The 114,067-nt window shown below is 36.3% G+C and overlaps 16 protein-coding genes, 2 long non-coding RNA genes and 1 pseudogene across 24 annotated transcripts in view; 9 read left to right on the top strand and 10 right to left on the bottom strand.

Annotated features, from left to right (window-relative positions):
- Window positions 1–4,180: 4,180 nt before the first annotated feature.
- On the bottom strand, window positions 4,181–10,620 carry LOC125477849 (phosphatidylinositol 3-kinase, root isoform-like). The gene is made up of 18 exons (XM_048585356.1): window positions 10,305–10,620; window positions 10,090–10,192; window positions 9,908–10,004; window positions 9,627–9,785; window positions 9,304–9,513; window positions 8,841–9,019; window positions 8,341–8,488; window positions 7,727–7,822; window positions 7,103–7,238; window positions 6,802–6,923; window positions 6,384–6,578; window positions 6,102–6,272; window positions 5,879–6,016; window positions 5,591–5,745; window positions 5,354–5,497; window positions 5,048–5,195; window positions 4,775–4,957; window positions 4,181–4,447 (listed from the first exon to the last, which is right to left on the bottom strand). Exons 1-17 carry the CDS (start codon window positions 10,414–10,416, stop codon window positions 4,820–4,822), a joined length of 2,451 nt encoding a protein of 816 aa, XP_048441313.1. The 5' UTR covers window positions 10,417–10,620; the 3' UTR covers window positions 4,181–4,447; window positions 4,775–4,819.
- Window positions 10,621–11,137: 517 nt separating this feature from the next.
- Window positions 11,138–13,686, bottom strand: LOC125477851 (1,4-dihydroxy-2-naphthoyl-CoA synthase, peroxisomal-like). The gene is made up of 9 exons (XM_048585358.1): window positions 13,277–13,686; window positions 13,054–13,176; window positions 12,694–12,795; window positions 12,548–12,586; window positions 12,298–12,396; window positions 12,081–12,128; window positions 11,880–11,975; window positions 11,597–11,719; window positions 11,138–11,505 (listed from the first exon to the last, which is right to left on the bottom strand). The coding sequence occupies exons 1-9, from the start codon at window positions 13,535–13,537 to the stop codon at window positions 11,389–11,391; spliced, it is 1,008 nt and encodes a 335-aa protein (XP_048441315.1). The 5' UTR covers window positions 13,538–13,686; the 3' UTR covers window positions 11,138–11,388.
- An 809-nt stretch (window positions 13,687–14,495) lies between these two features.
- Window positions 14,496–18,872, bottom strand: LOC125477850 (polygalacturonase At1g48100). The gene is made up of 7 exons (XM_048585357.1): window positions 18,364–18,872; window positions 17,019–17,150; window positions 16,591–16,818; window positions 16,449–16,493; window positions 16,140–16,347; window positions 15,321–15,511; window positions 14,496–15,084 (listed from the first exon to the last, which is right to left on the bottom strand). Exons 1-7 carry the CDS (start codon window positions 18,730–18,732, stop codon window positions 14,692–14,694), a joined length of 1,566 nt encoding a protein of 521 aa, XP_048441314.1. The 5' UTR covers window positions 18,733–18,872; the 3' UTR covers window positions 14,496–14,691.
- Window positions 18,873–27,366: 8,494 nt separating this feature from the next.
- Window positions 27,367–30,698, bottom strand: LOC125477745 (probable polygalacturonase At1g80170). Of its 2 annotated transcripts, XM_048585161.1 has the most exons (10): window positions 30,560–30,698; window positions 30,242–30,420; window positions 29,817–29,945; window positions 29,497–29,667; window positions 29,356–29,376; window positions 29,055–29,262; window positions 28,771–28,852; window positions 28,527–28,635; window positions 28,315–28,431; window positions 27,367–28,149 (listed from the first exon to the last, which is right to left on the bottom strand). In XM_048585161.1, exons 2-10 carry the CDS (start codon window positions 30,413–30,415, stop codon window positions 27,835–27,837), a joined length of 1,326 nt encoding a protein of 441 aa, XP_048441118.1. In that variant the 5' UTR covers window positions 30,416–30,420; window positions 30,560–30,698; the 3' UTR covers window positions 27,367–27,834. The 2 variants fall into 2 exon arrangements, with proteins under 2 accessions (XP_048441118.1, XP_048441117.1); XM_048585160.1 differs by lacking the exon at window positions 30,560–30,698 and having other exon boundaries at window positions 30,242–30,531.
- A 277-nt stretch (window positions 30,699–30,975) lies between these two features.
- LOC125477744 (pentatricopeptide repeat-containing protein At3g03580-like) lies at window positions 30,976–33,768 on the bottom strand. The gene is made up of 2 exons (XM_048585159.1): window positions 31,273–33,768; window positions 30,976–31,091 (listed from the first exon to the last, which is right to left on the bottom strand). The coding sequence occupies exons 1-2, from the start codon at window positions 33,289–33,291 to the stop codon at window positions 31,080–31,082; spliced, it is 2,031 nt and encodes a 676-aa protein (XP_048441116.1). The 5' UTR covers window positions 33,292–33,768; the 3' UTR covers window positions 30,976–31,079.
- Window positions 33,769–33,895: 127 nt separating this feature from the next.
- LOC125477746 (pyrrolidone-carboxylate peptidase-like) lies at window positions 33,896–36,687 on the bottom strand. Of its 2 annotated transcripts, none has more exons than XM_048585163.1 (5): window positions 36,368–36,687; window positions 35,739–36,014; window positions 35,158–35,262; window positions 35,001–35,048; window positions 33,896–34,445 (listed from the first exon to the last, which is right to left on the bottom strand). In XM_048585163.1, the coding sequence occupies exons 2-5, from the start codon at window positions 35,997–35,999 to the stop codon at window positions 34,206–34,208; spliced, it is 654 nt and encodes a 217-aa protein (XP_048441120.1). In that variant the 5' UTR covers window positions 36,000–36,014; window positions 36,368–36,687; the 3' UTR covers window positions 33,896–34,205. The 2 variants fall into 2 exon arrangements, with proteins under 2 accessions (XP_048441120.1, XP_048441119.1); XM_048585162.1 differs by having other exon boundaries at window positions 35,739–36,047; window positions 36,368–36,669.
- A 1,072-nt stretch (window positions 36,688–37,759) lies between these two features.
- On the top strand, window positions 37,760–38,508 carry LOC125477883 (cytochrome b-c1 complex subunit 8-like). The gene is made up of 2 exons (XM_048585399.1): window positions 37,760–37,976; window positions 38,212–38,508. The coding sequence occupies exons 1-2, from the start codon at window positions 37,807–37,809 to the stop codon at window positions 38,258–38,260; spliced, it is 219 nt and encodes a 72-aa protein (XP_048441356.1). The 5' UTR covers window positions 37,760–37,806; the 3' UTR covers window positions 38,261–38,508.
- Window positions 38,509–38,821: 313 nt separating this feature from the next.
- LOC125477882 lies at window positions 38,822–41,451 on the bottom strand. 2 transcript variants are annotated; one of them, XM_048585397.1, is made up of 9 exons: window positions 41,293–41,451; window positions 40,556–40,910; window positions 40,391–40,424; window positions 40,004–40,204; window positions 39,803–39,877; window positions 39,607–39,672; window positions 39,424–39,515; window positions 39,299–39,346; window positions 38,822–39,175 (listed from the first exon to the last, which is right to left on the bottom strand). In XM_048585397.1, the coding sequence occupies exons 2-9, from the start codon at window positions 40,879–40,881 to the stop codon at window positions 39,058–39,060; spliced, it is 960 nt and encodes a 319-aa protein (XP_048441354.1). In that variant the 5' UTR covers window positions 40,882–40,910; window positions 41,293–41,451; the 3' UTR covers window positions 38,822–39,057. The 2 variants fall into 2 exon arrangements, with proteins under 2 accessions (XP_048441354.1, XP_048441355.1); XM_048585398.1 differs by having other exon boundaries at window positions 40,556–41,074; window positions 41,293–41,445.
- Window positions 41,452–43,237: 1,786 nt separating this feature from the next.
- On the top strand, window positions 43,238–43,878 carry LOC125477879 (annotated as a pseudogene).
- A 5,611-nt stretch (window positions 43,879–49,489) lies between these two features.
- LOC125477705 (axial regulator YABBY 4-like) lies at window positions 49,490–50,575 on the top strand. The gene is made up of 5 exons (XM_048585118.1): window positions 49,490–49,556; window positions 49,639–49,687; window positions 49,764–49,839; window positions 49,927–50,031; window positions 50,495–50,575. Exons 1-5 carry the CDS (start codon window positions 49,490–49,492, stop codon window positions 50,573–50,575), a joined length of 378 nt encoding a protein of 125 aa, XP_048441075.1.
- Window positions 50,350–52,644, bottom strand: LOC125477843. Its single transcript, XM_048585344.1, has 4 exons — window positions 52,374–52,644; window positions 51,994–52,099; window positions 51,107–51,184; window positions 50,350–50,851 (listed from the first exon to the last, which is right to left on the bottom strand). The coding sequence occupies exons 1-4, from the start codon at window positions 52,434–52,436 to the stop codon at window positions 50,796–50,798; spliced, it is 303 nt and encodes a 100-aa protein (XP_048441301.1). The 5' UTR covers window positions 52,437–52,644; the 3' UTR covers window positions 50,350–50,795.
- A 6,496-nt stretch (window positions 52,645–59,140) lies between these two features.
- LOC125477802 (probable BOI-related E3 ubiquitin-protein ligase 3) lies at window positions 59,141–63,241 on the top strand. Its single transcript, XM_048585273.1, has 5 exons — window positions 59,141–59,478; window positions 59,596–59,661; window positions 61,465–61,643; window positions 61,844–62,205; window positions 62,621–63,241. The coding sequence occupies exons 3-5, from the start codon at window positions 61,538–61,540 to the stop codon at window positions 63,176–63,178; spliced, it is 1,026 nt and encodes a 341-aa protein (XP_048441230.1). The 5' UTR covers window positions 59,141–59,478; window positions 59,596–59,661; window positions 61,465–61,537; the 3' UTR covers window positions 63,179–63,241.
- A 3,376-nt stretch (window positions 63,242–66,617) lies between these two features.
- Window positions 66,618–70,460, top strand: LOC125477861 (ATP-citrate synthase alpha chain protein 1). Of its 2 annotated transcripts, none has more exons than XM_048585368.1 (13): window positions 66,618–66,774; window positions 66,890–66,996; window positions 67,384–67,560; window positions 67,685–67,846; window positions 68,004–68,084; window positions 68,262–68,313; window positions 68,399–68,513; window positions 68,633–68,714; window positions 69,198–69,293; window positions 69,403–69,504; window positions 69,686–69,802; window positions 69,913–70,029; window positions 70,143–70,460. In XM_048585368.1, the coding sequence occupies exons 2-13, from the start codon at window positions 66,898–66,900 to the stop codon at window positions 70,212–70,214; spliced, it is 1,272 nt and encodes a 423-aa protein (XP_048441325.1). In that variant the 5' UTR covers window positions 66,618–66,774; window positions 66,890–66,897; the 3' UTR covers window positions 70,215–70,460. The 2 variants fall into 2 exon arrangements, with proteins under 2 accessions (XP_048441325.1, XP_048441326.1); XM_048585369.1 differs by having other exon boundaries at window positions 66,622–66,774; window positions 66,886–66,996.
- A 3,840-nt stretch (window positions 70,461–74,300) lies between these two features.
- LOC125477827 lies at window positions 74,301–76,098 on the bottom strand. The gene is made up of 2 exons (XR_007258727.1): window positions 75,573–76,098; window positions 74,301–74,539 (listed from the first exon to the last, which is right to left on the bottom strand). It is a non-coding gene; the product is annotated as an uncharacterized LOC125477827 (long non-coding RNA).
- Window positions 76,099–82,230: 6,132 nt separating this feature from the next.
- LOC125477754 (F-box/kelch-repeat protein At1g23390-like) lies at window positions 82,231–83,515 on the top strand. Its single transcript, XM_048585178.1, has one exon. The coding sequence runs from the start codon at window positions 82,300–82,302 to the stop codon at window positions 83,443–83,445; it is 1,146 nt and encodes a 381-aa protein (XP_048441135.1). The 5' UTR covers window positions 82,231–82,299; the 3' UTR covers window positions 83,446–83,515.
- A 5,371-nt stretch (window positions 83,516–88,886) lies between these two features.
- LOC125477510 (F-box/kelch-repeat protein At1g23390-like) lies at window positions 88,887–90,207 on the top strand. The gene has a single exon (XM_048584658.1). It carries the CDS (start codon window positions 88,887–88,889, stop codon window positions 90,036–90,038), a length of 1,152 nt encoding a protein of 383 aa, XP_048440615.1. The 3' UTR covers window positions 90,039–90,207.
- A 1,730-nt stretch (window positions 90,208–91,937) lies between these two features.
- LOC125477518 lies at window positions 91,938–92,584 on the bottom strand. The gene is made up of 2 exons (XR_007258568.1): window positions 92,371–92,584; window positions 91,938–92,228 (listed from the first exon to the last, which is right to left on the bottom strand). It is a non-coding gene; the product is annotated as an uncharacterized LOC125477518 (long non-coding RNA).
- Window positions 92,585–105,492: 12,908 nt separating this feature from the next.
- On the top strand, window positions 105,493–111,082 carry LOC125477703 (protein NSP-INTERACTING KINASE 3-like). Of its 3 annotated transcripts, none has more exons than XM_048585115.1 (11): window positions 105,493–106,708; window positions 107,109–107,241; window positions 107,350–107,421; window positions 107,542–107,685; window positions 107,794–107,862; window positions 107,973–108,032; window positions 108,123–108,217; window positions 108,314–108,451; window positions 109,090–109,434; window positions 109,779–110,170; window positions 110,534–111,082. In XM_048585115.1, the coding sequence occupies exons 1-11, from the start codon at window positions 106,585–106,587 to the stop codon at window positions 110,849–110,851; spliced, it is 1,890 nt and encodes a 629-aa protein (XP_048441072.1). In that variant the 5' UTR covers window positions 105,493–106,584; the 3' UTR covers window positions 110,852–111,082. The 3 variants fall into 3 exon arrangements, with proteins under 3 accessions (XP_048441072.1, XP_048441071.1, XP_048441070.1); XM_048585114.1 differs by having other exon boundaries at window positions 105,495–106,708; window positions 108,308–108,451; window positions 109,093–109,434; XM_048585113.1 differs by having other exon boundaries at window positions 105,608–106,708; window positions 108,308–108,451.
- Window positions 111,083–112,077: 995 nt separating this feature from the next.
- The window catches only part of LOC125477828 (protein trichome birefringence-like 2), a 2,655-nt gene continuing 665 nt past the window's right edge, over window positions 112,078–114,067 (top strand). Inside the window, exons 1-4 of the mRNA XM_048585311.1 lie at window positions 112,078–113,177; window positions 113,293–113,485; window positions 113,578–113,771; window positions 113,926–114,067. The exon at window positions 113,926–114,067 is cut by the window's right edge and continues 17 nt beyond it. Of these exons, the coding sequence (XP_048441268.1) occupies window positions 112,291–113,177; window positions 113,293–113,485; window positions 113,578–113,771; window positions 113,926–114,067 (1,416 nt within the window). The 5' untranslated portion in view covers window positions 112,078–112,290. The remainder of the gene's footprint in view (window positions 113,178–113,292; window positions 113,486–113,577; window positions 113,772–113,925) is intronic.

Below are 114,067 nucleotides of genomic sequence, written 5' to 3'. Positions count from 1 at the left end.
GGATAACCGAGAAATGTGGAGTAAAATTACAAAAGAGTTTCAGGTCTTCAAGGTCGTTGGAAAAAACTCAACGCATCATTTACTTGTTGGAAAAACACCATCTCTCATGCTTCCGGTAATCTGCGTAGTGGGACAAGTTTAGTGGATCAAGTGACAATATTTTTATTTATTTATATGCATTCCACCCACATCAATATTTTAATTTATTTATGTGTGTTACACCCGCATTTTTTAATACTATCTTATCCCACATATGTAGACACTACAAGCACAAGCATTCTACAATGCAAAGAACCATAACAAATCATTCAACAAATGGGAATGTTGGCAAATTGTCAAAGATTGCCCCATATACAAAATTGTGGCAACTGGTCTAGAAGTTGTCATGCACGGTATGGGTCTACATAGTTCACCAGAAGCAGACACGACTGAATAAAAAATCAACACATTTTGCGAGACGGAAGGGATGCCTAAAGAAGTGCCAGATACCCAACCAACTCGTCAGTCCCTCATGCCTCAAGGTAAAAAGGCATCAAAGAAAAAAGGTAATTCTTCCAAAACTGACTACACTAAATATATGGAGGAACTTGCTCGCCAAGGTGAACTGAGGATGGCACAGGAAAAGGCAAGAGATGAGGAAAAAGCTACTGCTATGGCAACAATATTAGCAGCTACTGAGAGACGTGATGCAACGGCTAAGAGACAAAGAGAAAAAGTTAATCGAGAGAACGAAATGATTAGAGAAACAGTTAATCGAGAAAATGAGATGCTTAGAGAAGAAATGATGGCTCAAGCTAATCGTGACACTATGAACAAGCCTCTAGTAGGACTATCTCCAAATTCAAAATATTTTTGGACATCGGAAAAAAAAAAAGAGGTCGTGCGAAGAAGGCTTGCAAGAGATGCGGAAACAAGTCGAGGGGGTTCTAGCTACATAAATCCTTCCTACAACGAAGATCCTAGCACCACATACCTAGCTCCGGAGATTTTGTATAATTTCGTATTTATTTGTAGTACTTTATTTAATTTCTTCTGTAATTTCATCTTTATTTTTAGTACTTTATTTTTATTAATAGATGTAATTTCTTATTTATTATTAGTACTTTATGTAATTTCGTCTTTATTTTTAGAACTTTATGCAATTTCAAATTTATTTTTTGTACTTTATTTAAACACATCAAATAAGATTACATAAACTCACCAAATAAGATTACATAAACTGATCAAATAAGATTACATAAACTCACCAAATAAACTCACCAAAAAATACATTAAATAAGATTACATAAACTCACAAAATAAACTTAAAAATAAAAAAACACCAATTAAATTTACATAACCTCACCAAATAAACTTAAAAAAAAAACACACTAAATAAAATTACATAAACTTAAAATAGTACGTTCGCATAATGACACGTAACGTGACAAGATTGGTTAAAAATCTTATTCGAAATTAAAACAATTTTATTTATTTATTATTTTATAAAAAAATTAATAATATTTTTAAATGGGCTGGGTGCTAGCACATTTTGTAGGGGTGGAGATCGTTTGTGCCATCACATTTTTAGACTAGGTGCAAGCATATTAGTTTAGGGGTGGAGATGCTTTGGTCTATTACTGTTCATTGAAGTATATTACTGTTCACTGAAGTGAATAAATGGGCTGGGTGCTGGCACAAAGTCCTTAAGGGTGGAACTGCTCTTATACTTTAAGTCAAGTTTGGCATGTGTGTTTGTAAATAAACAAAGTACTATAACAATTAATTATCAGACGTCATATGATTGATTGTATAGAGAAGAATATGAATTTATAATTTTGATATGCAAGTTCCTAACAAATTATCTGCTTTTATATGCCATGGGCATAGAAGTGATGTAAATTTAAGTAGGATTATTCAATTACACTTGTAACTTTATATACACTAGCCTTCATGCAAGCGCTCACACTTGTGCAGAAGACATTTTTTGAATCACGACGTGCTACGCGTGACTTACATGTTTTAAATGTATTCATATGCGTAAATTGACAAAAAGGAAAGTCAAATATTTGAAGTAAATGAATCATTTTAGATCATGCTAGAAGTAACCTCCCATAAACCTTTTTAAAGCTGCTAAATTCATATAATAAAAGCAGTCTCTATAAAATTTACATTAAGAATAGATAAAATAATATTTAATAAACAATTGATTGAATCACATTATTGCTAGTCATTGTGAGGCCAATCTCATCTCCTCCCCTTTTGTCACATCCCCGCCCAGACCCCCACCATATCCTGGGCTCGACTCAACTGTAGCACAATATTATCCGCTTTGAGCCTCAACCATGCCCTCACGGTTTTATTTATGGGAACTCACACGAGAACTTTCCAGTGGGTCACCCATCCTGGAATTGCTCTTGTGCGAACTCGCTTAACTTCGAAATTCCTACTGAACCCGAAGCCAGTGAACCCCCAAAAGGCCTCATGCTAGGTAGAGATGAGAATATACATATAAGGCTTACATGATCCACTCCCCTGGACGATGTGAGATGTTACAATCCACCCCCTTAGGGGTCCGACGTCCTCGTCGGCACACTTCCGCTCAGGGATTGGCTTTGATACCAAACTGTCATATCCCTACCCGGGCCCACACCACATCCCGGGCTCAACTCCACTGTAGCACAATATTGTCCGCTTTGGGCCCCGACCATGCCCTCAATGTTTTGTTTCTGGAAACTCACACGAGAACTTCCCAGTAGGTCACCCATCTTGGGATTGCTCTCGTGCGAACTCGCTTGACTTCGAAATTCCTACGAAACTCGAAGCCAATGAGCTCCCAAAAAGCCTCGTGCTAGGTAGAGATGAGAATATACATATAAGGCTTACATGATCCACTCCCCTGGGCGATGTGGGATGTTACATCTTTAGTGTAGATAATATCGTTTATTTAAAAAAAAAAAAAACAATCATTTGACAATTAATTTAATTACATTATTATTCTCGTGCGAAAGACCTTTTTTATAACCAACATTACATGCTTCTTAGGATGTTTTGAACGTGTTTAAAAATAGAGAAAATAATATTTAATAAACAACTGATTGAATCATATTATTGCTAACCCATTGTGAGGTTAAGCCTACCCCCTCCCCTTAGTGTAGATAATATCGTTTGTTACCCAAAAAAAAAAAAAAAAAATCAATCATTTGACAACTTATCTAGTCACATTATTATCTACGTGTGAAAGACTTTTTTTATAATCGGCATTACACACCTCTTAAGATGTTTTGGACATATTTAAAAATAGAGAAATTGAATCACATTATTGCTAGTCTATTGTAAGGTACTAATTATAAAAATAAAATTAAAAAAAAAAACAGCACCAAAAAATTAATTATTGAAAAAATACTGTTAAAATAACGAAAATGCCTTTGCCTTATTTGATGCATTATTTTGGGATGCCTTTGAATTTTTGTCTTGGGGACATTTTTGTCCAATTATTTTTGTTGAAGCTTGGTGGCACCAACGTGACTTACACGTATTAAATGTAAGAAGTAATATCTTATAAACTAATTAAAGCAGCTGAATTCACATAATAAAATCGGTCTCTATAGAATTTACATTAAGAATAGAGAAAATAATATTTCATAAACAATTGATTGAATCATATTATTGCTAGCCATTGTGAGGCTAAGCTCACCCTCTCCCCCTTAGTGTAGATAATATCGTTTGTTAAAAAAAAAATCATTTGACAATTAATTTAATCACATTATTATTTGCGTGTGAAGGATCTTTTTTATAACCAACATTATATGTTTCTTATAATGTTTTGCACGTGTTTAAAAATAGAGAAAATAATATTTAATAAACTGATCGAATCACATTATTGCTAGCCCATTGTAAGGCTAAGTCCACCCCCTCCCCTTAGTAAAGATAATATAGTTTGTTACATAAAAAAACAATCATTTGACAATTTATTTAATCACATTATTATCCACGTGTGAAAGACCATTTTTATATTATGTGGGTACCATCAACTTTGTCATTTGTTTATTATTTTCTCTCTTCCCTTCATTTTTTTATTCTTTACACATTAGACAAAAATTTTGGTGTCGCCCACTTTGTCAAAATAATTGGACCAAAATACCCCTCAGCCAAAAAAATTCAAAACCTACCCACAATCATATTTCAAATTATGCAAGGGTAAATCGGTAATTTGGCTTTAAAAAAAAATTATATGCTGCATTGTTCATCACACCTCCGGCTTTATATATAATAGATAAATCTATGCACAATAAGATAACTTTCATCCCATGCTCCCTGGACCAATCTACTGTTTCTTCAAACATATCATGCATATGCCCCTTTCATATCATTTAGCTCAGATTTGATAACGGCCTTATCTCATTGAGTGGATTTGGCTGTATGAATCCTAGAATGTCATTGCGCTCCATTTTGCTTAGATCTAAACCTGAAAAAATTGAATTGCAATAATTCAAGATCTGAATACAAATTCTATATGTATGTTATCCAATGAAAACTTAAAAAGTCTCAAATTTTCAAATTAATACTCTCTTTTACTTGTAATAAAGTTTTTTATTTTTTCACCAAACAAAAAGAAATAACAGACGTATACACGAAAAAGGGGTGCCATAAAGAGAGTAAAATCAACCGAAAACATGAACCAACTCCAGCATCGTTACAGAATTTTTCTGTACATAGTAAAGGTTTAGATAAGCTGAACTTTTATGCAGAAAATGCAAAGACTGCAAACAAAACGGACGGAAATAGAAATTACCTGTATCTTTCAAAGATGTAGATGACACCCAACCTGTTTCAGAGATCAGCGCCAGTATTGAGCCCACCGATGAATGGTCTCGACCATTTGAGGAAACAATGCGCTGACACTCTCATTGATTAAATCCTGGAAGAAATGTATGCAGGCTTCATCGTCCAAGTCCAACCGGAACTTCTCCTGGAGCTATACATGTCAAAAGACGTGCCGTCAAACAAAAAGACCAAATCGTTTTAGACGGAACAAACATTAGATTACAATCACAAAAGAAGTCACCTTGAGGATGCCTTTTTCAGGATCTGAAGCTATGTCAGGAATGTTGGAACCCGCCATTAGGTGAAACAGGTTCAAGATTAGGTTACTGGATTTCCTAATAATGTTGTATGCTTCGCAACAGTAGGATTTGAACCTTGTATAGTACTGGCTGCAGAAGGAATATAATTAATCAAACCCCGTGCATTCCTGTATGCTAACCTTGCACCCAGCATGATATGGATATCATGCCATAAGTCTAATGCAACCCTATCTAGCAAATGTGGCGAAATTAGAAGCATCACAGAGACAAAACTAATCATTAAGAACCTTTCAGCTCCACCCATAGCCTCAACCATTTCTTTGCAAAGCTTCATTGGAGGCGGAAATGGTTTTGGATCACGACCCAGAATGAAGCCAAAATCAACATGAAAAAGACGTCCATCGTCCACAAGGAGAAGGTTGTCAAGATGTCTACAGAGGACAAATTAATGCTTTAAAATTATGCATTTCAATACCGCATAAGCAGAACAGCAGTTGTGCAGATATATGCATCTTAATTGTCACCTGTCTCCTATGCCCAGTATATATGTGATAACAGAGTAGCCAGCACAGCTCTTTATAAATGTTTCCAGACAGGTAGCAGTAATACCAAATGGTCCATGCTCATCTGGATGAAATTTCTGCAGGTAGCTTGTAATGCTTCTGTGCTCTGAGAGAATCTGGAAAAGAGAACATTTTACCAATTGTACAAAACTTAACAGTTTCAAATCAAGGCAAAATGCTTCATAATTTTCACACAGCTTACAATCATTAGTAATCAAGATACAACAAAATAAGGTCATCAATTAATACCTGTGCTAATGAGCGGGATGGTATGAATTTTAGCATTCCTTCATCTTGCCCGGTCGCAAGAACTCGATAAGGAGTTAAATGCAGATCAAGATTTTCCAATTTCAGCAATCGATCCATGAGATATACCATTTGAACAACCTACAGGAAGCATAGATCCACTTAATCAGAGTTCTCATGTCTGTGCATGCGAACAGCCACAAGGGTGGTTGCATGAAATACTTACTAATTGGTCTTGGCGAAGATCATCCCCCTTCTTAAAGATAACTTTGCAACTTCCCCCACTTGCTGTTCGGAAAGTCAAACGCAAAGGATGCAGTGCACTTTTGAATATTGATGACTCAGATGGCACAATCCCAGTGATGAGGACTCCTGGGGCCAGTGGTGATCTTATTGGCTAGAGACGTCACAGAACAACCATGAAAGATACAATTGGTAAGGCTATAAGCAATTCATATTTTAATAGATAATAAGATCCGTAGACAAGGAACTTCAACCAAAGTATTACCTCTTCAAAATATGTAAGTTCACTAAGGAGACCAGAAAACAGTTGTCTAAGCTTTTCAATCTTCTTCTGGGTATTGCCACGTACATTTCTTACATCTCTCGTTATTGAACACAACTGTGCAGTTAATTCTGTCTGGCGCACCAAAGTTTGCCACAGTTTAAGTCCATCTTCATCTCCTTGCACACCAGCTGGCAACTATATAAAAACTTGGATACAGTTTATTTCCATTCTGGCTTCAGCCAATGAGAAACTAAGAAAGGCATTATCATATTAACCAAATAGATGGGTAATCCCAAAAGCTACATTTCATGGTTGGAGAATCTACATAAATGTTTATGCTGTTCTGGGGATCCAGATTCATACCCAAGCAAAACACACAAAACAAACGACCCCATAACGTTAGTTGATAAACTCTCACCTTCATCATATTCTCTTCCAGGATTTCGTAGGTACAGTAAAACCGTTTGGCATATGCTGGATCATGGAGTTCTACAGCAACATACCAGCGTAGAAAGCTAGCCAACTCAATGTTTCTTAACGCTGTCAGATCAAAAGTATAATCAGGATGCCATAAAAACCTATACTTCTGATACTGTGAAGAACTGAAGTGTAGCCTTGCACATCCATGCACACATCCCAAAGAAAAACATTAGACATAGCATGAGGGTAAGTGCATGTGCATGACAGCATACATACATGAAGAGTATCTGATCACATACCACGTTGCACAAGGAAATGAGAAAGACGAGATTTATCAGAACGCTCAAATCGAAGAGCCTGAACCAGTTGAAGTAAGTAACACTGGAGCTCTTCATCATCAGCTCTTTCAAGAACACTGACAGCATATGCACGAACCTGGCAGGAGGTATTAAAGTTGGGCATTGGTCAGTTTCAAATTAAATGTGTAGAAGACTGAAGATACTAAATAAATCAATGATGGAGAGCAATATGTATCACTGCATAACACACTTTTCATCTCCCAGATCAACAGAGTTATTCTATTTAAGACATCGTATCCCATTGGACATTGCTCAGGATGACAAAGAAAGCATGGACTTTTTAGGTTGTACTTATACTGCACATGCAAGGTGCAATTCCCTCTTTTCTTCATGATCCTATATTCAGCCTAATCAGTCATCAGCTACCATGGGCTTGGAAGGAGCACAACGGCAGAAACAATTGATATGGTTAACTTCAAGTCATGCTGATTAGGATATGAAACTTGATTTTAACAGGAGTACGAGGTAAAAAAAATAAAAAATAAAAAATAAATCCTCCAGGTAACAGTTATAAGACGATAAAGAACAGGTGCTAGCAGCTCAAAATGTTACAGACATGCCCACCTCTTCACTTTCAAAAACAGGAGATAGCAGCTCTAATGCGTCGCAGACATCAATCATGTCCCATTTGGCCATCAGTTCTAATGCTTGTTTTGCTTCCTGCAACAAAATGAATATGGAATTCTTGAAAATCAAATCTATTTTTTATTCCTTAGTGATAAAGACAACATAAACGAGAAAGAGCAAGCCAAGTACATGAATGAGAGATAGCATTCCAATACAAAATATGTTACTTTACTTGTCAACTATTGATCTCAGCAACAGATCTGCATAAAAGTAATTTCTCATGTAAAAAAGAAATAAACGATTGATATTTTGGTACAACACTATGCATATTGTCAAAAGTGCAATAATCCTAATTGGGACATGGATAGTCACATATGAAGGTAATAGCTGGCCTGCAGCTTACTAGTGATGAATCGGAGTTGGACCGAAGTCCTAAGATCAGCTACACAAGCTACCTTTATATATAAGAAATAGAATAAGCTGGAAATAAGAAGTATTAAAAACAATTTTATTACAGGAGTTAAATAAAACTGCAGAGCGGTAGTAATATGGCACATGAACTAATGGCTAAAGGGGAAAATGATGAGAAGGAAGAAGAAAGAAATGCAGACCTGAATATCACTCCATTCAACACATCTGAGGAACTTTGTGAGGGCCCTCTTTTCTGACATCAATGAGAAACGAAATTTCCAGAGGAGCTGCCTTTCATCGCCAGTCAAAGTCCTCGTTGGTGGGTATTTCAGAATCCTGTGTATTGACCTACAGGAAAAGGCAAACAATTATACATCTCCAGCTTACTTAACAAAAAAAATCAATCAAAAGAATATATAGCAGTGATGTTGAAACTAAAGAATATGGCAAAATGAGAAGACTGGTCCATCTATAATACGACACTAACAAAATCCAATGATAATTAATTCAACCATTACACAACAACTGATCCCAAGTGAGAACCATCTGCATATATATAATTGGTACCATTAAAGTAGAACACAGTTCCTGCCAATTAATCAGCAATACATGAGTTTGTATGAACGTAATTGTGACAATTAAAATTTATGAAAACACTGTTAACCAACATATGAACCTTTAGAGTAAATTTTGAACTTACTTTCTTTCATTGGAGCTTGGTCTGAGATCCCTGTCAATGATACCACGGGTTAAACTCCTTGCGAGTTTTAGTTGCTTGTGCTCTGATGGATTCATCTTTCCCACTTCTGGGTCCCAGACCGTGACAATTTCATTTGTTGAAGCTATTGGGGACGGTAACAAGAAATTTGCCCCCGATTCCTAGATTCCAATAAATAAAGGTTAGTGCTAGGGAAACTCATCATCCACGGCAAATAACAACTAAAAGCTAGTTACTTATTTCAAGACGTGATAACAATAAGTATTGAGTTCCAGAGTAAACGAAGAGTTTAAATAGCAACATAAGCTAACATTCCATATAAGCATGCATTTGTCTATAGAAAAATAGCACCAACTAAATTTCAAAATCTAACCAAATAGTTATAGTTAAATATCAGCCAATAGGTAACTTTGATAACTTCAGATTAGTTGCAGACTGGGGTTACCTGGAAAGCAACACGATGTTCGAAACTACAGAAATCGACAACCAGGTATAAATGCAAACTTCCATTTTTAGAGCTTTCCCGTTCCTTTATTCTCTCCATAGCTTTAAAAGCCAGGCGGTCCAGCCAATCAACACATTGGATCTGCCCCCTCTCATACCTATTCACAAGCTTCTCCAAGCGTTCCAACTCCCCGCGCTCATGCCTGGGGACCTATAAAAAAATTAAATGAGGGATACATAAACAAAGCTAAACCGATTAAGAAAAATCAAGGAACAACGCTAAGGCCCATATCTGTAACTGCTTAAAAAGAAACAATCAGAAACCTTTCCAGGAGTAGAAGTAGGAAACGACCCGTCTGCTACTTTTCCCTTCCAAAGCCTCAGCTTTTGCTTCCCTGTTTTGAGTTGCTTTTTGCTATTAAAAAGAAGAATTGTAGCACCACCAACCAACCCTTCATCCTTCCCACACGAAACATCCCAAACCTATATTTCCAACGAGTAAAAAGATTATGGATACCATCGTGAACTACTAGTTAATAGCTTAATATACAAGGGATTACAGAAAACCGAATTGTTTAAGATGTGAAGTGAAACAGCAAACATACTGTTAGAGCAAGTTGTGAGTGACCGGTTAAGTCTCGGTATTTGGTACTCAGAGTAACGAGTTCGTTCCAACAATATAATGGTCCTGAAGATTCCAACCTAGCAGAAGATACAAAATTTCAAAACCTATAATAACAGGATTGATGCAATTGAAGTCGGAAAAAACCAGCGAAGGGGAAAAAACCTTGTCCTGGTGGGAAGCCCAAACGGAGCACCATCAATGTACAATGCACACTCCACATACAGCTCTGAATTTCTCTCTTCTGTTGCGAAAGCGGGATCAACATCTGCAGTGCATAAAAAAAAAAAAAAAAAAAAAGAAAAACTGAATTGAAGAACGTTGACTGAGTAAAAATATTTTATCGGGAACCAAACAGAAAATTGAGTGAGAAAATGTACCGGAGCTAGGGGACTTGGAGGGAGGCAAGGCTCCTTCTAGCAGTTCGATCCGGAAGGTTACTGGGAGGTTGATGTCGCAGGACAAGAAGAAGCGGAACTCGTTCCCGCTCATGGCTTCTACAGTTTTAGGAGCTGTGTTTTCTCATAATTTAGGGTTTTCTGGTAGCGAATTGGGGGGTGGGGAAGTCGAATTGGAGTTCGGTCGAGGACGTGATTCCGAAGCAGAGTTTTCTGAATCGAGGTGGAGTGGGAGCAATGCGAACTCGGGGGAGTTTGCTTGAGCAGGCGGAGGAAGGTTGCCACGTCAGCTTGAAGCGGGAGGAGTTTTGGGTCGTTACTTTACTGGGCTTTCTTGAAGCTATAAACCCAGTAAGATTCACTCCGAAGTTCATTTTTTTTCTTTTTCCTTCTTATTTTGCGAGAACAAAGTTTTTTTTTGTTTATTATTATTTGTATTTATTTGATAAGGTTCATTATTTTCATCTAAGAATATACAAGGGAAAATAATAAAATAGTGAAAAATAAAAAAGGCTTTTGAGTGGGAAAAGTGTTGTACAATGCTTCTAAAAAAGATATCATATACACTTCTCGATATGCATTTTGTCACTTTGTGTCTTTGAAAGTTTGATTTATGTTCTCCATTTCTCCTCCTTTATTTTCATTTTCGTCAATAACCACACATTAGAAATTAGAAAGTTAAAAATTTCCTTTCAACCAAAATATAGTAGTTAAATGTTTACGTGGGTTAGGCTAGCTAACACTCGAATTTGAATTACCCAAAAATGCAACTAGAAGAGTAGTTTAAACTACCGCTAGAAAATGCACAACCGAACTTCCAAAGATGCAATTGGAAGAGTAGAAATCTCACTATGAGCAAGAGTTTTGAACAAATTACTTTTCTGGAGTCTGAAAAAACCAGTCAAACTATTAACTCAAAACAATGGCAGCAGGGCATTATTTGAACTCCTCTCCACCAACGTCGGAGCTTCAAAACCAAAGCATTTATCCGAAAAGGGGGGAAAGGGAGGAAAAGCAAACGAACAAGTGGCCAAGGGGTCCAAGTCTGCTGGGAAACTGCTCAGCATTAAGGTCTCCTGGGAAACTTTGAGAAATCCGGACGCCTGTGTTGCATATAAGCCGTCTTCCCTTCATTCCCTTCCTCAGTGCCATAGAATAAGAGTGTGGCATCTCCAGCAAGTTGCTGCATTGGAAACATTGGCAAGGTAGTTAGCACACGGATATATGAATAAGAGTGCGGAATCTCTAGAAATACACATGATAACTGAAAGTACCTGTAGTCCAGCATGACCGTCGTCAACCGCATTAAGAGCAGATTTCAGCACCCGAAGTGCAGTTGGGCTGTTTCTTAGCATTTCTCGACACCATTTAACCGTTTCTTGCTCTAAACTCTCCAGCTGGATAACAGTATAAAACAGTGAAGATGCTATCTTCTGCAAACTTTGAGTGCAATAAGGCTCATTTTTGAGGAAAAAGTCATTTGTACTCAATTTATACTACATAAGATAGGACATACACCATACGATGAGATCTGTGTCGCATTGGGAGTAAACTTACTGGTACAACATTGTTAACAAGTCCCATTTTCTCAGCTTCAGCAGCTGTGTAAAACCTTGCCATAAACCACATTTCTCGTGCTTTTTTAGGCCCGACCTGATTAACCAAAGCCATTCATTAAAGGTAGTCCGCCACATACCAAGTGAGAGTAATTTGAAACAAGTATTTGCATAACATAAATCAACTTGAATCGATTCTTACCAAACGGGACATGATTGAACTCCCATAACCAGCATCAAAGCTTCCAACCTGTCAAATTTACAAGTTGTGAGGTTTCTGTATGTTAGCATGCTGCTCTCACCCATTCTTTAGATTGAAGATGAAACGAAAAGCAAGTTTGTAAGTTTCATTAGTTTAGCATCCCAACCAAAATTAAAACTTTGTGACTAACCAGAATAAAGGTATATGATACGAGTACCTTAGGACCAGTCTGACCAAAAATAGCATTGTCTGCTGCAATGGTTAGATCACAGACCATGTGTAATACATGTCCACCCCCAACTGCATAACCAGCCACCTGATAAACCATTTAACATTGACAACAGATCATGCATTCACTAATTTGGGGTGGAGGCAAAGTTTTCGAGAACCAGCGAAGTCTAAGTTTCACTGCTTTCCAACTGTCCAACAACAAAGGCCTAATGCAAAATAGGTTAACAAGAGCATACCATGGCTATTACTGGCTTTGGAAGACGTCGAATCTGGACCTGAATTATATAACAGCAAGAACAATTATTCATTCACTGCCCAGTATTAACATATAAAATGTTACAGAATCATACAAAAATAAAAATAAAAATATTAATATATATACCTGCAAATCCAAAACATTAAGACGACCAAAATCTTCATAATCAGAATATCCATCTTTGCCTCTCAAAGCCTGATCACCACCACTGCAGAATGCCTTGGTTCCCTGAAAACATCAAATTGCCAATAAAACAGAGTAAAGCTGACATCTTTGCACCATATTACTAGCTAGTTGTCTTGTTCCCGGGGGGAGGGAAATCGTTGGGATCAAACAGCATCAGGATGCATAGGCATGATTGCTTTCCACCATTGCAGCCGGTAGAAAGCCTTTAAATTTGCTGCAGATTAGTAAATTTCATTTCCTGTCTTTCTCAGAACTCAATTAGAAGTCAGAGAACTAAAAGAGGGTAAGTTAAGGAGGTACCTTCCCGGTAAGAATGACGACGCCTACGGAGCCGTCGTCCCTGGCATCGTTAAACGCGCGAATGAGCTCCTTAACAGTCTGCGGCCGAAACGCGTTTCTTCTCTCCGGCCTATTAATCGTAATCTACAGAAAGCGCGAGATTTAGACACATCAAATCTCATTATCTCCAAATTGGACTCAGTAATTAGGACTCATTAATCAAAACCAACCTGAGGAGCCTGACCTTTGCAATGGCTTCGCCGGCTGATTTCTCGTAAATGATGTCGGTGAATTCTTCGCCAGACTCGTCGCGAGCATTTTTCCAAACAACTTGGTGAGTCGAGACCTCGCCGTGGGTGCGGTGGTAGCTGTCGTTCATGGAGGCGTTGGATAGAGAAACTGCGGGGGAGATGGGAGATAGATGGGCCGGACTGAGGTGGTTGGCGATGGAGACCACCCTCCTACTCGCGGTGGTCATGAGGTCCTTCTCTGAGCTCTCTGCCATTGAAGGAAAACCGGAAAAATGGCCAAAGCTTTGGAATTTGGATTTGGGAGGTTAAGGATGAGATATTTGGATGGGATAAGATAAGGCGCGAACAGCGAGACGGTGCGTTTCGTCAAAGTTCCTCCTGCGGCGTCGTTTTTGGCGCCAAGCCCTAGAGGTAAAACTGCCATTGCAATTCGCAAGCATGGTGCGCGCATCCAGAATTTCAGATTACAGAAATGAAATCAGAATCCAGGGAAAGGACGAAAACGGTGCGGTTTCAAACTTCTTGTGATAAATTTCTTTGTATTTCATATGATTTATGAAATTGTAAGTATGCACGGATGGGATTTCATGCTTTAATCTGCTGTTATAAATGGTAATTAATTTTCTTATTTTGCACTAATTAATCTACTTATTGTGCCATCTGTAGTATGTATCTTAAAGACTGATCTGGATTTCAATTTTAATCCCTAATCTGTTTGAAATTCAATTGCTAGAATTAATCTCCTTCTGTTGTTTTCTGTTGAATGGTATATGTGTGTTACTCTGTTATTTGGGGGAAATTCTGATGTGTCAGCGTCACCGCGGTATCTCCTTGTGTCTACATCACTGTTACACGGACTGAGAGACACTAGTGATAGAGTTGTAGACAAGGGGATGCATCTCGATCCCGAAGAACTTACACGAAACATGTACATTGTTCCTTTGGCGTCCCAAACCTACGTTGTCATGTGGAAAAGTTAAACCACCTTGCAACATGTGATAGGATTAGGATCACAAACTGGCGGTGCACCTGTTTCATGTAAGTTTCTCTCATAGGTTGTAGGGCAGACTCTCTTGGTTGTACTTTTTCCATACATAATGTTAAATCTGCTTGCTTTTTAAGCTGTAGAGTCACCAGAGTGTAGACAATTAATGGAAGTTCTGTAATTTATGTTTTTTTGGATGAAAATACAATGATGATACCTTGTAAAACTTCAGGATATAAATGTAAGCCTTTAATAACGATGATGAAGAATTCCTGTAAAACTAGGACTGCCAAATTATACACACACTATACCAATTACCAAGCAAGCTGATGGTGCGAAAGGGGTCAGGAAATCATGCCGACCACACAAAGTGAATACACCATCGTCATCAGATATACATATGTATACTTGGTACTAAAAATTTCAACATACATCGTGATCTGAGTTAACTTTGTTGCTCGATGGCTTGCCAAGCTGTAAACAACCAATGGGTGGGACTGTCGGGGTTCTCAACTCCCCGAACGTCTGCCAGCAGAAGGGGTCGTACATGTGATAATTTTCTTGCAATGGCTTCAGGTCTATGCCATTCAATGTTACGTCTACGCAAGGTAGGCTGTCACTGCAGGCGAAGTGTACTGGTTTTACGGTGTATGTTCCTCTTATTCTCTCGTAGGTGATCCCCGACAGAGCCACAGCTGATGTTTGGTTTTTGCATGTGCTTTTGTCACAGTAGAATTGGTCAATCACAATAGGGAGTTGAACTTCAGAAACTTGAATGTTTGAGAACAGCACTCCCTGAACAGAGCCTGATCCACCCTGCACATTTAGGATTCAGTTATATGAGTAAGAGAAAAGGGTAAGTTGTCAAGCATTAGAAACTAATTCGACGTGGCGTTAGATCCCATGAAGAAGACAATTCGTAATACTCATTTCTAGCGTCACTGAGATTGTTTTGCAGTCGACATTTGATTATTTGATGCAGAAGAGAGTTGTATGTTAAAGTCTAACAATCAGTAGGAATGATGTGTTAAAACTTTTAGGTGAATTCATACCTGCCATGTTTTGACTCTGACACCATTCATGGTATTGTGCATAATGATGTCTCGAACGGTAATGTTTGAAACACATGCTCTCGTGTTGTCCCTTCCTAAACTTCCAATGCTGATTCCATGCCCTGGTCCACAGTTCACGTTGTGTACGTATACATCTGTGCATCCAGTTTGTATGGAAATGCAGTCATCTCCTGCACAAATCATTAGAATTGAAACAATTTAGTTTAATATTAATCCATGACAGTTATACTAATCGACTTGGTTTTAAGTCTGTGCCCATTTCATGCCTTGTCTGTTGGTTTGCAATTTTCTGCTTAAATTTGTCTTTAGTTAGTTCTTAGGACACATTGTGATGTGAACTGACATGCTTGATATTTTTTCCTTCTTATCTGTTGTTTGTTGTATGTGGGCTGTTTTTAAGTTGAACTGGAGAGAATGGCAAGGGAATTCAGCAGTGGTTCTGGCATCCGATGATGACAAAATATCGATTGAGGGTTGCGAATACTACAAACCAAGAGTTGTCAGTGGGGGTTGAGACCTAATCCTAAATTGGATAGACCAATGATGATATTGGGTGTGCAATGCATCACATGGGAGGTTGCTATGATTCTTGGAATGTAGCAGATTGCCTGTTGTTGTGTGTCAAACTTTTAGTGGTCGAGGATTGCCGATGGAAGATGCCAATACACAAGGCTGCAGGCAGGATAAGATTGCTCATGGAATTCCCCAAAGAGAGATAATAACCAAGTGCGGAATCTTTGAGTCAAACACAGTGCGCCATGCTAAGAGTAGATATTGGAGGGTAAGACGTATAGTTACCGCAAGCAAGAGTAGTGGTGTGGATGAGCACTCTTTGGGAGTTTTGGAGGTGAATTCCATCTGTGTTGGGACTGTCCCCAGGGGACGAGACGCTCATATCATGGACCAGAACTCCCTGGCAGTTGTCGAACTTGAGATGGCATTGGGGGCTATTCTGAATCGTTATGCCTGTGACCGTCACATTAAAACTCCCATAAAATCGCAATGCCTGTACAATCAACAAAAGTACAAAAATCATGTTACTGAAACTGCAGGTCAAGACTCAAGATCACATAAGCTTCAAGATTTTGGCACACAAGTGGTCCTTACGGTCGGTTTGATGCTTGGCATTTTCCCGCTCAGCTCGCTTCTTATCTGCCACAGATTTCATTCACGGGATGATGATTAGTTTAATTAAGCTCGACGATCGTGAAATTTCATGTTCAAATACAATGCAGTTTAGCTTAATTACCGGCATTGGCGGGCGTTGTTGGACTGAGCTGTTTAGTGGCACAATGAGTTTGAAATCATCATCTATAGGGTCTCCATAAGGAGTGTCTTGCCACCAAGATGAGCCTCTTCCATCAATCACTCCCTTTCCCTGTACTGTGATTCCATTTAGCTTTGTAAATTCAAGCCATTGGAACAGACCTTTGCTCCATGATTCCGAGTCCGTCGGCGCTACAATCGTACCATCCAGCTGAGAAATTCATAATTCACCTCGTCATTAGTACATTAGACAAAAGACGGAAATCATAATTAAGTGAATGCTAAGAACAGTCGTCCACACAATTCGAGTAATTCCCATTAACCTTTGGATTGAGATCACTTCCCCACACTTTGCTTTCTTCTTATTTTGTTACTTTTTACCTCTGTTACTGTGTGTATATGTATTTTTACCTGGAAAAGGATGTTTTTCTGGCAGTAAGGGCCGGAGAATGAGATGGGACCCACGAGGAACTGGTAACCGGCTGGAACAATGATATTTGATGCCTCAACTTTACAAGCAGCGGCCCATGCAGCTTGGAATGCCTGCGTCACACCGTATCAAAATCCCTCTGTCAGAAACTATAATAATTACAGTTGGTAATCTTTAACAGTAGAAAATGGATTTCAATCCTCTCCTAAGCTTGGAGAGGATTCTCCTGACCCATCATTATGGGCCGTTGAATTTTTATCCAACGGCTACAATCATTATAATTTTAAAAGGATATCTTGTTTATAGCCGTTGGATAAAGATCTAACGGTCCACGATGATTAGTCATGAAGATCCTCTGCATTAGCTCGGGAGAGGATCCAAATCCGTAGAAAATGGCGTTAGTTTGTTGTGCAGAACCGTATACAATTATTGTTGGAACCGTAACAACCCAACTGCCGTAACGAGAATAAAATTTGTTCAGTGGGCCGATTGGGCCCCACCAGTTTGGTTTGTTCTGTTGTCCTAGTGAGAAAGGATCTCGGGAATCTTTCAATCACATATGTTCATCGTATATCGTATTGTCAGTTTTTGTTAGGTACTGTTTATATTCAATTTTAAATAAAAAAATTTACAATGGTTTTTAACCGCATGATATACGATGAACGTATGTAATTGGAGGATCTTCAGGATTCTCACAAAGAGGATCCGACGAGGATCCTCTCCTAGTGAGTTTAATCATTGTATTAAATTGTAATTATAAAGAGGTAGAACTTACAAAAAGTATACTTAATGGAAAAATTAAATTAATAAAACTGACCACAATGCTTCTTCATAATTTGGATAAAATTACCATCTAACCCAAAGCATGTCACGTAAAGTTATTAACCCTAAAGAGTCACGTGCAAATGATTCAAAAAGGCAAAACGTTTGCCAAAATAACTATTTTGTTTCTCTCAATGATTAATTGGCTACCTGTCATCTACGTTACGGCTAGAAGCATGTTGGAATTCCTTGTCATTTTCATATATCATGAGCTACATTCGTAAATGCAGCGGAAAATATTAGACTCCTTACATGTATTTTCTCGTTCCTCACTGTTTTGTTAATAGTCACTTCAGTATATGTATCAATTTATGATTTGCAGTTAGCGAAAATTGACTCCATAACGGTAAGGAGCTATGTAGTGTACAAACCTAGCAACATTTCTAATCAAAGCTCAAATGTTTTTTTTCTATGAAGATATTTTAATTAACCCTTGATCATGATTGATTAGTCCTTAATTGGCTAACAGAGTAAAACCATGATGAGCTTAAAGGAACTACGAACCTTGGTATCGTCGGTACCGCCGTCACCCTTAGCACCAAAATCTAGCACATTAAAAGTGGATGAACCTTTCTGTGGAGAACTTGGTGGAGTGTCGTCTATTGGCTTGGGAACTTGAGGTGGCACTGGTGCCTTGTTTTGAGGTGGAGATGGTGCCCTTTTAGGTTTTGATCCACTAACACTGTGGTGGTGGCTGCCCCCGCCTCCGCCATGGCTACTTTTTCCTTTTTTCTTTGAAAGAGAAGCAGAGGATGCTCTGTTCTGCCTCCAATGTCGCCCTCTTCTCCCCATGCAAGCGTCGAAATTTGACGACCAAACCAGAAATGCAAGTACAAGCATGAATGCGATGCTTCTGAAACTGAACTCACTCATTTTTGCACAATGTGGGATTGTGGATGAGAGAGAGAGAGAGAGAGAGAGAGAAAGAGAGAGAGAGAGGAGGGAGGAGAGAGAAAGGAAGAGCTAAGAAACAGAGAGTGTGTTGTGTGAGAGGACTGCTTTAGTTTAGATAGAAAAAAATATGTGGTGGCTGTGTTTATATATACAGAGACACATACATAAGCTCTTAGGAATTTATAAATTAATAAATTTATGAATATAATTCTCATTTTTATTTCCTTTTTCTCTTATATTAATTATCATGTTTTCTTTTTTGTGAATTATGGTTGGTATAAAATTATAGTTGTAATTTGTTTTGGCTCACATGCCAAATATTGCAGCTGTTTGTTGCAACTCATTCAATTTCTTAATGCTTATGTGAACAAATTGTCCATTTAAATAATCCTTGTTCAAATCTTAATTAATTAGTCATAATGACGAAACCATGACAAGCTAAGAATACCAACCACACTTTATTTGGACGTTAATATGGTTCATTTTGGCAAGTGATGGGTTAACCTCAATGTCATGTAGTGTTACAAATTCACTCAAGTTATAGCACGCGTATTCAATGGTGGATTCAAGATTTGAACTTTGGGGAGTCCTATTATTAAAGGTCCAACGTAGCGCAAAGCGTGCAAACAAATTTCAGTTTATTCATTGAGGCATTGCATCAAATACTTGGTTGGCCTACTTTCATCAATTGACCCATGTTGTGCACATGTTAATGAATATCGACATTTGTCGAAGCAATCTAATGAGTGTTATTGAGAGTATTTGTCAAGTGTTATCGACACAACTTGCTGAGTGTTGCTAATAAATGCCTAGCAAGCATGCATCAAACACTCGGTGAGTACTAAAATGATATGTACCAAACATGCGGAATGTCCACGAATGACCTTCATATACTTGTTTCCCAACCTCCGAGTGGTATTGGGACAACCTTAATCTCAATGTACATCTGTGAATCCATTTATTATACGTGACATATCAACCGTGTCCATTTTACGATTATCGGTTTTTTCTTTTGATGACGTTGTTTTAAGGGCTCTAAACTATGTTGGTCTGTATAATGCTCTTTTGTAGCTATACCACTTTTTCTTTTCTTTACAAGATAATATTCTATTCTAAACCATTTAACTTGCCCCGTAAAGATTTGAACTCGATTATAAAGTGATAGATTTACTGATTTAACCAACTGCCTTATCTGGATAACATGTAGCCCTATAGAGTTAAGGGTTAGTAAAATATTTAACCTAGCAGAGTGAGTGGGGGATGTAAAGGCCAAGGACACACGTGAGTGGGACTAGGTGTCAATTCCCCGGCACTGACCATAACAGCACTTTATGATCACATGCAACCTTCACGGGCTACTCTTTTTTAGACATGGATTCTCTCCGGATTTATGCATCTTAATTATAGGAATTCATCAATCCGGATCATTGAAATTTGATTCAACGGTTACAAACAGAGATCTATTTTAAAAGTTATAATAACTTTAACCGTTGGATCAAATTTCAATAACCCGAATTGATGAATCTTTAGAATTACGATGCATGGATCCGGAGAGGATCCATGTCCCTCTTTTTTCTCTGCCTTGTCCTCTTAACTTGCATCTATGGCTACCAATCAACGGATTTGCTGCTACAAATTTCTCTTAAATTCTTTTTTTATTTATGAAATTTAATTTAGTGTACACTTCTATATATATTGCTTGTTTGACATGACTTAAGTTTAAAAAGTGTTGGATTGGGATTGGGTGCTTGCTTGCACCTAAATATTTTTTTCTCATATTTTTATATAATTAAGTTTATCTAATAGGAGAAAGTTTTAATTTAAATCACTACGCTTTCATAGTCTTCTAAAAATTGATAATATTAATTTACTTCGAGAATCAAACAATATGAATACTGGTCGCTTACTGTGTTGTAACAATTAATAGAAATAACAGTCGAGTTCATAGATTTTTTTTAACAATGCTTTGCGTATTAATTAGAAATAAAATTTCGAGAGACTTATTTGTGAGAGAATCCTTAATTTTATGAAGTAATGTAAAACCGACGACGCCCATAGTTTTGCCTATTCGGTTTATACGGAATTCTGAAGGAAGAACAGAAGAGTACCAAGCCTGCAGTTTGTACTACCATTATTTTGTAATGATTTGTCAACAGAACAGTGGGAAACAAAATGGTTTCTTTCAAGTCACATGCATGTTCAATACTTGCGATGTGATGGCAATGACTTTGAGAGACGATAATTAAGAACTAATTGGGGTTTAGTCTGTTTTTAGTGGTGCGGTATAACAGTGCAGATACTGCATATCAGTTTCGATAATTGATCAGATTATTGTCTGCTGAAAATCTCTTGAACATATTTACTGTTTAAACTTAGTTGTACAAGAGAATCTCTCGCTAAACCTTCTCTTTTCTCTTCTTCGATATGTTGGATTTGATTTTTAATTTTGAACTTTTTTTTGTGTAATTATTAAATTTAATTCATGGGTTGGTATGTTTTGTTGGACATGTTACGTTATTTTCCTTACCATGTTCGTGTTTGTTCTTTCTGTTTTATTCCTACCATAGTTCATGTATATATAGTGAAATGTTTTTTCTTGTATTCAAGTGATATTCAAATTAATTTATATAACTTTCGAAGAGAAAAATTCAAACTTAAATAAATAAATAAAGCATTTTATTTTAGCTAACTTAATTATGCTAAAGTCTTGCTAGCATTACAACTTACATCGTTGTGAACTATTTCATGGCTCTCATATAATTAATTCCTAGAAAACAATGGGAATGCAGTTGGAATATTTTATGGGAACAAAACACTATGATGATATATACTACAGATATATTTATATATATATATATATATATTTCTGTTTTTGTTACTTTCGGTTGAATTATTTAGGTGTATGTGTCTCAAACTTTTTATCAGATAGAGCTACCTATAGCAATTGAGGAAAAACATGAGGCCATGAACGTCCCCATCCTTTATTACTCATTTCTGTGGCTGATGAATTGACAGAAATGCCAGGGCCGAGAAGCTATTAGCAATAACATGCACACCTCGATCAATTCCATCACCCACAACTCCTCGACCTATTCTTCCTTGCCCGTCCCTTTCCCCTTTAAGATTTCCATCCAAAATTGGTCTCTTCCTCTCTCATGCATCATGCTTGCTTGCTAGGATTTATTGGTACCCAAAACAATAAAAAAAAGAATAAGAAGAAATTAGGTTCATATCCTTCTTTTTACTACTCCGTTAATTAAAATTTTTTTTTTAATTTTAAATCTAGGTCCTTAATTAATAAACATCATTAATTATTTTAATAATAAAATATTTTTATTTTTAAATATATTCATTTAGTGTTAGCAATGTTACATTTGGTATATTTATATTTATGGCTAAATTTTTTATGTCACATCCTGGCCCAGGCCCCCACCACATCTCGAACTCAACTCCGCCGTAGCACGATATTGTTCGATTTGGGCCCCAACCACGCCCTCACGGTTTTGTTTCTAGGAACTCACACGAGAACTTCTCAGTGGGTCACCCATCATGGGAGTGCTCTTGTGCACCACCCGCTTAACTTCGGAGTTCCGATGGAACCCAAAGCCAATGAGCTCTCAAAAAGCCTCGTGCTAGGTAGGGATAGGAATATACATATAAGGCTTACAAGATCCACTCCCCTGGACGATGTGGGATGTTACAATCCACCCCCTTAGTGGCTTGACGTCCTCGTCGGCACACATCCGGCTAGGGATTGGCTCTAATACCAAATTGTCACATCCCGGTGTGAACACGAAAAGAAATTTCGATGTCTACACCCGGCCCAGGCCCCCACCACATCCCCAGCTCAACTCCTCCGTAGCACGATATTATCCACTTTGGGCCCTGCCCACGCCCTCACAGTTTTGTTTCTAGGAACTCTTCCCAGTGGGTCACCCATCATGGGAGTGCTCTCGCACACTACTTACTTAACTTCGGAGTTCCGATGGAACCCGAAGCCAATAAGCTCCCAAAAGGCCTCGTGCTAGGTAGGGATGGGAATATACATATAAGGCTTACATGATCCACTCCCTTAGGCGATGTGGGATGTTACATTTTATCATATATTTTTATTTTTATTTTGTACCGATTTTTAATTTGCAACCCTTTTTTAATTTGTACAAATTTTCTTTTCACTTTTAATTTGTACCCATATATTAATTTCTTTTTGTGCCCATATTTTTAAGTTTTATTTGTATTTGTACCCATTTTTAATTTTACTAAATGTACCCATGCAAATTATATGTATTTATTTTATGTTTTAAAATATATTTTTAAAGTATGTTAATAATTATGTGGGTACATTATTTTCTTTGCTATAATTTTGTGAAGAACAATATTATTCTAATATTTATTTTAAAGTATTTATTATATTTTAAAAATATTATTTGAATTTGTTTAAATTTCATAATTTGTGGGACATTAAATGCATGAGTTAAATCACTTAAATAATGTTAAGGACCTCGATCAAAATATTTAAACAAATAAGGTTTCAGTCTAATAATTAAGTTGATTAGAGAACGGAACCAAAATGACCCAAAGAATAATGATAAGATAATAAGAATACGGATGATGAATTATGTGATTTGTTCACTTTCGTACTTTAGTATTTTATACAAGCGATGTTGCGGGGGAAGAAATGTGAATTCAAAATTATGGAAACAATAATTTATGATCATCTTGTAGCATTATTTGCACAGAAAACCGTTAAAATTTTGGTGCTGTCATGCATAGTTAATAGTTTTCCTTTTGTTCTCGACAAATATCAATTGATTCTCGCACACAAAACTATATTGCTCTTAATTTGTTGGCTACAGTGCAGGTGCAGGTCTATGCATATCAGTCCATATCATATATATATATATATATATATATATATATATATATGATATGTATAAATAATGCAAATATATGCAACGAATTGTAACTTTTTAATCGCAATTTTTGGCTCGTTTTGCATGCATGGCAATATATATATTTTTTTCTTTTGTAATTTCTGTGACAACTATGAGTGAATAAGATATAGACACTTGGAAGTACGACCTCGAAGACCTTCTTGATTAGCCGTCCTTTTGTGCTTACATTAAATTTCATGTTCTCGTGAACTTTGAGTCCTCCCGTGATCTCCATCTCCATGCGCAGCCAGATATTGATTAGGGTTTCATTTCTTTCTTTTCGATTAATTATTAATTTTGAGAAAATGTTTAGATCATTCACCAACGCATCAAAAATTTCATGCATAACGCCACATGAAAGTTTTCATGCAACACCTAATTTTATTATATTATATTACTTTCATTAAAGATTAATTTTCACCATTGTGGCTTGAAGACAAAAAGTTAATGTTAGGAAGATTAAATTTTTAATTAAATTTTGTAAATTAAATGACATGGGAGTTAATGATTGGATTATTACTTAAGTGTTAATTAACATATTTATTTCTTATTAGCGATACATTATTTTGTTTGCAAGTTTAGTTTACCTAATATTACCTAAGACAAATAATATGAGATGATCAAAAAGCACTTTTTCGCATCACATAAATTATGTTTTGCTGCCCGTTTGAACTCGGAAGCTTCATGGTTGATTTTATATTTTGGAGCTGGTGGGTTTCGGAGGCCAATAGTACTGATGTACAATTTACAAGCATTAATCAGCAACACACAGTTAATTATGATCATGATATAAAAATATAGATAAATATGACCGTTAAAAAAGGGGCAAAATGTGTCTCTGTACAAACTTCAACATCAGTAACATCACCATCGAAATTACATGCTAGTTGCATAATGTGCAACAGTAATCAATAGGTCCTACAAATAGCAATCACCAGATTGAATTTAACTTGTAAGCAAAGGGTCACGGATCTTTCTAAGATTTGGAGCTGGCTAGCTAGCTCTACCTGTATATATATCATATGAATTACGATAATGATTAATGAAATAATTACAAAAACTTTCCCCATCGGGGTTTTCTCTTTGTTGTTGCTGCTACCACTTGGCCGGTAGGCCCTGCTGAATGCTTATGATGTTATAGGTATGGATGGTGGGCATTGTTAAGCATGTGAATATATATACACACACACATATATTTCCAGTTTGGATTATGTCCATGATCTCAATAAATTCTTAAAATATTTACCGAAGACAAAAGTGCCTTCGTCCCGACGTACCTCTTTGTTTGTATGCCTTTGAAACCCTTGGTTTATTATGGCCTACAAGAAGAAAAAAAAACCCTTATTGTAGCCACAATCACGGATCGATTTTGACAGCCGCTGATGAAGTTCCCCCCATACCGCCATTGTTTCTTTGGGGACAAGATCCCAGAGACTTTTCTCTGTTGCTTCTTCTCCCACTCTGACTTAGCATCTAATGCATGCATGCCAAGCCACAAGAGTCCAAGACCCTTAATCAAAGGCACGTATATATTGTACTCAAGTAATCGTATATACATAATGTGTGTGTATATATATATATATATATATATATATATATGTTTCCGTGGATATTTAAACCACGTAAACATTTCATTTAGAATTAATAATATATTGTAAGGAAATGATTTTCACATATTCTTTTTTCTTATTATTCACATCTTTATTTATTTGTGTTCACTGAATTCTCCTTATGATTGATGTAATTCGAAATTCATAAATAAACATGGATGCCGCAATAGGAGAAATTAAAAATGGGTGTTGGAAATTCACTTCTGTGTTTGCAAATAGGATTATGATATTGATAGTGAACAATGGACAAGACTACTGTGTTTGCACATGTGCATTCCTGTTGTGTAATCTGGAAATGCATCAGAATTCAGGCATGTTGTAAGTACCATCAGTACGACCGATCTAAGAATGTTCATGGCTGTTAAAATATGAAAGCTGCAATAAAGCCGATCAGTGTTAAAGCAAAAAAGAAAACTAAACGATAATTAAAAAAAAAAAAAAAACTTTAACGAAAAGCTCAATGTACTGTGTACTTTAACGAAAAATCACATTTTTACATTAAAAAGTCAATCATGATACTATTCACTTTACCCTTTATTTTATCCTTATCGTTAAAACTCAAAATTTTAAGTCATTTTCATTAATTTTTCTTAAAAAAAAAACCGAATGGTAAAAACTAAACAATAAATATAGTTTATTCCTTAAAATTAAGTTAAAACCAAGTTTCTCGACTCTTCTGTGCGGTCAATGAGCATGCATGGTATAGTTTTGCAGCTTTCAAAAATTCCAGTATCTCATTACTTCATTAATAAATGGCAACAATGCGACTAGAAATTATAAAAACATAACAAAAAATCGTGCGTCTGTTGTTTCTTGATCCATCTTGCGAATTCCAGTGATGTATGCACATCTGTGTGTATGAAAATTGTGAATCTAATAAATAAATACACATCCGTATTTGTTGTTTTGTACTAGGTGGCCATTTCTTGTGACTACTTAAATTGCAGAGAGTTGTCTATGTGTTCAATCTAATATTATATTTTTTAAAACCCTAACCCTAATCGATACATACGGCCTATACATCCTTATAAGTTTTGTTGCAACCCTAGCTGTGCTCTGCTTGCTGCCTAGCATTATTAGAATGGACCCAACCATCCGAAGTGAGGAGGACCAACCAAACGAATATACATATATATATGACACGACTCAACCACTGGCTAGTGGTAGTTGATATTACAAATTAGTCATATTCTCGGTGGCCCCTTTTCATCCACATTTGGAATTTCGGGCGTTTTGTTTTCCAATCATCATACAATAGGTCCAACCTCATCCAACCTCAAGATGCAAAATCTTCCATGGGCCATTGCCTCTTCTTTAGTACTAATAACTACTAATAACTAGTCTTCTAACTCGCGCTTTGTTAACGTTTGCGTGATTAGATTTTTTTTTACAATGTGTAGATCATTTATATTGAATAAATTCAACTTAACAGCTCATACATATTGTTATATGAGAGTATGAGACGTGAATACAAATGAAATAAGTGTAGATTACAATAAATAAATAGAGGACAAAAAAAAAACACAGTTTAGAATTGCTTGCTTTTCTTCAATCAATCACCATATAACACCTAGTAATTGTATAAAATTTCATCAAATATGTCGGCAGAAGGATCCCAATACTTTCATCAACCAGTCGGTGATTGTTTATTGCACACAGCTTCTACTTTTCATGTCGTTTCATTGCTGCAGAATAAGCTTTTGGTTCTAGTTGTTGGGTTCTGAATGTCATCTTGCCAATTAACAAATCAGAACTTCTGTTGGACCGGATTCGAATATCGGAGTGGTCCTCAATCGTCCTTGTCTGCAAATTAACTTTCTAATTGTCCCTATTCCAAAAACGAAACACATTTCATAGTTCATACCATTTCTGAATATAGTGATAATAATGGGCAAGGCTGAGGAACGGGGATTTGATTATCCCTGAAATTTGGTATAGGCCCAGGGGCAAGGTGCAAATTTGAACTTCTTTAGTTTCTAGTCTCGGATTGGTTAATCCTTAATCGCTTAGATTTAGGTATTGAGAGTCAAACTTTGGACAAAGTCTACTCTAAAGTACAATTATACACCTCAAATGATCAATCATGTCAATAAATGAAATCAAAGTCGAAAAATAAAGAGTGGAAGTGCGGTTTTTTCAATGCGTCAGTATCCTTAACAAAAGAGTGATCAATTTCATAACTATAATTCTATATAATAATATTCTGCGCAACTGCCCCTTAAACCTCCCTCCAATGGAAAGGGATCCTCCGGATCCTTTCCTCCTAATCCACCAAGTTCGGGGATCCGGACCATTGAAATTTAATCCAATGGCTAAAGTTATTGTAACTTTTAAAGTATGCCCTTGTTTACAGCCGTTTGATCAAATTTCAATGGTCCGGATCCCCGGACTTGGTGGATTAGGAGGAAGGGATCCGGAGAGGATCCCCTTCCCCCTCCAATAATCCTTTACATTACTAGAGAGCACTCTACAGGCTCATTACCCTGTTCAGTATACTATCAAACAGTTATTTAGTTATGTGCATATAGGGAACCAAATCATAGCTCAGTGTGCACAATATCCGCTGTAGTCAGATCTGCAAGCTCAGATTCAGATGTCTGACCGTTGATCGTGGAGTCTTTGTCATGGGAATTCAGACATTCTGCAGAAGGATGCACAATGCCATACCCGAAGCCTTGCGCAGAGTTGCAGTATGTTTCCACTTGGCCATCCTCCTTCTCTAAGTTGACGTCAGTCAGAACTATGTTCCTGCATGGAACTGTGTCACTGCAGGCAAATTTCATGGCCTTCGCACTCTTTGTGGTTCCATAAATGTTCTTGTACATGACTTGGGTTATTTGCACCGCTGATGTCTGGAATGTCATGACAAAGAAAAGCAATACATTCACAATTAACAGAAATTTGACAGAGTTCTGGTTATGATTGATTTAAGCTAAGCGTTGGGGAGTTTAAACTACAATCAGAGTCAAATGGATGAGAAATCAGTGGTGAAGGAAAGAAGAGATTTGGAGCATTACCAGATTTTGACAAGTTTTGGGGGAATCACAGTAAAACTGATCTATGATTATCGGGTTTGATACATTTTCCATCTTCACATTCTGGAAACGGACTCCACGAACATAACCAGAACCGCCCTATATGCAAATGCAAACAGTGAATGTTAACATAGGGGAAATCCATCTGCAACCCGAAAAATAAAACAAAGAAATCCAATTAATAGATTAAAAACCTGCCAAGTCTTAATCCTGAGGCCATTGGTCGTCTCCCTGAGGTATGCCGTATCCAAGACCACTTTTGTGACCATGGCAGTGGAGTTATCCTTCCCAAGACTTCCGATGCTAATTTTCAGAATTTCATGCCAACAAAGATAATGAGAACAACAATTTAAGTAGCCTGCTACGTATCTCTTTTGGGAGACATGACTACATGAGATACAAACTATAGGATTAGTCTACAACAAAAGTAGATGATACCTGATTCCATGTCCTGGTCCGCAAAAGATTCTTTTCATCTTAATTCCAGAGGTACCATTGACAATTGAGACGCAATCATCACCTGAATCAACAGGAAACACAATGTGTCATGTGATTGTGCGCCTTTCAAGAGTACTCAATTGTTTCCTTCGTATCCAATCAAAGGTTGGTTAATTTATGATATTCTTTGTTCATATAACCAATTTAGTCTTGTTTCATCCCAGTTCCTTCCTTTGGATTATGAAAAGTGATATGAGACATGATATTGAAGAGAGTTTGAGAACCTGTTCCAATTTTGCAGTCTTGGAGAATCACATTAGTAGACGCTGTGATATGGATTCCATCAGTGTTGGGACTGTCTCCTGGAGCCGAGACTTGTACTGCATTAACTCGCACCGCGTCACACTGAGAGATGACAAAATTCATCTGTTGGGCGTTCTTGATGGTGATGCCTTTTACCTTTATAGCTGAGCTTTTATCAATAGTAAATGCCTGCAATAAAAACTCAACTCAAATTCTATCCAGTGATCCTGGTACATATCATTTGAATAAATTCATTTTTGGATCAGAGGGAAAGGTACGTACAGTTGGTGCCCCTCTGCAAGGCTGTAGAAAAAGAAAGAGACAGAGAGGTAAATCAATATTCAGGTAAATCAATATCCAATACCAAATGGCCTAAATTTAAGTATTTGGATACAGTAGAAATGATAAAACGCTAAGATTTACATTTGTCTTGTTCGTTTTGCAGGATGCGGCCCACCATTTACTGCCTGAGCCATCAATAACGCCATGCCCTTGGAAAAGGACTCCATTCAGTTTAGTGAAATCAAGCCATGTTCGTGGAAAATTCGGATCCCAGTTACTAGGCTCATCTGGTGCTACTATAGTTCCTTCAATCTGTGCATTAGTCGTACCATTTACAAACAAGAACATTTCATAACATTGTAGAGCTATAGAGAGACGGAATATAAAGAGTTATCTTTGATGGTTAGAATGGAGATGGATTATAAAGAGCTATCTTTCAAAAAAATCAAGAAAGGTTTTACCTGGATGATCAAGTTATCCGTGCATGGCCCTTGAAATTTTGTAGCATTCACTAGATAATGGCGTCCTTGGGGTACCAAGAAAACTGCATTTGTTGTATTGCAAGCAATACCCCAGGCTTTCTGGAAAGCCTAAGAATAATGGTATTGTAAAAGAATTAAATGTCAACAAAAATGGTAAATAGTTTGGGTAAACGAATTTTTTTTCGTGGTTAAAATTGGCAAAGTTCAGACGTGCTAGAGCTGTGAATCCTCGTGTCTTTTTTGCAATAAATTAACTGCTGATCACAGTATGTTGTATAATTAATAATCTTTCAGTTTATTGGTATCAAAAGTTGAGTCTCAATATTTTGGCAAAATCTAGTCTTTAAAAGTGAGTTTAATTGTTCAACAAATGAAGTGCATTTGAATGAAAAAAAAAGAGTCACCTGAGTATCATCAGAAACTCCATCTCCAGCTGCGCCGAAGCTATCCACGTTAACAAGAGTCTTGCTACCACGTTCACTTTTCCATGTCGGGATGTCGAAAACATTCAGCTCATTGTCTTCCTCTATGTTAAAGCTTTCAAGCTCATGAAGCATGCTCATATTGTCACACACCATGTTTCCTGCAACTCCAAAAACCGCTATCAGCATACCAAAAACAAAAACCGCAAAGAGATTATCCATGCTTGTCTTTTCTGTTGTTTTGCAAGGTTAGTCGATTCGTATAATTTCAACGAACAATGGGTTACCATTTATACGTACAGATTAGTTTAAGAAATCCAAAGGGCTCTCAGGTTTAACATGGCTTGGCTTGAAAGTAGATGAAGATGTTACATTTTCTACAAGCCCACACTTAAAGCAAGGGAAAATCTTTGTTGTTTGCTTTACTCTTAAATCAGTGAACAAAATGAACCAGAAATAGTGTTTCACTCTGGCATTTGTTTCAGGATAAAAGGAAAGTAAAGGTAAATCAGCAAAGTGCAATACTTTCTGGATAAATCGAACTAATTTTTAAGGACAATTTGAATTTTCAAGGGTTGAAATAAAATGATTGGATGTACAGCTGCAGTCTGCCGTACAACAAAATCTAAAATGTTTTTTGTAAGAAAAGCAAAAGAAAAGGTCAACGAGTTAGTTAGACCAAACATAGAAGCATATTTTTATTGAGAAGATGTAAACCTCATGAGCAGGGGCCGGCCAGGTGAAAATTTAGCTGAAAGCATCATGCAGTGGAGACTGGAGAGAATTCCCGTAAGACTACTTGATTAGGACAACTCTCACACTATGTGGGATCCTGTTGAGTCAAGTGGAGTTGAGTGGGATTAAAATACAAGGGATCTCGTGTTTTCGTGAGAGGCGGTCTATGGAACCCCTGGCCAAGATTTTCTCCATACGGACCCACAGTGGGGTCAATGAAGAATCCGATCAGGTGGTTTCATCATTTGAAGATGCTAGTGGTGATGGTGACTGTTTACCTCGATCAAACTGTGACCCATCTCCCATTTCACTTTCCTTGCTATTGCAATTTCCCTGATTTGTATTGCAGTGTCAAACTCTCCAATTTCAGAATAAAAGTTTGAAGTTTGCAACCAAATGTCAGGATCTTCGACATCAAGCTCCAACAACAAAGTTTTTACCGTTCGTCTTCCGACTGTTTCGTTTTTGTGTACCCTACAACTGCGCAACAACGAGCTCCACATCACACAGTCCCCATTAACTGGTGCCTGCCGCAGCAAGTCTTCAGCTTCCTCTAGCATACCCGCCCGGCCTAAGAGATCAACCATGCACGAAAAATGCTTTCTGTCCGGAGAAATATCATATAGTTTTTTCATTGAATCAAACACAAATCTTGCTTCTTTGACCAGTCCTGAATGGTTGCACCCACTTAACACACCCAAGATTGTCACTTTATCAGGTTTCAGACCCTTTAAGATCATTTCTTGAAGCAAATCAAGACCTTCACTTCCCATTCCATTTCGTGCATATCCATGGATTATCGACGTAAAACAAATGACATTCAGTGAAGGTAATTGTTCGAAAACTTGTCGAGAAAGCTTGACATGGCCACACCTTGCATAGGCATCGATTAGTGAACACGAAACCGCAATATCAGATTCAAAACCTGATTTTATTGCACAACAGTGTACCAATTTGCAGCTGCCCAAACTTGCTAAAGCAGATATCGATAAGGCTTTCAGGGTCGTGGATAGAGTAACTTCATCAATACCAATTCCCTCATCAACCATCAAACCAAACATTTCCACCACATCCTCAATAAAACCGCAATGCAACAAAGAGGTCATCAAAGAATTACAAGACACCAACGTTTTCTCACCAACACTTTCATAAATGGACACAGAACTTTCGATGTCAACGCATTTCCCGTACATATCTATTAGAGCAGATTGAACATGAACACTCCCACCGTGACCAAAACCCGACTTCAAAACATAAGAGTGCATCTGCTTTCCAAGTTCAATATTCTCAGTCCTACTCGCTAAATTCAAAAACCCTACAAACGAACGAATCGATGGCCTCTTCTCCCAAAACTGCATCTCAACAAATAACTTAAGAGCATCAAGCAGCAAACCATTTTCTGCGCAGACCCAGATAATTGAATTCCATGAAATCACATCCTCCATTTGAATAGCTTCAAATGCTTCTTTTGCATCAATCAAGCTCCCACAAGCAGAGTACAAATCCACCAGAGCATTCGCAACAAATACATTCGATTCCACCCATCTGTCCTTAACAATGCGGCAATGTAGCTGCTTTCCTTCATCCAAGAGCCTCCCATTACTACATCCGCGGATCAAATAACAGTAAGTAAGCCCATTTGGATCCACACCATCCAATTCCATCTTGGAAAACACACCAAATAGCTCATCCAACAGACCAAGTTCACAAAACCCACGTAACAACAAATTCCAAACAGCTAAGTTTCGGTCCGGCAATTCATCAAACAGCTTCAAAGCTACATTATCCAGTCCCGTATGCAAATAAAGATCCACAAGGGAGCTCCCCACATACAAATTCAAGCCGAACCCAAGTGAGACAACCCTGCAATGAACTTGCATTCCTTCTCTACAAAACCCTGCGTCGTTACAAACACCCAAAACCGACGAAAAAGTCGACGCACTTTCTCTAATTCCTTGTGAAACCATTTCAGCGTAAAAGTGAAAAGCCTGTTCCGGAAATCCATGTCGGCCGTGCCCAGAAATCAGCATGTTATATGTAACAACATCGTATACAGGCATTTCATCGAACAGTTTGAGGGCAGTGTTCAAGTCCCCGGCTTTAATCAAACCATCGATTTTTAGGTTGTTGGAGTATACAAGGTCACGAGCACTGGTTTCAAAGTACGAGTTCAAACGCAGAGATGACGAGGTTGATGAAGCTGTGGCTACCTTAAAGTTTGTACTGAAACGTACGGAAGACAGTAACCTAGTAATCCGCATTGGCCATGCGCCTCTCCAAAGTGAAACTGACAACATTTGATATATCCAATATTCTCGGGTTCGTATTAATCATTGACCAAATTCATTACCCTCTCCGTCGTTCTGTCGTATTTTCTGCCATGTTTTAAACGACTGCTAAGAGTGAAATTGACGATATTCTAAACCATCAATATTGCAAACTATTATATCAAAAAGAGAAATTGACGTCGTTTTGGACCAAGTCTTTTAAAATTTTTTTTTTTTTTTCTTCGCGGTTGTCTTCTTCTCGAAGACTCCACCACTGCAACAGAAAAAAAAAACCCAGAGGGAAGAGCCTCAGAGGCCCAACCTTTGACTTCCAGAGGTCCGTAGAAAATTTTAAGTAAGGATTTCAGATGTCTAGGCACGCCTCAACCACGTCTAGGCGAGTTTTCACCTAGTCTCATTGAATAGAGACGTTTTCACCCCTGCCCCATCTCAAAAGCCGCCTAGGCGCGGCTCGGGCTATGTTTTTTATAATATTGGTTTGCATACAGACATTCTCTGACCTAAAAACTTGTAATGAAGCCCAAACAACACATTTTTAATACTTTGCTTTGCTTGCAAATTGCACTTTATTAATTTGATTCCTACAAGACACATTTCTTCCAGCCACAACCACTTGAAAAGTTGAAATTAATATTTCTCATTTCAATCCAACTTGAAATATGCAAATGAACACCCATGAAATATTTGGAGAAAGGAAGAAGTAGAAAAAAACTGCGAGCAAATCTTCGAACCATCACAAGACAGAGATGAACATTCTTACACATTGACGACGCCGCCTCCCGGATAATAGGAGAGCCATTTTCCTCACCAAAAACAAAACAGCAAACAAGCCCATACAAACTGTTCTACAATTATAATGATCTTGACACCATTGATTTACATTTAGCAGCAAATGGCAAAAAACACAAGCAGCTTTCACATCACTAACATGTAGCTGCAATGGCCTCCAAGAGGGAGGCCACAAAGCGCATCTGAGTTTCTTCATCGATTCTGGAAAAGAGAGGGACGTGGACAAATAAAGATTTGTGACCCTTTTCTTCTGCAAAACGGAGGGAATGATAGTAGACATAATTGCACACGAAACGTCCAGCATCATCTGATATTGCCACATCATATCCTCGATTCTTCAAGATCTTAAGGATTGCCTCGATCGAGCAACATGTCTTCAAGAACCAAATGGCGGAAAAGTCAGACACGCGAGAGAGAAGTGGAAAGAGAGGACTACATGAGCATGATAAATAGTTTCTTGGATGACGACACATTATGCCAAGTCCAGTATAAGTGATTCAATCAAAACTTAAAAGAAGACGGACCATTAATTTGTTTATATGCAACAAAACATCCTAAGCAGCAGTTCCCCTTTCAGTTTCAATTAGAATTAATAGGAATCGATCACGAGACTTTGTCCACAACTCATCTAACAATTTATTGATTGGGAAACTAAGCACACCAATATGTGACATTATCATTGCATTCCACGTAAACCAATGCCAAACCCTGCAACATTGAAGGCTTGAAGCCTTTCCCTCGGTTGCTTATATAAGAAAACGCAGCAATTCTGCAAAATGTTAACTCAGCACAAAGTGAAAACTATACATTGAACTCCGACCCTAAGTATTTGGTACCCGACACTGACAGCATATCATAGTTCTATAAAAACGATAAATTGTGTTTTACGAATATATAAATACAGTATTGCAAATAGATTATACAAATACCTCTCTTGCTCGTGTAATTCCTCCATCCTCAGGGACTATTAGTCGTTGCTGGAAGAAGAGCAATAAAAGAAAACTAAGTTCAACAACTTCAAGATAATAGGAACCCTGGTAAAGTAAAATAAAGAAACAGCACTAAAATAGGAAGAATCAGACTCACCTGAGGTTGCCATCCTAACTCATCTGGACAGCGGAAAGTGGCTTCATTTACTGCTTGCCGCTCAACAGAAAATCTTACAGCCCCACTATTCACCCCCAGGTGAAGCTGAAGAAGTAATGAAAGTAAAACTATTATAACAACATACAGAAGACTGCCGATAACTTATGTTTCTGCATAAAAATGTCTATTGGAATCTGTTCACACAAATTCATGAAAACGTTTGTCTGCAAAGCAACAAAACCTGACAAGAAGCCTCTAGTGAGACACAAAAAGTTTATGGCAAGTTAGGAACCAAGATAGTGCGTTGTGTGTTTCGCAAGATCAACTAAGCAATCAGTGATCAAAATGTCTTGTCAGTCCTCACAGTAGTAATCAAGGGTAACATGATGAACTATGAAGCAAAAGGGGACCTTCTAAGTCAATAGATGCATGAAATTATAGTGCAAGTTAGAACAATAACTTTTTTCAAATTTAGAACAACACTATTTACTAACCAAAAGAATGCGGATGCTTCTTTCATTTCTAGCAATTAAAACCCTGAAAACAAAACAAAATTTTGCAACTCTAAAGGAGACACTCACCCATACAACTTGTTCATTGCCGTTAGAACCGGTTGCTGAAATCCCCGATTCCATGGCCTTGTAAAGAGCGGGGCGCGCGCCGTCTCCCGCTGTTTCAAGAACATCACAGTTGCCAAGTTTAAGACCAGCAGACAACCCTCTCTTCTCAACAAACCCCACCAGATTGCTAACTATAATCTCTGTGGGATTCTCAGCAACCCCCAGGAACTTCTTGAACCCACTCACATGAACCACCACTCTCTTTGGTCCTTCTGATCCCATTTCCTCACTCTGCACCTGAATACAATTCCCAATCCTCGATAAACTCCGCTGTCAAAACACCAAATTCAAATTTTTCAAAAACCCAACTTTTCTTTTCGAATAAAGTTGCAGTCTTTTTGGTCAAAGAAGAGAACCCAGCAAAGATTCTGAGATAATCAAGCTAGTTTACTGGTGATTTAAGCATCAAACACCACATTTTCACTTGAATATAACGAAAAATGCATGCTTTTACAGCCAAAAATGGGAATTAAGCCTTGGAACTCTCAGTTGACCGATTAAAATTTTATTACAAAAACACACAAGAATTCACAATTTAAAAGCTAAACGGATTAAAGAAATACATTTGCAGAGTTGGGTTGAAAGCAGACCTTAGAAATTCAGGACGGAACTCTCCAGTCCGTGGAGAATTTGAAGAAGGAAAAATGCCGCTCTCAAGCTGAAGAAAGCAGCTGGTTTTGGTCTCTTATTCTTTCTTCGGCCTTTTGCTTTGCTTGCTGGTGCCGGAGGCTAATTATATAACCATTTGGCCGTTAGTCTTTTACGAAAATGCCATGAAAGTCTGCCTCATCCCCTCTATCAGGCGGTCGAATGCGTCATATCCTTTCATTTTACATCAAGCCGTCCTTGGTCCATTTATGTGTTCAGTCATGTCAATTGTCAACGGAATATTCAACTCTGCATGCCCAAAGCATCGCAAGAAGTCGACTGAGCAATCCTCACGCAATTAAGGCACTCATGTCGCCGAGCGATAACGTAGAGAAGGCAGTGCCGGTCAATTTATGCGTGCTCGCTGACCCACTTGATGCCAGCACTCAAATAAACTCCTCCAAATATGTCACGTGGCGAACATATAATAATGTATCTTTTAAATACTTGACGATTGTGACGTCAGTAAATTTTTTTTAACAATAATATTTCTCTTACCAACTAACGTTTTAAGTACTTACCAACAATATTTCGTAAAAGTCGGCATCAGAGAGTACTTGATCAACTGTCGTTGTCATAACATTTGCTTTCTTTTGCACGCACTTAAACCCTTTGACAACCTCAAAGGGAAAAGGATAATACAAGAGCCAAGGTATTTCTTTCGGTGGTATTTAGAAACAAGATATGATGTGTTGTTTCATTACTGATCCAAGCCATTGAGTAAGAATATAGGTTTGTCACCAATGAAGACACAAATTCTTCGGTTTGTTGATTTTCATGTATTGTTTGGTTTTAGAATTGACTTGGATTGGATGGCTCATTGAAATGTTTGAAACGCAATAAGAAACATATAAGCAAACTAATTAACCAATTAATAAAACAAAAATCAATCAAATTTGGATGTGGTACGTTATTTACTGGATAACTGATACAAGGCGCCACGTTGTTTACGATTAATCTTTTTTTTCTTTTTTGAACAAGCGATATTATTTACTAAAATAGAAAGGTAAACTTAACCTCATAATGGACTAAAATAGAGAGGTAGACTTAGCATTTGACGAGAATCAAATATAAAACCTCTCATTTATAAGTGAAGAAGAACACCATGAAATTGTAGCATTAAGTGAAGATTAATTTTTAAGTATGAGGGTGCTTCATCTAACAGGTATACTCTTTCTTACTATCTGGTAACGTGGCATCCTTTGAGTTGAGTTGAGCTGGGTAAATGAATGTCTACCAGATCCGACCCGTCTGATGGCAAGACACGGAAACAAAACGACGTTGAGCACTTCGTCGTTTGATTTCGGTAGACTTTTAAAATGTAGAAGCTCAGAGCAAACAGACGACAAGTCATTGAGGTGAAGCGATTGAGAAGAAGAAAATGGGGAAGATTCCGGTAAAGATGAGAGCAGTGGTGTACGCGCTGTCGCCGTTTCAGCAGAAGGTGATGCCCGGCCTCTGGAAGGACTTCACCGGAAAGATCCACCACAAGGTCTCCGAGAACTGGCTCAGCGCCACCCTCCTCCTCACTCCTCTGGTCGCCACCTACTCGTAAGTCTTCGATCTAAAAATTAGGGTTAGGGTTTTTCGATTATGTTCCTAAATTAGTAATTGATGGTATTGGAGTTCAATTGTTACTGGATTTTGAAGTGGGTCGTGCGTATTTGTGGTGAATTGTTGAAATTTATGGTCAAGATGTTGGATTTAGGGCTGATTGGATTTGGGGGTTGTGAACATTTTGGTGGATTAGTCGATGATTTGCGTTTTGATTTGGTGGGATTTGCAGGTATGTGCAGTATTACCAGGAGCAGGAGAAGTTGGAACACAGGTACTGAAGATTTGGGCTTTGATTTGAGCTGAAAAGATTGGGAATTTTTCTTGTTAGCTGCAATGATAGACTGTACTCTGATTGCAATTACACTAGTTGAAATTTGAATGTTTTGTGTTGAAATTAAATGACGGTGACCCTGAAATGAAGAAGGGTTTGAGTTTTATTGTTCTGGAAACAAGTTTGTAATTTGTTAATCAGATGGTTGAAGTTGATATACAAATTCAATCTGCGTAATAAATTGAGATTGCAGTATCTGTTTCATTTATTACCGAAGCAAAATCCTCGCATCATTCGATATAGGTGCAGGATTGATGCTGGTGCTTGGTCCTCTGCTAGTAGATTTTAACCTCTTGATAAGGAGCACTTATATGGAACAGGTTCAACGCTACCGTGACACCTTGGTCCAATAATATCATGCCATATGTAATTAGTGGACTGGAATGCCACGTGGTGGTGAACTCGTTTCATACAAGTTGCTTTCCTTGATGCAAGTTTTGAGGCCATTAAACTACATTATCTGCTGCATTATGATTTGCAGGTGAATTTGTTTGATGAAACATGTATGTAAGGACATTGAAAAATCAATCGTATCATTGTTATGTGCAAGTCTAAATGCCATAGCTGCTTGAGAAGAACAATCACCTAGTGCAGCTTATTACAATTCGAAGCCTGTACCACCGGAGTTTCTCCTCTATCCAGGCCAAAAGTCATTAATCTGCCATATGAAAATGGTTTTGCAATGTGGTGCCGTGGTCGCACTGCGTAGCTTCCAATTAACGACTGCGGTCCTCATCCGCTTCCTCATCTCTCGCTCCGATAAGACTCCGGAAACGCGCTTGACAACAGCAAGTTCTTCATCCTAACTATGAAAGCAAAGACGCTGTAGCATGGGAGATGCATCAATCCAACTCCAATATACCTGCAAGGTTGGCGACAATGATAAAGTGAGTTGTGATAGAGCTGGATCCGTTTCAAACGAGTGGCAATATACATGCAGTCCAGTTTCTGCAATATTCGTTCGTCGAGGTCAAAAAAAACATACCACAAGGGAGCGTACGAGGATGACAGGTCGAGAAATGAATAAGGCCACCTGCAACGAAGTTATCATGTGAGCAATAGTTAAACTTCTTCAATCTCAAACGAAAGTAATTCGAAATGCAGTTTTACCGCATGGATATGAAAGCATGGAATATCCACTGGAAAATCACGAACACGTTCGTCCAAAGCACAAAATATGCAAATCGAAACAATGGAAACCGCTGAAAGGAGGAAAAAGAGAGAAGATTTTAAGCTTTAATCATGAAAACAAACTAGCAGATGCCGTTGAAATGGACAAGGAACCGAACATACCATGTTATTCAAAACTGCGTCGCCAAGGAGGAAAACGGCATTGACTGAGTGCATACTGACCAGCATCTGCAGTTGAACGAAGAGCAGACGCGTCAAATAAAAGCCGTTCAGCACTGGAAATTAGAACAGCAACTCAAATCTAGTCACAATGTATAGAAGAAACCTTATTCAATGAAAATAGCAACCTCGTACTTACAAAATCCAGTGTGTTAGATTTGGACAGAATGAGCCAAAATACGCAATCAGTGAGAACCGCAGCACCTCCACACATCTATACACATGAACAAAGAGAAGGAAATAACCAGGTTGAGATAACAGAAACTCAGACATTACCTAACTTTAAGAATCCAAGTCCTGATTTAACCAGATCTGCAGCTGCTAATTGGAGAAAACCTACCTGATAAATAATTTGAAAGATGTATTCGCATGCACCTGCACCTTTGCGCCCGGGATATTTTTCATGCGTAAGACTTTTAGATCCGCTGGACGTATTGCCACTCTCCCCTAGTGTTGGAGCAACATAAGCGCCTCGCTCTTCATCCTCACCAATCCTATTGCGATGCTTATAAATTCCGCAAAGCGAGACAGAAGATCCAAACTATAAAATGTGTTCAGAACATATGAAAACCAAGGACAACGTGATTCAAGGAAACCAAAGCGTAATGGCTCTCATTGTTCATCAATCACAATGAGCATCTTCGAGTAGGAAGATTGAACCGAGCGGTTGAAGGTACAAAAACGAACTACATTTTATATTTACAGTATACTACAACGTAAAACATACCCCGAAATAGAATGTGACCAAGGCAAACGTCCACCTGTTAAGCACAATAGGGCAACAGAGTACATCAGCATATAGAGCGTTGCACATATACAATTAACACAATAAGATTCAAATTTGTGCGCATCCGCTCGAAGATGAAAAATGCAAACAGATAAGAGAGCTTACTGAGTGTAATAGTAAAAGATGCCGCCCCCGTCAAGAGCAACATTGGCAACTATCAACCCCAACATCACGAAGAAAGCGATTATTCTATAAGCAAGTAGCCACGCGGGATGAATTCCCTTAAGGCACGTCTTCCAGACTTCACCCTCGTACAAACTCCCTACCGTTTCTCGCTGATCTTCTGTCCTCCTGCCCTTCCTTGATTTTTTGAAACCTTCGTATTTCCATATAAGAATTGAGGCTACAACCATAGTAGATAAGATCCATATTGCACAAATGAGAAACCTCCAATTCAACCAATAACTCGGATCGGTCGTATCCGCAGTCATGACGGGTTGCCTAGTACGGTTCGATGAACCTGTGAAGAAACTCGTAGCTTGTGAGTTTCACTCGCACTTGCCTCGCTAATTATGTTATCTAATTTGTATTCAAATTTGTCGCAGAAATTGGAATAACATAATTGCTCAAATCAGAGAGCATGGAAGAAACCATAACAACCCTGCAAATTCTTGTGACAAAAACCTAGTAACAGTTTACATGTCGAACGTTAACAAACAAACAAACAAAAAACATCGTACAAATCAGATAACGATTGGACAGAAGTTTGAACTACAAATGAAGGAACACAAAAAACTGCAGTACGAAAGGAGCATAATTTAGAAGCTGAAGAATTAATCCAAGTACAAATGCAGGAGAAAACAAAGTAATGAGCAGAGCATTTTCATGGTTGAATTCCTTACTTTCTGGAGGACTGGATTGGATTGGATTGGAATCGGAAGATCGAAAAGAAGACGGAACTTTTCCTCTTCGGGTCTGAAGACTCAGAACACGAAAGATCGAAAAGAAGACGGAACTTTTCCTCTTCGGGTCTGAATACTCAGAACACAAAGTCAACGGGCTCGGCTACTGTTTTTTAGTTATATTCAAATTCGTGTGGGATTAGGTGGTGCTACGTTCCAATTTTCCTCAACAACTGCACCACTCAAAATAATCCACGTGGTTCTCGTGCCAAATCAGAATGCTAAATTGGTGTATTATAATATATTATAAGAAAAATACTATAGTACATATGGTATTGTTTATGGTAAAGGAGGGACTACGTATGTTGTAAATTTAAAATTATAATTTGAATAGATTGATAAAATTACGTGGTAGAACAACTTTTTTTTACGATTTCTTGTTGATTTTAGCTAATATTTGACTATGAAGAGAATATTTTATAATGGCAAATTAATGTGGAACGAGGTTGATTAGTAAGACCAAATACACGTAAATTATATATTTTTATGAAAAGTGTCTTCTCAGATAACGTGATTACTTATGAAATAAAAAAAGATCAATTCAATCAAGCAAATGATATTTGGTAAATAAGCTAAATAAAATTTATATAGCCAACGGCCAATGTATGAATATTAATGATACAAAGCTTTTCCATACGCTTGTCAGTCGTTGTCAAACAAATCTTAGTAGACAGTTGTGAGGATTTGGACAACTAAAACAAATTTTATTAGATAGTTGCAGAATGTGAGTAGCCGGTAGACTAGATACTAAAAGGGACTAAATACTAACAATGTGGAAACCATAAATCACAGGTAATGACCCAAGGGGATTGAATCACTCTCATAAAATTCATCATCCTTACTCTCATTATCGTAATCATTGTCACCATAGTCGTCATATTCGCTATAAGGATCCAGTTGTGGATCTTCTTCATACATTTTGACTGAGCTGCTGCAACCGTCTTCGCTGGATACGATTAGCGCCGGATCGGAGTGCTCTGTCGCCTGCAAAACACTGTCGAATTCCTTGACCTTCTTCAAGAGAGCATCAGGATCAAGGATAAGTTAATCCAGCAGCAGTGCTTTGTTGGAGTCGACCGAGCGTTTCGAGAGAGACATCATTTTGGAGCTTGATGATAGAATATCAAAACCATCTGGTTCCGAAGGCGACGGTGCTGATTGGTACATTGATATCCCATATGAACCCCTCCTCATTGATATCCGTTCGTCATCAAAAGAAAGCAGCACGCAAGGAACCAATTCCTGTAAACAAAGTGGAGATTGAAAAGGTTAGGAAATTGCAGAATGTAAGTGGTACCCGGCACTTATACAATGCAATTCATCTTGCCGTGCGAGAGGAAAGCTCACGTCAGGCGTTCTTGAGGTCTTTGGTTCAATTCAAGCAAAGAAAGGACACACTAGACTGTTCCATCGTGCTTCTCTCTCTAGGGGTGAAAGCCTTCTTAACCGAAGTTTACTCTACTTCTTTTGGCGAGTTACTTGTATTAAAAAAATAAGCAAGCCTAATTCCCCCTTAGGCAACAAAATATTAACTTAAGGAGAAAAATATTTACTTGTTATATTATTGGTAATTACCTGAACCTTAATCTCAAGACGTTCTCCGAATCTATCATAGATTTTATCAAGATAGGTAAATGGTAAAAAAAACATTATGATACTTTGAGCGGGGAATTCCCATTCCGAACGACACCTCTTTTGGCGCCGTATCTTTATATGAGACCACATGAACTGTAATGCTCCTGCACCGCAGCAAATAATTAGCACAGGCGTTGCCCCAAAAACCCTAGCCTCCGGATACTATATAAGCTAAGCCCCTCCATTTTTTACTTCCCAGACCCCTTTTCACTCTGCACCCTTGCGCCTCCCCGCTCCTCCCCTGCGATCCTGAGCCCCCCCAACCATGCAGATCTTCGTGAAAACCCTAACGGGTAAGACCATCACCCTAGAGGTCGAGTCCTCCGACACCATCGACAATGTCAAGGCCAAGATCCAAGACAAGGAAGGCATTCCGCCGGACCAGCAGCGCCTCATCTTCGCCGGCAAGCAGCTCGAGGACGCCGTACCCTCGCCGACTACAACATCCAGAAGGAGTCCACCCTCCACCTGGTGCTCCGCCTCCGCGGTGGCGCAAAGAAGAGGAAGAAGAAGACCTACACCAAGCCCAAGAAGATCAAGCACAAACACAAGAAGGTGAAGCTCGCCGTGCTCCAGTTCTACAAGGTGGATGATTCCGGCAAGGTCCAGAGGCTGAGGAAGGAGTGCCCCAATGCTGAGTGCGGCGCCGGGACTTTCATGGCGAACCACTTCGACAGGCACTACTGCGGCAAGTGCGGATTGACCTATGTTTACCAGAAGGCTGGCGGTGATTAGAGTAATTTAGAATTTAATATTTTGAATTATATCGTTATTGATTTAAATTTTGATGCTTTATGATCGTTTTGGATTTCAATTTCCGTGCTTGAAGAACCTATGGGCTTTAGTTCTTATCGTTGTTTCAATTGCATATGCCAGATCGAATTATCCTAATTTTGTTGTTTTCGGCTGATGATTTGATGTTGGTTTTTGTTTTGGGAAGTTTGGTGAGATACATTTTCACACCGTAGGAGTAGAAAGTTAGGTTAATTTAAACTATGAGCTTCATTTGCTTAACATGGTTATTAAGACGGTTAATTTGGTTTTGATTAGCTTTGTTCGATTGATTTGGTTATCAAGCTGGATATTTGGTTTTGGGTGACTCATTTGATTATATTGGCGATCAAGCTGATCAAATGGGTTTAACAAATAGTTTTGGTTTATGTTCGTTGATTACCAACTAGCTTTAGGGCCTAGTGGTTTGAGTTGGTTGACGCACGCACACGATTTGATATTTGTGTTCGTTATCTAGTTATTGTTGGCTCATTGCGAAGCTTAGCCCGAATTTTCTCTGAAGTAGAATATTGTTGTATTAAAAAATGTTTGTCATCAGTGTGTCATGCATGATTAGTATCGTAGTATTAGCCGTTGTTTTTGTTTTTGTGAAATTGCTGCTGGTCGTCTATGATAAGATTGGTGTTTTCACATTGATGCTAGCATGGTTGTGCCCCAAGAGGTTCCTCATGGGATACTAAGCATTATATACTAGGTATTTGTGCATGATTAGTATCGTAGCATTAGCCATTATTTTTGTTCTTGTGAAATTGCTGCTGATCGTCTTATGATAAGATTGGCGTGTTTGCATTGATGTTAATATGGTTGTGCCCCAAGAGGTTCCTCATGGGACACCAAGCATTGTATACTAGGTATTTGTGTGCATCATCAGTGCTGCATTTCGACTTTCTATGTCAGCAATGAACCAAATTTGTACAAGCTATTTCAGTGTGCAATGCTGCTGCATTTCATCTTTCTATATCGGCATTGAACCAAATTTATGGCGTTGACATGTGGTGTAGTCTTGTAGAGTAAGGTGTAGTTTCACATCTGTTACATTGCGACACCATGTTTTATAAGATTGCGTATCTAAATTCCTGTCATGTTGAACTAGAATGGTATGGGCTTCCTTTAAGATGCTGAGTTGGTGTAGTCTAGAGTTTTCTTAAATGAATGTTATGTTGAGTCTTGCGTTTGAACTTAATTCGCTGACGGTGGCCCATTTTTTCACCTTCTGCACATCATTTGGGATATTCTGGTCCTTCAAACATTGCATTTGGGGGCTTATCCTCCATGAGTGCAAGATTTATATGGTTTGGTTTGAGTTGTTGATCAAACTAGGAAGTGTAGTTTTACAGTGCGACAAACCACGCTCTAAGGTTAAGTCGTGACATGATACAGCGTATTGGAAGGAGTTTAAATTTTGGTTCAATATTTTTGGCTTTTAAAATGTCAAGAATACCCATTCAAGAAGGGTTGTGTACAATAATGCACATGCAATTTTTTTGATGAAATCCAAAAAACAATTACTATCCACACTTTTTTTTTTTTTTACTTCACTCTATTAATTTATATCTTTGGATCTTTTTTAATACATTCAATTCGACTGTTGAAATTGAGAGGAGTGTGTGAGAAGTAAAAAGAGGTGTGAACAGCATTACCGAAAAACTATGTGTAGGGGTAGGTGTCACTATGTGTAGGGGTAGGTGTGGTACAGCTCGGTGCGGTTTCAAGTGAAATCGAAACCGAAACTTTTGGCGGTGTGGTTCGGTGCTCTTTCAAACGGATTCAGTTCGGTTTTTGAGAAAAAAATGTATAATTTAAAATAGGAAGAGGATTCTCTCCTCCTATTCTCTTTTCTCTTCCTTCTCTTCCTATTTGAACGGTCACGGTTAAGTTACTGTTAACATTTTATAGTAATTTTATTTATAGAAATAATAAGACAAAAAGCAATGTGTGAGACGAGGGGAGTGAAGGGAATGGAAATAGGAGAGGAGATCATCTTACTTCTTTAAAATATACATTTATTTACGCATAAGACGGTCTTATTTTCCTCATATATTAATTAATGAACCTGCAGCAACAATAATGCAGCAAAAAATAGTGGCAAAACTGCAAAAAAAAATGCAGCAAAACAACAAAAAAAGCATTAAAATGCAGCAAAACTACGGAAAAACAGCAACAAAAAAAATTGCAGCAAAGCAACAGAAAAACAGCAGCAAAAAACAGCAACAAACCTGTACCAAAACTACAGCAAATGACAACTACTAAAATTGAGACAACATCCAATGCATCAATGGGTTTAAATTCTTACGCATCACATCTACTAAAATTCAACTTGATCACCAATCACAATATTTTACTACAACCCAATTGAAAAGTTAAGTTTGCCACAATACAACTAAAGTTCAAACTTCAAGGTTTCAAACAAAGTTCAATGTCAAAATGCCTTATGGCATTAGTACAACCAAAAAATATAAATGGTTCATGAAATTCAACAAAGTCTTGGTTTTTAACTTGCTTTGCATCGTTCAAATTTCAAACCTTTGCCTTTCTTTTTCCTTTTGAACACTTATTCTTCAAAGATTTGTCTAACCATATGCAACAGCAGCACCAATCTACAACACACAGGCATTAAAGAAAGTTTATATGTATACATGTTTCATAATGCACAATTTGTTTAAGTTATATATCAAGATAAGCATTGTTAAGCTCCTAACACATCTATTTCCATAAATTATTGACGAGTCATGCACTCATACAGATTCTATCATGTGTTTTAGAATACTTGCAGGTTTTAGTATACTAAATTTTAATTACGATACTTGGTAAACTCCAAACAAGACAATTTTGAACCAAATCAAGGCAATATAGTAAAATACAAACTGGTACGAGGATGTGAGTACATAAAGAAAACAAAATCCAAAGAGAAGCAGGTGAAAACAGTGGATGGTGATTCCTAAAGAAATTAATAATTTTAGAACTTAAATTGATACTTGGGTGGTTCCTAATCTAGTTCCCTTTTTGATTCACAAACTCTATCCCTAAAATTAATTATAAACCCTAACCCAGTTGCCCTTTTGAATCTTTGATTCAAACGACCCCTAACTCTAAAATTAATTTAATTACAAATTATTAACTAAACTAACTAATACAAGTTCTAAGTTCTTACCATATTAGCTGGAACGAAGAGCAGGTGAATGATTTGCCAAGTCTGTTTTGCAAAGCTTTTGATTTGTAAAGTTCAAGGCTTGCGGATGAAGGGGATATGGGGATGCAAGCAGTGAGGTCGCAAAGATGCAAGCAGCCAGGTCGCAGAGATGCAAGCATCGAGGGCACTGATGTCGACTGTTGAAGAGATAAAGATGAGTTTTGAGAGAGAGAGAGAGACTGACTGATGTATGATGTATGAACTTGAATAGTGGTGCAAAATTAGATGACTAGTGTAGTTTAACTAATTAAAACATAACATTCAATATATAGTGCGGTTTCGGTTACGGTGCGGTTTTGAAAACCCAAAACCGAAACCAAACCGTTCGATGCAGTCCGATTCGATTCGTGTTTCGGTTTCAATTTTCGGTTCCAAATGCCCATCCCTAACTATGTGACGTCTCTCTCAAACTTTTTGTTAATTTGACAAAACGAAATTGTGGGTATAAGTTCAGGTGACATCCGAAGATTGCATATTTTGTTAGGCAGCTATAGCAAACCAACACAAAAAATAAGATATTGATGAGCATGTATGTTCTAACCGGTCCCGAATCACCAAAGCATCATGACCATTGACAGCTTTCTGGGTATGTTTAGAATCTAACAGGATCCTCTTCGGATTTTTTTGGTAAGGATTTTAGGGATTTATAAATCGTGTTTGTTCATTGTATATCGTGCGATCAGTTTTTGTCAAGTACTGTTTGAGTTTATTTTAAATAGAAATATTTAAAGTAATTTCTGACTGCACGATATATAATGAACGGACAAGATTGACAGACTTCTTAGATTCTCACAAAAAGAATCCAACGAGGATCCGGATTCTATTTAGAACAGACTGTTGTCGCTATATACTTGTTGTGGTAACTATTTGCCAGTACTTGAATAGAAAATAAGACAAAGACAAAAAAAAGAGTGTGAGGGAAGACGATGGAAGGAATGATAATAAAAGGAAGAGACGACAAAGCTTTCTTTTGACTTTTGACTACTTAATGATCCACTATAATTGACCGAAAAAAAATATGATTGATCCACTTCAGATATAGGGTTCCAAATTCCCAATTCATCATCCTTTCTTTAGGGTAGATGCCCTTTCGAATGAAAGTTTCACTGCAGCTTTTTACAAGTCTTGCTGCCCAATATGTTGTGTTTCGGAGGAAAGTACCCATCGGTAACTGTAAAAAGTAAAACGATTCACGACATATGGCAAATTCAAGTTTCTTTGATCCCAATTATATATGTATGTGGTTTATATATAAATGGCGTATTTACGTGCACGGGTTAATTCTAATGATTCATGTTTATAAGATTTATGAAATATAAATAGTTAAAATTAACTCAAACACATGTGCGTGACTAAGCTTAACTATTTCTCTGCAAATAGAAACCTATGAAAATAAAATAAAATTTGAGTCTTTGCTCAAACAATACAACCTTTCTATGCATGCAATGCAAATGCTAAAAGCTCAAAGAGTTTTGGCACAAAACGAAAAAAGACACTAAATTGAAACTGATCTCTTCCTGCCCAATGTACAATAAGGATTGCTAGAAACCCATTTCTCACTTAAAAAATTAAACTATAGATGATTAGGGTCTGACCAACAATGAAAAACAAAATAGATGATTATACTTCACTATTGGGACAACCAAACATCAATATATAGAACCAGAGAGTGAATACATATTTTCAAACTCTCCACCTTTGAGTTTTGAAGTTTTCAATCTGTGGGGATGTGGGGACCTTTGATCTTGAACTCTCACTTACAACCACATGGGGGAGAGTTAATTACCACACAGTGGATCAATGTCAATGAGTTAAAACGGTTACTGATGCAGTAGATGTAGGTCATTGATGAACCAAAACTGGGCAGCACAAAAAGCAAAGGAGAGACGTTCTTATGTCAATTGGTTTTTGCTCTTCTTTCAGGAAAGGACAAATCCTGAGATGCCACTTTTCCTTCTCCATGCATGCTTCTAGAAACATCCACCTTATTACTTATGGTAAATTTGCTGCACTTTCACTTTCACTTTCCATGTGGGAGAAACGAGAGTCAATTTATGGAGAAAACAACGCATGAAACAAAAGGAGCTTCTCTAACCCTAGCTAGTCACTTTACTCACCTGCCGTTGGATTGAAGTTTTACATCAGAAATAGATGTGGCTGCAAAGGTATTGCCAGTTTCAGCATTTTAGGATTTAGGGGTGTGACTGTAATTTGTCTATGGAGTGAGACAACCTGAGACATCAAACATTCTGAAATGCTTCAACATTTATTTACTCTTCATCCCAACTTCACGTTGATATAGCAGTGAAACCTAGCACACGTCTTTTTAATATATCAATCTCATCAAATCTTGAATATTTCTTCGGGTTTTCCCTATCTTTGGTGCTTAAAAAACCTCGTGTCTCACTTTAGTGAACAATATGGTGTCTCAGAGAAATTTTTATCTCTTTGTAGCAAAAAGAAGAACTTTGCTTAGAAGAAACGGTGGAGAAACAAAAGCCCTTGTACATGCGCAGCCCAATGGCGGTTTCCAATTCTGATAATGAAGAGGAGGATACAATCTTCATGAATTCCATTGTTAACAAACGTATGTTTATAAGCCATCCATAATTTGGCAATTATATATATAGGCTTACATTAACCTTACCTAATTTCTATTGTTTATGCAGCCCCAGAGAAGAGACAACGAGTTCCATCGGCTTACAACCGATTTATCAAGTAAAGATTATATGCATGTGAATATGATTCAATGAGGAGCTTTAGACATTTTATGTGACTTTCTTTTGTTAAACAGGGAAGAAATCAGGAGGCTTAAGGATGAGAATCCAAGCATGACTCATAAGGAAGCTTTCAGTACAGCATCAAAAAATGTAAGTTTTTTTATAGCCAAGATCAGTAATGAAATTTAATTATAGTACTATTAACTTTCGTGATTTTGCATGTTTGACTATGTGTAGTGGGCTCAGTTCCCTCCAATTCAGTACAAAGAAGATGGTCCAGATGGAGAGAGTTGCACCAGCCAGAGAGAAGAAAATGTGGCATGGGAATCTGATGTGCCTGAGGTAAACTAAACACCCTAAGTTCCCAACTTTGATCAGATTAATTTCCAATGTACTTATCACAAAAAATAAAATCCAAAAGGGTAATCAAATTAAGTAATCCCTAAATTGTCGACTATTGTTTATAGGTTAGTTATGCAGCATGCGTGATTAAAATATTGATCACAAGAATGTAAACCCTAATTGACTTTTGTTTAGAGGTTAGCAAACCCTAACTAAAATATCATGTAATCAGTTCACATTTATCTAATTAGTAGCAAATGATCAGAATATATAGCAATTAACCAAGGGGCAGCAGGAGGGCTAATAGTAATATCGATCCCAAAACTTGTCACTATCTTTGTAGTTCAAACTACTGAATGCCAAATTTATTATTTGAAAGCAGAGGCTAGCTCCTTATGCGTTTGTAATAATTAAATTTATGCCATTCATTTATGCATAACTTTCTGTTGAGAAAAATTTGCAGGCAGTCGAAGATGGCAAAGTTTTCCGCGAGACAAAGGCCCCAAGGCATTCCATATGGGAAGGACACCCTTCGAGTGAATGAAGACTTGACCTAAACTTCTATAACAAGAAAGCTGTTCGTTTTTCAGGCCTACGATTTAGGGTTCAAGTCACTTGCTATTTTAAGAGTAGATTCTCTAGGAAATGTGCTTTTCGTTTCAGATTGAACAAAAACGTCTTCACTGGCTGCAGAAAGATGTATCGACTAACTTAGACCATTCAAAAATGGCCCAGCCCTCGTATGTTTCAGAATAAACACACATTTACTTCCAGTACTGTTTCCTTCTTCCAAATCTTGCCCCCCTTTGAATATAACTGCCTGGAAATAGAAAATGCAGCAACCTCAAATAATTAAGTTTGCAATAATTTTAACAATCTAATTAAATTTTTATAGGCCCCATAGCTGTATGAGAATCTATACATACATACATATATATAGGGTCTTATATAAATCTTCCCGATTGACTATCGCAGTTACAGTGATGTATCTAATTTTGTGGAGTAATTTATGAGTGTATTGAATGCAAATAATTCTAAAAAAAATAATAAAAGTATAGATGAGCTGGGTTCTTACCTATCAGAGGCCTGGGAGAAATAGAGTGGAAGCATGCTTGGAAGAAGTGCCTATTCTCTTTTTGTAGCTCTCTCCACGCTGCAATCCTATATATATGCATTCAGCATTCACACACTAGTAAACCAACTAACTAGACTAATAATGATTCATAGAGGTGGGCATCAAACCAACTTATCCCAATCATATTGGTCGGTTTGGTTTTGATAAAAAAAAAATAAAAAATAAAAAAAAAAAAAAAATGTCAAACAAACCGAACTGAATCGATTTATTTTTAATTTGGTTGTGATACTTTTGAAACCGAGCCAACAATGTATTTTTCAATTATTAATTTATTTATTTTACATGTCAACGTATTATAGGTTATTTAAAGGTCTTATTCATATACATATTTATAAGTCTTAACATATTACAAGTAAGCGATTTATATGTACTTTATACTTATGTGAGGTTTTAATTAATAAATCGTTTGCTAGCATGAGTTTTTATTTAATTGAAAACTAGTTCTATTTGACTTAATGAACTTTTTATGTTCCGAAAAACTTAATCTTTCAATCAAATTGGAATTAATGCATGATATGTATGAGAATGTTCAGAAGATTAAAACTCTTGAAATGTTCAACATGTTTTATTTATGTATTGAAAACTTAAACCGAGCGAACCAAACCGAATGAAACCGATTAACAATGATTTGTTTTGGTTTGGTTCGATTCCAACAGCGGCATTGATAAAAATGGAACCAAATCGAACTGTTCAATACTAGTTTATTCGACTCTATTTTTTGTGTCAAACCGAATCAAACGGATCCGCACCCACCCCTTATGATCGAACACACGCGTCTGTATACGTATTGATACACTTGTAAATATAGAAAATCTCGAGAGACAGACCTGTAAGCGTGACGAGTGGCCTAATGCTTGCATGCTCTGCTAGCACCTTTACGCATTGGTCACGACTCATGTGAAGTAGCAAGCATCTCTCAATAAGATGTCGAACCTGTTTTTTATGTGTATCAGTATCAGTACCATAATTTCCATGCAAATTAAGAAAAGGGTAATGTTAGAGAGATTAAAATTGTAGATAAAATTTTGTAAATTAAATGACATGGAAGTTGGTGATTGAATAATTACTTAAGAGTTAATAAACATGCTCATTCATATTGGTGACACATCATTTAGTTTGTAAATCTTGTTTACAATTTAGTCTCCCATTACCCTTAAGAAAATTATTGGCATGCATAAGTACGATGAGAGAGAGAGATGGAGATTACCATTTTAATGTAGCTTTGAGAGTGGCAATGCAGACATGGACCAAAGTGATGACTGTGATACATTTCTCGAGAGTCTCGATGAGTCTAGGGTTTGGACAAAAACAAAAGGCATGAAAGGCTAAAGGAAGAATAGATTAGAAGAGAGAGAGGTAGAAAGAAAACAGATATATAAAAGCCAAAAAAAGTTCAAGGAAGAAAAGATATTTAGAGGGGTTATATAGAACAAAAGACGACCTAAAATATCAAAAGGGAAGTGTTGTTATCCACAGATATCCAAGCGAAGGGCCAAAAGAGCACTAGAAATCCAAATGATAGAGTCACCTCATCTCCAAAGACTTCAAAAGATAAGAGAACACACATTTGCGTTGGTGCCGATGACAAATCCGTACGTGGCTAAGCCTCTAAGCCACTTCACTTGATGATTGATGACTTGAACTAGTCCCAACAATTAATTAATTTGCTACCTATTTTCGGGTCCTACATCCTCTACTTGCAAATTGCCATGAGTTAGTATTGTGTTCGTGTATGCTAGCTAGGACTCTTGATGCAATACCGCGCATGCCATGATTCATGGATAAATATACTTGTATAATAGTCTTATCTCATTTGTCACACGAACGATATTGGAGGAAAAAATTGAACTTAGAACTTCAAATGGAAGTATAAAAATGGTATTTCATAGCCGAATGCAATTGGTTATCCATTATGATATTGCATAAATAATGTTCCTTCTACATATCGTTTTTGTAGCCGCTTATGTCCCCCGCAATATTGAGTGTTCATTATTTTTTAGATGAATATACAATTTTCTTCGCTTTCATTTCTTAATTACGGAATTACAACTTTCTCGAAGTCCGGTTTTGAAGAGTTACAACTAATGATTTTAACAAAGATTTAGACTTTTAACCACTTGAACTGCAAATCTTTTGCGACAATGTAATCTTTTATTGCATATTTTATAGGGAGTTTTGAGTCTTGACACCTGGAATGGCATAAGTTCTCCCCTTATGTTAAAGTATGGTTCTTTCTTCTTTGTGGGTGCGTTTATTCTTCACGTCTTCATGTGTTCGGGTCAATATTATTCTAGATAGATGCGAAGCTTATGTGCCGCAATACTTTGGTCCCAACCTCATCCTCCCCACATTACAAAAAAAAACATGTTAATGAGGAGATATTTTCAGTGTAATGCCGGAAACTCGCACTCAGTTCACCATGAACAAGTCAAACCATTGGCATAAAGCCAAATTGCCTCCAACTTATTCACATGTGAATCGGCAAAGGAGAACCGTCATTTGACCTTGTCAATGATTCATCGCATTTGTTCCACCATCCTCATGGCCTGACTGAGTGACAAATCCACCTGATTAATTAGCATTATATAATTGATTATCTTACCACCATCATCGAATAAATTATTATTCATTCTTTTGACAACTGTTGCCTTTGTATATAACCACGTTTATTGAAAAAAATAACACAACCACCAGATGACCTTGTGAGTTGCAGACAAATGGAACCTATTCCACCCTAAAACAGGGAGAGGTTCCTTCTGGTCCAACTTCAATCAGCCAACTATTCCAAAAGAAAAAAAGGATTCGAACACAATGCATTACTGATCATTTTTATTTTGGAGGATTGATATTCAAGTTTTAAAACTCAGATCTATCAAGTGTTATTTGTTTATTATTTCGGTTCATCGAAAAATGACTGATAGCTCAGAATTTGTTGTTTGCAAAAAAATACGGTACTAAGAGTGATCCAGATACAATGCCAAGAAACATTTACCACACTCAGGCGCTTGACAACGCAAAAATCTAATAAACCCAAACTGGTCACTTGTAACACCACTATCTTCCTCAATTAACATCAGACTTCTCCAAAATAATAACCAACAAAGAGTTGGTACAAATTCATCAACTACACTTGTAGTAAATTTTTAACTAAAATAATGAAAACCTTTAGACGATTTGCGGCAAGAATTCAGTTGATTTCTCCATAAAACTTTGAAGAAAGTTGAGATATTGAGATTTTACCTTAAGACAATTGACAATATTGAAAATAACCTAATTAACTCCATAATTACTAACCCATTTCCTTTAAGGCTCCATTTGTTATACCTTCTTAAGGGAGACTGTCTAACAGGGATTTCAATCCAGTAGAAGGAGAATAAAGTTCCCTTAATGACCCTCGAAAAGCAACCTAGCTAAAAGATTTATGGTTCCAACTATGAAACTGCGGCCCCAAAAAGAAGAAAGTAGATGGCATTCCATTAGGTCGATTTCTTCTACCTACATCTAGAAAGTAGAAACCTTTTTTAATTTGTTCATAAATTTATACACACTGATGGGATATCTGTATGCATGTATTACTTTCCCTGCTTTCTTTACCTACAAGAAATAAACTCATATAATCACTATTAAAACACAATTACATCCCGAGGACCCCAAATCACTTTCAGATCAACAGCAAAAGGAGGGGTAAAAAAAACAATCACGTTAAAAACACATAATTCTTATCGTCTCCACAAATCTACCTTTTGATACAAATCCCATCGTAGAAATCACTCAAGAAATTAATTAATATAAAAAAAACCGATATTATTGTGTGCAAAGTATCGCGTGCGTGAGTGAGATGTGGGGGGAGTGATCAGATCAGATCAGATCAAATCAGGCCAGATGATGAATGAAACGCACTGACCCCTCCATTATTGTTCTGTTTTGGAAGAAATTAAAAGCAAAGAGCGAAAAAAAAGACAAAAAAATGCAAAATGGGTGGGAAAATGCAGGCCAGAGGCTCCTTTCATAGCAATGACGTGTGTTTGTTGAAAGGCATGCATGTGAACTTGTGAGGCAGGTAGCTCCATCCATCCACACTCACACGGCTTTTTAATTTTGAATATTTGGCGACACGCACTATGGTTTGATTTGTACTTCTGTGTGTGCGGACGGCTTCTTTGTACTGCTAACTATGCTTCTTCACGCTATCCAAAATTTCAAACAAGAAGGAAAGAAAGAAAGGAGAAATTTCAGAGATGGCATGCCCGCTGCCGATTGCTTGCTCCCAAATTATTTTTACTTTTGATCCAAGCAACAACAAAGCAAACCATTTTCTTTTCTATGTGCCTTGGGTTTGCGCCCACCTTTGATTACTAATATATCCATACTTTGTAGATTACGGAGGAGAATATTGTCACTAAGTTAGGTACTGAATGAAAATGAAACAAAATTAATTTTTGAGGACAATGGGAGAACATAGAGCCTAACCCCAATCAATACAATCCTAAAAAAAGTTATGATCAATAATATTACGGATAATATACTTCCACCCCACCCTATGGAGGAATGCATATATTTCAACTTGTGCGTAACAAATTTTTACGTAAAAATTTTAAAATCAGAACTGTTTAAGTTCTTAATCTTGATTTGAATATCATTTCTAGAGAAAATCATTTGAACTAGAAATCATTTAGTCATGCAAATGTATAAAACAAATAAATAGTATTGGCATGAATTAACATATTCATGATGAATGATCCATTTAATTGATGCATTTAGATAACTAAACAATCTCCGATGTGAATGATAATAATACAATATTCACATAGGAAATATGTGCACTCCAGCATAGAGTGGATTGCAAGCATTATCCTAATATTATATTCAGTTTATCTTCAATACAGTGTTTCTAATTAAATGGGACAAACGTTAACCTTGTTGTTAATACAATTAGGCATGTATTTTTGGTTTTCATTATCCTAATTATGCAATCAAGTTTCTAATAACATCCGCAACCTTTTCTACAACGAGATCAAATCTTCTGCACCTAACAAGGGTGTGGCCTCTCTGTGGCCCCAATAAGTGTCTGACATGTATTCATTATCTTAACTTTTCTTAATTTTATTGTCATAAATTTAATATGTGTCAGACATTTATTGAGACCAAAAAGAGGCCACATCCACTTTGAATGCAGAAGATTTGATCTCTTCTATAGCAGCCGTGGACCACTACTATGTCGGTTTCCCAAGAAAGAACGCAAATCGACATAAGAACAATATAGGTTCTCCGATCTCGGCTGAAATCATCTAATTTACCACTAGTTGATGAAATGATTAGTTCAACATTTGAAATTTGATTTCAGATAATTTAGTAAAAAATCTGAATTTCTTTTATTAAAGGAAATACCATCATTTTTAGATATAATATTATTAATTTCTATAATTCATAAGTGTCCAACGTATTATCAAGAGTTCTTTTTGTTCATTTTAAAGCATCGAAAACAACTATTTTTTTATATTTTGTAACTTCCAAAATATTTGTGGCTTCATTCTAAATAATCGTAATTTAAAGATTTGATTTATTCTAAAAAAAATGGATGTTCAAAGCACAGAAATTCAACCATATGGGTTGATTTTGTATCATAATTGTAATGGGACAGCTGATTTGGTTTTATCTTGGTGTTTGATTATACAATTTGGTTCAGATTTGGTTAAATGGCCAATATACAATTGGTATCCATATAATTAACAACTTGCATTAGACTAGTCCTTTAAACTTGCTAAGGTGTCATGACTTGGCAACCAAACCATTAGTATTCGAATGAGGATCCTCTCCGGATCCTCTTTGTAAGGATCTTGGAAATCTTCAAATTGTGTCCGTTTGTCGTACATCTTATGATCAGTTTTCGTCAGATACTGTTCATGTTTAATTTTAAATAAAAGTATTTAAAATGATTTATGATCTCACGATATATGATGAACGGATACGATTTGAAGATCCCTAGGATCCTCTTCCTCACAAAGAGAATCCGAAGAGGATCCTCATTCTTAGCATTCAACCTTGCAAAAGCCCGCGTCATCAAATTAATACTCTCAAGTTCAAATTCTTTTATATGAATTTTTTTTGCTTTGTACAAAAAATGATTATTTGGGTGGCTCTTTAATCAGTGTTTAAAATATTAATATCGATGCAAAATATCGATATATAAATTTGTAAAAATATAGACGAATATATCAAATATAAATATCGGTTGCTTTTGATGGAAATGATAGAAATTTAAAATGAAACTTTAGGGATTGTCAAATATTGATTTAGACTAAATATAAGAATTTTTCTGATATTTAACAGACGTGTAAAAAATATCGATGATAAAATTTTAACGCAAACTTAAAAGTTTTTTTTGATATAAGTGAAATTTAAACTTCATTCCATTCTATATCTTTCTATAATTTTTTTAACATTTTCATAAAAATATCTATCGTATAAAAAAAAATTCTAAACGCTGCTTGAAATTAACAAATTATTTAATTCATATGAAATATTTTGGTGTGGTTGGTCCGTTGCGTCTCTACACTCTAATTCCGTGAATGATGCGGTTGATGCTGATGATGGCTCCTCGTCTGTCCGCTCGCCCGCCAAAATTACCCGCCAACAACAAAGCGGGTGCGTGGGGTCCGCTATTCTGTGGGGGCCCATCCCATTCGGTCAGCCATGAGCTAGCTAAAACTAAAAGCTCTAGTTGTACCCCCAACCTTCCTCACCCCACCCACACCCCCTTCCCCTATTTCCCCCGCTTTTAATATTTTTCAACTAACTTCTGATCCATGGCCCCCTTCCCCCCGCTCTCGTACTAATTCTACCGACCCACGCGCCACACGACATATAATGTGTACCCCATCCTAACAATAATTAACTTTTTTTTCTTAAAAAGGAGATCAAAGGTGGTTTTACCACCGCAGTCTATTTTTTTGGAGGTTGAAATGACTCATAGAGATATTTTAGTATTTTTTTAGTTATCATCGTGTGATTCACTAACATTAGAAACCAAACTTAGGATGTTTCGTATGAATTACTAGTATGAAATTCGTCACCAATTACTGGACCCCATCATAATAATTCAACCCATTTAATAATTTTGTTGGACGCCCAAATGGAAATGCTATGTTGTTTTACCAAATTGCCTTGTCTTTGTTACCAACCATGAATTGCATCTTCGTCTTGAAAACTACCTTTTTGGTCCGTTATCATCGAACCGTCGTTATTTCTTATAAATATTTATAGGTTTTTTTTTAATTAAATTTATGACTTGGACTCAACAGCCATACAGTAAAAGTTGGTAATTAAGGTCAGTAAATTAGGAACTGTCAGTAAATAAGGTAATAATTTGCGGTGGGAAAATAAAAGGAAAACATAAGGGCGGTAAAAAGGTGAAGCTCCAACAGTAAAAAATGGTAATTAAGGTAAGTAAATAAGGAACTGTCGATAAATAAGGTAGTAATTCGTGGTAGGAAAAGAGAAAAATAACAAGGGTGGTAAAGTGAGTTAGTGCGGTGAACTACACAAGTGAACCACTTATTTTTTCAAACGGTTGCATTTGGAGTGAGATGAACTTTTTCATAAATAATAGAAAAACATTTTATCTTTAATTCTTATCCGTATATTAAGGAGATTATTTTTCTCTATGCTATATGATAGGTTTATTTACTCCTAAATGAGATAATTCATGAACATGAGAAAATAAACTGAAATATAATCAATTATTCTCGCTAATATCTATTTTATGAGTTTTTACGTAGCATAATATAAGTCGCGAATTGAAATAAATATGATATGGGTAAATATATAATATAACTTACCGCACAAATAATAACGTTATGGTATCAACGTAAGGTGTTTTATTTTTGAAATTATCATGCATAAAAATAATATTTATTTATGGAAATTTGAAAGTAAACGAAAATTGAAAAAATAAAGGCAGAGAGAGAACGGCAATCCGTTTGCGTAACCACAAGCACCGAATATGTCTGTGTGTAATGTGTGATTTGGATTGAAATAATAGTTTTTGGGTTTTGGGCACTCTCTCCCACTCTCATCCATCCTCATCCCATTTCTCCATAATGTTCTTGATCCTCCATCTTCTTCCAAACGACAACAGCTCCACTCTTTAATCTCTTCGGTTTCGATTTTCCAGATCTTCCTCTCCCTTTTTCTCTTCCAAATTTCACTTCTTGGTCCTTTTCCTTTCTGGGTTTTGCATTTCACTCCTTCTGGGCAGCTTAAACATCATTCCCCAAACGATCGGTTATCGAAAAAGCAGTGCATTTCTTGAGGTAGTCATCTTCTTTTTCTTGTTTCCTGTTAAAGTTTGGAACTTTTTTTATGGTTTTATTCATTAAATCTTTTTTGGTCGTTTTCTGAGTCTGATTGGAGTTGGCATGTGATTGCAGGATCTGGGATTCTGGGCAAGCACCGATTTTGCTTGAGACTGAATCAAAGAGGATTTGGATATTGAGGTAACTTGTTCTATCTGTGATGCTGCTGCACTTTTTTTTTTTTTTTTTTTTTTTTTTTTTTTTGGGATGTTGATTTTTTATGGATTTTAGCTAATTTTTGTAGGAAAGGAATAAATCTTTTCAGTAGGAGATTAGATTGGCATTGAATTCTTTTTGTAAACGATCTAAAAGATTGCATTTTTTCCCTTGTTGAGATGGGTATCTTATTGACTTTCCATATTTTTCAGGATTTTCCTAACCTCTCAACTTAGATAGGAGTTTTCCATTTATTTTCTCTGTTGAATATGATAGCACCGCTTGGCATAACAATCCCATCTCTTTTGTAGTACATCCAATTTATTCACCTGCTGATTTAGCTTCGTTTTGTGTCTTTCGTTCTTGGAATCATCGATATGCTCTGATTTTACCGCATGTGTGTATGTTGTCTATCTATGATTGCATTTGTTGTTGGTGGATGTTATCGGCTAAGCCACACAATGGGCAGCCTAATTTGGTATCAAATTCGCCATCCACGAGATTCGAACCTAAGACCTCTCACTTCCAAGTGAAAAGGAATACCACCAGACCGTAATACTGAATGGCTGAAAGTGTGATTACGTTTATTGGCTGCTTTTTGTTTTTTCCCTTCGGGTCAGGTCTTGAGTAATGTTCAGTTTTCCTTGTTTCTAACTCCACTGATAGGAGATGACAAGCTTTGACTTCATTCTTTCCTGAAATATATCGATCATAATTGAAGCTACAGTGTTTAGATTTACAGCTGATTTAAAATATTGAGACTTGCTGCATTGTGATGCATTGAAGCATTTTGTTTTGATCATCAAAGTTGTTGGATGCAACTGGTTTAGAGGTTTATGTTGTGAATGCTTACGCATATATTATACAACGTGCACTGACATGCTTTCTCTCGAGTTTTTATGTAGTAAACGAAGAGAAGAACCCTAGTTCCTTTCCATTTTGGCTGTAGATTGAACTTGATACCTAGTTTAACACCATCAAACTCATTATAGCTTGACCCAATTCAGGGGCAACAGGACGCGTGTTAAGACAGACGTAATAACTTTAGATGCAAGCTGAACTGTGACTCACTTTTTAGCCAAATATGTGAAGGGTTGTCGTTTTTTTACGTGCATAATGCAGTTTAATTCAGAATCAATATTGCATTTAAAGGCTGTAGATTATGAATAACGGATATCCTCATCCCTAGAGTTAATCGTCTCTCTAGTGTTTCCTAGATTCCCGCATTTGGAATATAAGGGTTTCTGACATGAACGGAAAAGCCATATTGAAGTTTTACTTAAAGTTGTAGACAAACCATTGAAGCGGCATATTCAATTAAAGTCAAGTTAAATGTGGTTTCCAACTTTGCTTAACTATTTCATTGCTTCGTGTTTTTTTCATACATATTCTGGAACATTGTTTTCACCTCTTATACCATGATGTACCCGCTTACCAACTTACAATAAAGCACTTTAATATGTGACTATTGTGAAGAGAATATCCTAATTTGTGTGGAGAAGCCCATTTTCATAATGCACTTGCTCTAAAGGTGTGAAATAAGAAATGAAATGACGTGTCTCTGTATAACTTGGTCTCTCAATATACTTAATTATAGAAAAAGCCATCTATAGTAAGGGTGAGCCTTGTATATGCCTTTTGGATGATTATTTCTTGAATCGAGTAAAAATAAAATGGTTTGATTATTTTTTTATGCACACTGGCTGTTGCTAGAGATCCTTCAAAAGAACCTTGTCTTGGCCATTGCCCACTAGTTCTAATTCAAGATTTAAATTTCCCCTTTTCCAGGTTGATTCTTGCTGTTTATTTTCCAACCTTCGCCAAAAGAAAACAATTGAGGTAGTTTAGTTTGTCTTATACGATGTTGGGAGGCAACAGTGGTAACCCCATGCTTCCTGTTTTTGTGGATGAAAATCGTTACCCATATCCGACAAATGCTTCAAGTCAACTACAGCTGTTTGGAAATGGTAAGTTGTTGTGTCTGCATTCTTTGTTCCGATAAGAACTTTAGAATTAATTTAGATTCATTGATTTTAATCATCTCTACACGTTCATATAAAGTTCTTATCTTGCAACTCAATCTTTATTGAGCATCATTTTTTCCTTACTAGAATTTTTTATAGTTTGACTTATCTTTAAGAAGATGAAATTTCAATTTATGTTGCAGTACAAGCTGGATGTAACGTTGATCCTGTAAATTATTTTGGAACTGAGCATATTACTCCCATGCTTCGGCCTAATAAACGAAACAGGGAAATGGAAGATATCTCAAGACAGCAGAAGCTTCAGATTTCTTTAAACTATAATGTCTGTCCGGATGAAGTTGATCATTCAGCTAGCATTCCAAACCCAAATGCTGTATCAACGGGGTTAAGGCTATCATATGATGACGATGAGCGCAACTCATCAGTTACTTCGGCTAGTGGAAGTATGACAGTAGCACCTTCAATGATCCTATCCCTAGGTGACAATATTAGGACTGAGCTGGATCGACAGAAGGAAGAGTTTGATCAATACATCAAAATTCAGGTACTTATGATCTTCAAACACAAATCTCCATATTTCTCATTTTCCAGCGTATGGTTTGATATGTGATGTCTTTTGGAGTAAAATCGGTATAAATTTTGATTTGTGAATAAGGATTTGCAACTTCATTGTTTTCTCTTTTCTTACACAATTTGAAATTCCAATCTAACTTTGTAGTACAGATATTATGTTTTGAAGATGGCTGCTATTTGTGGTATAACATATCGTCCATTCTCACTATAACCTAGATTAATGATTTATACTCAGAAGTATCGAATCTTGCTTGAATGTTGAACAATCTAGTCCAACAACTTAAAAATTTCGAACAGGTCATTGTGCGTTAACTTTTTTCTGTGTGTGGGCATCATATTATAATTAGTTGCTCATGTAAATCTAACGTTGGATGCTCATCGAACAGGAGGAACACTTGGCAAAGGGAGTTAGGAACATGAAGCAGAGACATATGTCTTCTTTCCTTGCTGCCATAGAGAAAGGTGTCAGCAAAAAGATGATCGAGAAAGACTTGGAAATTGAGAACATGAACCGGAAGAATCAAGAATTGGTGGATAGAATAAAACAGGTGGCTGTGGAAGCCCAAAACTGGCACTACAGAGCGAAGTACAATGAGTCCGTGGTAAATGTCCTGAAGAGCAACTTACAGCAAGCAATTTCACAGGGTGCCGATCAAGGGAAGGAAGGATTTGGAGACAGCGAAGTTGACGATGCTGCCTCGTACATCGATCCAAATAACTACCTGACTATCCCAGCTGGACCCGCGAAAACCGTGTCGAAGAATTACCTTGGGTTGGAGCAAACGGGTTCGAGAACGTGCAGAGCATGCAAGGGGAAGGAGGTGTCGACCTTGTTGATGCCGTGTAGGCATCTGTGTTTATGTAAGGACTGTGATGTGTTTGTCAACGTTTGCCCTGTTTGTGAGTCAATGAAAACTGCTAGCTTCCAAGTGTACTTGTCCTAACTTATGAAGCAACTTAAAAAGGAAAGAAATTAAAATAAAAATTATGTGATGAGGTGTTGATTATATGTGTGATTTTCTCTCTGAAATCAAAATCTGTATGTAGAAGATGTAGTTGTCTTTATAAAATGAGTTATAGGCTTTTGTTTTACTTTTTTTTTTACAGTAAATAAAAGCGCTTTTGCTACTCCAATGCGTTTTTTACTATATTTGATAGAAAAACTTGAAATCGCATTTGGGTTATAGAGGCATTTTTTGGAAAAAGATCCGCCTAATAAAAGCACGTGTTTAAAAAGTGATTGTGAGCATAAGTGCTTTATTACAAAAACAAAGTAGCATATGTAATCCATAATTTATATAGTGGTAAGAATCTAATTCATCCGATATTCTGTCAGCATACCACGAATAGTGTTTCTGCTTTTAATAATTGGATGAAGCACTTAAGCACTCAGGTTAGAATGGCACATTGGCAATGCCGCCGCCGCCGCCGCCACCACCACTATCCTTGCAGCAGCACAAGAACCATTTCTGTATGTCATTATTTCCTCCAACAGAGGCAGGGGCAGCCATGCCATCCACACTAATTAACACACGTCAATAAATACGTACTTTATGGTCTGGGACTCTGGTGGATCTGATTTTTTGATAAAACTAATATTTAAAGTATGGAAAATCGATAAGGAAAAGGTTGGAACTTGGACGCATTGGATTGATGAAAAAGACTCTAACTACCAAGATAATTCACTACTTACTGCATCCTGGGACATTTATATTGTATTCAGAGGGTTTTTGGTTTTCTTCTGCTTTTCAGCTGATTTCTTAAGTACTGGGCTTCCCAGCCACCTCGTGTCGAAAGGCTATGGGCCAATAAGCAATATAGTTCGAAAACATCCAAGGCCAGAACCGCCCAAATACAATCAGTGGAGGTGCAATTGGAAGTTCTCTTCAGTTATAATTTGGTTTCTATACCCAATCACATTAAGCTTCAACGTTCCAAATCAATAACGTAACGTAGGCTGAGTTTAGACCATCGTGAGTGTCGCAATAAGAGTAAGCAAACTTCACTTAGTGAATGACAATTGAAGTTTTAGTCTTGAAAACTTGAGAGGAGCATGCAGATACTTTTTTTGACATAAATATTACGAGGAAGAGCGTTTGAACTCAAGTTTACTCAACACAAGAAAAAATGCTCGATAATCATCAAGCAGATAAACCTATTGATCCTATTTATTTATAACAGCTGCCAAATGTGACCAACTGATTGTGACTCCTGCCTCGTGGCTAACGCTTTCTATATATATGAGAACGGAATTTTGGTAATATTTTTTTTATATAATTTTTTACAAACGTTTTTGTAGGATCTACTTTGTAATGTATTTAACAATCCGAATCGTTTATCTTTTAAAACATCATTCATAGATCGTCTTCTCTCACCTATCCATTGAAATATATATATATATATATATATTTTTTTTTATTGTTATGATTTCTTTGTTGATGAATTCAACTGGAAGTGATGGAATCTCTTGCTTACTAAAACCTTAAACATAATCGATATCAAATGTCAAACCTTTTGTTTTCTTGATTCCACTGCATTTTCTGGGTCGAATAGTATGTGATGCAGTTGCAGCTTGATTAAGACAAATTAAAGAACAATTAAGCCAAGTCAATTATTCAGCAGTGTCAACTGTCCACCTATGAATATGATAAAAAAATGAATCCCATAATTCAAATGTGCACATTAACAAGATAACGACTCTTTTTTTTTTTTTTTAAATGAAGAAAGCCTCACGTTTTAAACAAATCACACCACAATTATTCTTGATATATAACAAAAATAATTGCCTCTTGTTCTCGGTTGATGAATTGCACCAAGTGTCTGATTTACTATAGAATTTAAACTCATTGGTTCATGATTAAATTCTGAAATAAAATGTTTTAAATTTTATGTTTGTACTGAATTAGTGGTAATTATAAAATTACGATGTGTTAGTAGACATCATCATATTAATATATTCATCTTAACAAATCCCAATCGGCAAATAGGAAAAGAAAAATGTTTGTTGTTGCTAACTGGGAGGATGAACACTTAATCGTGACTAGGCAAAACTGAGTCAACTAGGAAGAGCTGCTGTATAGAGTTGACTAGGGGCAAACCTTTGACTGGGGTTGCTAACAATCATCAAAAGATTGAACATTAGGCCATGTATACACATACAAAAATCTGACCCAAAAATAAAAAATAAAAAATACATACAAAAATCAAACAAATATTATAATAAAAGAGCCCTTTCATTTTTTCCTATTTTCACATAAATTTTGTGGGCCTTCTTGAGTGCCATTTCAAAACACCATAAATATTATATAGTACGATGCTTTTATATATAATTCACTAGGCTGCATCATAAAATTTAAACTTATTTAACGGTAATAGATAGAGTGATGAGCATCATTATTACTTAACGGTGATGAGTAAAAATATTTTTTACAATAATTTAGGAAAAAGAGTTTCAAACCCCTGACACATAAGTAGAACTTCAACACCTTATCAACTAAAATATTAGAGCCATTCATACGCAATCACTAAATATCCATTCTAAAAATTCAGAAGTGCTCCTAAAATGTGTTAGTAATGGATGGTGATTATGTATAATAATCTGATTTAAGGGAAAAAAAAAATAAGGAAAATCATCCCTTTGTTTGAAAATAATCACACATCTACAAGTGCGTTTACCCCTTTGTGCATGTGTTTTTTTTTTTTTTTTCGAGAATTGCTAAGGAGACTCTCAAAGTGGAACTCCTAATGGGTTTTATGCCATCTCATGTGTTTGACACAATATTTTATAATGTTGACGTAAAACAACGTTACAGTTGTTTAAGCTTCTCCTTTCATTAGAGAATAACAATACATATGTATGTCACAGATTCTATGTTGCGAGTAGTTGAGTTTACTTAATTGTGGCATCGGACATAGTTAAATTCTCCATAACCTATCCGGGTTCGGAAAGAGTGGATAACCATAACTTACCATCAATTATCTCCTTAAAAAAAAAAAAATACATATGTATGTCAATTTTAGGTTCTAAATAGCATAATATAATAAAAATATTAGAAAAACGATTAGAGTCTGCACATTTTTTTTTTCTTGTGAAGAGTCCGCAAATTTTAGACTACAGTTAGCGGTGTTGGACATTGATGCTCGAAAAAGTACAAAAGATCAACGGTGATGCACACCACAAAAAAAGCAACCAACCGTATCCCGAGAAGCAGTGGATCATTCTTGGGATGAAATTACAAAAACAGGCTGTTGCCGAAGACTCCCCGGTCCAAATCGGTAGGTGCCCGCATGTGTTTGTTAAGTTGCCGCTAAAAATTAAATCAAACCCCACACCAACCTACCCTTAAAAATATCAAAATTAAAAATGGACCCCCTAAATAATAGAAAATTATATTTGCGTTTACAATTTTGGGCAGCTATAAATACACTCCTCCATTGGCTTGTGGAATTCAGTCGTGAGTTTGCTCTGCATCTACCTCTCTACCTAACTACTTCCTCTCTCTCTCTTTCTCTCATCAGAACTAACGCGCATTTTTCAACGGTAAGTTTTTATTTTCCTGCATTTCTGAAAACCCAAATCCCCAGTTTGATCGAATTCAGAAAAAGTTGAGATCTTTGATTGATTTGATTCTTATTTGTGTGGGGGAAAAAGGCAGGTTGAGAAATGGCACGCAAGAAGATCAGAGAGTACGACTCCAAGAGATTGTTGAAGGAGCACTTCAAGAGGCTCGCCGGCCGCGAACTGCCCCTTAAATCTGCCCAGGTGAGTTTTTTTTTTTTCTTTTTTTTTTTCTTCGATTTGTATTTTTTCTCTGTTATGCATTTAGATCTTCAAGTTTCAGAATTTGGCGCCCCATTTCGAACGAAATCATTTGGATATTAATAATTAATCAAACAACCATGTGGTTAAACTGTTGTAAAATGCTAATTATGGTGTGCGTGGTTTGGTTTATAGATCTAATCTGAGCTCAATAAACTTAATCATTCAAAGGTTTTTTATTTTTTATCAGGTTTTGTCCCGTTTGGGTTTTGGTTTTCTTAATTGGGTTGTTTAAGACAAATCTGTTTGTATGATTCCGATTAAGAAGTGAATTTGATGTTTCTGAATATAAGTTCTGTTGGAAATTGTAATTATATTGTGTTTTTATAGATTACCGAAACAACCGATGTCAATGAGCTGCTGGAGAAGGAATCGTGGCTTTCGTCTTCCAAACTCGTTGTGAAGCCTGACATGTTGTTCGGAAAGCGTGGGAAGAGTGGTTTGGTTGCCTTGAATCTTGATTTTGCTCAAGTTGTCGACTTTGTGAAGGAGCGCCTGGGCAAAGAGGTATTTGATCTTCACATTGTTTCATCAATACATAAATTCCTTATGTGTGTTTTGTAGTTGATGATTTTGATCTTCATAAGAATCGAGAATTTGGCTTACGTGTTTCGTTCTTTTGGCGACACAGGTTGAAATGGGTGGCTGCAAAGGACCCATAACAACATTCATTGTTGAACCGTTCATTCCCCACAATGAAGAGTTTTATCTTAATATCGTCTCAGACCGACTTGGAAACAGCATAAGCTTCTCCGAGTGTGGAGGAATTGATATTGAGGAGAACTGGGATAAGGTATTTTTGGATGTCAATGTGTTACCATATTCTTATTCAAACGCTATTCTTTGTTATTTTCAATAAAAAGATAAAAATTCCTAGAAGTGCATCTTCTATGAGCTCTATTCGTCTACCTTAACGCTCCATATTTATAAAAGAAATATACTTTGTGCAGGTTAAGACCATATTTGTCCCTACTGGAGTTGCTTTTACATCAGAAGTTTCTGCTCCACTTGTTGCAACCCTTCCCTTGGAGGTAAGTCTTTTATTGATATGGTATTTCGGTATCATTTCTGTATAGTTTACTTCTGACCAGAAAAAAACAAATAATGTACTCGATTTTGCTTGAGTCAATCATATGCTATCTCTCTTGAGTTCATGTTCGTTTTAGTTTAAATTGGAAATCATTGACAAGTATTATTCTTGAATATAGATCAAAGCAGAACTTGAGGACTTTATCAAAGCCGTATTTGCTCTATTTCAAGGTGTGTTAAAAAGTTTTGGCCGTTCCGTTTCGTACTAGATTGGTAAGAAGTAAGAACAATTTTGCTAATTATCATTCTATTCCAGATTTGGACTTCACTTTTCTGGAGATGAATCCTTTTGCATTGGTTGATGGAAAGCCATATCCTTTGGATATGAGAGGCGAGCTGGATGACACTGCTGCTTTCAAGAACTTCAAAAAGTACATTTCATTCATTTAGTTGTTTTACGTTCTCTGTTTTGTATTGTATATGCCAAGCTATTTACTAGTGTTTTAGCAAACCAATTTCAATACCACCTTACATTATTATTATGTTCCAGGTGGGGCAGTATTGAATTTCCAATGCCTTTTGGAAGAGTTATGAGTCCTACAGAGAAATTTATTCACGGGCTAGATGAAAAGGTACACACAGAAGCCTTCAACTTTTAAATGAGTAATGTATTTATACTTTCTGTTAATACTCAAGTAAATACCCTGTGTCTAGACGTTCCAAATCCTTTTTTTTTTTTTTTTTTTTTTTGTCTAGGAAAGGAAATTGCATCTTCTTGGCACTACCAAGAAGTCAGCTGATTCTTAGTTTGTCCAATTTACATTTTCACTATGTAGCCCAAAAGCCGGGATTCCTGCTGTTATGGTTTATCTAAATGCGTGTTGCTAGGAGTGTATTATAGAGTTCAGAGCTTTCTGACCTTTGAGAAATAAAGGTCCTCTTTTCCCAGTCAACTGGTCTGCATGTACTTCATTCTTTAAATTGGAAACCTGGTCCTTAATGTCTGTCAATTGTAATTTCATATTGGTAATGTTTATCTCATATCATCGGGTGACATGCATTTTAGTAGCCCTGCCATTGTTGATTTATCAGGTTTATTTTTCATTTATTTGCAGACAAGTGCATCTTTGAAATTCACAGTTCTGAACCCAAAGGGACGAATTTGGACTATGGTTGCTGGAGGAGGTGCAAGTGTCATCTACGCAGACACGGTGTGTGTACATAAGATTGAGAAGTTTAACTGGATTTTAACCCTTTAGCTTTTTGACAATTTTTTTCATTGGCATTAATTGCTCACCCAAAATGATTTTCTTTGGTCAGGTTGGAGATCTTGGCTTTGCTGATGAGCTTGGAAACTACGCCGAATACAGTGGAGCACCCAACGAAGAGGAGGTGTTGCAGTACGCCAGAGTTGTGATTGATGTAAGAACGATACATTTTCACTCTTAGCATTGTATTACACTATTACTATGTCCAGTGCATGTTAGAATGCTGCATTCAGTTTTGCCCTGCATCATTATTCTTCATAAAAGACAAACGTCAAGCCACACATGCGTATGCACCTCATTTTTGTTGTTTAATACTAATCTTACGCCTTGTACAGTGTGCAACTTCTGACCCTGACGGCCGCAAGAGAGCCCTTGTAATTGGAGGAGGTATTGCTAACTTTACCGATGTAGCTGCAACATTCAATGGCATTATTCGTGCCTTGAAGGAGAAGGTGAGCTTAATCTTCTAGTCTGAATCCTAATTGTTTTTCAGCGAGTAATGTTGTTCTGTTCTTATCTTTTCGAAGTATGAAAATTGACAATGGCATATTTGACTACTCAGGAATCTAAGCTTAAAGCCGCACAGATGCATCTTTACGTCAGGAGAGGAGGCCCTAACTACCAGAGGGGCCTTGCAAAAATGCGGGCACTTGCAGAGGAAATCGGCCTCCCTATTGAGGTACCAAATATTTTTCAAATTCCATTGATTAGGCAGACATGCAGAGCTCACACTAAACTTTAATAACGAAGAACTTGTCTGACATTTATGCTTCTGTTTGTGTTCCCTTGCAGGTCTATGGACCCGAAGCAACAATGACCGGTATTTGCAAACAGGCAATTCAGTGCATCTCCGCTGCTGCATAAGTTATCGTTCAGATTGCTCGCACCCTTACTGTCTCCTTTCCTTTCATTTTGATTTCTTTTGTGGCAAGTTTCATGTCTCCATTAAATCCTTGTACCAATTACGTTGTTTCAAAATCCTCGACCGAGTTAATGTAGTTATTACGTGCAAATGGGTAAATGGTAGCATGATGAAGCTGTGTGATGGTCTCGTTACCGTAATAAATAAATAAAAAAAACAAAACAAAAACAAATTTACGTTGGCATTCATTTCTGTGCATGTTGGAATCCTTGTTTTTCAAAGACAACAAACTTGCAAAGAGATCCCAGTGGGATAACTATAACTATGGACGTTAAATCTTATAACCGAATACAAGGCAGATTCACTTCACGAAACAAATGCCGGAGGCCAGTAACCGGAAGATGAATAAGAATACTTTTAATATCCTGCATCAATGAACCAACACGCCAAGGAGCGACCCGACAAATGAATCAAAATCTGAGAATCCCCTTCAACAAATAAATTCGAGAGACCAAAACACTTGGTTCAACTTAATTCAATTTTCAAACCACTACCCTCAACCAAGTTTGCTGTTGTAAATATCTCAAAAAATCAGTAAGAAGCTGTTCAACACCAGAAACCTCAGCAGCAAAGTATGAACTGTATATCTAAAATACTATTCGATAAAATAGTAAATGGGCCGCAGAACCCAGCAAAAAATTTAGCCATGCCCTTCTCTTGTGGGCTTGAGTTCGTTCTGATCCACACTCACCTTTGGTCCTCTTTGAAAGCCGTCGGTCAACATGGAAAAAATAAATTTGTATGATGTTAATAAAAATAAACAGGTGGAAGAAAGAAGAGATGTTGAGAAATTCCGGTAACATCATTTTTTCTCTGTGTTACTGAGTCTGGATCTCTGACTCCATATTCTGCAACACGTTGAAAGATTTATGACCGTGTCTGGACGATAATTGTATTAAATATTAGGAAGAATTGTAGCTAAATTCTTAAATGTGCTAAAATTTAAAATTGACATATAATCACGTGAGCACGTAAGACCATCTCTAATCGAAGGATTTAGAGGGTTAGATGGTCGAAAATAACCTGAAAACCGTCTCTAACGGAGGGCTAGATCAGAGGGCTTGTGGAATCTGAAAGGGCCCTACGAAATCTGAAAGGGCTGACCAGAAAAATCATTATTCCTATCGGTTATAACCGACATGAATTCTTAAGCTAAAATTCAAACGCAACGGCTAGCTGACATCAGCTAGTCGTTGCATTTAATTTTTTTTTTTTTTCTTTTAGGTTTTTTGGGCCTTTTTTTTTTAATTCTTAAAAATTCTATTTTGTTTTCCTATAAGTACCTAAACCATTCATTCATCATTCCTTTAAATTTAATTTGTAGTTTTTGAATTTAATTCGTCGTTTTTAAATATAAGTTGTGGTTTTTAAATTTAAGTTGTTGTTGGATTTGAATTTAAGTTGTTGTAGTTTTTAAATTTAAATGATAAATTATGTTTGGCCCTTTGACCCTCGGTTGGAGACAGTTTTGGCCCTCGGTTAGAGACGAAGGCAAATGTGGCCATGTATTGTTCATTAAAATATTAATATCTTAGAGGGTCAGAAGGCTAAAACAAACCTGCTGATCAGCCCTCGATTGGAGATGGCCTAACGAGTAGGGACGAATCCTTTGAGAGCAGCCTCGGGCTGCAGCCCAAGTGACACTTTGAAAACATAAAAATTAACTACTGGTTTAGTCCAACTCATAAGCCCCGAGTAAGTGTTGCGAAGCTTTATTGCTTAACATGATTTACTTAATTGTTATTTAATATTACGATCCAGTTGTATTCTTTTTTACTTGGTAAGCGACATCTCTTAGGTTCAATTCTCGTCAAAAAATGAATTTAAACCACATTATTGCTAAGCACACCCCCCTCTTAGTATAGATAATATTTTTTGTTAAAGAAAATGTGTTTTACTTAATTTAGGTTATATGATTGAGGATTGTGTTGGATGTTAGACCCTAGTCCAAAAGCTAACAAGGCATCGCAGTGAATAAGAATTGTGATGGAATGTAAGTAGGGTAAGGGTTTGGTTAATGTGCTATAGCTTGAACTCCAAGTATAGATAATATACTGTTTATTATTGAAGAATAAGGGATCCTGATTCTATCATATTTGGACTGAGATTTGATAAATCAAATCCTTGTACAATAAGGAATCTTAATGACATTATGGAAGGATTCATTAGAGTAAAGTTAGTGTAAATACTAAGCAAAGGTCCCTGCACATACCACCGAAACCAACACCAAAGAATTCCCCACAGCGAGTTATACAATTAGCCTTTTTTTTTTTTTTTTAAATTTGCATGAACCAATTAGTTTAACAAATTGTACCAGGTTGTTTATGTTTGTTGAAATTATTTTTTTTTTCAATTGTTCGAGTCTTTCAAGTATTCTCATTATATTAAACTTTTATGTAAGTAGTGTATGCTGTACATATTTGCATTGCATGTTGTCTTTTGCTTTTGTTGTAACTTCTTATATACATTTTGAGGAAGAACTCATTGTATCTCCCTAACTGTGTATATACCCTCACATATATACATTGCGCCACAGACGGCCATGTCTTTCTCCACATATTGACCTCGCGTGTGGCTTGTGAGTTGAGATCAACACTTTTTTTGACAAAATACTGCCCAACTGCACAATACCATGCGCGCGCGCACAAATATATACATATATACATATATATATATATATAAGCTAGTATTTGTCCAAAAAAAAATATATATATATATATATATATATATATATAAGCAAGTATTATGATTATACATATATATGCATTGCCCCTTAAAAGAAAAGATTTCTATGTTTAAAAATGAGAAATTAGGCTCCAGTCCTTAATTATTGATCTTCTTTGATTAAAACCTTGTTATTTTTTACTTTTTGATCAAGGTCCTTGAAGTTTGTACACATCAGCATTTTATTATCAGTATATTTCCATGTCAGCTTTTTATTTTTATTTTTATTGAAATAGTTAATTATTGCATTTTTTTATGCGGGACTGCGTTTTTATTCCACGACTGTTATGCCTCAAACGCCTCCTATGCTTACCAAACTGAATTGACACATCCATTCCACCAACTAATCCTGCTCACTTGATTTCTTCCTTTTTTTTTATTTTTGTAACTGCAAATTCCACAATAATCTCACTAAGTTTTTCAAATTCTTCATTATTATCTTTGATATGATGCTTCAAATTCAAGTTTAGCCAAGATTTGAATTGAAGTCATACTTTATTCGCGAGCATTTGAGCGAGCGCAGTTTTTTGCAGAGTAACTTGAAGAATCAACGACAATTCCGAGCTAAAATTCGAGGTTTTTTTTTTTTTTTTTCTTTTCATTTTTTGAATTTGCACCCATAATTCATTTATACTTTTTTGTCCGCAAAGTGGATTCTTGGTGTTATAATTTTCGTACCCATATTTACAAGTAGTGTAGTATCGTTTTCACAATTGGTTTTGCATATGTAAAATAATTATTTTTCAATTTTTTTTGGCATGTATTGGGGAACTTCAATGAGTTCAGCATGTATCTTGTGGTTTTGCAGTGTTTTTCTGGTGCATACCAAGTGTTTGTCGAAATGTTTGAAAGAGAATTTCGTATACGAAAATTTTGTATGCATAGAAACTGTTTATAAAAATTCTTGAATAAGTCTTTTTCTCTATTGTGGTGTGCATGAGTACAATTCAATTTCATTGTATATATTTTTTAACAATGGTTCATGTGTTGATGTGTTGGAAACTACTGGAGTTGTAGACCGGGTACAAATAGCAAATAATAATTGGACATGGTTTAATTCACAGCGATGGCAATGAGTATTTAGGGAAATATGCAACACTGAGAGGCAAGGTAACTGATTTAATAAGTGCGCCATCAACGTCACTTTTTGTAACCTGATCCTTTTGAATGCAAAAATACCTTTCCATAAATGCAGTGTGTTTCACTCTCACACATTTCATACCGGTGTACTTAAGTATGGAACCCATGTTAGGCAAGCCAAGAATTGCGGCTATATCACTTGGTGTTAACCTCGCGTAAATGTCCCCAAACACAAAGAACTTCATATCTTTATTGTACTGCTTTACTATTTTAGCAATATCTGTGTCAATTTTTTTGCAAAACTCAAATGTAACATGACCATCATGATAAGCCTTAAACAAGTTCCAAAATGGTGTTTTTTTTCATCTCTTCGTCATGTCCCGTCTTGAATAAATCCTTCTATTTTTAGGTACAACTTAGCAAAATGAAGAAGGCTTGAACGATACCTCACAGTTTCCTGTACCTATCCAAAACAAAAACATTTAAATTCTTGCCCAAATCTTCATCACAATATTGTGTCCAACTTCCACATGTATTAATGTAACATATTAATAAGGGAACAATATAGTACAATGTACCAAATCAGACCCACATACAACACAAATGTACTCGAACCATCTTCGTGAGTGTAGGTGCAAACTACATCATCAATATAGGCCATGCACCGACACCATTACTAACATTATCAAGTTTAAAAAAGTTTTCAAGATGTTGAGAATATACCCAAAATTAATTCAAAATCCCATCGTTTATCAAAATTTTCAAGGGAGTTTTAACGAAAAACTCACGGTACTATTCATTTTAACGAAAAACCACATTTTTACACTAAAAACTCAATCATGGTACTATTCACTTTACCCTTTATTTTATCTTTATTATTAAAACTCAAAGTTTTTAAACTTTTTTCATTATTTTTCTAATTTTCAAGTTGGTGAAAGGGCCATACACACTTTTGAATGTTAGTAAAATGAAATCATAATCCCATCGTTCAGAATGCACCCCTGCTTACAATGCTTCAACTCTATAAATAATAAATTGTACCCTATACCACCTAGTTTGTACCCTGCTTGTTAATGTTAGTACAAAGAATTTATACTCCCAACATTGAGAATGTACCCCTGCATACAATGCTAGCTGCAACTCTAATGCAATTGAATTCTACCCCATGCCACCTAGTTTGTGCCCTTGCTTGTCAATGTTAGTAAAAATAATTCAAACTCCCAACATTGAGAATGTTACCCTTATACAAACATTCTCATTCCAAAATTTTCATTCAAACATTTCGACGAACACTTGGTGTACACCAAAAAAACACTGCAAAACCATAAGGTACATGCTGAAATCATTGAAGTTCCCCAATACGTGACCAAAAAAATCGTAAAATAATCATTAATATATACAAAATCAATGGTGAATGACACTACGTTCTCGTAAATATGGTACAAAGATTATAACATCAATCAGTATGAGTGTAATTTCAAAAAATGGAACAATACCTCGAATTTTAGCTCGTGAGGGTCTACAAGCCCCCCTGCAAAAAATTGCGCTCCTTCGAATGCTTGGGGAAAAAATATGATTTTGACTCAAATCTTGCCGAAAATTGAATTTGAGGATTCATATTAAAGATAATAATGATGAATTTGAAAATGGGTGTGAGATTATAGTGGAATTTGCAGTTACGAAAATAAAAAACTGAAGAAAATAGAGTGACTATTTGGTGGAACGGATCCGTGAATTCAGTTCGGCAAGCAAATGAGGCGTTGGAGGCGTAAGAATCGTGAAATAAAAACACAGCGAGGATAAAAAAGGGAAGTGTTATTACTATTCCAAAAATCTCATTCTACACGCCTTATAAGTGCATTTTTCTTTCTAAATATAGAAAGTTTGGAGTGTAAAATGAGAATTTTGGAATGCCAATAACAATTCTCTAAAAAAAATACAATAATTAACTATTTTAGTAAAATAAAAAGAAAGATGACATGGAAATATATTAACAGTAAAATGCTGATGTGGACAATTTCAGGGATTTTGATCAAAAAATAAAAAACAACAGGATTTCAATCAAAGATATCTACCAAATAAGGACCGGATACAATCCCTTTTTTAAATAGGGATTAGTTGTGAAACCCACTTCACATTGAACTTCAATAATCTGAACCGTCTAATTTGTAATAGATCATCCTTACAAATATTTAATTCAATCCCAAATCACTTACTCATTTAATTGTCACGTTGACATTTCAACGTAGTATTCATCAATTTCTTAAACTCAACGAAGTGATTGAAATATTTTTTTATTTAGCTAATATTTCAAAGATAATCTATGAGGTAGAATTACAAAGTTGTGGACCGATATTATGAGACAACGACGTGGACATGTGGTGAGTGTCTATGCATGCAGGCGGTTGGTGTGTCCTATTCAGTGGTAAAGAAATTATTAAATTATTTGAAACAAAAAAATGCATACGGACTGCGACAGTATGACACTATTTAAAGTGGAACCAGGATCCTCGTCGGATCCATTCCCTAGGAATCTTAGGGATCACGCAATTATGTTCTTTTATCGTATATCGTGCAGTCAGTTTTTGTTAGGTACTATTTATATTTGAATTTTAAATTTTAAATTTTAAATGATTTCTGACCTCATGATATACGATGAACGACACAATTACGTGATCCTTAGGATATCTAGGGAATGGATCCGGCGAGGATCCTGGTTCTTTAAAGTGGCCATGTTGCGGTTGGTGAGCTTTCTACTTCTATAGGCCACTGATCTGCTTTCTCCCTTGCCAACTTTGAAGACGCATGCGCCATGCAGGCGGGCAAGCCAATATCATATTCAATTTTTAACTTACAACATAATTTATGTGAGAAACACGTCTTTCCACTGCCGGCCAAAAAGTGCAGGTTGGATCGTTTTAATTACATCCACCAAAAAAACGTGATTAATTGGAGATTTGATAAAGATATGGGGCAACAACTTACCCACTCATCTTTTCCAAGATCCTTTTCTTTCTTCTTATTTTATTTTCCTCTCTTTTCATTTTGTGTGAAGGATATTTTGCAGGAGGATAATGAAACGTCAAAACATCTTACCGTGCATGTGCAATTAAGATCTAGGGCTTGTGTTGAAATTTTGGCTCAAACCTTTGTCGCGCGCATCTGTTTGCAAGTGCAAGACCATACCGAATATCTAAAAAGGAAAATTGGAGAATTGGGAGCATTGTGCAAGGACGCCACCTGCACATCCTAAATTAGGACAAGCCTTATTAAGTGACGTGGAGCATGTGTGCCTGTAGACTTCACATGAGGGACAACCTACTTTAATATTATTAGGATTATATACAATTTTAGGGTTTAGGGTTAATTTTATAAGATTTGGATTAAGTATTACTTATTGGAATTAAAATTTTAAATTAGTTTAATTTCTTAACTTTTCAATCCTAGGCTTAGGATTTAGGTTTAATTTTATAAATATAGGATTAATATTTGAGTTGTAGGTATTAATTTTATGTTTTTTTGTGTTAATTTTATTTTATAATTATAGGGTTGGTTTTATAATTTTATAAGTTTTGTGTTAATTGTATAATTTTAGGGTTCAAATTTTAATTTTTAAAGTTTAGGATTTTGTAATGATTATATAAATTGGGACTAATTAAATAGTTTTAAATATTTGTCGTTCAATTGGATTTTGTAGATGTTGCAATTGATTAGGTAGTGTAGGTATTTCCAACAGCTAGTTTTCTGGACCGTTGGATTTCCAACGGTCAAAAAAATTGAATTTGAAATCCAACGGCTAGTGACGTGGCATGATCTGGGGCGTCCGATCCAGTGATCAACAGTCCACGTTTTTCCGCCCAAAAATTTTATAAAAAAAAGGCACAACGGTCAGAATTATGACCGTTGGCCACGTGTCAACATATAGCTTGTTGGATTTGAAAAAGATTCAAATCCAACAGTCCATATTAATTAACTCAATTAAAATTATTAGAAAATTATTTAAAATTGTTAAAAAATACAGAAAAAAATTAAAAAAATTATTATTATTTTTTCTATAAATACCTAACCCTCATATTCCACCTTACACCACATTTCAATATTTTCAACACTTTCTACCAAAGCTTTCATATACTTTTTTGTGTGAAAAAAATTGCTACATGGAAGCTCATCGAGGATGTTACGTTGTGTGAATGATGGGTTCAAGTCACGCATGAACATATTACGGGTAATGAGATGGAGTTGCGAGAAATGTGGAGTAGAATTACGGAAGCGTTTTGCGCTATACATGGAAAAGACGCCATAAGTAGTCAATGTCACATCCCGGCCCGTGGCAGATCACTTCCCGGCCCCGCTCCACCACCGTAGCACGATATTGTCCGCTTTGGGCTTACCATTCCCTCACGGTTTTGTTTTTTGGGAACTCACGAGTAACTTCCTAGTGGGTCACCCATCATGGGATTGCTCTAGCCCCCTTCTCGCTTAACTTCGGAGTTCCTACGGAACCCAAAGCCAGTAAGCTCTCAAAAGGCCTCGTGCTAGGTAGAGATGGGAATATACATTAGGTCTTCAAGGGCGTTGGAAAAAAGCTCAACATATCCTTCACTTGTTGGAAAAACACTATCTCGATTGCTTCCAGTAATTTGCGTAGTAGGATAAGTTTAGCGGATCAGATGACAATATTTTTATTTATTTATATGCATTCCACCCACATCAATATTTTAATTTATTTATTTGTGTTATACCCGCATTTTATAATATTGTCTTATCCCACATTTTGTAGACTCCAGAACAGTTGATTTTCCCATCCTCGTTATCTCATCCACTTGGTTTGCAAATACTCCATATGCAAGCATCCACAAGGCAGCATTAATTTTTTGCTCAGGAAGAAGACCTTGAACATGAAAAATATCTTTTTTTTTGCACAAATTATGGATCATGGTTTATATGGACAAAAAAAGAAAGGATGAGGTTATGGACACTGACACGTGGCATTACATGATTGGTTGAAAATCTTATCAAAATCTTGGCTAAATTATTGTAAACAGATAGTGACACATGACGTGTCAGAATTGGTTAAAAATCTAATCGGAAATCTATCCACAAAATAGTATGTTTGGATAATGACACATGGCATGACAAGATTGGTTGAAAATCTTATCGAAATCTTGGCTAAATTATTGTAAACAGATAGTGATACGTGGTGTGACGAAATTAGTTAAAAATCCTATCCGAATTAAAACTAAATTTAAATAAAATTTATTATTTTATAAAAAAAATTAATAATATTTTAAATGGACTAGGTGCCAGCACATTTTGTAGGGATAAAGATCGTTTGTGCTAGTGCATTTTTTAGGAGTGGAGAAACATTTGGCCAATTTATTATTTATGGGGTTTATTATTGTTCACTTAGTGGATTAAATAGACTGAATACCAATGCATTTTTTTAAGGTGAACTTGCTTTTACAATAAACACACTTGATACACAAAAGCTTATGAACATTACATACTTTAACAGTCACACAACAAGCGATCCCATATGAAGAAATCTTTGGTGAGTTGCTTTATGGATACACATCTAACTTTCTAGGACAGTGTTGTTGAACCACTCAACTACAATTAATTAATCAACTTCATAAATACTATGATGCATCTATACATCTTTATATTTGTTTGGTGTTACCTTTTAGCTGTTGCAACAGATGGATTTTCTACCTAGTGAATTAAACTAAAGAAGAAAGTTGAATTACACGGTTGATTTAAGTCGTCATGGCCTAGATTGGCAATTTTTTTCCAAAGTGATCAGACTTGACTAAGAGGATTAGCATTCACACAACTTTTTTTACTTTTGACATGTCCTTTTCAATGTTTGGCCGTCGAATTAAATATATTCAAGAAGATCAATGGCCAAAAACTGACAAGAGCGTGAGGATCACTGTCCCTTGATTAATGATCCTATGTTCAGGGAAGCATTGAAATGGAACTAGTTAATTTTTTGTTATGTGTGATGGTTCGGTGCAATAATATTTTTTATGTGTAAGTTTATTTTCATTTGACAATACATTATTAAACTGAGACTCCACAATAACAGAAAACTCATTTGATATAAGTTTATTTTCATATAACAATGAATTATTGAACTGAGACACCACAATAAACTCGTTTAATATAAGTTGCTCTTCATATATTTAATTAATATGGTATTTTGAATCCAAGGCATCAATGCGTGCATTGACACAGATTAAGACCATTCAAACTGTGGCTCCCTGGTCCCTTCCCTTTTGAATATTGAAACAAGAAGTCCCAACATGGACGGCGTGGAATTATTTGCTTTTTTTTTTCTTCTCCAGTATCCAATCGTGGTCAGGTCCACCATTTACACAAACACCCCCCGCGCCCACTCCGCCGGTCACCTCACGCTACTCTGTTTTTTATTCTTTAACGTTAAAAAAACAAATTATTAACATGTGCTTTTTTTTTTTTTTTTTTTTTTCTATTTTGAAATTTTACTAACATGTTTTATGCTACCATCACATATAGGAAGGTTTTCTACATTTACTTGAACGACAAAAATTATTATATTAAACAAAATTATTATACCTTTTTTTTTTCTTTTTAGTTGAAAGATGAAGATTATGGAGATGATCCTATTACAAAAATTATCAAGTAATAATTAAATTTTAAATCGATCCGTGATACCACTTTTTTACACAACTTTGACATATATATTTGTGAGGTCCACTACGTAATGTATTTTAACGATCCAAACCATCTATCTTTTAAAATATCGTTCATAGCCAAAGCTGTTAAGACATTCATTTTTAGTGGAGGAAGTTGACGAATATCGTTCTACAAAGAAATCATAAACCCTTAATCCAACTTATAATTTCGGATTTAGGGTATTTTGGGTAGACAAGATATTTGAAGGAATACCTAAAAGATAGACAGTTCAGATCTCGAGATGAATTACAGAGTGACCACAAAAATGTCTGTCAAAATTGTTTTAAAAAAAAAATCAATGTCACGAATATATATATTAGAGCTTGATGTTGATAAATACGTAGATCTAGAAATTCATTTCGGAATCAAAGAGTTTGTAGATCTGTTCCACCCAAAATGGGAATGTGCTAGGGTTATGAACTTATAATCTATAATCTGATGATCGAGTCGATTCCATGATTATAAGTTCATTCTATAATGAATCAGACCGAAATAGGGTTATATACGTTCTAATTATGAGAAGGGATCATTCAAGTGTACTGAGCTAAACCAATTTGTCGCTGTCTCTAGTAAACCAAAGTCATTGTTTTAAAGTAATCATGAAACTTGAACCAATGTACCTTGTAGCTCGTATTGTTTGTTGATCATAATTCATGAACCCAATTACCATAAAGAATATGTCGTTAATATATTCATACACACACACACATTATAAAATATAAACTCGTCATTTATCACATTCAAATAACCAAAATGTTTATTTGCAAACAATGTATTCTTCTTATAATATGTGATAGTTGCCCTGTATATTAAGTTACCATGCACGTATGTTATTAGTATTACAACGTTGCTATTTACAACAATTATCGTGATATCCGCTGTATCTGTGTATATGCGTGTAAATTATATGTTAAAACTACGGCTTACAATTTAAAATCAATTAGTTTAATCCAATTACATAAAGATTGAAAAGCATATGCAAACAGAAATGCAAAAATATTTAAGGGGTCTTTTAATATGGGTCCAAAGTAACTAAAAATTGGACTTATTTCAAAAGTAAAAAATCACTAAAAATTGGATGCACGCTCACCATTCCTTGTTAGGGTCCGACTATTCCCTATATAAACGAGTAATGCTATTCATACCATGTTTTTATATCACTTAGGTGACATCTAATGTGGACAGCCACATTATTTGAAAAATTTGCAAAACCCAAGAAAATGAAGGAGAAAGAATCCTCGTATTCCACAATCATCATTTAATTAACTAATTTTTCTTAATTATTAATTTATTAAATAACACACTAAATTAAAAAAATCTGATTAATTCAAATGATGTGGTTGTCCATATCAAATGTCACCTAAAATAATATGAAAATGTGGTACAAAAACATGGTATCAACAACATTATTGTATATAAACATCCCACCCCACACACGCCTTTCCCACTCTCTGTCTCTCTCTCTCTCTCTCTCATCCTTTCTTTCTCTCTCTAAAATAATCAGCAATGGCGCCTGAGCAGGTTCAAATTCCGACCAAAATATCCAGAAACGAAGACCAGCAAGAATCTCCGCTCTACGGAGACATCTTAGAGGCCATACTCTACCACGTGCCTCTCCTCCATCTCGTCCCTGCCTGCCTAGTGTCCAAGTCTTGGAACCGCGCGGTCTTCTCCTCCCTCCGCCACCTCAACCGAAACGTCAAGCCCTGGCTCATCGTCCTCTCCCAAACCACCTGGTCTCCCTACAAGACCACCGCACGTGCCTACGACCCCGCCTCGCACGCTTGGATCGATATCCACTCTCAGCCGTCGATCAAATCCATCTCCACCCTCCGATCCTCTCACTCCAAACTCCTCTACATGCTCTCTCCCTCCAAATTCGCCTTCTCAACCGATCCCCTCCACCACACGTGGCACCACGTGGACGGCCCTCTCGTCTGGCGCACCGACCCGATTGTCGCGCTGGTCGGCCACCGCATAGTCGTCGCAGGCGGCACCTGCGAATACGAGGACGACCCCCTGGCCATCGAAATTTACGACACGAGGGAGCGAAGGTGGTGCACGTGCAACTCAATGCCCGCTATCCTAAAGGACTCCGCGGCCTCCACGTGGCTCTCTGTCGCCGTGGACGACAGCAAAATGTACGTGACAGATAAAAACACCGGTTTGACCTACACGTTCGATCCCGACTCCAGGACGTGGAGTGGACCGTACGATCTGTGTCCCGACGGTACGGTGATCGGCGCCATGACCGGATTCGCTAACGGCTGTTTCATTTTGGTGGAAGCGATCGGAAGCGAGGTGCATTTGAAAGGCGTGAAAGTGTGGGAAGTGAACGGCTTGTCATTTGAGTGCAAAAAGTTGATCGGGGAGATGCCCCCGGCGATGATGGCGAAGCTGAAGGGGGAGAGCGACTGCGCAGGGACGGTTTCGATGAGCTGCACGAGAGATATGGTGTGCCTGTATAACCCTTGGTCGCCGGAGGAGCTGATTCTCTGCGAGCTTGTCGACGGCGGGTGCAGGTGGGGGAGTGTACGGAATGCAGTTGTGAACGGCGGGACTCGAATGCAGAAGCTGGTGGTGACGTGTTCGAATGTGGGATTGCCGGATTTGCACAAAGCCGTACAAGTTGGAGCGCTGAAAGTGGTTTGAAAAAGGCGGCATGAATCATGGCTGAAATTTAATCGTGTTTTATATATGAAATTTTATTAGTTTTCCAAAAGGTATGTTGTTTCGAGAGCTTTCGTTAAATTTAATTAAGAGACGTTTTGACATAGGTGCGTTTAAAATTTTTTAAACTAAACATCTATGCTTTTGAAAGATTTGATAAACTCTCATTCTCATAATTTTGATGCCACATGTATTAGAATTAATCATTTTTAATACCAAAATTACATGATCTGACACTACCCCATATTTATTAAAATCTCACACCAAAAAAATGCACAGCATATTGAACCAAACTTCCAATAATCTAGCATTTCGATTAACCTCTCCCTTTTGAGATATTTCACAATTTCTTCCTATAATTTAGCAATGATTATCTACAATTGAACATAATTTTTTCTCAAAACGGTTGAAAATATTTTTAAATCTCACTAAATCAAACGTACCAATATAATTCTTTATATCAATAACTTAAGAGAAAATAGGACTAGCAACCGTATAAACGTACCAATAAATAATGCGTATGAAATTGAACATAGCAAAATCGAAAGTAATGTACCAATATCAACAATATGTACCAAATCAAACATACTAAAACTGCAAATAAATGTACCAATCAATGTTTTTTACAAATTCAAACGTGCCCAACGATTATATTGTGACATCTCACATCGCCCAGGGGAGTGATCTTTATATGTATATTCTCATCCCTACCTAGCACGAGGCCTTTTGGGAGCTCACTGGCTTTGGGTTCCGTAGGAACTCCGAAGTTAAGCGAGTAGCGCGCGAGAGCACTCCCAGGATGGGTGACCCATCGGGAAGTTCTCGTGTGAGTTCCCAAAAACAAAACCGTGAGGGCGTGGTGGGGGCCTAAAGCGGACAATATTGTGCTACGGTGGTGGAGCGGGCCCGGGAAGTCGTCCCACCCGGGCCGGGATGTGACAATTTGGTATCAGAGCCTACCCCTGGCCGCGTGTGTGCCGACGAGGACGTCGGGCCCCTAAGGAGGGTGGATTGTGACATCTCACATCGCCTAGGGCCTAGGGGAGTGATCTTTATATGTATATTCTCATCCCTACCTAGCACGAGGCCTTTTGGGAGCTCACTGGCTTTGGGTTCCGTAGGAACTCCGAAGTTAAGCGAGTAGCGCGCGAGAGCACTCCCAGGATGGGTGACCCATCGGGAAGTTCTCGTGTGAGTTCCCAAAAACAAAACCGTGAGGGCGTGGTGGGGGCCCAAAGCGGACAATATCGTGCTACGGTGGTGGCGCGGGCCCGGGAAGTCGTCCCACCCGGGCCGGGATGTGACATATATACACATAATATCTTGTACCTAATAATAGTTTATCAACAACTATAAGTAAAAAAAAAACAAAGGAAAATAGTTTGACAAAAAAATATGAAAAAAAATACAGATTACTTTCTATGTTGGATATCACCAACCATTTGGAAAAAAAATCAATAAAACGAACCATTTGGAAAATGTGATAGTATTAAAGTTTGTAGGACAAATAAATTATTTTGATCGAAAGAAAATAATTGAAAAAAGAGATAATAAAGTTAATAATTAATATCTCACTAAATAAGGAAAAAAAAACGCATCAAAAAACTAAGAGGATAATTCAAACTTAATAATTAACATTTTATTTTTAAAAAAAATACAATAATAACATGTAATTTAATTTAACAGAAAGTTGCAGGGAATTCTAATTTTCTTTTTAATTAATCGAAAATAATGGTGACAAATGTTACATTGGACGGTCCGTTATTCTATGTTTCTGTTCACTTACTAGAACACGGTTTGCAGAAAAAGACATATTCAAGTCTTGTTACAGAACATGTTGTGTGATGATTGAAGAGATTTTTCATTATGCTGGAACAAGTGACAACACGTCACATATCATTATTTAATTAAACGAATATTTGAAAACAAAATTTTCTGTCATTGTACAAGCACATGCGACCTACACGCTTGATCCCGACTCCAAGACGTGGAGTGGACTGTATACGATATGTGTCCCGACGGTACGGTGTTCGGCGCCGTGACCGGATTCGCTAACGACTGTTTCATTTTGGTGGAAGCGTTCGGAAGTGGTGTGACGTTTGAGTGCAAAAAGTTGACCGGGGAGATGCCGCCGGCGATTAGGGACAAGTTGAAGGGCGAGAGCAATTGCGCGGGGACGGTTTCGATGACCTGCACAAGAGAACTGGTGTGCCTGCATGGATGGAGCCAATGAAGGCCCACTGAGAGCAGATGCCCACAAATAGCTGTATAATCAAATTCAGATATATTACACTATTAGCGTATGTATATAAGGTTAAGATTGGGAACGCATTTTTATATACAGAGTGTACAACTATTTTGTAATAATGTATTTCAACGATGGGTTTTTTGTCTAAAGAAATACCTTAAGAAAAGGCAAATGTATAGAATCTTTAAAAGAGATTGTGTTTTTTCAACTCTCTCAAAATGAAATATATTCTAAATTTTGTCTACCAAAAATCATCCAAATTCAAATCATATGGCCATTGAAAATATTTATGAAGTGGAGCCTGAGAAGGTGTGTCAATAGGTGTGTCCAAAAATCTCTCAATTCTAATATATATTATATATGTCTATCTATTTATAAATTACAACGACAACTCATATTTATAGTGTGGATAAGACGTAATGGTCCAGTTATAAATATGCGGAGTGTGGATGCATGGATCTGGAGTTTGGAGCTATGCATGCATTATATACATGTGTTTGATCATATTATGAACATTATTGTGAAAGTAAGGATGGCAGCAAATTGATAAGTGCTCTTCACTTATCTTCTCCCCTTCGAGTTCAGCAAGTAATTGTATATGTTTTCAGTTTTTTGGATTCGTTTTGTATGTGTTTTTTTTATTCTTAATGCAATAAATATACTTACAATAAGGGATGAAGAGGGTAGATTTACGCAACAAAATAAGCTTGTCATAATAATTCGATATCAAACTTGTCATTATGCTAAGCTTCTGTTTGTAGTCCTATATTGGTATGAACGATTTGAATTTGTTGATATAGAAGAAATGGGGGCTGGTTTTACTTTTGTTCCGAAATGCTTTAACTAGGGAAATGGATCCTCTCTGGATCCCTTCCACCTAATCATCCTCATCAAACAATCTGGGTCCTTAAAATTTAATTAAACGGCTAAAGTTATTATAACTTTTAGACTGAACCCCTGTTTGTAGCTTTTTGATCAAATTTCAAGAATTCGAATTGTTTGATGAGGAGGATTAGGTAGAAGGGATCCGGAGATGATCCCTTTAACTTAGAATTGTAGATTGTTGGTGCTAATAAGTAATAAGAACCTTTTGACTTAGTTACTTGTTTGATTCGAGTTTATATAGTTTCAGGTCCACGTTTGGAGCAGTGTTTACAGTTTTCTACTATTATTCTCTTCTTTTAATTTCAACTTATGGGAACCATACTTTTTAACTTAAAATTTGACTATAAGGTGAAATGTTAAGAGATGGGTGCTACTGTACTGGTAATAAGTATTGTAGAGTTTAGATTCCATTTTATGGTCATGTTTTCCGATCCGTCCCGAATACTGAAAACATTTTAGGAATCTTGAAATTCGGGAAAACCAAAATTTCAGTTCGAGCTCGATATTCAGATTTCCGTCCAGACAAAGAGTCGGTTTGGGACTCGGGATCCTATTTTCGGTTCAGAATCCTATAACAAACCAGCTTTAGGTCTAATGGTTAAACTATTTTTTTTTAGAACTGGAGACGGTTGTTGGACATGGGTGTCCATTCTGTCGAACGTGCATGCATCGCCAGCTAGTATTTATATTTTCGAGTCTTATTTGAAGTAGTTTTTAAATACAAATTTATCGAAATCTTAAATGTGAAAATAAATAATTTTTTTTAAATGAAGTCCAGACATCATTTTTGGCGACAACCTGGACTTAGAAAATCTGTAAACTGTTCCTGCTAGAAACGCTCTGTAGCAGGATAGTCCTTGCACCGATTGCACTGCATAATTAGCCATGTAAGATCAAAATATATGCCGTCTAATACTATTGTGAAAGATGTCTTGGATCAGAATGCCAGTAGCTAGCTAGCCATATATTTCTTCACTCTGTTTCAAGATCTCCGATCCTCTTCTCCGATCTCCGATCACCTTAGGTATTACTATTCTTGGCCAATCCCCAACGTGTACAGCGTGGATTAGCTTGTGTTTCTTCATCAACATCAGATAGTGTAGGGGTCCACTGATTATACACATCATTTGTTTCGGTAAATAATGTTCCAAGGACAGACAAGTTATTGTACATCAGATACAAGATAGTGTTGTGTAAAATATTAACGAGTATCGACGACGCTAGTTGGTCGTTGTCAATTCCTTATCAGAGTTAGTGTTGCTCGTCGTCAAAAAACGTCATCTTGTTTGTTATATAACATTTTGTGCGAGTTTGCATATTCTATTCGCAAAGTGTTTGACATTTATACCATGAATACAGTTTTTTGACTTTGAAGTTCCATATTAGTCTTCTGAGTTTAGGCATGGTTTTGTATGTGTTCCTTGCTTATTCTCTGGCTTGTCTCTCCATCAAAACTACCAATCAACTAGTTTAGTCTTGTTAGCCTTTTATGTTTTGCTAAAGTTGCTTAGAATTGAAGTCCTCTTAGATGTTATCTCGAATGTGCTCTTTGGTATTTGTATTTATTTAAATTTTTGATATTTTAATAAAATCGTTGTTGAAGAAAGTTGAGGATGTTTCGTTATAAAATCAATTGGCAATATGAGAAATAACTAAATTACTTATAAGCATATTTAAGGTATCTCCTCTCATCAACGTGAGATTCATTCTCAACACGCCTCCTCATGTGTGGCGAATTTTCAAGCCTAACATGTAGACAACACAGCGAGGTGACGTGGAGAGCGCGTGGTCGTTTATCTTTACACGTGAGACAATTTGCTCTGATATAATGAAGAAAGTTGATGTTTCATTATAAAATCAATTGACAATATGAGAAGTGACCCAATTATTTATAAACACATGCATAATCCCTCCTCTAACTAATGTGAAATTTTAAACAATTTTGTCTCAAAAAGAAAAAGAGCGCGCACATGTAACTGGAAACAATGGATTAACCGACTCAAATACACAACAAATCAAATCGTAAAATGTTGTCTGTCAAAAAAAAAAAAAATCGTAAAATGTTGAAGTCAACGGACGCAATAGTCAATAATCAATTAATTAGTTCATTCAAATAGAAAATAATTAAAGGTTAATAATTTCCTAATAAACAATCATAGTCTATAAATTGCGACATGTTCCACTTCCACTTGCATATTCTTTTTCTTTACAGTCAGCATTCCTATGTAAGCCATCCCGGTACGACTTTCCCACCCAAAAACTCTCTCTCTCTCTCTCTAGAAAATTAGCAATGGCGGTTGAGGAGCTTGAAGACCAAGCTCGGACAGAAACTTCCCACATCGAAGTCCGGCAAGGACCTGACGAACTCGACGGAGACATCTTAGAGTCCATACTCTCCCGCGTGCCTCTCCTCCACCTCGTGCCTGCCTGCCATGTGTCCAAGTCCTGGAACCGCACCGTCTCTTCCTCTCTCCGCCGCTTCCACCGAAACGTCAAGCCCTGGCTCATTGTCCTCGCTCAAGCCACCAGGTCTCCCTACCACACCACCGCACGTGCCTACGACATCGACTCGCACGCTTGGATCGACATCCACTCTCAGCCGATGATCGGATCCATCTCCACCCTCCGATCCTCGAACTCCCTCCTCTACGCGCTTTCTCCCTCTAAATTCGCCGTTTCAACTGATCCACTGCACTACAAGTGGCACACGGTGGATGCCCCGCTGATATGGCGCACGGACCCGATTACCGGCGTGGTGGGCCACCGCATCGTCGTCGCTGGCGGCACGTGTGATTTCGAGGACGATCCACTGTCGGTGGAAATGTACGACACTGTGTCAAAAACGTGGACCATGTGCGACTCGATACCCGCTGTTCTCGAGGACTCTGCAGCCTCCACCTGGCTCTCTGTCGCCGTCGACGACAGTAAAATGTACGTGATGGATAAAGGCTCCGGTGTGACATGCTCGTTCGACCCGGATTCCAGCACGTGGTCTGGACCGTATGATCTGCGTCCCGATGAGACCGTTTTTAGCGCCGTCATTGGATTCGCTGAGGACCGTTTGATCTTAGTGGGCGCGGTGGGAAGTGCAGAGAATTTGGAAGGCGTGAAAGTGTGGGAATTGAACGGCGTGTCGTTTGAGTGTAAAGAGTTGGTCGGAGAGATGCCAGAGGCAATGGTGGAGAAGCTGAAGGGCGAGAGCGATTGCGTGACGTCGATTGGGATGAGCTGCATTGGACATATGGTGTGCCTGCATAACCCTTGGTCGCCGGAGGAGCTGATCCTCTGCGAGCTCGCTGAGGGTGGGTGCAGCTGGGGTAGCGTACGGAATGCGGCGGTGGACGACAGGACTCGAATGCAGAAGCTGGTGGTGACGTGTTCGAAAGTGGGTTTGCCGGATTTGCATAAAGCCTTACAAGTTGGAGCGCTGAGATTGGTTTGAAAAACTTGGCCGATCGACAAAATTAATCGTTTACTATTTCGTACTTATTTTAAACTAAGCTGTTCTTTTTTTTGTTTTAACAAATAAACTATGTATTTGGTTTAGAGCTTTCGTTCAATTTAGCTTATCAAATAATAGTGACAAATAAATCAATCGAGGCATTGCCGTATCTTCTACCGGCTTTTAAAATTACGAAATAATTTAAGAAATTGTTTTCACATTTTATAATTAAAAACATTGTTTTTTATTATCTATTTCTACTATTATTTGTTAAAGAATAAAGTTAAAGTTTCATCATAAAATCAATTATTTGTTAAGGAAGAAAGTTGAAATTTTACCATAAAACCAAGGGTGCTTTAGATTTAGCCCCTTACAACTGTTGAACTCTAAACATAAACCCACCTATATTAAAACATCTAAATAAAACCCAAATTTTGAATTTGATGTCATGTAAGATAAAAGATGTCCATGCATTTAAATTTATTTACAACACCATGCCACCAGCATTAATATGGCTATTACGGTTTTTTTGTAGACTTTTAATTTATTGTCTTTTGTTTGTCAACAACATTCAATTAGTTTAAGTTTTTTTTGCTTTTAATTTTTAAAAAAAAAAAAAAGTTATTTTCTTCTTTTATGTGAAATCGCGTAATCCAAATCTAATTAGTTCAATACACATTCTATTGAAAAAGTAGATACATTAACTTGTGAAAATTAAAATAAAAAAAAGGTAAAAATAAACTTGTAGATACATTGTTTCTTGTAAAAACTAAACAATGGTTACATTATTTTCATATAAAAAAAAAAACCTAAATAATAGGTACTTTATTTTTGGAAAAAAAAAAAAAAACTAGTAAAAACATTGTTTCTTTTAAAAATTAAACAATGAATTTATAAGGTAAATTTGTTTTTATGTATTTTGCATATATGGGTTTGTTATTATGTAGGTAAATTATTTTTCATGTATTTTACATATACTGGGTATATTATTTTTCTTTTTTTTAAGCAATCTAATATTTTAAAATTTTAATAGTAGGTGCACTATTTGAATCAAATGTTTTTTTTTTTTTTTTTTTGTAGGTAAATTATTTTGCATGAATTTTACATATATCAAGCATATATAAATATATATATATATATATATGTGTGTGTGTGTGTGTGTGTGTGCGCGCATGCGTGTGTGTGTGAGAAATAATTTACCTACACTAATATGTAAAATATAATTTTATTGAATTAATTAAGCATGTATAATAACATATATTAGACATGTTGTATGTTATTATTATTAGGCAATGAATTTATAACATTATTGTTTTTTTTTTTTTTTGTAAAATCATTAATTCTCCCTTACTATCCATCTGCATGGCATTAATTATGTACATCAAACATTCAAATAGGGTTTATAAAAAAAAAAATTCAAACACTACTACAATATAGGCTATCACCGGCGGACCAAAAACCGACAAGAAACCCCGATTTATGTCGGAAATTTGGCAAAAATCCGACATAAAACACTGCAATGTCGGATTGGAATAGCGACGCCATTGCTACCGTCACTAAAGGGCTTCAGCGTCGCTTTGTTCGCTTAATCCGCCACTACGCAGAGTCGGTTTAAAGCGACGCTGATGTTAACGTCGGTTTAAAGCGACGCTAGTCAACAATTAACTAAATAAAATATGCAAACTAGTGACGGTTTAAAGCGACGTTAGAGAACAATTAAATAAATAAAATATGCAAACTAGTGACGATTTAAAGCGACACCACCTTTGATAATAATAATTAAAAAAAAAGTCGAAATCTGTTTCTGTATTCGTTCTCAAATAATTATAACTCAAAAAAATTATATAATCGAAATAATAAATTTCAATTTTAGGCCAAAACAAACAATAATAAAAATAATTCAAAAGAAAAATAGTGCCATAATATACAAATGTTTTACATCTAACATTCCATATAATTTACAAAAATTCATCCTCCATGCTTTCCTGTGCTTGCCTTTGTCGAAGACCACATATTTTGTAGCTCCATAGTGCCATATATAATACTAGCAACTCCATGCTGCCATGCTTGCCATCAGATCAGTGCTCCAATACTTTACTACTTCAACATTAAGGCTCTAATCTCTATAGATTAAACTCAGGTTTTATACCTTTAAAAAATTATGGATCTGCGATTTCCAGTGTCCTTGCTCTTCAGATCCAACATGCATAAATACAAAAAAAACAATTAAAAACCAAGAAACAAAAATAAATTTTCAATTTAAGCATAAAACTATTTAGAATACAAAATAGAAACTAAAATTAATAATCATAATAATTTAAAAATGAACCACCTTCAAGCTCTTCCTCCTCGAATTGGAGTTCTTCAGAATGTTGATCTTCAAACTGGTGATCCAAAGCAAACGGGGAAGGAGTTGAGGAAAAAATGAAAACGAGGAAGAAGGGGACGCACAGATGAAATGGGGAAGGAGAAGAAGAAAGTCTGAAATTGGGGGAGAAATGAAAGCACGGTTGAAATGGGAAAGAGAGGGGTTTAAATATGGGTACTTAGTTTGCGTCCGTTAAAACCGACACAAACGTCTGACACTTTTTTTGAAATTCACATAGCGTCGCTTTAATGAAACTCGCGTCGCTTTAATGAAACTAGCGTCGCTTTAAACCGACACAAACTTCTGACACTTTTTGAAATTCACATAGCGTCGCTTTAATGAAACTAGCGTCGCTTTAATGAAACTAGCGTCGCTTTTAACCGACGCCAACTTCTGACACACTTTTTGAAATTCACATAGCGTCACTTTAATGACACTAGCGTCGGTTAAAACCGACACTAAGTCTCTCCATCCATTCAAACAAGCGGGAAATTTCCCGCCTAATATTTCAAATACTATAATTTTATATATATTAATTTTATAACCCTAAAAAATACTATAATAATTATATATATTAATGTAACAATTTTATACCCCTAAAAACTATAATAATTATATATATATATATTAAATTAAATTTTAAAAATTGGTGACCGTTGGATCAGTTTCAATATACATACCATTCAATTTCTTTAAGTGTTATACATACAAAATAAATAAATTTAAATCTACTTAATAAATATATATATATATACACACACACCATTGAACTTGATGAGATACAAATTCTATGGAACTTTTCGATGGTTATAAAACGAAAAACTAATTTAAATCAATATGTCGCTTAAAAGCGACACTGGGTTTCAAAATATTTAAAAAAACTAATTTAAATTGAAGATCGAATTCATTCATTCTATTCATATAGGGTCAAGGAATGTAGCTGTAAAAAATCATCAAAATCGGAGTTAAAATAACCGTTAAATCGTGATTTTTCGTTTATAACCGTCGAAAAGCTTTGTCCCGTTACTTGATCTCTGAATGTTTGTTTTTTGTGATTTTTTGCTGATGTGATCTTGAAGCATATGCAAACAAGTTTGACTGTTGGGATCGTTGAAATTAGTTTCGGAGAATTCGTATCCCATCAAAACAATAGATTGACTAATACTTAGAGTTTATTTATACTTTCATTAAGTATAACATAAGATTTTGTGGTATCTACTTGTGTAAATATTTTAATTTGAAGATCGAATTCATTCATTGTATTCATATAGGGTCAAGGAGTGTAGCTGTAAAAAATCATCAAAATCGGAGTTAAAATAACCGTTAAATCGTGATTTTTCGTTTATAACCGTCGAAAAGCTTTGTCCCGTTACTTGATCTCTGAATGTTTGTTTTTTGTGATTTTTTGCTGACGTGATCTCGAAGCATATGCAAACAAGTTTGACGGTTGGGATCGTTGAAATTAGTTTCGGAGAATTCGTATCCCATCAAAACAATAGATTGACTAACACTTAGAGTTTATTTATACTTTCATTAAGTATAACATAAGATTTTGTGGTATCCACTTGTGTAAATATTTTAAATTGAAGATCGAATTCATTCATTCTATTCATATAGGGTCAAGGAATGTAGCTGTAAAAAATCATCAAAATCGGAGTTAAAATAACCGTTAAATCGTGATTTTTCGTTTATAACCGTCGAAAAGCTTTGTCCCGTTACTTGATCTCTGAATGTTTGTTTTTTGTGATTTTTTGCTGATATGATCTTGAAGCATATGCAAACAAGTTTGACGGTTGGGATCGTTGAAATTAGTTTCGGAGAATTCGTATCCCATCAAAACAATAGATTGACTAATACTTAGAGTTTATTTATACTTTCATTAAGTATAACATAAGATTTTGTGGTATCTACTTGTGTAAATATTTTAATTTGAAGATCGAATTCATTCATTGTATTCATATAGGGTCAAGGAGTTTAGCTGTAAAAAATCATCAAAATCGGAGTTAAAATAACCATTAAATCGTGATTTTTCGTTTATAACCGTCGAAAAGCTTTGTCCCGTTACTTGATCTCTGAATGTTTGTTTTTTGTGATTTTTTGCTGACGTGATCTCGAAGCATATGCAAACAAGTTTGACGGTTGGGATCGTTGAAATTAGTTTCCGAGAATTCGTATCCCATCAAAACAATAGATTGACTAACACTTAGAGTTTATTTATACTTTCATTAAGTATAACATAAGATTTTGTGGTATCCACTTGTGTAAATATTTTAAATTGAAGATCGAATTCATTCATTCTATTCAAATAGGGTCAAGGAATGTAGCTGTAAAAAATCATCAAAATCGGAGTTAAAATAACCGTTAAATCGTGATTTTTCGTTTCTAACCGTCGAAAAGCTTTGTCCCGTTACTTGATCTCTGAATGTTTGTTTTTTTGAGATTTTTTGCTGATGTGATCTCGAAGCATATGCAAACAAGTTTGACGGTTGGGATCGTTGAAATTAGTTTCCGAGAATTTGTATCCCATCAAAACAATAGATTGACTAACACTTAGAGTTTATTTATACTTTCATTAAGTATAACATAAGATTTTGTGGTATCCACTTGTGTAAATATTTTAATTTGAAGATCGAATCCATTCATTGTATTCATATAGGGTCAGGAGTGTAGCTGTAAAAAATCATCAAAATCGGAGTTAAAATAACCGTTAAATCGTGATTTTTCGTTTATAACTGTCGAAATTAGTTTCATAGAATTCGTATCCAATCAAGTTCAATGGTGTGTGTGTGTATATATATATATTAAGTAGATTTAAATTTATTTATTTTGTATGTATAACACTTAAGAAATTGAATCGTATGTATATTTAAGCCAATCCAATGATCACCAATTTTTTAAAATTTAATTTAATATATATATATATATAATTATTATAGTTTTTAGGGATATAAAATTTAATTTAATATATATATATATATACACACACTTTATGTCGCTTAAAAGCGACACTAGTATTTAAAAATTATTAAAATAATGTTTACGTCGGTTTAAAAGCGACACTAGTATTTAAAAATTATTAAAATATATGTTTACGTTGGTTTAAAAGCGACATAAACATTTAATAACGCTTATAAGCGACAGTAAATCCGACGTCATGTTCAGTTAGTGTCGCAACTGCCTAATCCGCTACTATATTAGATTAAAGCGACACCACCCTCCGACACTATAGCCCCCTTTTGTAGTAGTGAAATAGGGGTATTTTAGGCATTCGATTTTTTTTAATGTGTGAAGTCAAACATAATTAATGAATTTGCTGATGTGGAATCTAGTTAATGGGTTTTATTCAAGAAAAAAACTTATGTCGGGTTTTATGTAGAGAAGATTAAGTTTTAGGGGCTAAAGTCATATTCTCATTAAAACGAATTAGCAATGTAAGAAGTAGCCCAACATTTTAGAACATCCCCAATGGGGGCTTTATCCTCCTGAGGCTACCACATTTCTAGCTTTAGCGAGAAATTTCATCCCATCCCTAATGAGCCGGAAAATGGGGCTAGATCCACCATCGGGGCTAGCAACTTCATTTCTTGGTTAACATAAAATTGGGCTACATCTAACCCCAAAAAACAGTAGGTCTCGCAAAAAAAGTAGCAACCTATGTAAGCAAAATTCTATAACTCTCCCTCCACTTGCGAATACACTTATGCTCTCCTTTTATTATTTTTTTAATTCTTTTTTCTTACTTATTTTTCTTGCAAGTTGGCTAATTAATGATTGTTTTAAATTTCATACGAATTAAAGTTTCAAATTGATTTAATGTTCATGGGTATTGATGGGTGAAATTTTTAAATAATTTTTTTTTTCAAAATTGTATGATACTAATTTACCAATTGGTGCTGGGTAAATTGTTATGTTATACGTGAAAACCACACTATTTCGGAGGGCGAATTGGGGGTTTGTTTTTTTTTCAATGGTTGAGATTGAGATAAGGGAATTTAATAAAACAAACGATTTATAAGTAATGAAATATAACTTTATCACAATTTGAATTTTTTAGGTTGAAGGGTTCATAAAAAAAAAAATTAAGATAACATGTCCAAAAATCAACTTAAGAAAAGCTAACACAAAAAAAATCATGCCTTAATCAAATTACTACATAAATAAATATATATAACCCCATATAGAGTCCGAAAGATATAGCCCTCATTGGGAGAGATTCTTTTATAAAGCCCCAAAGATTCCTCAGAACTCTAAAATAGCTATATCCACCACTTTTCTAGCCTCATATAGAGCCCCTCACTGGGGATGCTCTTATAAGTCTTTACAAATGACTTAATTTCACCAATATGAGATTCTTTTACCTTCACAACACCACACGCCCCCTCACCGTGGGGTGAATTTCCAAGCCAAACACATGGACAACACGAATTGATTGACATGAAGCACGTGTGGCTGTTGGAATTTACATGAGAGACAAATTACTCTGATACCATGAAGAAAGTTAGGATTCCACAATAGTTTTATAGAAGATATTGATATTTATCAACTGGATGCATCTTTTTCAGTGTTTAAAAATTGCTAAGAACTCACGACTACGCCACTCGTTGTACTAGCGATGGAGCATGACTTGAATTTCACTGAAAATGTGTATTCGTATTCCATAACGCTCGTCCCGTCATGATATATACATTGTGTAATATCGACCAGAAGTGAGCCTATCTTGACTGTGAGTGGAGATAATATAGATTCCTTTATCACATGCATGAATGGTCGCTCAGCCAGTTGCCAACGTAGTCATGAATTGACAAGAGCCAATATCTGCCCAGCCGTACTAGATGACTGAGAACATTGTGCATCCATCACAGAGTAAAATGATCACAGGTTCAAGATATCTCAAGAGACATGACTCCCTCAAACTCATGCATCCTTGTTTGGATAAGGATAAGATGGCAGACAGAAGGAAAATTGATCGATTCCCATCTATACTTATCTTCTCCCTCAAACCCAAATTCATATTGTACTTTGCATTATGTAAGCCAATGATTTTAGCGCCTCGTTTACGTTACCCATTTCACTCATACAAATTCTCAAATTTTGTTTTCACGTGTTTCGAATAATTGTGAAGGTTACTTTCAAGTGAGAAAAAAGGTGGCTGAGTGCTTGCCCTACTAATAAAAAAACAGTGGAATTGTTTTATGTACTTTCCGTAATTAGCGTAAAAGAAGACTCAAAGCTTATAATTGATGTGATTGAAGGGAGGTCTTAAGATCTTTTTGGAGAATCACAAGTATTATCGCGGGTGTTAAAAGTCTAATCTCTGATGGCCTTTTTTCAAAACATTTCTTGGAATTAAATTTTTAAAAAGCCAAATTTTCTTGCGGATATATTACTACTGTAGAGACCAGTAGCTTAAATACTCTTATTTGGGTTGCGCTCTTCCTTTGTGTGGGACCTAGACCGTACACTTCAATTGTACTAAAACTGATTTTACTTATTTTCTATCTTTTCTATCTTTTATTTATTTATTTTCTATCTTTTAATAAAAAAATCATCGTGTATCGTGCGGTCAGTTCTCATCAAGTACTGTTTATATTCAATTTTAAATAAAAAAAATTTACAATGATTTCTGACCGCACGATATACGATGAACGGATATGATTTGAGGATTCCTAGAATCCTCACAAAGAGAATCTTGGGAGGATCCACACTCAAATTTATTAACAACCACCCTCTGTATCAAAGGTCTATTAGTCAGAACAACAATTATGACTAAGAAGCAAATTTATCACTCACACCTGTTTTTCATGAGTAATATACATAGGAATATCATGAATGAAAGACAGAGAAATAGTATCAAGCTAATCAAATCTACAGAAAGTTGTTTTTACAAGAGAAGGCCATCTAAAAAATCCATCAAGCTAAGTTGAAATCAATAAAAATCCACCATGCTAAGCTGGATCGTACATATAGGAACTTCCAATTTAGTTCTCAATAAACTACTGATGAGTTGTTGTTGCTATATAAACGATTGTTATCTTGTGCTGTAGGGATTTATAATTTACTAGCCTCTTGTCACGCTTACGAGTGTGACAATTGGCCTTTTACATGTTAAATTAATTTTTTTATGATTTTTTACAAAATAAATTAAGAAATGCATTTTTTTTGAAAATAAATTAGAAGTTAAACATAAAACCACCCACCAACGTGGGGGTTTTGTTAATTTTTTTTTTCCAAGTATAAAATTTCAATTTATTCAAAATGTTTTAAATTTTCTTTCATTCAAAATTAATATTTGTTGAATTATTTTAACTCCTTTTAATTTAATTGTAATTTTAAAATTCATGAGGGGCAAACTTTGGGGTGCTTCCTTTATATATACAGTATATGCCCACACACAAAGTGTGTGTGAAACATTTTTTATTTTTTTTATTTTTTTAATTGAAGGAGAGAGGAAGAGAGTGAGAGAGAATATGGGAGTAGGGAGAGAGGTTTTTTTTTTTTTTAATTTTATTTTTTTAAATTAGAAATGTTTAAATCACTTGTAGGTGATTCTTCAACAAAAAACAGCAAACTTTTGTTTTGTGAAATTATGTTGGTGTCCTTAAGTTTTTTGTTGTAATATAAGACTAAATAGTATTTTCACCCTCTTTAAGTTGACAAAGAGAATTTTATTAATATGTAGTTTAGATATATAGAAATATATATATATATATATATATATATATATTAGAATTAGGGGAGTGAAAATAAAAACAGAATAAGTGATAGTGGACAAGTGAACAAGAGCCCAATTGTTTTCTTAATCCTTCTTCTCCAACTCAACAGCTGCATTGTACTCAATTGGCCCAAATTTCCTTCTCTGCATTACGTTCTTCTCCTCGGTAAGTTCTGGACTTTATTTTCAAATTTTTTTCTTTTACATTAATATGAATTGATCGAGAGGCTTTTATCCGGAATTTTTACTTTTTTTTTTATTTATAAATTACTACTTGTGATTAAATTAGTATTCTTTTTAGATTTAGTTACACTGATAGTAACTAAATTACTGATTAGTAACAAATGTTACTTATCGTGACTAATTAAATGTCAGTAACAGACATTAGTCATAAGAAACAAATTACTGTGACCACGTCTTAAATAGTTACAACATATAGTCACGACCACATTATTGAAACTAAATAACATTACTTAACGTTAACGAGATGTGACTAATATACATTTAGTTACAAGAGAATTTACGGTGTGACTAAATAACCATTTTCTAATAGCGAAAGCCTCCTGATTTGGGCTTCAGTTTCTTTGTAAAATTCAAATCCTGAAGCCATTTCAGGAGTTGGGCCTCTTGTAAAAAAGGGAGAGCATTTCGTGACAACTTACCAGCCTGCCCAGTGCCCACTCATAGTCACCAGCATGCAGTGATTGATGGGTACTATCTTCTTCATGAATCAGGTTTGTGTAGAATAACTTTTACGAATGTAAAATATCGTCACGACATTATGCGCTAATAATATAACGTCATGTGTAATAATTCATATAACAAGAATGACTCATATAGTATGAATATATGCTACCGTGACATTTGTGTTAATATTATAAAGATAAGTGTATATTTCTGTTCACATGAATATTATATTATTCACATTCGTAGTGGTGCTTAAGGATTCCAATGTACTACGTTTAATATAAGAACGATCTCCATCCCCATCCCCTGCCTGCCAGCCCAATCTAAAAAATTCATGGGCCATCAAGCAGACGAGAGAGGTATAAATATAGCCAAGTATTCATCTGGTTATTCCTTTTTAGGATAATGAATTGTTTTTCTCGCTCAAAAAGATCTCTCAAGTGCAGGAACCCCACAATTAGAAGTAGTAGGATTTATTCTCATAATAATATATGTCGAAATTTTTTGCGTTAATTAGTTTTTTCATGTATAAACGTAACAAATATATCCCCTCTAGAAGGGATTTCTCCATAATGTCCATGAACAATTGCTCCTAAAGTGACTACGGATTGGATGTATAATTGTCCAGGCAGTAATTATATAAAAAATTCATTCGATCGATTTAATAAAAAATTTAATTTTTATAACCCAACATACTATGATAATCATACAAATGTGTCTAGCTTAAAACTATCATATTAACGATGTACAAATATCATGAAAGTTGCTGTCATGGCTGTATGATTGGGCAACCATCGTCGTTAATTTTAGATCACTGCTGCGTCACGCCATCCACAGAGTAGTTGTGAAAAAATATCAATAAATAAACAAAGAATGAAGAATGTGCGGCAGTATTGTTTAGTCTCGGCCATTGGTCCACCACCGCAGCTCACATCACTTCAAAGCGGGCCCCAGTAGCCCAACATGTGACTCACAGGCCCATAAGACGAATCCTTTTCTTCCTTTTTTATTTAATTTCCCTTCTTTTTTAAAAAAAATATAAGAATGAGTTGTGTGAATAATTTCACCATGAATTTCAATGATTCGAATTATCTATTTTATAAGTTTCGATTCATAAAATATTTTTATAAAAATTTAATACAAACAAAAATCATTTACCTATTTAATTATTACGATGAAATTTTAATAGTTTCTTATAACATAGTATTCGTCATTTTCTTTGAATTCAATTAGATGTATCGAATATTTCGATTTAACTAATATTTTGTAAGGATGATCTATAAAGTATAACTTTAAAAATATATGATTCAAATTGTTAAAGTTTGATAAAATATTAACCTCACAACTAATCTTTATTTTTATTTTTTAAATGAAAATCTCCTCCCTTGAAGACAATTTAATTTCTTTTATCTAGGACGTGATTGTATTATTATTTATTTTATTTAGGGAATTGTTATTAGCATTCCAAAAATCTCATTTGGCACTCCAAACTTTATATAACTAAAAAGAAAAATACACTTGTGAATAATGTAGAATTTAATTTTTGAAGTGTTAATATCAGTTATTTTTATTTATATTTATTATCATTGAGGAAGTGAGTGAGTGTTAGGTTGGGAATTGCAACAAAGTAAAACTTTGACATTAATTACAAATTAATAAAAATGGTGAGGAAATGACCTGATGAACTGCTATGGTTAGTGTGATGGCGAAAGTGGCACTTTCGTCATAATTCAAAGTTGTGCTTTTGTTTCTCTTTTGAAAGCAGAAAAAGTTGCAAAAGGAACCACCTAATCATGCATTGGTAAGGTGTTGGTCGAATTGCCGTTGGACAGACTCACCATATCCATATAGTATTATTATATTCCCCATCCTCGAGAGTTCTGATGTCAGTTTGACGGAAATGACTTATATTACAATAATACATTGACATAGTTTATATATTTTTATTTCAGAAGTTTTAACGAAACATTCATCGTAATGTTCATTTTTAACGAAAAATCATATTTTTACCTTCTTTTAGTACTATTCATTACATATTCATTTGTCATTTTTTTTATTAAAACTAAATTTTTTTTTAACTTTTCGTTAGCTTTTGTTTTTATTTCTCTCCTGAGACATGAGCTTGGGAATTTTTGTTAGATAAAACAATACAATACAAAGAAAATATTATGATTTAAAAATTATATCTCATAGTCATTAAAGTGCTTGCGCTATAGAATTTTTGTGTGTATTTTGGTCGACGAAATAGCTTAATTACTTCTTAATCAAAGTGAAAATTGTATGTTGTTAGACCAAGTAATTATTGTTGTTGAAATAGTAAAAATACCAAGCTTTTGACGTATAAAAAAAGGTACCAACTTCTTTTCTTTCAATTTTTTTTCTTCAAAACAACCCTATATTTCAATTATGTGACATTTTTTTTACTTGAGGTCAATACATAGAGTCCTAAACCTAGATAGTAAAAAACATAAAATGATTACGAGATATAAGTAACATGTAGATCGACAAAATACAAGCGAACAATTAGTCACATCTTAAAACTTTAGTAGTTACATTATTTGTCTTAAATCAAAGAACTTTAGCTAAAAATTGGATAATACATTAGTGCTTCTAGGGAGGAGAAGTTCTTTTGTCCGAAAATCAGACTAGAGCTAAAGGAGAGAGGATCCTTACCGCATCCTCTAATTACATTTGTTCATCGTACATCGTACGGTCAGTTTTTTGTCAGGTATTGTTTATATTCAATTTTAAATAAAAAAATTTATAATAATTTATAACCGTATGATATACAATGAACAAATGTAATTAAAGAATCTCTATGATCTCTACAAAGATGATCCGACGAGACTCCTTCTGGCAGCTAAAGAGAGGGGGAGGGATCATAGAGAGGTGTCGGTGTGGGCATGAAAATCAGAAAGTGGGACAGCATCCCCACCGATCCATTTTTTGCCCTTGCAATTGGGTTGAATTGCCTCCAACCCATAAAAGCTTCTCCGCCGTTGCAAAAAATGGAGGGTGATTGGGCCTAGGGCTAATGTGGTCTTTATAGTGAGAAAATTATCTATATGGGACTCCAATAAACAAAATTAAAAGTTTTAAAAAGATGATTAAGGACCTAGGGCTAGTATTCGGGCGGGGGTGGAGTGAGGATATTTCATCTTCCCAAAAGCGACCAAAATATCCTTGCATTTGCCCGATGTGTAGACTCCGGAGTCCGGAGCATGGTTGTTGGACTCCCTCTTGCTAGATTTGTGGTTTGCGTTAATAATGTTTTTACTAATAATAATAAGATCAGATTAGGATCATTCAGTACTACGGTTTCGTAATATTATTATTCATTTAGAATTGAAAGGTTTTAAGTTCAAATTTCGTAAATGACGAATTCAGTACTAAATTAGGCAATTCATTGTGCGACTTAGCCAAATTTCTCATCTCTTTAATGTAAAAATATCGATATGCTAAATAAATAATAAGATTAGATTGGGGAATATTCAGTTTTCCCAATGCGACAAAAATGCTCTTGGGTTCTGTTCTGGGTTTTAATTTATAAACTCCATAGGTAACACCACCTCGCGGCATCATCTGCTTATTATATCTTTCTTAAAAGACTGCTCAGTCCCTCATGCTATATAATATTATACAACTTAATTAGTTAATTATATAGTTAATTGAATCAAACCTTGTATTGCAGTTACGTCCCTGAAATTACTTGTTATTGTTGTTGCATATTTGTGTTGATATTTAGTCAAGTAACAAAATTTTAAAAGATAAAAAAATAAAAAAATGCCTTTATAAATCTTCATGTCCCGAAAATGTGAAATACTACAACGAAACCACCCGCTGGTTATTATTTTTTTTTTCAAAAACAAAAAAGCGTTAGTTGGGAGTACATCTACCAAGTAACAATAGCAACACACGTTCCTTTCTATTTACAATTTTTTTTGGATGTGTCTTTTCTATTTATATTTTGATTGAAGTTGAAATTATTGCACACATTTTTATAAATATTTATGGGACCAATATAAAAATATCGCCTATGAATTTTGACTGGTAGATCTTTAAGCCATTTTCTAAAACATTTCATTGATCGCTCATGAGTTTCAAATATTAAATTTTGCTTTTTTTTTTTATTTTTTGAAAAGCAATCATGTCTATGCACAAAGTTTAATTTATACCAATTATTCTCTTTCTTTGACAATGAAATGTTTTTTTGGACTAGAGTAAGATAGATCGAAATACCAATGCCTTAGAAGTCCGATCATTGACTTCACACCTTTGATCGTACTAAGCTGCCTAAACGGACCAACGCTGCCACCACATCTTGTTGGGCTTTAAAATGGTAGGCGAGGCTTGCAAGCCTCAATGAGATTGACCATGCTTGATGCCAATAGGCACAAAAATCTGATCCAATTAGGGATTAGATTGGTTTCCTTTCGTAAATCGGTCGCTAGTTGATCTGATCGGACCCCGGACATGCGAGAGCTCAACTCGAGAGGAATATTCTTGGGGATTCCAACAATTTAGAGATTAGCGTGTACCGCAAGTAATCATAATTCTAAAAGAAAACAATATCTTATGCTAGATATCCTCTAGGATTTTTTTCCAGTTTAATACTGATTCTACATCCTAAAAAGATTTATTCCGAGAAGTCAATGATAACGTTTTCATAATGCATACTTTGCTCTCTAGCCCACTATTTTAGTTTTAACACTTTAAACTAATTTGACCGTCGAAAAGTCATTAACCGGTGCCATACATGTATCCCCACGTTATTCACAGTTGGTTGTTTGCTCTTGTTTGTAGGTCACAAGATTTGCACAATTCAACCATACACAGTGGTGAAAAAATTTGACTCCAACAATTTTCCTGTGTTCTCTCTTCGTTTCTTTATGTCTTTTCATCCGCTAAATGGCTTATTAATCAAAGGTGAATTTTAAGTCCAACAAAAATTCAACACAAAAAATGGTGATTTTAAGAAAACAAAAAATTAAAACAAGGACTCGCACAATAACACGAGCAGAAGTCTTAAACTGTCCACGTGGGCGGGGCAAGGCTGTTTGTGGAGATTCTTTCACGAGACCCGATGAAGAATAAAGAGAGGATACAAACCCGGCCTCGCGGTCCGCAAGCATCACCCGCCACCGCAACCGGCGTATTCAAACACGCCCCACCCCACATCACCTGGCATCTGCGCGACGCTCTATAAAAACCAAACCATTCATGTGCTCATCAACTTTCTTCATCCAATTTTACTAGTTTATAAAAAGGTGAAATCTCATTGTAGTATATGTGAATGTTTTTTGAAGATCATCCGAACGTTTTATACGAATTCTTTTTATGTACACTAAATATTTAATATAATATCTATTAGATATATTTTGACAATTACATTGAAAATATTCGATAAACTCTCTCAATTCACTCGACAAATTACTTTAACCTATATTGACATCTGTTGGCATGTGCATGATAACTTGAAGTATCGAGAGCTAGCGGGAGATGGGGGCCATGCCCTGCAGAATTACTTTAACAGAATAATGTGATTACTTTTTGTCGTTTTAATTTTAAAAAATTGGGGCAGGGCCGAATGCCAAGAAAGTCCAGGACAATCCAAGCACGTGACCTGCCAAAAACTTACCTGCAATCCTTCACCTTTTGCATAGATATCCCATTGTTCTCTTCTCGCTGATCGATTCTACATCCCTTCAGTCCAATCACACCTCCTTACTTTTTTTTCATTATTTTTATGGGAACAGATCTCTTCCTTTAAATTTTAAGATCAAATGGTTCGAGTTTTTTAAAATTTAATTAAACGGTTAAAAATAAATATTTTAATAAAAAAATTAAAAGATATAATAATTTTTAGATCATTTGATCAAATTTTTAAAGATCAGAATCAGTTGATTTCTGGGTTTTGAAGAAAATGCTTCAAATATTTTTAATAATGTAAGAGCCGATATATCTTCATAAATTACTTCAGTGTAACTGCAACCCCAATCATTCAGCCCTATCAAGTCTCCCTCCCCAAATAATCAAAAACCCTATTTTTCACTGCCTTTTAATTTTTCCTTCTTTTTAAAAAGGCGCAATTTTTATTTTTTTTGTTGCTGGGTTCTGTTGGCATCTGTATCTGTGTCCGACTTTGGCCTTTTGCATCGGCCTTTGCGTGTTTGGTTTTTTCTGGTGTGAATGAGTGAGTGAGTTTCACTCACCTTTTCACTGTTTGAATGGAATTTCACTCACTCCACTCCTTGTAGAACAAGATAATGCCGTGGTGGTAGTGGTACTGCAGGAATCACAGACGACGGACTGAGCTCGCCTACAAACCAACAACATAAGCCACATGGAATTTGTGGGGATCGCCCAAAACTTGTAGAAAATCAAACCCACTGTTTTCAGATCTCTAGGATCCCTTATATCCTGGCTTGGTATCTGTTTGTTTCTCGAGAAAATTATCTCCCTTTTGTTGCTTGTCTCAGCTCATACGGTGCCCATTCTACTTAGTTTGTTTCGAATTCTCTTTTTCCAAGCAAAGTGCTTTCTGGGAAAGTGATTTTGGCAATTGGGTTTTTGTTTCCTTCAAGTTTCATCCACAAAGTCACCGACTTTTTCTGGAAGTGAGAGACGGAATGACCATTTCGGTTTGCTTTCTAGGATTCTGATTGTGAAACTGCTACTTATTTTGGATAAGGCAATTGGATAATGGCTAGTAGTTTTGCTGGTTGTGGTGCTTTTGAATAAAAGCTGCTTCTTTGCTCTGGTTGCACAAAGAAAGTTGAATGAAGATAGAAAAAGACTACATGGGAAGAAGTAATTTCATGTTGTGCAAATTGGGTTTACTTGTTTTGGCATTGGCTGAGGCCTCTTCTGCAACTCTTTCCCCTACTGGTGTAAATTATGAAGGTTGATTTAATTTCTCTTTGGGATACTGTTATTTTCTTATTTTCTACATCTTCAAATTTTCAGAGAAGAGAATGAACTGCTCATTAGAATTGCAACATAAAGTTTGGATTTTTATCTTTTTCTTTTTTTGAAAAAATTACGACAGATGAAGGAATGTTTGATGAACAGTAAAGTTCTATACATTTTTTTTACTATTATTATTTTTTTTTGGAGTAATATAACTCTTTTTTTTTCTCCCTCACTTTGTTCAGTTAATGCTCATATTATTCAGTGTCTCAATTGGGCGCAGCCTAGATTTTGCTTTTTTTTTTTTTTTTAAGCAAGAAAATGGAAAAGAAAATTCCTGCAGAAAATAACCCTTTTATCTTTTTTTTTTTTTTTTTTTTCTGAATATTCACAGTTGAAGCTTTGGCGGCCATCAAAAGTGATCTGATTGACCCGCATAATGTTTTGGAGAACTGGGATAGTAACTCTGTAGATCCCTGTAGCTGGAGGATGGTTACTTGTACTCCTGATGGCTATGTTTCTGCTCTGTAAGTTCTTCTGGATAATGATGGCTAGAAAAAAAAATCAGAGTATTTTTACTATTTGCCTATTTGATGAATCCTTTTCTCAGTAAGTGATTCTTATTTTGTTGTTAGGGGATTGCCTAGCCAGAGCTTGTCCGGTATCTTATCTCCGGCGATTGGAAACCTCAGTAACTTGCAATCTGTGTAAGTTTGCACCTCCTTTATGTCGTTTTTTATTTGTTCTTGTGAAATTTGGATATGAATTGATATTGTGATACAAAAGTTTTTTTTATTTGAACAAATGTGGCTGTCTTACTATTGCAGTTTGCTTCAAAACAATGCGATTTCGGGTCGAATTCCCGCTTCAATTGGAAATTTGGTGAAGCTTCAGACACTTGATTTATCCAACAATAATTTCAATGGTGACATACCAGATTCTTTGGGCAACCTAAAGAACCTGAATTATTTGTAAGTTTCAAAATCATGTTATTACTTCTTTTAAACATTTTGAGATTCGATAACCACTCAAATTTAGCTAATGCCTACACCTTTTCTCTTGTTTTTTGAGCAAGACAGGCGGTTAAACAACAACAGCCTTACAGGACCCTTCCCCAAGTCGCTGTCCGCAGTTGGTCTCACTCTTGTGTATGTCTTTTCCCCCTTCTTTTGTGTGTTCTACTTTCCCTTGCAGTATAAATGGGAAAACCTATAAGTAGAGATTTGTTTGTTAATAATTTCAATGAACATTTGTGTAGGGACCTTTCTTTCAACAATTTGAGCGGTTCCTTGCCAAAGATATCCGCACGAACTTTCAAGTGAGCTATATCATTTGGTCCACTAATCCTTAGTTCCTTGTATACTTTGGTTCCTTTCTCAGCCCTATTTTGTTTTTCTTTTCACTTCAGAATTGTTGGAAACCCTTTAATTTGTGGCGTAAAGGCTGCGAACTGTTCTGCTGTCTTTCCAGAGCCACTATCCTTCACACCAGATGCTCTAAAAGGTATATATGCACAGTTGTTTTTCTGTTCCTTCCTATAGTCTTCCTTGTGACACTGGTGACAGTATGCATTCATGAATTTGGCTTTCTTAGAATCAGACTCTGGAACCAAACGCCGCCACATGACTATTATCCTTGGTGCAAGCTTCAGTGCTGTCTTTGGCGTCATAATAATTATTGGGTTACTTGTTTGGCTGCGATACAGACACAACCAGCAGATATTCTTCGATGTCAATGGTAAGTTTCTTATATATAATTTTCCTACTTTTCTAAATCTCAATGCTAGTATCTCAGATAGTTTAACAGATTGATAGGGGTGCTTGTATCTTAGGAGGTATGATTTCGATTTGTTGTGTTATTAGTTACCTTAAGGGCGACACTGTCAAAAGTAATTAGTAATGGTGCAAGTCTGAGTGTTTGAATGTTTCAATCAGTAATCTTTCAGATTTCAGCTCTGATATTTTTGTAAAATGTGCTAACTTTATTCATTAAAAATGAATAGTTAAAAAAAATTCCAAATCCAAAGGCTCGTTCCATGTATTTAATTTCCTCTATCCAAAACACAACAAAAAAGGTTTTGTATGTAGAAAGCACACGAGCCAATTTATTTATATAAAGATTGTTAGCACAGGATGGTAGTAGGAGATAATAATAAGTTGGGGACAGCTAACAACGTGTAGTGACTATACCACTTTCTTTGTTTAATTAGGTAAAATCGTTGGAAACCATTTAAGTCGTTCAAACCTTCTTTTCTGGCGAAACCTTAGGATTTATTGTACTTAAACCATTTCCTGGATATGTTTTCATGCAACCAGTGGTACTCTTTCTCCCGACCTATGATAATCCCTGTATTCTTTATTGGGTGGGTTGTGCAGCAGACCAATATGACCCAGAAGTTCGCTTGGGGCATTTGAGGAGGTATACATTTAAGGAGCTCCGGGCAGCAACAGACCATTTCAACTCGAAGAACATCCTAGGTAGGGGCGGTTTTGGGATTGTATACAAAGGAAGCTTGAATGACGGTACTCTGGTTGCAGTTAAAAGGCTAAAGGACTACAACACTGCTGGTGGTGAAATCCAATTTCAGACAGAAGTTGAGATGATTAGTTTGGCTGTCCATCGAAATCTTCTGCGGCTTTGTGGGTTCTGCTCAACTGAGAACGAAAGACTTCTTGTTTACCCTTTTATGCCTAACGGAAGCGTAGCCTCTCGATTAAGAGGTTAGCATTTTGTTTTAATTCTGCTTGCTGTTATTGTCACCCTCTAATCAGAACCTAGCCTTCTATAATCTCTTCTCTAGTCCAACGCCCAGTACCATGCACTTTTGCATGCCAATATTGATCCTTCCAAAACTAAACTGCAAAATAATATAAATCAAATTACTTTATTATACAAATACGGTGATTATGATTCAACTAAATTAAATCCCTTTATTACTCTTCCTGCATTTCACTGATGGCAACTATTTGTCTTCCTTGTTATCTGTTCAATTTGAGAGTGTTCTTGTTATCTGTTCAATACGACACTTAACTTCCTCTTTTTACATTCTGTATTTTTTCCTCAGATCATATACATGGTCGACCAGCACTAGACTGGGCAAGGCGAAAGAGAATAGCGTTAGGTACAGCAAGGGGGTTGGTTTATTTGCATGAGCAGTGTGACCCCAGAATTATTCACCGTGATGTTAAAGCAGCCAACATTTTGCTTGATGAAGACTTCGAGGCAGTTGTTGGAGATTTTGGGTTGGCAAAGCTTTTGGATCACAGAGAATCTCATGTGACCACAGCTGTGCGCGGCACTGTTGGCCACATTGCTCCAGAATACTTGTCAACAGGTCAGTCTTCAGATAAGACTGACGTGTTCGGGTTTGGGATATTGCTCCTGGAGCTAATCACAGGGCAAAAGGCCTTGGACTTTGGACGAGTTGCAAACCAGAAGGGTGTAATGCTTGATTGGGTACGCTCTCTCTCCCTCTCTCGCGCATGCACACATGTAAGCATGTAACTAATTGCATGTATCAAATAAAATTATCTCAATGTAAGTTAAAGAAGTTGAAAATACCTAATTTGGATTACATCAACAGCGTGGTGTGGAACTTTCAAACCACCAATTAACACATGGCTGTTGGGTTTCCCTCCTGTATCTGTCCCGGTGTTACATACATGTGATCCCACACATACATGTGATCCTTAAGAGTGTTGCTAGAAGTGTTAAGAAACTCGATTTGTTACATGAAATATAAATATGTTATTACTTGCACAATCGCATTAACGCTGAGTTGGGTTTTTCACTGCTGATGGCTGTGTAACAAAAATGCAGGTGAAGAAACTCCATCAGGAGGGAAAGCTAAATCTCATGGTGGATAAGGATCTAAAGGGCAAAATCGACAGGGTTGAGCTGGAAGAAATGGTTCAGGTTGCCTTGTTATGCACTCAATTTAATCCTCTGTACCGACCAAAAATGTCAGAAGTATTAAAGATGTTGGAAGGTGATGGCTTAGCCGAGAAATGGGAGGCGTCGCAGAAGGTCGAGACACCAAGGTTCCGGTCGTGTGAACACCCACGTCAAAGATATTCAGATTTTATAGAAGAATCTTCGCTTGTGGTAGAAGCTATGGAGCTTTCTGGTCCTAGATGACAACTATTTTTCATTTCTTTTTCCGTGTATACCTCCCTCTTCACAAAGTTAATTTAAGTTTGAAATATCAGAAATATGTGATTGTTGATAGCTGTTGAATGCATGCATTCATCTGTAAAAATGAGAGAAAATTCCATGTAAAATCTGCTTTTTCTTTTTCTTTGTTGGAAAATCAATTCAGTTGATTGAGCTTTTTGTCAGAGAAATTTGTATGTAGTTGCTTTTGTTCTAGTTTTCTTAAGATTTGAGATTCATATGGCAGGCTCCAGTGGGATGTTAAACAACTTTTCAATTGTTGCTTCTTGTTGGGGTCCGAGCATCTTTATGTGTCAGTGTCTTTATATTTTTAACGCAATGTTACGCGGTCTTTAACTTTTTTACATGATAGTACAAAATTTCGATCCATTGGGACGTAGAAAATGATGCAACCCCTGGTTGGTAGGCTAATTGAAATAGGTTGTGATCAGTTTGGTTCATTTTCGTTATGTCAAAATGTTAGATGAATATGATAGGTTATAAACTCACATGAGTTAGAAGTCTTATCTTGTATATCTCGATATTCTCGTTAACTAACAAAACAAAAATTACATTAAAACACATTATCCTCAGTTTATACGTATTCTATTTCTTTGATATAAATAAAGTACTTTTCCTGAAAAACTAACACGATTAACGTTGGAGACTTGGAGTGATTCAAACTTGGCGCTCAGCAACCCGTGCAGACAAAGCTGGTTGCTGTACTTCGCGTGTAGCGTGCTCCTGCCACCTGCAAGACATCATAGTCGCCGACTCACAGCTTCCATCAGACACCACCACGTATCAAAATCTCAACGCATAGGTAGAGTTATCGGCAACCATCAATGTCCGCATGTTATGTTTTGGGCCTCAGAACAAGGCCACGTGTCCTCGTACGTGTCGGTGCGAAACCAAATTGTATTTGTGTCGTCTCGGCAGTTAATACAAGAAAACTCAAAATTTCAAAAATCCTCTGACAAAGCTGCCACTCCGCTTCGAACCATTAATGATGCGTTTATTTACGCCGAAACCGTTTCCCAAATGACTAATATGTCCACTACTTATACGATACATCCCAGGGTTAGGGTGTAAATTAAAACAGTATTAAGGGTATTTATGTACATGAAACTAGATGTCGACGGGTATCTTTGTAATTGTATTTGTCTCGCTGTCGCTCTCTCTCTCTCCACGCCAAAGAGCAGAAGAAGCCTTTTTGGTTCCAGCACTCTGCTTCTCTGCGGCACACGCACCGCTCCCATAACTTTTTCTTTAATTTAATTTTTTATTTCTTTTTTCCATGATTTCATATATGAAGGTCTGCCATTCCACGCTTCATCTTGATTGTTATCTTTTCTCCTGATCATGCAAATGAAATTCACATTTCAGTCGTATTTGCTGTAAATCCTCTGCATTGTCTTTCAGCCATGGTTTGGAAGAAGCAGTTTTTTTCACCAAGAAGAAAGGTAACTTCTGGGTTTGTTTTGGGAATTGGAGTTTCAGTAACTGTACTGGGTTGGCTGTTTTTTACCAACTTCTTGAAGAGTCCTGCAGTGGAGACTTCGATTCAAGGGTTTGACAGTTTGAATTCTTCTTCTGTTTCATGGCCTTTCTCCTTTTCCAGCAGTTCAGAAATGCAGGATTTTGTCGACAAAACCCAGGAAGCAAATGAGTCAACGGTTGCTGGGAAGCAGAATTTTACTCTTTCGGGGGAGACTCATTTGGGAAATTTTACAGAGGAGGGTAAAGATGAGAGCTCGGGGGTTGAAGGGGAAATGGGTAAGCAGAAAAACAGCGAAAACGAGTCAGTAATTGCTGAAAACGGTAACTTTTTGAATTCAAGCGAGGAAGGAAATGGCTTGGGGATTGCCCATTTGGGAAACTCCTCTGAAGTTTTGGAAAATGGAAGCTTGCATGGTAAGGAAGGGAGGGTCATTGGGAATTTTAGCTTCTCTGGGCAAGAACATGTGCATGCAGAGAAGGCAGTTGATGGTAGTTTTTCAAGGAATTCTAGTAATGTGGATGGTAATGTTGGGAAATTTGTGATGAAGAAAAAGGGTTGGAAGGCGGCTCATCGAGAAAATTCGATTGCAAAAATTGTCGAGTATGATTCTCAGATGGTGAAAATGCAGACTGATTTGTATCAGCAATGTGATATTTTTTATGGTAGGTGGGTTAGAGATGATTCAAGGCCATATTATCCTGGAGGTTCTTGCCCATACATTGATAGGGATTTTAATTGTCACCTCAATGGGAGGCCAGACAATGCTTTTATAAAATGGAAATGGCAGCCAAATGAATGTGACATTCCAAGGTAAAATCCATCTTCAATTTCTTGATGAATTTTGTGTTTTATGTAGCGGTCGTTGATGTCCTGCCATGTAAATCTTCTTCTCATAACTTTTGTTCATTACTCATGTGATCCCCAGTCTGAATGCCACTGATTTTCTGGTGAGGTTGAGGGGAAAGCGGTTGGTTTTTGTGGGGGATTCACTGAATAGGAACATGTGGGAATCTCTGGTTTGTATTCTTCGCCACAGCATTCGAAACAAGAAAAGATTTCATGAGATTTCTGGGAAGAGGGAATTTAAAAAGAAGGGCTTTTATGCATTCAGATTTGAGGCAAGTGTCATACATCTTCGTATGTTCTTAAGCGAAGAATCAGTATTCGGAATGAAAATCTCTGATCATCCATGGTATTCCCACACTTGCAGGATTATAATTGTTCAGTGGATTTTGTTGCTTCTCCCTTCCTTGTTAGGGAATCATCATTCACGGGGGGTCAAAATGGTACGTTTGAGACGTTAAGATTGGATTTGATGGACCAGACAACTTCAATGTATGATGATGCAGATGTCATAGTTTTTAACACTGGACATTGGTGGACACATGAGAAGACTTCTCGTGGGTGCGTGCTGTTATTTCCTTCGTTAAATTCTTTTGATGCTTTCCCCATTCAAATCTTTTGACAGAAGTAAAACGTAATTGCAGTGTGCTACCAATCAAACTATTAAGTCCCTTGACTGTAGATTATTTCATTTTTGCATTTGGTGGTCTTACAGAGAGGACTATTACCAAGAAGGAAACTATGTGCATCCAAGACTCAAGGTTCTCGAAGCATACAAGAGGGCTCTCACCACTTGGGCCCGATGGGTTGACAAGAATATTGATGTCAACCGGACACAGGTTTTCTTCAGAGGATAT

This window comes from the organism of the source record quoted next, unplaced genomic scaffold, assembly GCF_019419815.1.
Source record: "Pyrus x bretschneideri cultivar Hongxiangsu unplaced genomic scaffold, Pyrus_bretschneideri_v1 Contig22, whole genome shotgun sequence".
NCBI lineage: Eukaryota > Viridiplantae > Streptophyta > Magnoliopsida > Rosales > Rosaceae > Pyrus > Pyrus x bretschneideri.
The sequence above is the reverse complement of the archived record's forward strand: the minus strand, read 5'-3'. Positions and strand labels throughout refer to the sequence as shown.

Coding starts and splice junctions, on each gene's coding strand:
- LOC125477849 (XM_048585356.1), bottom strand. CDS start 10,416: ATGAGCGGGAACGAGTTCCGCTTCTTCTTGTCCTGCGACATCAACCTC. Junction 7,239..7,726: donor CTGTTTTTGAAAGTGAAGAG/GTGGGCATGTCT, acceptor ACCTCCTGCCAG/GTTCGTGCATATGCTGTCAG. Junction 5,746..5,878: donor CATCCCGCTCATTAGCACAG/GTATTAATTGAT, acceptor TCTCTTTTCCAG/ATTCTCTCAGAGCACAGAAG.
- LOC125477851 (XM_048585358.1), bottom strand. CDS start 13,537: ATGGCAGAGAGCTCAGAGAAGGACCTCATGACCACCGCGAGTAGGAGG. Junction 12,796..13,053: donor TCGTCATTCTTACCGGGAAG/GTACCTCCTTAA, acceptor TGATGTTTTCAG/GGAACCAAGGCATTCTGCAG. Junction 11,506..11,596: donor ACGGTCATGCTGGACTACAG/GTACTTTCAGTT, acceptor TTTCCAATGCAG/CAACTTGCTGGAGATGCCAC.
- LOC125477850 (XM_048585357.1), bottom strand. CDS start 18,732: ATGAGTGAGTTCAGTTTCAGAAGCATCGCATTCATGCTTGTACTTGCA. Junction 17,151..18,363: donor GCGGTACCGACGATACCAAG/GTTCGTAGTTCC, acceptor GGTGTGACGCAG/GCATTCCAAGCTGCATGGGC. Junction 15,512..16,139: donor CACCACTACTCTTGCTTGCG/GTAACTATACGT, acceptor TGATTTGTGCAG/GAGATGACTGCATTTCCATA.
- LOC125477745 (XM_048585160.1), bottom strand. CDS start 30,481: ATGGATAATCTCTTTGCGGTTTTTGTTTTTGGTATGCTGATAGCGGTT. Junction 28,636..28,770: donor GGACCAGGACATGGAATCAG/GTATCATCTACT, acceptor TCTGAAAATTAG/CATCGGAAGTCTTGGGAAGG. Junction 28,432..28,526: donor TCAGGATTAAGACTTGGCAG/GTTTTTAATCTA, acceptor ATTTGCATATAG/GGCGGTTCTGGTTATGTTCG.
- LOC125477744 (XM_048585159.1), bottom strand. CDS start 33,291: ATGTTGTCAGTTTCACTTTGGAGAGGCGCATGGCCAATGCGGATTACT.
- LOC125477746 (XM_048585163.1), bottom strand. CDS start 35,999: ATGGGATCAGAAGGACCAAAGAGAGTGGTGGTTCATGTGAGTGGGTTC. Junction 35,263..35,738: donor GCAATGAACAAGTTGTATGG/GTGAGTGTCTCC, acceptor TTACTTCTTCAG/CTTCACCTGGGGGTGAATAG. Junction 35,049..35,157: donor AGTTAGGATGGCAACCTCAG/GTGAGTCTGATT, acceptor CTCTTCTTCCAG/CAACGACTAATAGTCCCTGA.
- LOC125477883 (XM_048585399.1), top strand. CDS start 37,807: ATGGGGAAGATTCCGGTAAAGATGAGAGCAGTGGTGTACGCGCTGTCG. Junction 37,977..38,211: donor CCTCTGGTCGCCACCTACTC/GTAAGTCTTCGA, acceptor TGGGATTTGCAG/GTATGTGCAGTATTACCAGG.
- LOC125477882 (XM_048585397.1), bottom strand. CDS start 40,881: ATGACTGCGGATACGACCGATCCGAGTTATTGGTTGAATTGGAGGTTT. Junction 40,425..40,555: donor ATCTTTTACTATTACACTCA/GTAAGCTCTCTT, acceptor TGTGCTTAACAG/GTGGACGTTTGCCTTGGTCA. Junction 40,205..40,390: donor TGGTCACATTCTATTTCGGG/GTATGTTTTACG, acceptor CACATTTTATAG/TTTGGATCTTCTGTCTCGCT.
- LOC125477705 (XM_048585118.1), top strand. CDS start 49,490: ATGGCGGTTTCCAATTCTGATAATGAAGAGGAGGATACAATCTTCATG. Junction 49,688..49,763: donor GCTTACAACCGATTTATCAA/GTAAAGATTATA, acceptor TTTGTTAAACAG/GGAAGAAATCAGGAGGCTTA. Junction 49,840..49,926: donor TCAGTACAGCATCAAAAAAT/GTAAGTTTTTTT, acceptor GACTATGTGTAG/TGGGCTCAGTTCCCTCCAAT.
- LOC125477843 (XM_048585344.1), bottom strand. CDS start 52,436: ATGTATCACAGTCATCACTTTGGTCCATGTCTGCATTGCCACTCTCAA. Junction 51,185..51,993: donor GCCACTCGTCACGCTTACAG/GTCTGTCTCTCG, acceptor ATAGGATTGCAG/CGTGGAGAGAGCTACAAAAA. Junction 50,852..51,106: donor TTCTCCCAGGCCTCTGATAG/GTAAGAACCCAG, acceptor TTCTATTTCCAG/GCAGTTATATTCAAAGGGGG.
- LOC125477802 (XM_048585273.1), top strand. CDS start 61,538: ATGTTGGGAGGCAACAGTGGTAACCCCATGCTTCCTGTTTTTGTGGAT. Junction 61,644..61,843: donor ACTACAGCTGTTTGGAAATG/GTAAGTTGTTGT, acceptor TTTATGTTGCAG/TACAAGCTGGATGTAACGTT. Junction 62,206..62,620: donor ATCAATACATCAAAATTCAG/GTACTTATGATC, acceptor CTCATCGAACAG/GAGGAACACTTGGCAAAGGG.
- LOC125477861 (XM_048585368.1), top strand. CDS start 66,898: ATGGCACGCAAGAAGATCAGAGAGTACGACTCCAAGAGATTGTTGAAG. Junction 67,847..68,003: donor TTGAGGAGAACTGGGATAAG/GTATTTTTGGAT, acceptor TACTTTGTGCAG/GTTAAGACCATATTTGTCCC. Junction 69,294..69,402: donor GTGTCATCTACGCAGACACG/GTGTGTGTACAT, acceptor TTCTTTGGTCAG/GTTGGAGATCTTGGCTTTGC.
- LOC125477754 (XM_048585178.1), top strand. CDS start 82,300: ATGGCGCCTGAGCAGGTTCAAATTCCGACCAAAATATCCAGAAACGAA.
- LOC125477510 (XM_048584658.1), top strand. CDS start 88,887: ATGGCGGTTGAGGAGCTTGAAGACCAAGCTCGGACAGAAACTTCCCAC.
- LOC125477703 (XM_048585113.1), top strand. CDS start 106,585: ATGAAGATAGAAAAAGACTACATGGGAAGAAGTAATTTCATGTTGTGC. Junction 106,709..107,108: donor TACTGGTGTAAATTATGAAG/GTTGATTTAATT, acceptor GAATATTCACAG/TTGAAGCTTTGGCGGCCATC. Junction 108,452..109,089: donor GATATTCTTCGATGTCAATG/GTAAGTTTCTTA, acceptor TGGGTTGTGCAG/CAGACCAATATGACCCAGAA.